General features: G+C 40.0%; 7 protein-coding genes and 1 long non-coding RNA gene across 10 annotated transcripts in view; 3 read left to right on the top strand and 5 right to left on the bottom strand.

Moving 5' to 3' along the window:
- Positions 1 to 3,590: 3,590 nt before the first annotated feature.
- Positions 3,591 to 5,861, bottom strand: LOC125289894. Its single transcript, XR_007192714.1, has 4 exons — positions 5,739 to 5,861; positions 4,541 to 4,712; positions 3,918 to 4,002; positions 3,591 to 3,766 (listed from the first exon to the last, which is right to left on the bottom strand). It is a non-coding gene; the product is annotated as an uncharacterized LOC125289894 (long non-coding RNA).
- A 20,208-nt stretch (positions 5,862 to 26,069) lies between these two features.
- On the top strand, positions 26,070 to 36,409 carry inpp5e (inositol polyphosphate-5-phosphatase E). Of its 3 annotated transcripts, none has more exons than XM_048236944.1 (11): positions 26,070 to 26,183; positions 27,837 to 28,694; positions 28,976 to 29,099; positions 29,669 to 29,766; positions 29,859 to 29,983; positions 30,171 to 30,290; positions 30,896 to 31,003; positions 33,309 to 33,470; positions 33,558 to 33,673; positions 33,755 to 33,891; positions 34,634 to 36,409. In XM_048236944.1, exons 2-11 carry the CDS (start codon positions 27,916 to 27,918, stop codon positions 34,764 to 34,766), a joined length of 1,902 nt encoding a protein of 633 aa, XP_048092901.1. In that variant the 5' UTR covers positions 26,070 to 26,183; positions 27,837 to 27,915; the 3' UTR covers positions 34,767 to 36,409. The 3 variants fall into 3 exon arrangements, with proteins under 3 accessions (XP_048092901.1, XP_048092903.1, XP_048092902.1); XM_048236946.1 differs by lacking the exon at positions 26,070 to 26,183 and adding an exon at positions 26,197 to 26,422; XM_048236945.1 differs by lacking the exon at positions 26,070 to 26,183 and adding an exon at positions 27,257 to 27,386.
- A 2,534-nt stretch (positions 36,410 to 38,943) lies between these two features.
- pmpca (peptidase, mitochondrial processing subunit alpha) lies at positions 38,944 to 46,779 on the bottom strand. The gene is made up of 13 exons (XM_048236226.1): positions 46,686 to 46,779; positions 46,148 to 46,356; positions 45,953 to 46,032; positions 45,762 to 45,844; positions 45,586 to 45,680; positions 45,280 to 45,380; positions 44,858 to 45,121; positions 44,100 to 44,192; positions 41,141 to 41,259; positions 40,900 to 40,990; positions 40,636 to 40,698; positions 40,409 to 40,553; positions 38,944 to 40,295 (listed from the first exon to the last, which is right to left on the bottom strand). Exons 1-13 carry the CDS (start codon positions 46,730 to 46,732, stop codon positions 40,126 to 40,128), a joined length of 1,560 nt encoding a protein of 519 aa, XP_048092183.1. The 5' UTR covers positions 46,733 to 46,779; the 3' UTR covers positions 38,944 to 40,125.
- A 2,709-nt stretch (positions 46,780 to 49,488) lies between these two features.
- tor2a (torsin family 2, member A) lies at positions 49,489 to 52,882 on the bottom strand. The gene is made up of 5 exons (XM_048236245.1): positions 52,334 to 52,882; positions 51,579 to 51,844; positions 51,221 to 51,396; positions 50,915 to 51,042; positions 49,489 to 50,271 (listed from the first exon to the last, which is right to left on the bottom strand). Exons 1-5 carry the CDS (start codon positions 52,488 to 52,490, stop codon positions 50,027 to 50,029), a joined length of 972 nt encoding a protein of 323 aa, XP_048092202.1. The 5' UTR covers positions 52,491 to 52,882; the 3' UTR covers positions 49,489 to 50,026.
- Positions 52,883 to 57,144: 4,262 nt separating this feature from the next.
- On the top strand, positions 57,145 to 65,481 carry cfap157 (cilia and flagella associated protein 157). Its single transcript, XM_048235898.1, has 9 exons — positions 57,145 to 57,360; positions 58,856 to 59,127; positions 60,231 to 60,384; positions 60,579 to 60,846; positions 61,685 to 61,815; positions 62,285 to 62,435; positions 62,881 to 63,053; positions 63,676 to 63,825; positions 65,181 to 65,481. The coding sequence occupies exons 1-9, from the start codon at positions 57,152 to 57,154 to the stop codon at positions 65,245 to 65,247; spliced, it is 1,575 nt and encodes a 524-aa protein (XP_048091855.1). The 5' UTR covers positions 57,145 to 57,151; the 3' UTR covers positions 65,248 to 65,481.
- A 1,771-nt stretch (positions 65,482 to 67,252) lies between these two features.
- On the bottom strand, positions 67,253 to 87,139 carry kiaa0232 (KIAA0232 ortholog). Its single transcript, XM_048235899.1, is given in 9 exon segments — positions 67,253 to 69,798; positions 71,339 to 71,447; positions 75,712 to 78,926; positions 78,929 to 79,020; positions 80,968 to 81,055; positions 81,148 to 81,217; positions 82,050 to 82,190; positions 83,517 to 84,045; positions 86,791 to 87,139. Coding segments are annotated over 8 exon segments (3,966 nt in total). The 5' UTR covers positions 83,751 to 84,045; positions 86,791 to 87,139; the 3' UTR covers positions 67,253 to 69,781.
- A 16,932-nt stretch (positions 87,140 to 104,071) lies between these two features.
- rpgrip1 (RPGR interacting protein 1) lies at positions 104,072 to 136,451 on the top strand. The gene is made up of 26 exons (XM_048236798.1): positions 104,072 to 104,199; positions 108,902 to 109,105; positions 109,345 to 109,398; positions 111,923 to 112,046; positions 112,243 to 112,448; positions 112,661 to 112,760; positions 113,244 to 113,366; positions 113,467 to 113,572; positions 114,261 to 114,284; positions 115,057 to 115,203; positions 115,354 to 115,427; positions 118,384 to 118,592; positions 119,221 to 119,327; positions 119,425 to 119,475; positions 122,535 to 122,714; positions 122,838 to 122,955; positions 123,089 to 123,601; positions 124,262 to 124,428; positions 126,387 to 126,741; positions 129,265 to 129,476; positions 133,656 to 133,710; positions 134,014 to 134,108; positions 134,295 to 134,484; positions 134,592 to 134,676; positions 135,258 to 135,385; positions 135,822 to 136,451. Exons 2-26 carry the CDS (start codon positions 109,021 to 109,023, stop codon positions 135,947 to 135,949), a joined length of 3,636 nt encoding a protein of 1,211 aa, XP_048092755.1. The 5' UTR covers positions 104,072 to 104,199; positions 108,902 to 109,020; the 3' UTR covers positions 135,950 to 136,451.
- Positions 136,452 to 137,817: 1,366 nt separating this feature from the next.
- zgc:101858 (uncharacterized protein LOC449555 homolog) overlaps positions 137,818 to 144,179 on the bottom strand; it is an 8,007-nt gene continuing 1,645 nt past the window's right edge. Inside the window, exons 2-8 of the mRNA XM_048236328.1 lie at positions 143,603 to 143,773; positions 141,061 to 141,239; positions 140,827 to 140,920; positions 140,539 to 140,608; positions 140,389 to 140,425; positions 140,209 to 140,272; positions 137,818 to 138,073 (exon numbers count right to left, since the gene is read on the bottom strand). Coding sequence (XP_048092285.1) covers positions 137,915 to 138,073; positions 140,209 to 140,272; positions 140,389 to 140,425; positions 140,539 to 140,608; positions 140,827 to 140,920; positions 141,061 to 141,239; positions 143,603 to 143,773 — 774 coding nt within the window. The 3' untranslated portion in view covers positions 137,818 to 137,914. The remainder of the gene's footprint in view (positions 138,074 to 140,208; positions 140,273 to 140,388; positions 140,426 to 140,538; positions 140,609 to 140,826; positions 140,921 to 141,060; positions 141,240 to 143,602; positions 143,774 to 144,179) is intronic.

Here is a 144,179-nt window from a genome sequence, read left to right on the forward strand (position 1 = left end):
GTCATTAATTGATTATAAACTCTAATGCCAATAGCTGGAATGGAAAGAGCATAGTCTAAGCTTTATTTTGGTGTGTAACTTCACTTTGGGGGGTGTCAGTGCATATGTGCTTTCACAGTAATCAATGACCTATTTGCATGTGACTGAGAGAGGTGATAATGGAGCAATTAACTGAGTTTCACTGTACTTATGACTATTTGACTCATATCCTGTAAACAAATGTGGGTGGGGCTGTAAGGATGATGGAACAATTAGCTGAGTTTCACTGTAATTATGACTATATTGCTCATATGCTGTAAACACACCCTAGGAAATGTGGGTGGGGCTGTAAAGTACCACTTATAAGTAGGCATAACCTGCTCACTCACCCTTCCATTCTCAGAGACAAAACTCAGCAGAGAAGTCTTCTCTCCAAAGCATCAGAGGTCTTCAGAGCTCCAGAAGGCTGCTATCAACCAGAAAACCACATTTCATTGCTACTAAGAAGCTTTTATTCCTTAGGCTTTTACCCAAAGCTACAAAAGCAATTTTAATTGCTAAGAAGCGTTTATTCATAGAAGACATAAGAAAATCCTCACCAGAATTCTTCAGAAGCCAGCCCTCTTACAACAAGCAAAACAAAGACATTTTCATTGCTACTGAAAAAAGAACAAAGAAAAAAGGACAAGAAAAGACAGACCCTCATCACACAGAAGCCTGCTATCAGGATTTTATTCATAGAAGCCTGACCTAGGAACCCAAACAAGAAGACACAGAAGGAATTTTAAAAAAGAAGATATGGCAGAAGAAAAGGCAGTCACTAAAGCCCTTGCCAAATCCTTTAAAATATATCTTAAGGTACATCAGCACCTTGATTACTGCTTAAAATTCAACAACAAAATGTTGGAAGATAGAAACTTTGCAGATGCTTACAACCGTCTTAGGCTGGCTGTGCAAACCAAACCAACCGATGGGCAAGTGCACACACAAGTTAACACAGCTTGTAGCAATTGGACTGAGGATACAGTTGCAGTTTTTAAATCATTAGCCTACTTGGGTGGGGAGCTAAAGCTATGCCATAGTCAGACTCAGAAATATTATATATTTATCAATGTAGGCCTAAGTAACAAGTGTATACAACGTTATACAAGTTAGGCTCAGCGTTACAAAATGTCATTTGTAATGTCATCTGCGCAACACGTGTCATGCACAGCTTCTCCACTCGCACGCATCACACCGGGCCTGCTGTGCTGTAGGCCTATTGTGTAGCTTAAGTGCAACGTGAAACTTGAAGATGTAAAGAAAAAAAATGAAAACAGGAGAAAAACTTCGATCAAGTTTGGAGAAAAGTCGGAGGTATGCATTTGTAAGGTATTCTTTGTTGCGTGCATTAAGTGCGCACGATGTTCACCTATGACAGCAAAAAGACTTTAAGATGAACATGAAGCAGGTGTCACGGACTGTTACGGGCTGCTACTTGAATTGACCCAAAAGCAGGACAACACACCAAGAGTAGATTTACTGACTTTAGTTACAGAGTGCAGCGCAGGAATCTTACAACAATGACACAGAAGGAACATAACGAAACTAGGGGTTTATATACACAGGGATTTAACAAGGCTCAGGTGGACAAGGAACAAGGTAAAACAAGACAGGTGGAAACCATAATTAACAGACTAACGCGGATCAGGTGAGGGGCGGAGACACGGGCACAGGGAACAGAAACACGTGGCAAAACAAACAAAGAAACACATGGAACAGGACACAGGAAGTAAACAAGAGATGAAGACATGAACACTAAACGGGGAAAACAAAACACGACAGGACCCTTACAGCAGGCTTGCCATGACAGAAATAATGATAGCCAGCCTTCAATGTCCTCTTTTGTCACTTCTCCAAGCATACATCTGAGAGCAAGGCAATCCCTCACAGAGAAATGCGAGTTTTGCTGCAGGGACATAATTTTACGTTGTAAGTGATGTTTCTTCATTCGGATTCATTTGCAATCCATTCCATTCTGAATAAACAAACATAGTTTAGCCTACATTCTTCATCCTCTGTTGCATAATTCATTAATATAATTCTAAACGGATTTCTGTAGCTCAAACAGCTCGGAATTGTAGTTGAGAACGTCAGTTATAATGGCCCACGTATTTAAAAAATGTCGGGTTTAAATCGGGCTCGGGCTCATAATTACAGTTAATGTGTCGGGCGGGTCGGGCTCGGGCACAATGTGCACGGGCTCGGGTAGGGTCGGGCTTGATTTTTTGGGCCCGATCTACTCTAGTGCAGGCACTAATGGAACCAACGGTGTATCTCGTAAATTACCTCACTAATAATGCACTGAAAAAAATGAGATGCAAGAATTACTTAATTTTATTTAGGTAACCATTTCCCCTTAATTTAATTTAGCTACATCCAGCCATTTAGATTTAGTTGAATTTGCTAAATATTTTCTTGCAAATAAAGCTAAACTAAATTGAGTTGAATTTGCTTAACTAAATCAAGCCAAGCAAACTCTAATAAAATATTTTGAGTAAAATGTAATATTATTTTCTTGGTAAAAATTAAGGTTATATTTTAAGCTTAAATTAAACTAAAACTCAAAACACAAATGGTATGATTATAACTTTACCTTTATTAATTCACATGCAAATTCCAACAAAGAAAACACAGTTCTGCATGAGAGACAGATGAACACAAGCGATATGCATGAATGAACATTGGTTGCTCACTGGTCCTGTGTGCCTAAAATATCAAGATTGATAAGAATATTAAAATATAATAATAATAAACCTGCTCTCAATCAAAACTGCAATGAGGACAATGTATCTATAAATAAGGGAGCAACAGCAGTAGAGAATGAGAGAGGTAGAGTGTGATAGAGAAAGAAAGAGAGAATGAAAGAAAAAGGGAAAGAAAAATAAAAACAGAGCCCAAAAAACAGATACTTTGGCTTTGAATTTAAATGTCACTTGGTTCTTAAGGTAGAGAAACTTGGGTGAGAGCTTCTCACCATTCATCTGCATGACCACTTTTTGCACGAATTTGTGTCTGATACAAAGCCAAACACAAGATATTGTGTGTGTGTGTGTGTGTGTGTGTAAAAGTGTGCCGAGAGAGAGGACGAATGATAGAAAGAAAGACAGAGAGAGAGAGAGAGAGCAGGGACGAGAAAGAAGAGCCCCACTTGCCCATCTAATGATTTGGTTCTTAAGATTGAGAACCTTGGGTAGGAGCTTATCACCATCCATCTGAATGACAACTTTTTGCATGAATTCATAATAGTATTGGAGAGCTCAACATTGATTCAACGTGTATATGACCCCTAGCTTCACCAAAGTCCTTTTAGGCAAGTCCCTCCACTCGGCGGCCATAATGCAAAGCTTTTTGGGCACTCTTTGGGCATCCTATTTGGCAGAAATGCGCGTGCGCAAGGCTTCACGACATCAACCATACTCCAGTGCCGAGTTCACAACACATGATTGGCACGATGTCTGCACAACACACCATATGATTGGCTCAATGTATTCACATGTTGACGTTTTGCCGAGGAAGGGGTGGGATGTGTATACAACGGCTAACGGTATTACTAACTAACCCTATGCATTTCTATGGAGGATTTTTCGAGTGCTGTGTCTCCTCATTAGAAAGTCTCTGGCTTCACTGCACAGTCTTGTGCAACAGACCAAGGTTCCTCCAAAATGATGCCTCCATCCACAGCAATGCCGATGTCCTCATGTTCCAAGGGGTGGTTTTCTCTTGACACCTCCTTGCCATGGATATCCTGTACAAAATTTAAAAAGCTGCGTTAGGTACGAGCTGGGAGCTGGCTTGAAGGTTTTTGGCTTAAAAATTGGCATAAAAATAAATGTGACTATTGATGAGTTAACACCCTTTATTGCAATTTCATCATGCACTTGGTTAGTGTTACTTACCATGTACATGTATGAGAGAATCATCACCTAAATAAAGGCACAGGGTCTTGATGGCTGCCTCCCTCCTCAGATGTACAGTCTCTGTCTGTTCAGATACAGGGATATTAATTATTTTGTGAAAATACAATTAATACTCTAAATAATAATAACCTCTATTTATAAAGCACTTTTAATACAGAAGATTCAGTTCAGAGTGCTTTACAGCAGATAACAGGCATTTGGCAAGCATTTGTTTCCCCTGTATTGGTTGAAACAAACCACATAATCATGTCCCAACGAAGCAGCGTCAGACTTAAATTCTGACAGGAATTGAGTGTGACGACATCAGGCTAATAAAGTGTACCATTTGGGGAAGGAACAATGTGAGCAACGGGAAAATGAGCGAGTGGGTGAATGTATGACAACTCATGTAGTCGTATCAATCCTGAGGAGTCCAGTTATAGTTAGTCACGAAATGATAATGCCTCTATCTATCGCTATGTTGTAATAAGGGACAGAAGAGCAGTGTGTAAGGTGACCATAAGTGATGGCAGTTGCAAATAGCAGAAAAAGATCCAATGTGATCATTGTATGTAATATGTAATAGAAGTTAACACAATAATAGTAATAGTAATAATACAAACCTACACCTTGCAAAATCCTCAAATGTTTAGCAATTTTATGTCCTTCAAACCTTCTTCTGGACCTTCTTCTTCTGGAAAACAGCGGTCACTGGACATCCAAGGTTACGCATCTTTGACCTGTAGCTTGCCTGAATACCCAAGCCTCACAGGCATTTCCTGATCCAATCAGTAACTAAAGAGGATAGAAACACATTTATAATATAAATATGAAGTATACATGTATGAAATATACTTTTTCAATACATGCACAAATGGCACTAGTTAATCAAACGATTTTGACACTTAATTTAATTGACATTTCACACATTATCTTACAATCTACCAACAATAGCTACACAGCCCTGCTTGATGGTCTGACTGTCCCCTTGGAGGGAACACATTTCGAATTTCAACACCATGGAACAATGTTCAACCAACACCTGCTTAACAGGTGCGTAGCATCAGCCTGTCCAGATCTTGCACTGCTATTAACTTGAGTTTGAGAAATGCCACCATCACCACACATATTCAGTGCTGGCAATTACATTATTGAGAAAAATAGTGGTGCTCCATTACTGACAGAATAAATCAACACGTTTCTAAACCTAGCGTAAATGTGGCTTTTGCCATGTCCAAGTTATGACCTGACCTAATCACTCACGATACATGCTTCCAATTTCTTTCCTTTTTACATGTGCCTTAGCCTATATTCTGAGTCTCCAAACAAATGTATTTTTGCAAACTCGGCATTGCTCAAGTTAAGTGTCAGTTGACTCCACAGGGGTCGGTGAAAACGTGTTTGGTCTGCTGCATAAAGTGTTCGGTAAGCTATCTAGCTAGCTTCTAACGTTAATGTGAACCTATATGTCAGGCAAGATCTGTGTTCAGTTAATGTTAATTGTACAAACTTTATTGGGTCCACTGAGTTTCAACAACCTAAATTGTCTAACATTAAGGTCTATATTCATTTTGAAGTTATTCAATCAATTACGTCGAGGAGGTAATAAAAGTAAACTTAAAGATGAACTTGTTAGCCAAGTTAATCTTATATTGGAGTAGAAGCTAGCTCTATAGGGAAAGTTAACGTTAGCTAGCTTGGTAGACGATTTCTTAAATATTCAAGAAAACAGCTCTATATGTCAAATAAGGCAATTAAAGACACTCCACATTTCTAATGGTAAACTGACTGTCAAATGACGTTTAATAATATACCACTTACCGTTAAAAGTCAAAAGTGCAGATCTCTTTGCAAAATGGAGGACAGTCGTTTTTTGGCAGCCAAATAAACGCATGCGCAGCACCGCCTCTGAAGAAAAACCTATTTTTTTCTTGCAGATATTACTTATCTGAAATGAGTTTTTTTGCGAAACACAAACAAATCTGAAGCAAAACCCTTTTTTTCTTGCAGATATTACTTATCTCAAATGAGTTTTTGCAAAACACAAACAAATTGAGTATATAAATACAGTTTCATTTAGGAAAAAATTACAACATGTCAATATCACTTTTTTCAGTGTGCCCGCAATTATACCAAACTTCTACAGTAGTACAGATATGTTCTGTACTCATAAAATGAGGAATTGGAAAGTTTGTAAGTACACCAGGAGTTTATTTAAAGGACAACTTCGGTATTTTACACTTAAAGCCCTGTTTTCAGATAGTTTATGATTAAATAGAACAAAATTTGGACACATGCTGCTGTCCTGAGAATTTTTGGTTCCTGTGGTATCGCCCCCACCTCCACAACGGCTGCATAGGTGCACTGTAACAATCCTTCCTAAAACGCATTAAACTTTCATTTACAAAGACTTGAAACTCACCGAGTTGTCAGGGGTGTTCAGTGATATGCTCACACAAAAATCGCTGCAAAAGATGCTTTCCAACAGGTTTTATCGTAGTTTTTGTCCAACTCCATTGACTTGTATTGGATGTGCTGTGAGGTATGGTATTACTCCGCCGCTGGAAACGGATATGGGGTTGTTTGTATTCTTTCTGTAGTCTTATGAAGTCGCGGTATCGTAGGCTACGCTATCCAAATTATTGTCACGTCCATGGCTAATGCTAAAATGTCTTGGAACTTGCATGATGTGCATGAAAACGTATGATTCACGTAGGCTTTCATCATGAAAGTTACACAGCCAAAAAAATTGTAAACGTACAAAATTATGTAGCCAAATTATTCACGTAGGCTAGGGTTAGTGTTAGGCTTATGATGTGAACATGACAGGTTATGGACATAACAAATAAGTTAATTTTCCACCTGTTACAAACGTTACGTTACAAAATGTCAACCTTACCCCAAGTTCTTCCAACTCTGTCGTCCCAGGACGTAATGTGGGAACCGCTGTATTTCTCAGGCGAAAGAGCTTTTTGGGCGATTTCTTTCAACCTCCAGCGAAATCCTCATTAGTAAAATGCAGACCGCAGAGACACGATAATCAGCTTTCTGCAGATCCTCAACAGGTGTGGTCACATCCAACCCCAGAAATTCCAGCCACAACTTTAGCCTTTCTCGATTGTTGAAAGGAAGTCTGTGACAATTTTTTTGCTACGAATTTTCCCGCAATTCGGAAATGCACAAATCGCTCAATTTTTAGCTGTCTGTTGCAAAATACTTCAAGACAGCTATCTTCTGCTTCTTCTGTGTATTCAATGAAATGCCAGTGGTTTGCTTGTAATTGGCAAGTGTATGCAAAGGTGCATTATTGCCACCAACTGGGCTGGAGTGTCTTTTATTCAAGCTCTCAACGGAAGAATGTACGGGTGTGAGGCGTTTGGAAAAATAACTCCACAGTTTTACAACGAATGGTAAAACACCTGTTGGAAAGCATCTTTTCAGCAATTTTTGCATGAGCATATCAGTGAACCCCCCTGACCACCAGGGTTGTGCACAATTCGAATTGCAATTCTGCTTCCTGTTTGCTACCTCAATTGAAATGCAAGAGAAATTCAATAATTGAATTGGAATTTAAGAGCCAGTTTCAATTCAATTCTGGAATTTTGCACAAGCCTGCTGACCACTCGTTGAGTTTCACGTTTTAGGAAGGATTGTTCCAGTGCACCTATGCAGCCATAGGCGCTAGCACAGAAACCGAAAACTCTCAGACCAGCAGCATATGTCCAGATTTCAATCTTAACTGTTCTATTTCATTAGAAACAATCTGAAAACAGGGCTTTAAGTGTAAAATACCGAACTTGTCCTTTAAATACTTGCCTGATGGCTTCTTCTCTCTGCTGCTACTGCTACCGCTGCGTCGACGTCACTTCCGTGATTTGGTAAATCTTCCCTATCCTAGATAGCCCACTTTTAAAACGCTTGATACGCCTCTGTGTCCACTGAAATAACCTGCACCCCTTCCCGGGAAATTGGACTATCAAAGGAAATGGGGGAGGCTCAAGCAGAGAGGACCCAAGTATGAGGCTGGGCTTCTGGCCAATTGGGTTCAGTAATGCAGGGATCTATGTTAAAAATGGCCGAAATGTGGCACTGTGGCAGAACAGGGCCAAGTGCCAATGGGATTTCCTGATCCCACCCCGTCTCTCTCTCTCACTCGCTTGCTGTTAGTCTTTTCACTGTCCTGTCACAATAAAAGCAAAAGGAGAAGGAGAGATGCTATTAGCAGCACTGTGGCCAGGCCTTGGGTGCCTGATATAATCAGTCCATGGATGGAGACAGTTGAAGTTGGGAAGCTGTGGTGTGAATTGCCTTTTGGCCACCTGAGTAATTAATGCCATTGTCCATTTATCTGGATGTAATAACTCTCAAAGTGGATTTTGTCTTACAGATGTAATTTATGATGCCTCCACTTCTAGAAGAGAAGTAGAGACAACAGCAGATACCAAACTAATGTACCACATAGCATGACCGCCGCCCAGTCCTGTACATCCTCTTCCGCATGTCACGCTTGTCAATTTGTCTCCATCTCCTACTCCACCCCCTACTCTTGCAACTTTTGTGTATGCCTGTATGTGTGTGCCTGTGTGTGTGTGTGTACGCGCATTTGTGTTTGCCTGTGTGCTTGCATGTAATGCTAAAAATTGTAACCTAAATTATTGATTGCACAAATAGATTGCTTTTTTTGTTTAAAACATTTGATCTGATTCCCCATGCAAACTTGGAATGAACAAACAGAAAAGAAATGTTGGTAGTGTTGCATATTGATATTAAAGTATTGAAGAATCAGATGAAAATACAGTTGCTTAATATATAAAGACTTATAGGCCTACATAATATTGATCATTTAAATGTAAAAATCACATAGGCCTAATATTTAGGAGGATTACCCTCGCAAAAAAGGGGTGAGGTTGGAGACCCCTAAACGCTTTGGACTATCAAGGGAAATGAGGGCGGCCGAAGCGGAAAGGATCCAAGTACGAAGGTGGACTGTTCAGTAATGATTCAAGGCACACAAGCTCTCCCCAGACCCAAGCAGGGGAAGGTGTACCGGACCACAGTTTCGCTGAACTGGCCTGGAGTCTGACTTGGTGGATGTGTAGCAGGGTAATTATGCTTCCCTGAATTTCCCCATCGTTTCATCAAGTTCTATGGGCATATTTTGTAGTTTCCGGCCTCTGAGGTACAGTAGGTGGTAGGGGGGTGTCGCTTCGGGTGTGGCAGGGGTTGGTTCCCATGCTGAAGACCTCTTAAGTGTTCATGTAGCCCCCTCCTCTGCCTCTTTTGCTACTGTCCTGAGGCAGAGGTTTGTGGAGTCTTGCATACAATACATCATATCTTTTATTTATGCTTTTATGGTTACTTGTATTGTGCATTTTTCACATAGAACTGTTTTCTGGTGTTGTACACCTTATATACGAGTTACGTTTGCTTAATCACTGTTTTATGTTAGTTCGTTGCACAATGCACATTACCTCAGTTCTACATGCAACAGTCTGCTAACGTGGCTGCTGGTGTAGCGGTGTTAACTAGTTAGCTTACACTTACAGACCTTCATACTGGTGAATTGACTAAATGTATTTAAACGTGGGTTACCTGTTTGATTGGCAGGAGCTGTGGCGACCCCAAACAAGCCCCGCCTGATTTGTGTTTGTTTTGTCATATATTTCAGGTATGCCATGTTTGTTTTATGTATTTTTGTTATTGTCTATTCACATGTACTTTGGTTGCGATTCACTCTGTTAACTGCGTGTCTGTAGTCTTGCCGCGCTCTCTTTTGCTACTGTCCTGAGGCAGAGGAGCTGTGACGCGACTGGCTCGCTCCCTGCCTGATTTGTGTTTGTTTTGTCATATATTTCAGAGCAATAAATATCAAAGGTCGGTTGTGGCGTCTATCATTATTCCACTACAACACAACGCAGAGTGATCGAGGGAGGGGAGAGACAACCTCTGTTACAGATGCAGAAGCAGAGACTCCTCTAACAGGACCAAGGTGCATGGACAGTTTACTGTGTAAGTATTATGTTTCTTTGATGCCTCACAGACTGTGTGCTGGGCTGCTATTTCTCGCGATTCCTGCCTAGCACCAATAATGACTTAATGACTATGACTTAATGACCCTTAATGACAAACTCTAAGGTGCTGGGCTAGGATAGGTTGTGCTTCCCTATAAAACAGGTGGTCTGGGCTGATGGTGGGAGAGAGGTCTAAAAGGAAGGCACACGGAGGTGCGGACGAGAAGCCGAGTGTTCCACAGGCAGTTTGTCTTATAGCATAATTTTTATACAGCGCTCACTAAGCATATGTTGGAGGTTGGAATTCAAATTAGTATTGGAAACTTGGAAACTGTACAGAGAGGTTATAACAGCTGTTTCTGAAGGCAGCGCATTCCCTTACTTTGTGTTCCGGTAGCATCAAATCAGTGGGCGTCTTCTTGCAGCACCGCGGAAATCTGGCTGAATCTTAAATGTAATTATGCATCACATTTAGTCAGATCTGCATAATGCTTTGCTGGAAGAAGTCTAATGCCCACTGACACTGTGGGGCGGTGGTAGTGTAGTGGTTAAGGAGCTGGGCTAGCATGCAGTGCAGTAGCCTGAAAGTTGTCGGTTCAATTCCCGGCTTCCACCGTTGTGCCCTTGAGCAAGGCACTTAACCCCAAGTTGCTCCGGGGACAATGTGATCCCTTGTAATATAGCTGACATATGTAAGTCACTTTGGTCAAGAAGTGTCTGCTAAATGTAATGTAATGTAATGTAATGACACTGACTGCCTTGTGTACATCATTCAGAATGGATTGTGCCTTGCTATGTGCAAGATTACATTAGCGTTACATTTCATTTAGCAGACACAGTTGTCCAAAAGCACTTACATATGTCAATTATATTACAAGGGATTACATTATCCCCAGAGCAATAAGGGGTTAAGGCTCAAGGGCACAATGGTGGAATTGAACCCACAACATTCAGGCTACTGCACGCTAGCCCAGCTCCTTAACCACTACACTACCACCGCCCATATAGACACTAATGCACCATAGATAGGGCTGTGCGATATATCGAATATACTCGATATATCTCTGAAATAGATTTGTGAGATATATAAAATTAGTATATCGTATGTATTGAGTATTTTATTGTCATACGTTTTTTTTCAAGCGGCAGCCGAGACTTGCCCTGGTTTCATGTTTAAAACATTCTCCGGTAGCTTTCTCCCTCTCCCTCAGGCAGTAACGTGAGTGACTGAGGGGTTAAAAACGTCCACACACTCACCAATCCCGGGCGACATGTAGTTCTGAAAAGGAGGGAACTTCATCTTCTAGTTTCTTTCGATTTGCAGCGCGAACACCGGCGTAGACAGTGCGACCTAAAGCGAACTATGAGTTTAAAATGGGCGAAGAGCTTGTTCCTAAAATAACCAATAAAGGATCTCTGATATGGAGGTTTTTCAGATATCGGGAGGAGGACGTGGAGCAAGCTACACCCATTTGCAAAGTGTGCAAAAAAACAGTGCTTAGGAAAGGTAGCAGCACCACTAATATGTTCCATCACCTAAAAACCCACCCGGTACAGTACGAAGAGTCTGTTGCATTAAGAACACCCCTCCACCAGCAGCCCGTCAAATGACCTTAGCGGCATCGTTTTCAAAAACCACTCCTTATGAGAAAGATGGAGAGACATTATGGATGCCGTTACCAATTTCATAGCTCAAGATATGATGCCAATAAATATTGTGGAGAAACCAGGCTTCCAAAAATTGATGAAAACTCTTGACCCCAAATACGAAATGCCTGGTCGGAGGCACTTCTCAGAGAAGGCAATACCCGAATTATACACCTCAGAGAGGCAAAAGTTGGCCTGTCAGCTGCAAGATGTGACTTATTTTTCTTCTACTATGGACCTTTGGTCCAGCAGGACGATGGAGCCGTATCTCAGCTTTACCGTCCATTTTATTGATAACAACTGGGAGTTAAACAATGCGTGCCTACAGACGAGCTTTCTTCCGAAGGACCATACAGCAGAGGTCCCTGCGGAGGGCCTGCACGAAGTCCTGAAGGCATGGGACTTGCCCCTGTCAGTCGTCAAGGCAAGAGAAAAGGCAAGAGCACCCTCCACTACAACCTCAGGCTCAAGCAAGAGAGTTGTCTACTTACTTGCAGACTGTTAATGCAGACAGTGAATCAGCTCCATTGCTATGGTGGAAGGAGCATGAACAAATGTTAAGACATCTAGCAAAGAAGTATACCTGTGTGTGCCGGCAACCAGTTCTCCATCCGAAAGAGTATTTAGTACCAGTGGGAATGTAGTCACTTGTCACAGAGCATCTCTGAAAGCAGAAGCCGTAGATAGGCTTGTGTTCTTAGCACAAAACCTAAAAAAGTGAGCATTGTAGCCCACATCTCTCTCTCTCACACACACACACACACACCACATGGTTTATAGCTTGGAGATCTACCTCTATTTTTTTATTTTTTTATTTAATGTAAGCCCTTTTGTCTTTCTCAGGATTTCCACTTGAGTTTGCACTTTAGTTTATTGCACTTTGAATTCTGTTCAGTTCTATTTCATATTTCTTGTAATTTTGATTGTTTTTGGAGTTTCTGCTTTGTTTGAATAAAAAAATAGTCTTATTTCAACTCAGTTGTGGTTAATCACTATGAAAATATAAAATGTTTTGGATGGATACCACCTGTGAAGTTAACCAAGAATGGTATATAATCTGCAGGGATTGTAGTGAAAACAGTAAAGGGTAAAAGTGTGATTTCATGGGGTCCTTTAATGGAGATTTCAAAATATCGAGTCCCTCCTCTTTAACCCAGAGCAGAGCCATAGAAAAAGAGAGTTGTGACACTGTTTGAAGTCGCCGTCACGTGGTTCACGTACGCTTCAACAGTTCCAAACAGCTCTTCGCGTGTAGTGTTATTTCAATGGGATAGACCGCAGCAAGTGCGTTATTGAACGGGAAACATTACAACAAAACAAAAATGAGTGTTATTACGTGTTAGTATGCTTACATTATAGTGTCAATTACATATTGCGAGTATAATTGGTCTGCAACATCGATCTAAAATATGTTCTTTGGTAGTTCTAACATTGAACGTTTGTTTCCTTGCTGGACATATGCTGTTAATGGATTCCTACATTTGCCTGTATCACGCTACATATACTTTACTTATATTGTCAAAACGTAGGCTATGCATTTTGTATCCTTTTTGTGTGTGGACATTAGATCCAGTGTCCTTTTCAGTTCATTTGGTGAGATGAAGATAAAGGTGCCCCCAATCTACCACACAGCTTTGATCATTGTAAGACTAGCAATAAACGTCTATCAAATATATAAATAGCATTATAGCCTAACAGCTTAAATTTTAAAAGTTTGATCAATGCATTAGATCTGTTCTCTTTTAGAGAAATAGTATAAAGGTGGCCACCACAAAGCCTTGGTAGTAACATTTTAAGACTAGCCATAAACATGTCAAAAACACATAGTCTAAATAAGAATCAATAAAAACTTAAATGTGAAAGTTTGATCAATACTGCAAGACACCCACTGTTTCAATAACACACTTGTAACTCAATAAGCAATCAACTGTTTCAATAAAATACTATTTCATGCTGGTGAGACTACAGCATGAAAAGGATGACTGATACATGTTAGGTTTTCAATAGAATTTTTATTAAGTTTTCAATGTGTGTTTAAAACAAGAACAGGAACAAATGCAAAAAAGACTGGGAGAAAGGTATGGTGACACTTAGGTTTTCAAAAAATAAAAAGATTTCAGTTTCCAAAGTTTGAACAACAATTGTGTGTGAACTACACAAAAGACACTATGAAGGGATGGACAGCTCTCCATATACTCTGTACACCTATAAGAGGGACATGGTGACATTCTTGAATTTCCCCTTGGGGATCAATAAAGTATCTAGGCATAAAAAAAAAAATTCTTGGGTTCCGGTTTCTGACCGACCCTGTCAATTTATGTGCGACCCAAATTTATTTTGTGAGCTTGGGGAAGAAATAACACTAAATAGTCTAGGCTACATTAAATAAATCCACAAATAAAAGGCGAACTATAATTACATTAATTACCCCTTGCGTTATGTATAGGGATGAGTGTATTCTCTCTTTTACAAAGTAGCCTATGCACAGCTGTTCACGAAGACGATTGTTTTCGTCACCTACCAAGGCACTCGCAATTTTGTCCAAACACCGCTACTTTTTATAAAATTTGACCAATCATCGTAGTTTCACCGTGAAATTTCACCTACCACAACAGTCCCGCGACAGAATATTGAGCCAGATGGCACACTTACTTCTGCACCTTCTGCATATGACACCAAAGACTGCCCTAACGTGTTCGTTCCTCTGCAGTTTTGATGACAATAAATAGAAGGCTAACGTTAATGATCTGCTTACTTGCATCTCTCAACCTGGTGTTGCTAACCTACCTAGGCTAAGTTAATTAAGGCCTACTTGGTTTACTGACATTTGAGTAGGCTATGCAACTCATTGGCAAAAGGTTTACCTGGATATGTCCTTTTAGCTTATGTCATGTTTGCTAGCTTGTGGGCTTAGTTTGAGTAGTGCTACCAAAATCATAGAAATTAATAAAATTGCAAGACATTTACAGTACCTCTTCTATGATCCAAGAATGATTTCATTCGAGTTGTTTTTTTTTTTACATTTATTTTAACTAATGACATAGAAGACATTCCCAATTGCATCCACATATCGTAATGCACTATGCAAAAGTGATTTACACTTTCGTGGCGAACACAGTGAGATGCAAGCATTCCAATCCACTCAGAAATGTAATTAGGCTACTCTCAAAGTCCTTAAAGGGGCAGTCAGTCAATTAGGCGCACACCACCAATGTAATGACATTAAACAGAAGTGTAGTCAAATAGTTTACATCAATATGAAATTACTAGATACTTACTTGGCTATTAGTAATTATGCAGGCCACAGACTATGAATTATTAAAAGATATGAACTTAATATGAATTACAAAATATATGAATGTATTGAAACATATGACATGATGCCATCTCTTAAGGTGACTGTCTTTTTTGGACAGTTCTACGAAAGGTTATACTGCTTTGTGAATTACCTCAGTCAAAGCATTTTCACAAATAAAGTAGGCCTACTTTGATTTTCTGTAATCCTTACTGTTTACCTTTGATTATCCTTTTTTAATAAGCATCAAGATTATCAGTGTGATTTTGGTCTTACTAACCTTAATTAAATTTAAAAAAAAAAAAATCGCTTTGCCCTATTAACCTGACTACACTTTCCAGTTATCCCAAAAAAAGATATTTGTCCTACTTACAAAGATCACTGACCTAATGAAAGGCAATGCCCTCTTGTCACGTCAGTCTCTTCCATGCAAACTTCGCTATGTATTTGACAAATTACTTGGCAGACAAAGCAAGGCCGTAGTCATGATGTCAACATTGGGGGGGACCAAATCTGTGGTGGGGTCTGAGGGACCCCCAAACAGAATTTAAATACATTTCCTACCATGCAAAACTATTATTAAAAATCACAAACAAGTCGTTAGTTAGGTCAGTCAATTAGGTTATTCCAAACTTTTGACGGACATAGGCATGGCATGGATGGATTATGAACCCCTGGACACAGATGTGCCCCCCCTCTGGTGAGTTTTGTGAAAAGAGAAGGGTGGAGAAGAAGCAACTTCACTGGTCCATCCCTGGACCCGTGACTCCATTTGTGTTCAAAATGTATACTTTAAAAGAAATGACAAACTAGAGTATCTTATGATAACCTCTATATTACACAGAATGTGGTTCTTTAACTTATTACTTACACCTGAAGATTTATTCGACGGTGCTGTGGTGGAGAGAGCGAGCAGCACCAAATTCCTGGGGTGCACATCAGTGAAGACCTCTCCTGGACCACCAACACTGCATCACTGGCGAAGAGAGCTCAGCCGCCTGTACTTCCTGCGAGGAAACTCAGGGCGAGCAAGTGCTCCACCAGCCATCATGACCACATTCTACCGAGGCACCATCGAGAGCATCCTCTCCAGCTGTATCGCTGTGTGGGGCGGAAGCTGCACTGAATACAACAGGAAAGCCCCTGCAGCGCATAGTGAACACAGCTGGAAGGATTATTGGTGCTTCACTCCCCTCCCTGAAGGACATTTACACCACCCACCTCACCCATGGCGACCAAAATTGTGAGTGATGCAAGTCACCCAGCTCACAATCTGTTTGATCTACTGCCCCTCTGGGAAGAGGTATGAAGCCTGCGCTCCCGACTACCAGACTCACCAACAGCTTCATACACCAAGCCGTGGGATGCTCTCTCTCCTCCTCTCCCCCCTCCACCCTCAGCTACATAACATCCTGGACATTGGACCCAAAAATGGCCGCCTGCACTACTCCACTTGCACACTTGCACACTTGTACACTTTTTACAACTGGTGTTGTTGTCCTGAAACACAACACTTCTGCTGCTCTTACATAACTTGCACCACTATGCCACTTTCTTCTTACTTAGGTCAAACAGAACTACCCAAGCCTTTTATTGGCCTGAATTTGCACTAGTATTTTTATTGACTGTCTATGCACAATTTCAACCACATTTTGCTGCTCTTATTTTTCATTATTATATGTGCCCTCTTATTTACTTATTTACTTACTTTTTGTTTACTTGAATGTTATGTTTGTCTGTGGACCTAAATTGGTAAAATATGTCTTGTCTTCACCGTGGGATAGTGAGAAACGTAATTTCGATCTCTTTGTATGTCTGGAACATGTGAAGAAATTGACAATAAAGCTGACTTTGACTTTGACTTTGACTTTTTTTAAACTAAGGCTTAGACTCATAGGTTTGAAGCCTAATAAGATTTTGTCTTTCAATTTAGATTTTATTATGCTGGCGGCTAATCACACAATTTTAACGTAGTTTGAAAGGGACAGGATTCAGGAATAGGCTACTAAGACAGGTCCCTCTTCTGTCTGACTCACCTCATGTTACCCTGTATGCATTAAAGACTGCCTTCTGACAGAAATGACGTTTTTGTGCCAACATGTAGAAACACTAGGCCTACTACAGCCTTTAATTGGTGAATGGAGGTGCAAATTCCTTTCTTTGGTTATTGTCCGCGATTCACATTAACTGTAGGCTATCACGTATTGTAAACGTCGCCACATTTGATCACGTTTTGCCTGCATGGATTCGCGATTGAGTGCGCATCTGCACGTAAATGCCCAAGATTTTCAGGGAAACTATCCATTGATTCTATGACTGTGGAGGAATGGGTGGAAGAGGCCCGTCGTCATTTGTCCCTACGTGCTATGTCACTTTCTGAGCAAACTCTAACTGTCTTTGACTTGCTTGATGGTGAGGCCAAAGCAGAAGTTAAGTTCCGCCCTGCTTCTGCTAGTAATAGCCCAGATAAAATCTTTGACATACTTAAAAGTGTATATGGGTGCACCCAGTCTTACATTAGCCTTCAGAAAGAGTTTTTCCAGCGACGGCAACTTGAGAACGAATCCTTGAGGGAATATTCCCACGCGCTCATGCACCTGCTAGAAGCCGTGAAGTTAAGAGATCCTGCAGGCTTTGCTAATCCAGACATTGTATTACGCGATCAATTTATAGAGAATGTGAGGGATGTCATGTTGAAACGGGAGCTAAGACATCAAGTCCAGCTTCAGCCCACCATTTCTTTTTATGATATTAGCAGTGAAGCCCTTCGCTGGGTACAGGAAGGTGAACACACTAGTCAAAGGCCCCGTGCCCATTCTTTTAGCACCCATGCTACCCCTGTGTATGATGTTGATTCTAACGCTGTATCTGCTAAGCCCACCAATGAATTGACAGAACTGAAAGAATCCCTCCGTAAGCAACAGGCCCAGCTAGATACCATCTTTAAACGTCTTGATTCTTCCCAGCTGGCCGCTCCATCCAGCCTACGGCCACAGTCCTGTCCACGTTGGCGTTTTCAAACTGATGGTACACCCATATGCTCCCACTGCAATCAGCCCGGTCACATAGCAAGGTTCTGTCGATCCAGGTCCAGTACCCACCCCAGGGTAGAGGCTGTATCTCAGGCCCAAACTCAGCAGCAGGAAAATTAACACCCCCTGGCGTTATGGCCCAAACGTCGGGTGGGGAGCTCTCGGGCTGTTGTCCTGTTAATACATCACTGCTCATTGGAAAATGTCCCGTAGTAGAGGTCCAAATTGGGGATGTGGGTGTGGCTTGTCTGCTGGATACTGGTTCAATGGTGACTACCATTACTCAGAAATTCTTTGAGCAACATCTACAGCCGCGTCTCCAGCTTCAGTTGCAGCCTTGCACCTGGCTCAAGCTAAAGGCAGCAAACGGCCTAGAAATACCCTACTTGGGGTACCTGGAACTGGATGTTCACCTTTTCGGACGAACTTTCCCAAAGATGGGTATCCTCGTGGTTAAAACTCCAACTGACCCTAATGCTCAGCCTCATAAGGAGTCTGTCCCTGGCCTCTTAGGAATGAATATAATCCGCCATTGTTACCAAGAATTGTTCACAGACCATGGCAGTGCACTGTTCCATTCGCCTGATGTCCAGCAGGCAGGAAAAGCATGGCGTCAAGCCCTATCCCAGTGCCAGCAGCTAGAGCGAGTGTTGGAGAGTGGTCGAATAGGACCAGTGCGTGTGCAGTCAGGCCCAGCAATAAGAGTACCTGCAGGATCAATGAAATTAGTCCCTGCGTCTTGTCATCAGGGTCTAGGGCCCACTCTTGTGTCTGCTCTGTTGGAGCCAGTATCGTTCACTGATGGTCACCTTCCTGCTAATTTGCTCATACCAACTGCCTACCTCCCAGTTACCTGTGGCAGTGTCCACGTGCCAGTCGTCAATATTGGGAGCCAGGATCAGTGGCTATTGGCCCAAACTCATTCTGGGTGAATTGTATGTGGCCACAGCATCTGCCACTGCACCCTCTGTCCATTTCGAAAGGCAAGCCGAGTGCCATGAGCAAGTAGTCATCATTCAGTCCATTCAGACTGCAAGTGACCCCACTCCTAACTTCTCTCAACTTACCTGGCCTTCTCTATCAGCCCCAGAACAGCAAGAAGCCCGGTCACTTTTAGAAAAACACAGCAGTGCGTTTAGCCTTGGGGACGGGGATTTGGGGTGTGCCACGCTAGTCCAACATACTATCCCTTTGCTTGACCACGCCCCAGTACGGCAGCGGTATCGCCGACTACCGCCCTCCCAATACGACACAATCAAAAGACATGTCCAAGAGTTGCTGGACCACAATGTCATCAGGCCCAGTTGTAGCCCCTACGCATCACCCATAGTGGTAGTTAAAAAGAAAGACGACTCTATTCGCCTTTGCGTTGATTACAGTCAACTCAATGCGAAGACACGGAAGGATGCATTTCCTTTACCAAGAATTGAGGAGACTCTCGATGCCTTAAACGGGGCCAAATGGTTCAGCACCTTGGACCTAGCAAGTGGGTACAATCAGGTCTTAGTCTGTGAACAAGATAGAGAGAAGACCGCATTCTGCACGCCCTTTGGCTTGTTTGAGTTTAATAGGATGGCGTTTGGCCTGTGTAATGCGCCAGGGACGTTCCAACATTTAATGGAACGTATCTTTGGTGACCAGAGTTTTCATGCGTTATTACTGTACCTTGATGACATTGTAATCTTTTCTACCACCGTCCAGCAACACCTTCAGCGCTTGGAAATGGTCCTAACTCGACTACAGCAACACAATCTGAAATTGAAGCTGAAGAAATGCAAATTCTTTCAAACCGAGGTCAACTATCTGGGACATGTAATATCGGCGTCAGGTGTGGCCACTGATCCGGAAAAAATCCGGGCCGTTGCAGAGTGGAAGAGGCCCTCTACAGTAAAAGAACTCCGCTCACTCTTACTACAGACGTTTCGTGGCAGGTTTTGCTGCCCTCGCTGCCCCATTACACAAGCTGGTTGGGGCATTGGAGGGGACTCGGAAAAAGCCTGGACATCGAGTGCGGGGTCCCTTCGAAACACACTGGAGTAAGGACTGTGAGGAGGCCTTTGTAGCCTTGAAAGACAGATTGATTCATGCCCCTGTGCTGGGATATGCAGACTTTTCTCGCCCATTTGTGGTGGAAATTGACGCAAGCCACTCAGGATTGGGAGCGGTGTTACCGCAAGAACGGGACGGGCAGAGACACCCGATCGCATATGCTAGTCGAGGCCTACACCCAAGTGAACGAAATATGTCCAACTACAGCAGCATGAAACTGGAACTTGTAGGTCTGAAATGGGCCGTCACAGAAAAGTTTCGGGAATACCTTTTGGGCAGCAAGTTCACAGTGTACACAGATAACAACCCCCTCAGCTACCTGCAACGGTGGGCATCTCAATTGGCATTGTTTGACTATGACATCAAGTACAGGCCTGGCACAGCAAACCGCAATGCAGACGCGCTCTCCAGGTTGCCGACACCCTCCAACTCGGCTCGGCACCCCCACTCAGTTCCATATCTATGGAAACCTCAGGGCTGAGCTCCCAGATCAATTCCCAGGAAGTGGGGGCCAACTCTGTCAGTACCAGTGTCCCCACACAAGGTGAAGTGCCTCCCGGGCTGGGCCCCCGGGGGTGCACGTTAACAAGCATGGGAGGGTATCAGGCAGGACAATTGCTCCATTAGTGGCCGGGGTGAGTGTGATAGGGTCAGCCCACGTAGACGTTCACTGGCTGACACCTACAGGTGCATGAGATGAGGAGTAATGAGTCCGTAACATCCGTTTTGATAAACTAGGAAATGATCCCAGGAATTGTTTGAGTTGCACGTTGCCGTCGCTGGTCGGAGTAAGACACAAGCCGGGGAGGGCACGCTATTTGAGACTGCCAAACTTTACATTGGGCATTAGGAGCCCCTGGCTCGTTTCACTGTGGCGGTGCGAGACCCGTAGGCCTACATGTAAAGTCTTTCCTGCTATGGGGATTAACAAGGGAGGACCCAGTTGACGTGGGTCCTCTTCCATTCCAATTTCCTTCTGGAAACGGTGGTACTGTACGGCGGTCACAGCCAAGATCTACAAACGATCATCATTCGTAGTCTGACCACTGTTTTCCTCTGTTTATTTCTTTTGTTTGTTTTTGGTATATATACTAAGGTAGCTGAAGCCACGTTTGTTTATGTCTGTTCTCCTTGGTTGGCTCCTTATTGGGCCTACCCCCTTGTCCTTGTCTTGTGGGCCTAACCCAGGGATAGTTCTATTGTGAGGGTATGTCTGGCATTATTCTGCCCTTAAAAGCTTGCGGTGTCAACACTCTCTCAGTGGTTGAGTTTCGATACAAAGTTCGTTCCTTGCGTGATTTCTCTTGATATCCACGTGTGGTTTAACCCTTTAGGCGCCAGAGGTTTTTTTCCGAAACTATCAATTTTGACATCTTCATTTCAAAAGGCTATATCTTAAAAGTGATAAGAGATAGAGACTTTCTGTAAATTAGAGAAATATTAAGGATGACCCAAAGTTTATGTAGAGATTAAATGTTTATATCTAATTTGCATATTATGACGTCATATGGTGGCGGCCATCTTGGATTATAGAATTTTCATGAAAAGTCGCATGTTTGAATGATAAAATGCACCACTTCTTTCCCCCCAAAATGTCCCTTACCTTCTGTATGCTATATTGCACAATACTGAATGCTCAGGTAAATAGTAAGTAGTGAACAAACTATGTAAATCATTACTAATACATGGCAGAAACAAACGAAATGCATGTAGCGATAGGCTGGCCTTTTGCTGTAGAGATTTTCCATTTACTACATACAGTAGGCACTCTGATTCCATGTATGGGGCACATATATATATTATTCAGATGACACACAAACACAAGTAGACAAGACCTGTTTAGTTCAAAAGCTCATTTGCCACGGCAAGGCACAGATCAGGAGTGAGATGACGAGACAAGACAAGAGACAATGTTAGTATTTTTTTTCTTTTTGTTGTTTTTGTTGATGTTTTTTTTTTTTTTTTCTTAGCTGACAAAGACACACACATCACAAGGACATGAACACACAAAAAGGAACACATAGTGTACTGTATGTCCTAAATGATCAGGGAAGTAGATAGCAAATCAACAGTGTAAATCATTACTAAATGGCTGACTTTGTTTTTTATGTAGCAGGCCTTTTGCTGTAGAGATAATGACTCCCTATCCCTATCCATACAGGGCCGGCATTCCCATCATCTTGTGATAGACTATGCATGACCTAATGTGTGTGTGTGTGTGTGGGAGAGGGAGAGGGAGAGAGCGTGTCACCACCTCCACCATGCAGCAGCATGGCCAGATCTGCCTCAAGGCCGAAAGTGGAGAGAATTTGAGCAGCTCGGACTAGGCCTACTGTCATTCTCATTGCGACTCCCCACACTGCCACTACGTTCCCCCTAACTGTCCTATGAGCACTTCGACCTCGTCTAACATACCCAGTGGCATTAGACAAAGGCTCCACCACGTTTCTGTCGCCCATTGATTGTGGAGAGGCACACGTTCATAAGACAGAAGCTAGCGCTATGGACATTATGCTACCTCCAGCCTCGTTCGCCACACCACTAACACCCTGCTAACTTCCCGATGAACACTCCGAACCCGTGAAACATTATTCCCACCAGTGACATTGGGCAAACGATTCAACGTTTGTGCTTGGTGTAAGCTAAACTATGGAGTAAACTCTCACTTTGTCCAGCTGCATCATTGCAAGGCAGGGGACGCATCTGAAGCCTCACTAAACGAGTCACCGTCATTTTCTGAAGGCAGATATTCCCCTTCAGAATCAGGGTCCGCGAATAGAAGACCCAACACTTCATTTCAGGTAAACTTTTTTGATGCCATTAGACGATAATCTAATGCAAATACTCGCTGACGTTAACAATATCGCTCTGACAAAGTGGCTCACACGCACATTAGCTCCGGTATTTCACGCACTGATTCAATGCGCTGTAGCTAGAAAGTTTTGTTTAAAGAGTTCCTTTTTCGACTTCGGGGGATGGCGTATGACATGTCTGCCATCTAGTGGAGTGGAAGTCGAACGAAATATGACACCCTATTTGACTAAATCGGCCGTTTTATTCAGTACCGCATCTTGTCGACTATAGTCGACTGTGGCGCCTAGAGGGTTAACTTGAGCATTTTGCAGCTTGCAGTGCTACACTAGCGTGTGTATGAGTATACTAGTAGTCACGTATGGCTGAAGATTTGTCAGTTGTACCTTAGCAGTACGACTAATTATTTGGGTTGGTCCTCTGGACCTATGTTATGTGTTTTGTTTTCTTGTCCCTCGTCATGATGTACTGTATGTTGACTGATCTACATCCTGTTACCCCTGCCAAGTACAAGCAAAGAGATTAAATAAAATATTGACTGTTTGTAACTGCCTCTGGTTCTATCCATTTACTTGGCTAATCTGCAATCCCAAAAATACATGGTAGATATAGAAGCTAGCACACGGTCACACCTACTTCATGTCATGTTCAGCCCACGGTTCAGTTCATAATGCCATAAAACTCGCCATCTAGCAAGCTAATCTATATCAGGTATAAAGACAATAATCACATTCATTTGCTCCATTTTTCACCTGAAAAGCGTTAATCACAAACCCATTGATAACCAGCACATCTGAATACCATGAGTTACCATGCTGAATGAAATGTATTTTATCAAGATAAAGTTCGTGTTCCCCCTCATAGCATATATCGTTAACGCTATGTATGTGAATGAGCTAAATAGCTAACGTAAGCTAACGCAGTCAAGTTTGAAATATATAGTTCTAGCATTATAAAAATCTGTTGACAACCAACCTATTATCTAAAGTTGCCCTACTACAATAGGCTAACCAAATGTGTTTTGGTCATGTGTTCTGGTAATGTGTTCTGAAATTCATTATTGACATAGGAACATTATAAGTTAGCCTCTCTCCACATCAAGGTTTGCAGGCTAACCTTTAGCTTTGAAATTTCGGTCCACATTTAAGTTATAAATATCAGTTAAACAAGCAGCACATAAACCTTAAAGAACAATACCAGTATCTACTAGTGCAGTTGGTATAGGAAATGCATATGCCAATTAAAAAAACGTTGTACCTTTGTCTACTTACCACTGACAATATCAGGCAGAAAGCAATGGAAGTGAATGGGGCTAAAGCCGTGAATGTCAAAGTTAGGAACTTTTGAGCTCAGCATAACGTGGAAGTAGCCGGGAAAAAGCGCCGCCATTGTTTCCTATGGAAGTCTATGGGAGTGTCGCCACTCTGTTTTTCTACCGCTCTGACCCAGAGGATAGCCTACAGAGTCCACGATTTCCATAAAGAATTACAAATCTTGATTGGTCTAACCCAGTGGTCCCCAAACTACGGCCACCATTTCATCCACCTCATTTTAGGTGGCCCCCCAAAACATGTCCGTGGTATATAGGATCCGGCCCGCACGGGAGTACGACATCGTCAAACTATAACCTCCGTAATTTCCCCCATTCATTCTCTATGGCGGGTCTTAACAGTACACATGTAATACTCTTTTTGTCCACTGGTGGTTGTTTTGGCGCTGTTTCGCGTTTGCCATCGAAAACGGAATGAAATGTATAGTAGGCCTACCTGCAAACAATGTAAGAGGCCTCTGCTGACTGCATCAGTGCTCAAAGTATTCTAAAAATGTATCAATTAATTGTTTATAACTAACTAACTTCTATTCAAGTCATAATTCTGGAACTTTCTGGAACTGGAAATGTGCATACAGAGTTCACAAAGTTCTCATCAGGTGAGTGAAAGTTAGAATGGTGGTCATTTCAGATGTTTCTGCCACCACTACATAAAACTCATAGTTTGAGAACTTTAAATTATTTGTAGGATATTGCTTGTTCACAACTTGAGCTGTGTAGCCTATGCAAAGTTCAGAGTTCAAAATATACTTTTGGGACTCCCTGCTTATAGTTTTGAGTGCTATTATTATTATTTCATTTAATAATTAATAATAATAATAATAATAATAATAATAATAATAATAATAATACATTTTATTTAGAGTGCCTTTCATGTCACCCAAGGTCACTTCACAAATAAACAAAAACAAAAAGGTTGTAAAATTATAGTCATCTCCAAAAAATAAATTAAAAGTAAAAGTAAAAATAAAAAAGTAAAAATCAGTCAGTCAGTCAGTCCATAAGCCATCTTGAAGAGATATGTTTTAAGTGTGCTTTTAAAGTCAGTAATTGAGTCACAATGTCTCTTGTAGTCTGACAGTGAATTCCACAGCTTTATGTAGCTGAAAGCCCTCTCTCCCTGGGTGCTGAGGTTCACATTAGGGACATGCAGTAGGCCTGCTGAGGATGATTTGAGCTACATTTTACACTGATATGGCATGATGGCAATATAAACACAGATAACAATGGTATTAAATTGCAATAGCCTATAGATTAAATGTAATGCCTTTGTTCACAGCGCTAAGCTATTTATGGTTACTGATATACTCCGAGTCTCTGGCCCTCTTAGAGCCAGGCATAGTGAGCTGGCCCTCGGAAGAAAAAGTTTGGGGACCACTGGTCTAACCACAGGATCGTTTTCTACTTTACCTCAGTCCATTTTAAATTTGGTCAGACCCAGAAAAGACTGGCTTTTCTGTATCATGAACAACAATTTCTTATTTGCATGGTAGAGTTTACTAGCTATGGAGCATCAAACTACGGACATAGACAATGGTTTTCCTGATTGTCTTTATAGAAATATGTCAAGTTTTAATGCAGTGCCAAGTGAGAGGGAGATCCAAAACACCATGGCCTCTTTACTTACCTGAGCTTGTGTGGAAGCTCTATGCCCTGCGACAGCGACGGCAGAGAGAACTTTCTCCAATCTCCACCTCTAGCCTTTCAAGCGACTTAGCTTGCTTTTTTCTTTCTGAAAAAGAAAGCTGCCTTGAGGTCTCGCAGCAATTAGCTAGTTAACTACCACCAGAAAAGTCTGTGTGTAACGTGAAGAAAAGGAAAACTATGTTGGACTTGGTATTAAATCTTTGTTTTTCTGTGTGATAGGCTACTGATTCAAAATATGATCAAAGAATTCCGCAGCACCTCCTGGACTGGCGTCGGTGCAGGCGCAGCACCCACTTCGGGGAACCATGCTGTCTAGAATTCAAACGATAGAGGCGCTATTTGATTTCCTTCTGCTTCAACACAGGCGTGCAGTCGTCTTGCTTCTCATTTTAAATTTGTTGGTTATGTGGTGTTACCAGGGAAGTTTGTTATGATGCCTACAAGGTAATGTCTTGTTGGTAATTTTGTCGTTAGACAACGTTTTAAAACCTTTTCAATGTTGATTAATACAGCAAAATGTAGACAAGCATCTCTCGTATTCATGAACCTTCAGAAGCCTACGGCATGTCAGCTTGGTGTGCACTTTCCTATTGTTAGCCATGCTGCTTAAAAGTCTTATTTAGCCAGTTTGATGAATTATGTTATGTGGTGTTACCAGGGAAGTTTGTTATGATGCCTCCAAGGTAATGTCTTGTTGGTAATTTTGTCGTTAGACAACGTTTTAAAACCTTTTCAATGTTGATTAATACAGCAAAATGTAGACAAGCATCTCTCGTATTCATGAACATTCAGAAGCCTACGGCATGTCAGCTCAGAGCGTAGCGCTCTAGAATCTTTGGTGTGCACTTTCCTATTGTTAGCCATGCTGCTTAAAAGTCTATTTAGCCAGTTCGATGAATTAGCTTGTTAAGTGAGAAAGTCACCAGGTCCCCCTGGTTGAAAAAGAACCCAAAATAATAATTTTCTCACCCCCACAATTGAAATAGACATGGCTTCATTTGGGTGTGATGCTTCCTTTTTTATGCCAATCTCAGGCCATGTCCCTGGGTCAAAAAAAATCCAGCGAAAGCTAAATTCTTTGTCCAGGTGTGCCTTTATAAAGGTTAAGCTGAGTTGTGAATGTTTGGAGAAGAGTGATTCATGATAAGCATCTATGATGACCAAGTGATCCATTTTGGGATGGGGTGAAAATTTCAACCACCAAAACACCATCCCCAAGGTGGAGAATAGCTATAGAAATGTATTAGTTTTGGGTGTTTTTCAGACAATGGGACCTGGTAAACTTCTCAAAGTAAACGGTAACACTAAAACAAGAGGCTACATTAAGATTCTGGAGGAAAAGATCAGGCAGTGTGCCGAGAGACCTGCCCCAATAGGCGGCATTGGACCATTAAACCACACAATGATCCAAAACATACAGCCAAACAAGGCAAGAAATGGTTAACAAAGAACAATACCAACATTTTAGAGTGGCCCAACCATAGTCCAGACCTCAATCCGTCAAAAAAGTGAGCACGAACCCAGATTGCTGCTAAAAAGGTGCGGTCTACAATCATTGTGGAGACATGGAGAGGCTTGGTAGCAATAAGAACCATTTCGAGAGCTTTGATGGCAAATGAAGATGTTTCCATTGATTATTTAAAAAGGGTATGAATAATTTTGGACATGCCATTTTTCATAAAAATGTTAAAAAATATAAAACAATTACTTTTTTGATTCCATGTTTCTACCACATTGTCTTGTGGCAGTGTCATTTTCAGTCAGAACAAACATATCAGTCAAGAGAAAATTTTCAATCAAGAGAAAACTTTAAATCAATATTTGCCAGGGGTATGAATCATTTATGTATGTATGTGTGTGTGTGTGTGTATATATGTGTGTGTGAAAACAAATCCAATAAATATCTATATTTCTTTAAAAAAATAAAGTGAATGGGGAAAAACAAAAAATGTGGTTAATCATATCCCTCAGTGCCAATAATGCTGACTATGTCATGGTTTAAGTCACAATTTAGCCAAAATTGTACACAGGTAGGCTGATTAGTATTTCAGACTATGTTAGTTAATCATGGTGTATTTTACCCCTTGCATTTTCCAGGGAATTGTATGCAGATGGTAGTAGACACATGGAGACCAGGAGCCTTTACAGCATGTGACTGGCTTTCCTTGACATTAGAATGAATGAGAATGGGGGAAATGATTTGCCATTCCAGCTGCAGTCAGACAGCAAGAAGCAGCACATGGCTTCGTCTGGCTGTACTGACCGTAGACCAGAGAAGCCCCCAGAGAGACCCATGCAGATAGACCAAAAACATCTCACCGACTCAGTAGAATCAGCCCAGCATGAGCGAAAGCAAGAAGACATGCTGAATACTTTTGATCCAAAGCCACCTGCGCAGGCCAGGCCATCTTCTGTGACCGTTCCCTTTGAGCGTGTCAGAGGGAGGCGGTTAAAGACGAGTCAGGAGAGCTTGACCGACTCTGCTGCCCCGATAGCTACCTTTAAAGGCTCCCTTAAAGAGGGCCTTACTGATCGTTCCTCCTCAGTTGATGTCCCCACCGTGCTGACCAACGGACCAAGCCATGAAGGCCAGCTGGAGCAAGTGGTCTCTCCATTGTCTCCATTCCGTGACCGCTGCCATAGTTTGCCTGTGAGCCAGAGGAAGCACCGGTCCATGGGCGACCAGCACTTCAGACATTCAAAAATAATTCTGTCCCCTCTGCAGCCCAGTAAAATGCTTCCAAGCCTGGAGTGTAATATGGCGTCTATGTCTTTAAGGACGGCTAATCAGATTGACAGGGATTGCGTGGATTACAAAGGACTGGATAGGCTGCACAGGAACTTTAGTGATAGCCGGCTACTGGAGACCATGGTGTCCGACAACTCGTCCGTCAATTCCATGAAGTCTAACTTCAGTGTGCTGAACCCCATCACACCCAAGGATGTGAGGAACAGGTAGGCTGCGTTTCCTTTTGATGGTAAAGAATTTAGTGCAGACCAGCTGTAGCTGATGAATGGGCTTAGTGTTTGTGTCAGATCGTGTCAACCCGAGCCACTGTTCTCCTGTGTTCTTCAGTGTAAAGAACTCAAGCAAACTTAATCAATACAAATTCTTGTATTAATTAACCAACGACACATTGCTTAAGTCAGCTAATTTATTAGAACTTAATCACCTGGAAACAGGGACTAGGCAGAGTACTATATATATGTGTGTGTGTGTGTGTGTGTGTCTCCAGGAGCTTTCTGGAGGGCAGTGTTCTGGGGCATGGGGCTCTCCTGGGAGCAGAGGAGCTGGACCGCTACTTTCCCGAGAGGCATGTGGGCATCTACATCGCTACATGGAACATGCAGGGAGAGAAGGTGACTTCTCCAAGCCCCGTACTACCTCCCCCTTCCCCTTCTTTTTCTCAGTTTTATATTCAGTCCAACCCCATAACCTGCATCCATGGTAAAGTAGCCTCGTTGTTTTGTGGCTGCCACCAACAACATTTTTTGTCTTTGGGAAGGTTTAGTATGGATGTGTATTTTGTAATCATATAGTATGCAGTGACAATCTAGTATTTTATTATTGTGTTGCATATTTGTGTTAAGACGGTTTTTGTGTGTTTCATTGTCCCACTAATATATGAAAGGAGTTTAAAGTATTAAAGTTACTTAAGATGCTTGATCATTTTGCATGTCCACTTCAGTGCTAGGAATGATACATTATTTAGGCCCATTTTCTACTATTATATCATCATGTTGAAACCTTGGAGGTCAATTGGATTCTTTTGTTTGGACGTCAGTGTGATTGTTGTGTTTAGACTTCTAAGCAAACTAAATGTGGTGGAAACATTCAAGAATACGAATGAATCCTCCACACTCCAAAATCGTTTTGAAAGCAAGCTAATTTGTCATTATTTCCTTCTGTCCCCCATTTTCATGCTTAGGGACTTCCAAACAACCTGGATGATCTGTTGCTACCGACGGACACAGAATTTGCACAGGATTTCTACATCATTGGTATTCAAGAGGGGTGTCCTGATAGGCAAGTTTGAAACAGAATTGTATACCTTGACTTTCATCATCCTGCGTTTTGTGTCAGGCCCTTAATGAACGCACATGTTTTGTATTGAACAGAAGAGAGTGGGAAATTCGTCTTCAGGAAACCCTCGGACCTTATTATGTTATGCTCTACGCAGCTGCTCATGGTGTTCTCTATCTTACTGTGTTTGTGCGAAGGGATCTTATCTGGTTCTGCTCAGGTCAGTGAATTGAAAATGTACTACATTAAGAGGAAGTAAGAGGAAAGGATTACGCATGTGTAAAGCGGTTCAATTTATTTTAAAATAAAATTTCAAATGTTTTTTTGAACCTCTTTTGTGGCCTTTTTGTGGATTTCCCATTAAAAGGTGTGTTGATTGTGTTACTGTGATGATTGTGTCTTTACAGAGGTGGAGCATGCCACAGTAACAACGCGCATCATATCTCAGATTAAGACCAAAGGAGCTGTGGGTATTGGCTTCACTTTCTTTGGAACCTCATTTCTCTTCATTACGTCCCACTTTACTTGTGAGTAGAATGAACATTTTATTATCGTTACATTAACATCTAAGTGCATCTATGTTAATGTGTCCCTTGAGAGGCTTAATATTGATGTACACGTGTAACATTCACAAATTAAAGTAGCTATATGCAACAATTTTAGAAAAGTCTTCATAGGAAATATTGTTACAAGGCAGCTATTTTGGACAGACCAGATCAGGCTCCATTCTATCTAAATGAATGGAGAGAGATTCGCAACTCTGCCTTAAAAGTGTATAGCTGGAAATAATCAGTATGTAAATCTGATATAGACAGCAAATGGTTCCTACAATGAGGCTTTTGTACACTGTGCACGCACTGAATTTCCCTGAGCGCCGGTCACTGTGGCAATGGTGCAAATAAACATTCAGGTGAGGTGAAACATGAGTTATGCCTTTTCAGACCATGTGAATGCCTATTTATAACACAGGGAAGGACTTAATGTTACAGATCTAATGTCCAGTATCCTTAAAGATAGAAAAGAATTTGTGGAGTGGAGACTGCTAGTATGCATTATATAAAGTCAAGCTGCATGTCGTTTGTTAGTGTTGTGGAATTTAATTTCTAGGGATATTGTTATACTTTTGTTGCAGCGGGAGATTCCAAAGTTTATGAGCGGATACTTGACTACAACAAGATTATTGAAGCCTTGGCTCTTCCAAAAGTCTTGCCAGACACTAATCCATATCGCTCTGTTTCCTGTAAGTTGCTGTATACACTTAGTTGGTGATCGATACATAAAAGTGCTCCAAAAGCCATTCTACACTTACTGTTTCTCTGGGGCTTCTTAGAGGCTTCTCTCTGTGGCTAGGTGGACTTCTATGGGGCAATTGGAAAAATGAAACATCTTACAGGAATATAGTACCGATGTAGGGCTCTGGGTTTACATCTAATACCCTCAAAAAGATCATATAACCAAAGATCCTTGACTACAGCTTCAGCCCTCTCTGGTATAACCACTATTATCAGGCCTCAATTAAATGTCCCAGTTTGTAACCACAATTAAATGCTACATATTCGTTATACCACCAACACAACACAAGACAACACACCCGCACTTGCAACCATGGCTTTGAACCATAATTTTTTGCCAATTGGTTCGTTCTGAACAGAAACAGTATTTTAGCGTTTCCGGTTTTGGTTCCCATCCTAAAATTGATGTTCCCGAACCGGTTAGAACAAAAAATATTGTTCCTGAACCGGTTAATAACCTTCCATGTCAGCTGTCGGACAAAAATATATGTATGCTTTCAAACTGGCTATTCATAGTCACAATATTGTCTTTTAGACTCTATCCTACAGCAAACATAATAAAACACTAGGCCTATGCTTTATACAAGCTGCACCAGTGTCTTCCTATAGCCTTTAGCCTGAATAATTTCCTGGTCAAACAAAAAATGTATATTTTTGGTGGGTACTGTAATATTGGATTCTTGGATGCCTTCCCAATGTCTAAATGCCAAAATGAGGACTATTATGTTTTTCCAAATAAATTAAAGCTGTAGCCTTAACGTTAATGCTAGTTTTTCCCAACAATGTTTGTCACCTAGTAAAAAGAGAAAACGGGTGAAATGAAATCATTGAGATTTGGAGACTTCATAGGCCTTTTGATTGCCTGCTAGTGGCAAGCTCTGTCTGTCTGCACTCTCCATGCATTCATTGAATGACAGGAGGTGACCCTCACCATTTCATTGGAAACACAAACCTTCCCAGGAACAAAAAAAGAACCAGTATTAACCGGTTACCACTATTTTAAAAAAACATTTCTGTTCCGGAACATAAAAAAATCTAAGTTTCTGGTTTCATTTTTGTTCCTAGCAAAATGGCAAAAGTTTCTGGTTTTTGTTCTATGAACCGGTTCAAAGCCTTGCTTGCAACACATCCCATGGTGTAGCAGCATTTAATCAATGGCAGCTCAGTCATACCAGCTGTGAACAAATAGATGATGTAATAATAATAAATATGTTGTCAAAAGTGAAATACTCAATATAATAATCATATTCGGTTATTAACTGATGATGCAATAATAGGCTAATAAATCTTTTTCCGGGTCCAACGGCTTTCAGAGCTGCTCGGTTTTCTCCATAGACAGTAAAATAAAATAAAAATTCCCGCTATTTAATAGCCTTTAAGAAAATTGTCATCCTACTACTCACTTGTTGTCTCAAACTAATAAAATCCTATTTTTCGCGGAAGCCTGCATGTAACCCTTGATTGTATAATCTGGCTGCACAGCTACAGTAATTGCTCAGTTAAAGTTAACCGATTTTGTTTTACCCTCAATAAAACGGAGGTGATGGTGACATGGTTTACAAGTCGCAAAAAACATCTGGCTGCGCTAGTTAACCTTTTTTTGACCAAAAAGCTGTTGGGCCAGTGACGTCGGACTTAACAACCGAATAAAATAAATCCTATAAATCTGATTTGAGTACATTACAATTATTTGAGGCTTTGAAGACATTAAGGATTTTTCAAGAATGAATGACATGTAGAATGACAATAACAAAATGGTGAATAAATAACTAATACATGTTTAATGTATACCTAATAAGGATGCATACATATTGGTTGTATGCTAATGGATAATATAAGTTCCCTGAAATAAAATATTACCCTGACATGCAGGATCAGTTTTTTTGTTATCATTTGCCCCTGTATCATGGTATTGGCCACTTGTTCACCAAGTACCAGGTAGGCCTATGCATAGACATGGTGTAAACTAGGCCATATATTTTAAATGTTAAATTTTATGAAATGTAGGAAATTTGGGGTCAGAGGGTCTCAAGACTGTAGTCAAGCTCTCCAGTTGACCCATTGAAGTCCATGTGAATTGTCCGAGAAGTCTCTACCCATATTAGTGATTTTAAACTGCTAATTTGTCATGATAGTTGACGACATCAGGCATGTGTTATTAGTTCCTTTGCTATGTAATTTTGTTACACCTGGACTGATTATTAATTACTCTTTCTCTGTTTCTCTGTCTCTCTCTCTCTGAATTTCTCTCAGCGGATGTGACAACACGGTTCGATGAGGTGTTTTGGTTTGGGGATTTTAACTTCCGTCTAAATAAAGACCGGTACGGAGTGGAAGCCGTCTTGAAACAGAACACTGGTCAAACCATGGAGTTTCTTCTACAGCACGACCAGCTTCTCAAAGAGATGAACGATGGTAGGTACAGATGATCTGGGAGATCTGATTCATACACTACAGATGATTTAAAGAGAGGACTGATATAGAGCAAGTCTGTTTACACAGGGACCATCTTTAAAGGCTTCCAAGAGGCGCCCATCCATTTTCTGCCCACGTACAAGTTTGACATCGGTTGTGACATTTATGACAGCACCTCAAAACAACGGACACCCTCCTACACGGTGAGAAAGCCATAGGAAAATGTTTTCCAGATCTTCATATAAGACTATGTATGTTGCTATAATTAATTCTCTCTCTCAAAGGACCGGATAATATTCCGTAGTAGGCAAAATGATGACATTAAAGTAGTCAGGTATACTGCCTGTGCATCTATCAAGACCTCGGACCACCGACCAGTGATCGGGATGTTCCAGGTCAAGGTTCGTCCTGGCAGAGACAAGTGAGTAAAGCATGTTTCCTCTCTTTTCCCCATGTACTCTAGAAACAAACCCTTTCTCAAAGCTCAACTTATCACACTGCCATTTTAGGGTGGTGATAACTTGCAGACTGCTCAGTTTAGGTGTATTATAGGAAAAAATATAAGGCAACACTTTACTTGACAGTATCGACATAAGAGTGACATGACACTGTCATGATACATGAACCCTAACCCTAATCCTAACTCTAGCCCTAGTCTTAAACCTAATCCTAATCCTAACCCTAATTTATTATGACAAAAACCGAATGACACTTAATAACAGAAGGGTTATTTCATAAATGTTTATGACTTGTTTATGGCACGGTCATGACAGTGTCATCTTACTCTTATGTCGATACTGTCAAGTAAAGTGTAACCAAACAGAACAGATTTATGTATTTTCTCTAACCCAAGCAACACTCAACAGCCAAGTTAAGTGAGAGAGGCTATAATATATGTGCACAATCATTTGTATGCTTGCTTGTCTATACATTACATGTTCAAGTGAAAATTCACCCTTCTCCATTTTCTCTCTCTGAATTAATGGAATATAACCTTGGACAATGCTGTGCTAAATACGGAGTGATAACTAGCGGTGAAGAATCAGAGTGGGGATATTCCAGGATATCACCACTCATGGAATGCCTCTTGTCCAATCAGATATGAATAAATAGTTAGACCAGAACAAACTATTGTTTAACATTCCATTATGTTCTATGTGCAGCATCCCACTGGGGGCAGGGCAGTTTGACAGAAACTTGTACCTGGAGGGCATCCGAAGAAGGATATCCCGGGAACTGCAGAGGCAGGAGGCTATGAAAAACCAACACAACAGCACTGTCTGTAGTATTTCCTGAAAAAGCTCCAGGTGCTCCTATATGGACCTTAGACCAAGCAATTTATACACAGGGGGAAGGACTCTTCTGCTGGTCAGTCTTATGGAGTGGGACGTCTGAGCGTCTGGCCTCCAGGGTACCTGAAAGAGGCTGAAGGAGAGGCAGAAGGACGGCTTCAGAGTCTAGCGCAGATGCACTGCTGTGAAAATGACATGCTCTGTGGTTACTTCAAAGTTAACAAAGAGTTTTGATCATTTTCAAAACTTACTTGTGGTACTCATTAAGAAGGAACATTGTCTTACATATCTATTTACATATCTATGTGCACACACAGAGTCTCTTATATATATACTTGCCTGTTTTATACAGTTGACTTTGATGTCACACAGACACATAACATTTTTCTTTAAATTTTAAAGCAGCTTTGTATGGCCTTAACATCTTTTAAAAACAACTTTGAGTTTAAACATATGCTGTGGCAAGATCTATGCCATGTCATCACTCACAGGATAATTATGGTGAGTTCAACCCATATCTTTTAAAAGAAAACATATTTGTATTCAAAAAATGTACTTAATAATTAATAATCCAATAATTCAAACATGAAAATAGTGCTGTGCTGCACATGGACTTAATCAGAGCAAATAGCAAACATGTTAATGATGGGTAAGTGCACTTTTCAAAGCCAAAAACTTTGATGGTTATAAATGCAATGAAATCTTCTAATAGAATGTCAGATTTACTCTACTGTTCTACTTCTCTACATAGGCCTACTACTACAGCCATTATTTACAGGCAACGTCCAAGAAAATGTCACAAGATGTTTCAGATATTTTCTAAGGGAACTCACAATAAAACCCAGAGAGGCCTGAGGTATACATACACATATAAAAACATATGTTTACATAATTTATCATGCTTCCAGGAGATTGCATTAAAGACTTGATGCAGCTACATGTTTGTTGGTGTTCTAGCCACATGTAAGATGATTAGTCCTCTGCTAAATTCAAAAGAAATGTCAGGAGTTTGCAACATTGAATAATAGTCAGACATAAAGTGCAATATATTTGTCTTTTTGTATTTTTTTTGTAGTTTTTGAAGGTATAGACAAGTTCCCCCATTAAAGTTAATATAAAACCCTACAAGAGGCCAGCAAGAAAAAGAAAGTTTGCATTCCACTCTTACCGAGTTTTAGTCATCAATGTCTGTCGGTATCTATTGGTGTAAGAGGTTTCAGTATTTAAAAGCAATCTTTGATTCTAAGGTTTTAAAAGGCCATCTACTTAAATAAATGGGTAATCTCAATAAACATCCATTTATTAGAGCCCATGTAATGATCGTCCAAAGTCTTTGAGAAACAATGCTTAGATACTGAATACATATGAGCTTCAACATGTTACAGTACTGTATCAATGATGAAGAAATGTGTTTGGGCGAAGGCACAATTGTGAACCTTCAAGGGAGAAATGAATCGCCTTAAATCATTCTGTAGCTCTCAGTAATTCATGTTTTAACGTTGATCGTCCCTCTTTTCTTCTCTCTTAAGAGCCAACCATAGATCATCATTGATGATGCTCCAAGTTATTCTATGGTTTTCGTACTAAGTTTGTTTATACACTGTAACATGATGATCCTTATTTAAATAAATGTTTTACATGGAAATATTTCAATGTTTCTACTTTTTTTTGTACATTGCATTCTTGTAGCTGGTCCCTTTCTAGACTGTCTCGACAGAAGATTAAGCAGTTTCAAAACGATTTATGACATCTCAACATGTCCTGCTCTCTCCCAACCATAATGTTATTTTGATACCTTTAGTTGAATTTCATTCAAGTTTGCAAGGAGTGAGACTTTGTTTCTCAGGAGGGAGGGGGCGTGTCATTGGCACAGTGCCACGCCCCCTCCCCCCTGATCGAAGTACATGAAAATCCTACGTCTGCTTGAACTACTCGTGGCACCACGCCCCCTCCCCCCCGATCAACAGACCCACCCTCCCCATAACCCATCGACCCAGCTTCATGAGAGAGCACAAATTCCATTATTTCAAACACACTGTTTTATTTATTCTAGAACCCTATAGTAAATAATAATAAATAATAATAACATAAATTATAATAATATTTCACCCAAATGGGCCCTTTGAACAGCAGTGGCTCATTCTGCTCTAAACAAACAGAAAACCACCAAATGAGAAAAAGCACATTTAGCCCCAAAATGGTCTTTTGAACAGTGGTGGTTCTGTCCGTGTGTGTGTTTATGAGTGATGTTGTGTGTTGTAAGTGTTTGTGGCAGATTTTGATGCCTTGATGACTGATACTGGGGGCTCCCATTTAAAGCACTGTGGTTCAATGTCAGCCATTTTCACAGTCATGAGGCCATCCTTAAAAATATTCTTGTTTGCAGTAACAGCCAAAAAAAAAAAAAAAAAAAAATGGGTCGGTAGTTAGGTCAATATTTTTTTTTTTTTTTCAAGATTCAAAGTAAAAAAAAAAGTACAATTTTGGTCATGGTGATTACGTAGGTATGAATTTAAACAAATGTGCATATTGTGACGTGCTGGGTCCTCAACCTGTGCCTTCAGGCGCATCACTGCAAACCTCAATCTGATGCAGGTTATGTAGACCAGCCTTTCTCAAACGTCTTTGACCTGAGGCCCAGTCATGGCAGACTTTGGGGTCATAGGGCTCATCTACACGTACCCAACCCCACTCCCTCCAAATCAAATTGTCATTATCATTATCACAATCATTATTATGCCTATATTGTTATACATGCACTTTCACTTAAATGTTTTGTGACATGCACATCAGAGGACTGCTTTACTAATGTAAGATATAATTAGTTTCATTGCTTTTGCATGATGGTTGCATGATGCTTGCATATGGGTGCTATTGTTTTGGGATGTTTCCCTCATGCAAGCATCATACATGGGTAGGAAATGGAGAAAAAAAAACATGTTTTTTAATGAAGTTTAATTTGAATGCCTGAATGTAAGGATTCAGGAAACACAATACCAGCTTTTTTGGCGAGCAGATAGGCGTAAATCACTGATCTGTTGATCTTTAACAGATAGAAAGATAGCTACAATAGCTTTTGGCCACGTTATATTCAAATTTGACTATACAATACTCAGTGCTACAGTGTATTATACAGTCTCTGCTCTGTTTCTATGGAAGTTCCAAAAATTAACGTTGTTGTCAAGTGTCGTTAAACAATTAAATAGCATTCAGCATTCAATAACAGGTTGAAGCGGAGCTTTGATACCAAACGTTATCGATTAGTTTCGGTTTCTCTAGCGCAGGCGCCTGCATTGAATGAACGCGCATACCACCACTTTATTGTATGGCTCCAATGACATCGATAGCAGAAACGTTTGTTTTCTTTTTTTGTCGGTCCGCGGTATCTTGATCAACTGCGCAGAAAATTATCAGACGAAGCACCGGGCCTAATTTCACTCCACGAAGTGTTCTCCACGTTGCGGACCCACATCAAAACAAAACTATTTCCTGATTGGTTGAGAAATCCTATTTTCTGATTGGCCGATAGGTTAGTAACTGAACAGCAGCTCTCTGAGCTGAATGAGCGCACAGACAGCAACGTTGTGTGACACGTTTGTAAAATATAGCCCTTAGAAATTTCTGTGCGGTAAAGTTAATAATTTCTCGGAGTGAGAAATGCCACGTGTGGCGTGTGAAGTCATTGAAATGCGTGTGTCTCACGCTCAATGCGTGAGACTTGAGAGGTCTGCTAAATCCAGTTGTTGGCATTGCAGTGCACCAATGAACCTCAGTATCATCAAAGCCTAGCCATAGATATTTCTTCTCTATCAGCCATTCTTGCTTCACCGCAGACTGATTGTGACCTGTACGCTTTTAAATCTTTGCATCTAGGTGTACAGAAATGAGTCACATTTATTTTGACAAGCAACAAATAACAATTAACCCAACTTCAAATGTGCTGCACGCACACCAACGACTATGAGGAACAAGGGAGTAGAGTAATTTTGCAGTCCAATCTATTTTTCTCAAACGCAGATTTCAGGCCTTACTTTGACGTGCCAATAAAACTGACGCTCAGCTACTTCCTACACAAGAAGCACGGTTGATGAAAAGGTAATTGAACACAAGTAAGTGCATGTGCGGTCTACATCTGTCATAGCAGTTTTCACCAAGTTCAAGACAACAGCAACATAATCAACTGACCGGAAAGTTGCTGCATTTATCAAGAGCTCAATGAGAGGCTGACACAGCCACGTTAACAATTTCTGATGTGCAGTATTCAGACCGTATCCAATTGTGCAATATAAATACATATTTAAAGACTAAACACACATTTTACATTTATCTCTTATACAACATCTTACAATGGTGTTTAAATTGAATATTGACCACCAGGGATTATTTCGTCAGGGATGCAATCACATGATGCTGTGTATTACAAACAACTAACTGACTATTCTGATGTGTAATATTTAAGAACATGTTACTTTATACAGCCAGTATTAGATTGCATTAAAAACTGTAATGCAGAATTGATATGAAATGCTGAAAAATTACCTCAAACAGGCAAACCTCTGCATAAATCTGATCCAAGGGTTTTGGGACAATGTGGTACAAATGTGGTTCAAATACAAATTCTCTTCCCAAATGTTAAAGACTGCTACATAAATAAGTTGCCATAGATTATTTTTATGAACACGCATCAGGGCCAATAAAATGCTGCCCTGATTTAGTTAACTTAATTTTTGTACCTTCGAGGTCAAATAACTACCTATATGCTCAAGATTTGTAGCAACAGGGTAATCCAAAGATTACAGAACTGAACTGGTGCAGGCATGGTCAATGCATAGTTGTATACTGTCAAACTTGTGTAATTTGCCATATCAGAACAGAACAATATGTTTATAATACTCATGTTCTCAACAGCAAAAAGAAAACATTTTAAATGGAGAGTGGAGAATATTTCAAATTCTGAAACAGGTGTATGCATGTACAGTAAGGTGTTTTGTAATCTGGAAAGTCATACTGATGACTGTACAAAATTTTAGTGTGGCAAAATTACATACAGTACTACTACTGCTGTAATGTCTAGCTGAAAAGTGCAGCACTCAGGTAGAACTATTATTAAGCAAACTCAAATCCATAATAGATATTTTGTTTTCTGTTGTGTGGGGAGAATTGATCTTCAGCTAATTTTTGATCATGCCAGTCTCGATCGATCTGACAAGTCTACAAACATGGATACACCAGGTGGTTTTCTGAAACCATGAATATAAGGTTTATCACATCAAATGCAATATGTAATAAGAAAACAACAGAAATAAGTCTGCTTGTAAGTCCAGTTTGCAAGTGCCCAGTCTGTATAGCAAAGCATATTCAGTCTATCGGAAGAGTCGATACATTCGGGGCAGGCGTCCATCTTTGCTGGAGAGAGCTGCTTGTATGTGCTCGTATGAGGGCATTTCTGTCAGGTCACCTAGAGCAGCCACAGCTGGTTTAGCCCGCAGCATCTTCGCGGTCACTCTCTTGATATCGTTTGCTGTAACATTACCTGAAAAAATAACACGTACAATTAATGTACACAGTTATCTTTAAAAAAAATAAAATAAACAAGCTGCTTGATTGCTTCAAAGTAGACAATCACATATAGTCATCGATACTCACTAATTAACTGACACAGTTCATGAGGCAGCTTTCTCTTGCCAGTGGCTAGAACTTGCCGTCCAACATCTTCAAAAATGACCGGACGTGACTCCAAATTCATCATCAGCATTGATTTAAGCTGCGTCTTTGCTCTTTCCAGCTCCATCTTAATATTGATTGAATACAAATGGTTAGTACCATATCACTGAACACTGTAAGTTTGAGATTATTTATGGATGTGTGCTCACCTCTCCTGCTGTCCCAGCCATCTGAATGAACTCTCGGGTTATAATCTCAACCATCTCCCGCACCTTCAAAAATGATGAATTGTGTTAATATAGCTGTGCTTTTAAGCAGTCAAACCACCTAAACGTCCAACAGTTTACATGATAAATAACAAAGCAACTGATTTTACCCTTGAGTCATAAAACCAAACTTTAACGTATTGTTTATACAAGTCTGTAGGAGTTTTAGTCACTTCATCTGAAACCAAATTGAGGTCATAATTCTACCTGTCGGGGGTCTGCACTGGCATGGATGCATAAGAGTCCACTGTCCTCATAGCTGTGATGGTATGAAGTAGCATTGTACATCCAGTGATGTCTGTAAGGTATTGTAAAACAGAACAGGTTTGGATCTATACTTCAAACAACAATACACACTCTTCACTTCTAAGTTCTAATGAGGTCTTTATTGAAAATATTCCGCAACATATATGGCATTTGTATATTTGTGTGAGCTGTGATGTTTTACCTGTTGAGCACATTCAGGTACAGACGAGTAAACATGCCTTTTCCAGGCCCACCAGCAGAGAAGGAGCCTCCACCTCCCATCATCATGTTGAGGACCGCAAAGGGAATGAAGTCATCCTCCTGCCACCCATAACGATAACATACAGGTGGGGTCATTGAATCAAATTGGTCCAGATAATAAGTCTCCATTTACACATGCATCTTTGGCTCTTCTACTTCCCTTTGTATGTGAAGATTTCTGAAAGACTTATGTTAGTTGTGTGGTGTTCTATTCCAGATGTACACACGCAATGCTGCATCTAGGCTACACATAGTTGAATCTTTTTCCTCCCAATTACACTATATGAAATACATTTCATGGGCTGTCGGTACAAAAAAAATGAAAACAATTGGTTGTAACTAGCTTGAGTTGCTGCAGCCAACAGCTAGAGTATCCAGGGAGCAACAGTGCTACACTCTGGGCGGATGAACATGAACTAGGGCTGGGTGTTATGGCTGAAAACTATATCACGATATAAGTATTTCATATCAGTCGATATCGATAATTATTGATTTTTAAAAAAAAATCTATTTCAGATAAGGACCAAAAGGGAAAAAAAGATAAATTTCAACACTTTTATTTTAAACTTAACCTTCCTCTGATTTTAATCACCTCAGTTATCAATCAAAGCAAACAGGGAAAAGAAATAGCAACAAAAACACTAAAATAAATAAATGTGCACATAAGTCTGAATGAAAAGCAGCACTGGTTGAAGCCTGGAAATATTGTAAACAAAGTAGCTTTATTTGCTAGTTTATCATAGTCTACTGGTTAGACTGTTTAGTTTCCCCACGTGTGTTTAAGTTTCAAATGAATACCTTTTCTTCTTGGGACAGGCCCGTTTGAGTCTTGGAAAGTACTTTTCCATTTGCATCGGGATTGAGATGATTAGAACTTCAAGCAGACAATTTGAATGGAACAGTTTTGAACAAATTTGTGCAGCTTTGCTAATGATGCTAACCGGATTTAAAGGAATTATCTGGAGTAAAATGCACTTTAGATCAATTTACAGATGATTGGGAGTACATACGTTGAGTTGACATCAAAATCATGTCATTCGGATGTGTTTTGAGAAAGTTCGATTTTACCGTTTTTAGTCAAAACTTGTTAGCCTGGAAGTGACCAGGGCATGTCATTTCGCCGCTACAAAACGCTATTTTTATACCTCTTCTACAGTTCCAAACAACATTACACTTACGTGGTAGAGTAGAGGGTCCCTAAAACCAAATTGATCTAAAGTGCATTTTAGTCCGGATAATTCCTTTAATAGCAATTTAGCCAGTCGTCTTGCACGATTGTGAATGTTTGGATTACGTGCATGCTGAGGAGGGATGCGCCCGTTGGGGAGAGAGAGAGAGAGAGAGAGAGAAAGAGAGAGAGAGAGAGAGAGAGAGAGAGAGTGACTCATTGAGCAAGGTGAGAGTCTGTGTTGAGGTAGGCCTACTTCTATCGCCTACTCTGCTGGAGTTGCACATAGCTACAATGCAAGATATATTTAGCCTATTTATTTATGGACAACGTAAGGTGGACAACGTGTGCAGTGTTTCCCATACATTGACTAATCTGTGGCGGGGCACCACAAAATAAAAATCGGCCGCCACACATAAATATTCTATGTTTAATTTAATTTAAATTAAATATAAGATCAAATCCTTGCATTGCCATTGAGCTGCGCTTTTTATGCACGCAGCCTTTCCTTGCCCCGCCCCACTCTCTCTCTCGTAGCCCGCTGCCCCTCTCTGCATGTGCATTTAACAAAATATTCACGATTGTTGAAGGACTGTTGTTGCCACATAGAAGCATTGCATAGAAGACGTCTGGCTATTAAATTAACTGCTATTAAATCCGCTTAGCATCGTGACCATGCTGCGCAAATTTGTTCAAAACTGCTGCACTGAAGTTAACTCTGCTAAGATCTTAGCCTACGTACAGCTGCTTGTCAATTTCGTTGAAGGTCTCATTTTATTGACTGTGACACTGAATGTTTGCAAAATCCCGATGTAAATGGAAAAGTGTTTTCCAAAATTCAAAAGTGCTTGTCCCAAGGAGAAGTACGAACCTTTATTTTAACTATGTAGAAAACGTTATGAATTGCATCCACACATCAGCAGCCTTTAAACTGTGTTACAATTGCAATTTGCAAGGGTTCCCTCAAGTGACAGGCAATCAATTAGACCTATACACTACCAAGACCCCCCCTTGTCCAAGTCAGCTACCGCCACAAATTGAACTGACTTGCTTTTAATTATCGAGTGTTCTATCGAACGTATTTTTTATTGATATCGATTACATTGCGATCTATTGCGATACATATCGCTATCGTTTTATCGCCCAGCCCTAACATGAACATCTCCTTTAATACTCACAAAACCACATCAAATGCAAAACCAATCAAAATGCACAGTGAAGTGGTCTACACTGGCATTTAACATAAGGATGGATAATGTTTCATAACATACTGCCTTAGCAACATATTTTGCTTGTTGCAGGGATACTGGAATAATTATTTCCTGACTCATGCATGTACAGTACTGTATGTCTGAGATCACAAAGACAACCACTAGGTCTTCTTTCCTCAACACTTTATCAATAAATTTGTTCCCATTGCTGGATCGCCACAACCATTTTATTTCCCTCAATACAACATAAGACAATTCCAACCAAGTTGGACATTCCAACTGTGTTCCAACATTTCCTGAACACTGATTTCCTTGAACAGATTTCCCCCCTCCAAAAAAAAACAAAAAAACAATCGGTTTTACCTAGCTAGAGTTGCTACAGCCAGCAGATAATCCAACCAGGCAGCTACAGCGATACTTAGCAACTGGTTGTAGCAACTCGAGCTACACTGTAGGTAAAACTGATTGATTTTCTTTTCTTTTAATGTGCGCAGAAGAGAAGTCTCAGAAGTCAAACTCACCAGAAATGAGCAACTCTCCAATCCAATCATGATGTGTGTTAGCTCAGGGATAGGAGTGGGACCAAGGCTCACATCCGACATGTCTTTTTCCATCTGTCAAAACGATCATGGAGTTACAGATTATTAGCTTTTTTATGTCATAATAATTTGCTCTTTTCAACAATTCCTTAATGTCACACTGAAATCTACATTGTGATTTGGTTCAGTAGATACCCAACCCTATCTGAGAGTCACTCAGGGCCCTAATTTACTGCAAAGTCAGTCTATGAGCAAAGTTCTCGTGCATGACCTAACGACTTCATGTTCACATCTACATCTGTATGGTTTATTCATAGGTAAATGTCTGCTATTCAGGTCAAAACTGATCTGAGACTGAAAGGGAACACCTGGCTACATATCTGTGAATATTGCAAAACGGACCAGCACCAGTGGCATTCCCATACGCAAAGGCATTGGGCATCCTCTTTGAAAAACCTAGAAACTTGAGGTGCTGTGAACAAAAGTGCCATCTTTTTGTTAAGGAATAATAACTAAAATCCAAATGGTGTGTTTAAGGTCTCACATATTTGTGTAAAAACAATCCCAGCACTCTTACACTCCCTGTTTTACAGTAAATACTTTTTGTTTTCCTGGAGAACATGTCCCTTTCTGGATGATTCTAAACTTCTGACTGGTAGCAGATATATGCACCAGCAGCATCTGGTGCAACACACAACCACATTGAAAACCTTATTAAGCATATAAACTCAGCAGCATACCTTGATTATTCCACCCGTATACTGAGCTACAGACAGGTCCACGTTGCCTGATGTGCTGGCTCCCCACACAGGCTTCATATCCAGCAGGTACTTCCTGGCGCATTCAACCAGCTGCTCATGCTCGATTCCCACCCCGGCCAGGACCATACGCTCGGGGCAGTAATAGCTCCGGAGGTAGGAGTGGAGTAGAGCACGGTCGATCTTGTCCACATTCTCCACGGGGCAGAAGCGAGGCAAGCCAACGGTGTTTCCACGATACGCAGCCTATATCCACAAACAATTACATCAGCAGTGGCAAATAACTCAGTGTTTCACTCATACTCATAAGCATGATGAATAGCATGAATGGTGAATAGAACAGAACAGGATGGACAGAAAAGAATGATAAAGAAATTCTGATCTTCTTTGAAAAGGTGACCTACCGCATGGATCATTTCTGTCAGCAAAGGTTCAGGGTCTGGCCTCATGTTCAAGTCCTCAAGTTCAAAACGTACTGCCATCCTTGTCATCTCAATTTCCTCATCTGAGGAAACACAGAGGTCTGAACTACCTAAACAAAATCCTTGTGTATTCACTCTTATATAGAATAACTTAAATCTGTGTGATTCATGTTTGAAATGACCAATTTAAGTAAGGTTACACAAAAGTAGAAATTATACTTATGAAGAAGTATACGACCTGCACCTGCACACATCAGAACATAGCAGTTTCCAAACTTTTGCACTCACCTATCAAGCGTGGCTGCAGAACAGCATCTGCCAGAAGGCTGACAACAGTATCCAAACCCTTCACCTCCGCAGACACTGCATACATAGTGGTGTCTCTGCAGGCAAATAAAAAAACATGAAGAAACGCCTTCAACAGGCAGGTACTACTTACACAAAATAACTGTTCTACTCAATACCTGGACGTTTGACAGTCACATATCCCACCATGCTTCTCAAGGGTCAATAGAATTTCGTCCTTACTTCCATACTGTGCTGTGGACTGAAGTAAACATACATTTGGAAATGTCCCAAAATATTTTAACACCCCCTAGCCACTCAACACCCAATCAACTTATTTGATTTTATCATAAACAGAAGAGACACTTACAGAAAAGGCAAGCTTCTCCAAAAAATGTGAGATCCCACTGGGGTATCTAACTTCATGTCTTGATCCAGAGTTGACTAAAACTAATAAAAGAGTGAGAAACAATATAATATTAAAGATGACTTAAAAACTCTCTCTCTCACTCACACACACACACACACACAACACACACAAACACAATATAAAGAACACACTTACTTCCAACTGTACAGAATTGCCCGAATTTATTTTGTGATGCTACTTTAAGACCATTTTCAAGGGTGGTGATCTTTGTTTCGTACTGTTCTTGCCCGTCCACAGCAGCAAATACTGGCTTTGGGATTCCAGGTAAAGGGGCAGAAAGCGACACATTTGGATAACCATTGCTGCTGCCACTGCTATATTGCCTACATGCGGCAAAGCCAAACCTGTAGAGTTGCAACCACACACATAATTATTTTAGAAAATGTATTTACAAAATGTCCTCCTATCTCCATGAATACTCATGCTTCATGTGACATTAACAATAAGCCAATACACTTACTTAACGAGTAATTAAAGCTATGTTTATTAACGTTGCAGTATAGCATTAGTTGTTAGCTATTGCTACAGCTGGCTATAAAACCAGCAAATGAAAAGCGGAACAGAAACGACAAGTCCTATATCAATGATTTATTAAGACACCGTCCAACAGACACTCAATTAACGTATGCAGTATCATTATCTATCAACCAAATAGTCATAACTAGCTTGTTACCTCTGTACTCGTCCCCAGGCTCTAAATCTTGACATGTGGGACGCCATATTGGAAGTACTAGTCTCTACAAAGTTACGGCAAATGTCTATGGTTCGTCCAGGTCTTCAACCCGGAACATAATGCGGTTTCGGATTTCGCCTATGTCTGGTCGCCCCCTTGTGATAGACGTCCAGAGAAAAGGTCAAGATTAAATTGCAATAACATATTTTCCGTTGGAAACGAATTAGATTCACTTGAGAAAAAAAACTGTTTTCCCTAATTGACTTTATTATCTCAATACATATACATTAATACAAATAAAAACAGGACTGAATAATAGGATGGTCATTGCGTAATGGACAGGCCTTGTCTTGGACTTGCTGTTCTGCACAATGCTGTTCCTTTTTTACAGTGCAATGTAATTTCACCATAATTGCCTTCACTAGCAATGTTAATGTGATAGTCTATGCAAGTGAATTATTTAATTAATAAAAAAGCAGTGATAACATTATAGGACGAGACTTAGAAAATACATCAAGTATTAAACCCAAACTTTATTTTTTTTTTTTAAAAGGTAACAATAAATGAATTACTTGATATGGACATAAAGCACATAACATGTGAAATTTCAATACTGTAATTTGCTATTAAAGTGCAGATGGGTAATCCTCAATAAAGACAGTCTAGTTGTTTCATGAGTTGGTGTCTCCGAAAAATACTGCAGCGTTTTGTATTTGCAGGGCCTCTCTGCTGTTGATTAGGTTGCATCGATTTCTACACTACAATTTTAAACGGAAAACAATATGTTACTCTCAAAATTGTGCTGTTTTCTTACAACATTTTGTGAAAGTATAGACTGTATCTGGGTTATTCTATGAAACGGGTGCCTTTTCCACTATGCAATTTTCAAAATATAAAATTTGCATGGTAATATTTTAGATGTAAATGTCATGTCGGTCAGCCTGGACACATGGAAATGGAGCACTTGTGAACAATGGTTATAGTGTGATACTCTTTAAGAATAGTATTTTCTTGTACATCATGTTAATAAGAATTCTTGAATTTACCTGTAGGCTTTAGAAACACACTTTGGCTCTAGTTTGGCACCCATTTCATAGAATGACCCGTCTAGTCTTTTACCTCTGAGGATCAAAGGTAAAAGACCATTTTGAATACTTTTGTGCACATGAAGTTCCTCTTTACAAGTCACAATCAAAACAGAATACCAGACATAATATACCACAAGACGAAACCAATAATATAACCTCACTCTCGCCAGATGAATTTCGTTCCGCCTAGCTCCACTCATCCATCTGGGATCGATCCATTGGAGAGGTGTTTCAGAAGGCTGGGCCTTATCAAAAATCCATGCATATGATTTGGATACGTCACATCTATGAAATTCCCGCCCTGCGTCCTGATTGGCTCTACCATAAAATCTGGCGCCGAAATCACTCTCAATGGAAGCGATCCCAGATGGATGTGAGTGGAGCTAGGCGGAACGAAATTCATCTGGCGAGTCAGGTTACCAATAATGGACCATCCTACAGCATTAAGTTAGGATCTTCTGGATTAATTCTAAAAGAGGCCATCATTGCTGTACAAATATTTTTTCTGTTTAGAGATTAGAAATATTTTCTGCTTAGAATTTCTGACAATAGAATCTGGTTACAAATAAAGGTCACATAAGAACTGATAAACAGAGTGAAATGAATTGTAATTGGTTTATTAAAATTCCACTGTACCCATAATGCAAGTGCTGTATTTCTCCTATATTTTGGAATTGTTTTAAAACAATATGCAGACAGGAATTTATGTTTTTGAGGCATGTTTTAATAAGCAACTAGTTTTGCAGAATCCTCTTTGAATGCCACTAAAGGTGCACATGGAGAGAGCAGACCTCTCTTCAGGACAAAAGTCCTCTCTCACGATGATTACAGTCTGCAATTTAGATCCGCTCCCAAATGTAATGGGTTCTTCTTAAGCCCATGTTACTCAGCCACTTCCAAGTTTCATGAACATCAGCCTGGCTCTTTTGCATAATCCTCCTGACAGACAAACCAACAGACCAAACCACAAATAACCGAAAACGTCTCTGGCAGAGTGAATCAGACAGTACATGATCATAAGAAGGACAAATAAATACACCTGTTATTCCAAATAGCTGCCCATCTGCCCTCTGCAGTTCTGTGGCCACATTGTACCATCCCGCGGAAATGTAAGGAAATCATTTGCATGCATTCAAGATGGAAAATTAACTTGTTTGACAAACTGCTTATTGCTGCTTTAAATTAGGGTGTACTATGCGTTGCAAAATGAAGAGAACATTAATGTAAAAGTATGACATGACATTAATGTAAAACCATTATATGGCATTAATGTAAAAGCATGACATGCCATTAATGTAAAAGCATGACATGCCATTAAAGCTGCAGTTGGCAAGATTTTTTTGATCATATTCCCTGAAACCGACACTATGCTCCGACAGAACAACAAAAATCAGCCGGTTTTAGAAAAAAAAAAACACACTTCTACCTCCACCTAGAGCCTTTTATTTGTTTTGTAAAAATCCACAGCTCCCGGTTCTTCTGGTCCAATCAAAGCAGGGCTGTGTGAAATCTGACTGTCAATCACAGTCTGGTCCAATCTGGTGCGCACTGACGAGCACAAACTCGATGAGAGGGTGCTCAGTGGTAGTGGGGGAGGGGCATGAGAGTTGTAAACATTCAAAATGTTGGCTAAGTCCCCTCAATCTGTCAGACTTGCCAACTGCAGCTTTAATGTACTGTAATACACTAAGCAATAACTGTAGAAACACAACCAGCAGGAGAGTAGAAGAATTTATCTGATTGATGGTTGCAAAACAAATCACAGATTACCAAAAAAGACAATAAACAATGGTGTTGAAAGTTCAGTTAATGATGGTACCATTGTTTGACTGATTAAAAAAAAAAAAAAACCCATAAATAAACAGACTTGGCAGCCCTTAATATGGCTGAGGGTTCTGCGTTTGTAAAACCTATGGTTTGGGTGGGAAACTCCAAACTCCAAGACACTGCTCCAAAGGACCACAGTTTTGTCTTTTAGAATGATTTTCAGTCCACCATCTCCTCTGTGCCCACAATGTACTGAGATGTATTGTGGGAACTTCTCTCACAGTGGTCCATGAAGTTGAGAAGCACAGGTGAAGGATAATTCCGTAGCGAGTCGACCTCTACTCAGCCATCACTTTCAATCCAGCGTATACATGTATCTAATTCGGATTGCCTCATCACCCTGCTCTTAACACGCCAAAAGGATTATAGCGATCTCACAGATGAGAGAACCTCAGGACTTGTCATTTCCTTGCGCTCATTGAGTTCTCACAGGTAGACGTTCACTTTGGCAGGCACCTGTTTGCAGCCTGTGCTGGAAAACCGGTGTTGTTCATTGGATGTAGGACATATGGCTCTGCTCACTTCCTCAGCCACGTCCACGCAGTGGCATTCCCCTCGCTGGCACAACTCCCGCTGGGCACAGCGCTTCACATGGTGCTGGCACAATGGCAGGAAGGGCACGTAACTGCTGATCAACTTCTGAGAAATGATCCTGGATTTGTAGAAACCAGCTGGGAGGAGAAAACAATAATAATTTCAATCAATATTTATAAACTAATAAAAGGCTGGAGTGTCGCTAAAAAATGCAATATGCAGAGGAAATGCTATACCATTACATCACATATCACTGGCATTGTGATTGAGGCCATTTATAAGTATAATAAATTGACTCAACTACTACTACTACTACTTGACAGTTGGTTTGTGGTGTGCTTTGAGTAAATCTTAGATGCTTAGATGGCCATATCACAATTTCGATCACATACTTGCACACGTCCTTTACGTCATTTCCTGTTACGCTCAGTTGAGTTACAAGTATTCTCCCCTACGCACTCCGATCACACCCACACTATTTAACCTTAGAATTAAGGCAGCCTTATGGAGGTGTGACATGTTTAAAATAGAAGCAGACTGAGTCACAACCGCAGTCATTTTGGCAGTCGCAAAAAGGTGGAACATGGACTCACTCATTGAATAATTAAAATCCCCATAAATTTGACTTTGATTTCATAAAAACTTGTTACCTACAAAAGCATCATTTTTACAATGGTAAAACATGCACAATATATGCAGCCCACAATCTCGAGAACCCCTAGACTGGAGCCTTGTCATCATGGTTCATGTTGTTCAAATTGTGAGTTTTGTTGCCCTTACTGTTGTTAGCGTTGAAGACTGCCTCATTGAGGGGCTCCACCAGGTCTTGCAGTTGTATCTCCTCTCGGTCACGGCCCGCCTTGCGCATCTCCATAGCCACACTGTTAATAACCTCCTGCCCTGTAGAGCTGCAGGAAGTAAACACAGCCAGTTAGCTGGCTAAAATGTGGAAGCCCCTGCCGGGCTGATTTTGCATGTGTCTGCCCAAAATTGAGGTACATTTGTACCATTAAAATACTGAGCTATTCCTTTACCAAATGTGATTTAATACTTCAATGTACTTCGTAAAAAGGACATATGACTGACCTGATAAAAACATAGATGGCTTTGCGATAATTGGTTTGGTAGACGACATGTAATGGGCCAAGATAAGGCTCAAGAACATCAATCAACCCAGAGGGCATCCTCTCCATCTCATCAAAAATAAAGATAGAGCGAGCGCAGGTAGTGAGGTTCCCCTCTATCCAGTGTTTTAGGTTTAACTGAGTATAAAGGGTAAACAACAATTGTAAACATTAATTACAATATTCATTATGAAACGTTTATGCTCATTTGACCAGTAAGATTATGTGTATTGTAATAATATCATAATTGTCACAATTATGTGGCTCACTGTACAGCATAAATTAAGCACTCTTTTCAACAGAGGAGGGAAAATCATTACCCTGTACTGATACAGCCTCTCAGGTAACGGGAAGTGGAGAGTTGGCACAAACTGGTGAATATAGGGGCTACCCATGGCTGTGCCATACAAATATTTAGCCAGCATTGAACTGACAAGGCTCTTGCCTGTTCCTGATGCACCATGGAAGGAGAGCACCAGAGGACGGTCAGGACTTTCCTTTGATAAAAAGTTTGATATTCCTTCTGAAACAATGTCCTGAGCCAGATGCTGTCCATACAAGTTCTTGTAGAGATCCCATTCTAGCCCTGGAATTACATGAACACAAATGTGTAGTTGTTACAGCAATGCATAATTTCACGACATAATACTACAAAATAAACTACAGTATGTGGTATTGACAATGCTGTTGACTGTTACGATGTTGACACACTTTGCACGGTTGCAGTTGCTACACAAAAGCATCAGACATACACTTCACTGTACCAACCCTACACCCAGCTAACCTTCAATCTGTCTCCCCCTAGATGGCACATCCTGAATAATTATGCGGAATTTATGAAATCAGAGTAGCATAGGTAGGAGAAATCTTTTAAAACTCAGCATAGTAGGTCCCTGACACTTTCTGTGAGATGCAGATAAGATTTAACAGGAAGTTGTCCGTTTCTCTGGTAGAACTGTGTAGTTGTGGTAGATTACATACGGAACCATTGAATGGTCACAAACTTTAGCACTTGATAAACCAAGAGACAACCACTCCCCATATCTGTTGTCAGTTGTATACTAGGATAACTTACCTTGTATATTTGGTTTGAAGTCACATTCGCAACTGTCTGAGATTTTGCAATAAATTGTTTTCATCTCAAAACCACAAACCAAGGCATTAACATTGCACCATAACACCAAGACTATAAAGTTAAGGACACTTGGTATCCTCTGGACTGCTACTTCCATGTTATGATTTTCGCTTGAAGTCCGAACAGCTTAACGTTAAGTTAACCTCAACGTTTTTGTATTTCTAAAATCTTGTATGGAATTTCAAACAGTGGTATAACCAAAGTCCATATAGTCATTACAAAGTCTCTGGATTCATTATAAAGTCCGTGGCTTCGTCAAGGATCATGGACGTTAACGTCAGCACAATTATTTCCATGATATCCACTGAACAGTAACGTTATCTAGCTTCTACAACAAGAGAGAAGAAGAAGAATGGACAGGGTCGGCATCATTGCAACGTTGCTTGCATGAAGACAAAGTCCTTTCCAATGTGCAATCTCTGATTTGATCTGAGCAATCCCTGATCTGATGTTCAGTCTCCAATGAAGAGCAATGTGGCAAAGTACATTTCTGACGGTAGCCAGCTAGCAATTAGCCGTCTTAACTTCCGGTCACATTTAGCCGAAAAGATATCAAAATAGAAGTCATTAGTTAGATTTAGGCCTAGTGTTTTAAAAAATAAATTAGACTTATGCCGAGGCTACTTAAAATACGTAGCCATGTTAACAAACTACAGCCTAGTAATACAATATTATACAAAATAGCAACCCTGTTATATTAAAACATTACAGGTAAACATCGGGCATTAGGTAAAACCACTTTTTTACCATTACATTTTTAAATGTGCATGCTGGCACCTGTAGCTGGAACATCTTTGATTCATAATGTGTCCAAGTGACCACGAGAACTTGGGTTTAAGTCTCAAATTCCAACCTGCTCATTTCTTGATCCCATTCCCACCCCATAAAGAAGAAACGTAATGCTGATTCAGAGTTCAGAGAAATGTATTCACACATTATATCAGTATATACCAAGCAGTGAAATGTAAGCCTGGTTAGCTTCATGACTACTTTAAAAAGTAGAATGAATCTAAGTAAAACAGATAAGATTAAAAGCAGTTAATAATAGTTAATTCAATAATTATAATACAGAATTCAATAAAATAATAAAGTGACATGAATAATAATAATAATAATAATAATAATAATAATAATAATAATAATACATCATGTTATTAAAATGGGGTAGAGTATTCATTACAGTAGGCATGTCCATGTTGAGGAGTCTAATGAGAGAAATAGCTTTTTCTTAATCTCTCAGTTTTGGCCATCAAACTGCAGAAGCACTTGCCTGACTTCAACAAACTGAACAGATGCGTGGAGTACTTTATGATTTTAGTGGCTCTGTTCTTGCATCGGCTGATGTATATATCATGCAGCTCATCACCATTTAGTAACTTTAGGGCTTCTACATACTCGACGCACCCGACCGGTAGCGCGACACCGTGACGTCAAAATGATGTAGATCTTGCTGGCGCGCCAGGATTTTAGCATGGTAGCGCGAGGTAGCGCACCACTCATTTTTTCAGTAGGGGTTAAGTCATTGATAGACCTCAGACCCATTAGACCAGCTTCAGACGAAGATGACCGCGTCGCTGGAAGTGCATCATAACAATGGGACACAGAGAATGTCTAATAAGGGGAGAACCTTCACTCTCGAAACGCTTCCGGTGTGGTACTGAATCTAGGGGCGCTCGTGGGCGAGTCCAGAATGAATGGAGGTCTATGGAGCTGTACCCCTCATATTCCACTTTTCTCGGGATATAATTTTTTTTCAAATAATTTGAATATTGTATTCGAAAGGGGAGGCAAAGACAATACACTTGGTTGAGTATTATATTTTTTAAAGTCACTTAATTGTTCTAAAAAGCCTGTCAAACATGTCAATGACGTCATTCATTAGCATGATCATAGCATAGCATAGCATAGCATCAATGCTAGCGTGTTATGGGCAACAACGACCAAATCTGTAAGAAAACGAAAGGACATGACTCCCAGATTATTTCACTTTGGATTGATAATCCATATCCATTTTGAAAATAAAAAATAAAATCTGAGGGTTTCAGTTGTTAAATAAACAATAAAAAACAATAAATGTAGCCATGTAGCTCCATAGGACCCCATGTATTTTGGACCCGCGATCGCCATCTAGGTGAACTCTGGTGAACTGCAGCCAAATTCGGTTTGTATGGGATTAATAGAGAGTGGGGAGGCTCTCCGTAGACGGGCTCTGCTACTAGTGTTCAGAGAATGTCTAAGGGGAGAACCGCCACTCTCGGGAAACTTCCAGTTTCTGAACTGGTTGCAGTTCCTTTTCTGGTTCCACATGAGGGCGCTCACAAATAAGTGCAGAATTAATGGAGGTCTATGGAGCTGTACCCCTCAAATCCATTTTTCTCGGGATATAATTTTTTGCCCAGAAATTTTAATGTTGCATGCGAAAGAGGGGACAGAGAAAATACACACCGCTGAGTATTATATTTTTTGAGTCACTTATTTGTTCTAAAAAGCCTTTCAAATGCGTCAATGACGTCATTCATTAGCAGAAAGCTAGTGTGTTGTGGGCAACAACGACCCAACCTGTAAGAAATCGAAAGGACGTAAGAACTCGTTCATTCAACTTTTTACCTATAATCCATAGTGAGCTTGCAGAAACCACAATCAAATCTTCGATTTTTCAACAACAACCAGGTGAAAGAGACAAATTTAGCCGTCTAGCTCCATAGACCCCCATTGTTTTTGCACTTATTCGTGATCGCCCCTAGCGGAACTGCAACAGATTGCAGGTACAATGGAGTTAATAGGGAGTGATCCGGCTCTCCGTAAACGGGCTCTAGTGTTTCTTAATGCGGATTCTTCTGCTGTGTAACGTAGTTAGCGTTAATCTTTTCACAACAGCGACACCTCTGTTCAGGAGAATATTGCAACTAGTGTCGTGACCACGACACGCGAGTATAAATGGTTACGGCGCTTCTGTGACGTCACATTGTCGCGCTACCGGTCGGGTGCGTCGAGTATGTGGAACATTTAGTCTTCTTGTGCTCTTTAAGAAGATTTTTTAGGCCTACTGTCAGTGAGGGATGAATAATTTATTTTTTTTTTTTTTTAACTCAAAGCCTGTGCTTGTGCTAAGTATAAGTATATATACTTATTTGATACCGTGAGGGAAATTTAGTCTCTGCATTTATCCCAATCCGTGAAACACACTCAGCACACAGTGAAAACACAGTGAGGTGAAGCACACACCAATCCCGGCGTAGTGAGCTGCCTGCAACAACAGCGGCGCTCGGGGAGCAGTGAGGGGTTAGGTGCCTTGCTCAAGGGCACTTCAGCCGTGCCTACTGGTCGGGGTTCGAACCGGCAACCCCCCAGTTACAAGTCCGAAGCGCTAACCAGTAGGCCACGGCTCCCTAAGATGTCATAATTTGGACATTTTGACAAAGTACATGCTGGTATATTCAGTCATCCAGTTCTTGAATATGCCAACCCAGTTTAGGGTTTAGGGATAGCCCTACAGATGGACAGTTTTTCCCCTCTACATGTCATGAGTTCCTGCTGCTGCCTACTCACACAGCTATTGCCCATGAGACATGAATTCTTCCTTCATCATTTTTTAAATGAGCTATTTATTATTACACTGCATGAAAATGCACTGTTCTGTTATCCGAAGTCTTCTTCTTCTTCTTCTTCTTCTTCTTCTTCTTCTTATTCTTCCCACCAAATTTCATGCCTAATTCAGCTTTAACTGTTTAACATTAGAAACTTCGCTCAAACTTTGTAACGTAGGGTCTTGAAAAGGAATGTATTTTTCACTTTTGTAAACTTTATACTTTTTGAGATATTAATAAAAAAAACAAGTTTATTTTTCCCCATAGACTTTGTATGGGGACTATGACATCATAATGGGCTAATTAACTTGATTTGCACCTGTATCAACTTCCAGCTGCTCAACTAGGTCCCATCAAAAAGCTAGTTAAACTGATTGCACCTGTATCAACTGCTTTCTGCTCAATTAGGCCAACTCTCTCTGTGTATCTCCATTCTACAAGGATATAAGGCACATTCCATCCAACTATCCATTCACCCTCTTCAAACCATTCACTCATCTACCCATTAAACTATCCCATGAACATCCATTATACAATCTGCCGATCAACATCCATTCAACTTTCTGTCTATCAACATCCATTACACTATCTACATTTAACTTTTAAACTATATACTCTGTCTCAGGCTTTAAACATACAATCCGGCTCTACAGATCCTGTTCAACTATTTCCTCTGCCCACAACTGTTTCAAAATAAATGTCCTCACTACAATAATTCACTATTAAATAATTTAACTATTTAAACTACTCAACTATTTAACTGTTCAGCCATTTCAACTGTCAGTTGTTATCAACTATGACTTCTGCCAACTGTTATCAAATAAAAGTTTGTTTTGCATTTTATGTTAATATACAGTATGTTTATATTTTCATGCACTGGTAATTTCCTTGTTATTATTATTATTATTATTATTATTATTATTATTATTATTATACTGTTGTTGGGCTATTAGGCAGTTTCAATATGTGGTTTTATGCTGTTGACAGGCCTAGGCATATGCCATGTGGATCTTTGATAATTTCATCTTGAAAGTTTCTCAATAAAGTTTTAAGAAAGTTTCTTGTTATTCGACAAGTAGTTTCAGATATCCTGATTTCAAATGAGCTTTCCTTTTTTCTTCTTTTCTTTCCCACGGCTACGTCATGACTTGTAACCCTTAGCAACGTTGTCATGTGTACTCAGCGAGAACTTCAGCGAGAAGTTGCTTGCTGGATTCGTAGGATGGCTCCAAATAAGAAGAACGGCAAGAAGAACGGAGATAAACCAACAAAGAAAGAAACCATGGGATTTTTTGACAAGTCTTTGGATGAAGCTTCAACAGAAGGAGGCAGAGAGTTCTATCGCGCTCAAATTAGAGACCTAGAAGAACGACTTGAAAAGTATGCTGTGATTTTTTTTATATATCTGTAGGCCTAAGAATTGTGATAGGCTAACGTTACAGTTAGGCCCTACTACGTCTAAAAAATGGCGTGTGAAAATCGATAACGTTACTCAATTGCCTAATTTTCATGGGTTCAGCTGAAAAATTCAAGACATGTCATTCTATGCTACAGTTATCGTTAGCCTATTTCACTCAAATTTTCTTCACAAATTTGGTCAAATCCGCAGAAAGCACTAAACCATTTCCAGTTCACTTTCAACCATAAGTTACTAGTGGCACCTGTTGGCATGCTGACTGCAGGAATGTCCACGAGCTGGACTGCGGTCAGCATGCCAACAGGTGCCACTAGTGCTCCTGTGAAACTGCTCTTCTGTTTGAAGAGTAGCCAAGTCCTCTGCTGACGTCATCGATTTATCTGCAGCCAATTTGATACTGTTAATTTATATTCTCCGTACACTATCTGAACTATAAAGGTATATCTGTTCAATATGCACTTAGTTTATTAAGCATTTCGTATGCGTTATGGTTTGTATATTATAGTTTTATTTATTTTCATTAGATTGATTGAATTGACATTGTTGTTTATTATTGCTATTTTCCTTAATGTAGTTGTTGTTATTTGTATGTCGCTTTGGACAAAAGCATCTGCCAAATCCCATAACCATAACCAGTGGCATCAGTGAAGAATGAAGATTATTGCTGTTCTGATTGCACGTGATTAGCAGACATTTGTTTCTCCTATTCATACATCTTTGTTTATTTTCATTAGGCTATTGATCATTGATATTGCATTGACAATGTTTATTATTGCTATTTTCCTTAATGTAGTCTTACCAACATTTTAAAACTGTTCTTTTATTTTGTAACAATTGTATTGTTGTATTGTCACTTTAGAAAAAAGTGTCTGCTAAATCATATAACCATAACCATCTTACAACAATAATTAGTTGATAAAAAAGTATGAATTATACCATGGAACTTTAAAAAAAAAAAAAAAAAAAAAATCAATAATCACAGTTGTGAGATAAACATTCTGACCAGCCTACTTTATATTTTTTCACTGGTTCCAAGCACCACAACACATCCAACACATCTATTGACTATTGGTGATGGTAAGACTTCACCAATAGTTACGCACGCACACACACACACACACACACACACACACACACACACTTAAGCAATTATTCTACCCAAAAATATATGTTTTGTCAAGTCCTAGTTGTCTATTATGTTTTAGTGCAAAAAAGCCCTCTGGTGTACTAAGAGTTCATACACAGTCCTGGCTCTGTAAATAGGAAACAAGCTGACTCAGACCAAGCCATAAATTGCCATTTTAGGAGCTGTGTAGGCTAATTTGATTGACATCTGCTCAGATATCAACAACCTTTCACCAGAAATGTAGATTACTATAGTAATCACATTGGATGTTACTGGTAGACAATATTCTGATTTAATTTTAACAGCTCTACATATTTTGTTTCTTTCCTTAGGTATCAGCATAAATGTGATGATTTGGAGGTTCGAGAGAAAGATTTCTCCTCAAAATATAGTCATGCAGAGAAAGAAAAGAGAGACATGGTCCTTTACTTGAAACGAGCTGTGGCACAGAAGGAGGATGAACTGTCTGATCTCTCTGAACGACTGATTTCCCTCAACCAAGCCAAGGATGCAGAGAAGGAGACCTTTGAGCTGCAACTGAGTCAACTTCGTCAAGAGTTCCAGGAGGTCAAAGATAAACTTACTTCAGAGAACATGGCCCTTGGTAAAGCTCTATCAATTCAGAGATGGTAGACTCTCTATTGTCTTTGCTGCCTCAGGATTGTTAGCTGACACTTGTATCCAAAGTAACTCAAAGTAACACAAATGAATATACAATATCATTAACAATATCAATGACAACAACACAAATAATTATAAGTAGATGTACCGCAGAGCGGTACAAAATATGACCGCCGCCCAGTCCAGCACATTTTTTCCACAAAAATAAATCACGCTGAAAGGCCTATATGATTCTAACTGTCTAAATTGCATTATCCACACTCAATTCTCACTGGTATCTGCTAGACAACAAGTACCAAAACATGATTAGTTCATAGATTTCACATGTAAAATTCATTTTATACAACTCCACCCCCATCTTGCCTGTTCATAATTCTGAGAAATTCTTGAATTGTGTGCATGTGTGCGTGCACACGTTTATGTTTGTGTGTGTGTGTGTGTGTGTGTGTGTGCATGTGTGCATGCTTGTGTGTTTGTCTGCGTATGTGGTTTGTGCATGTGCATGCATGCGTACATATGTCTACTGTGTGAGTATGTGTCATACGTATGATTACTGTGAATGTATGTGTGTGCGTGTGTATCTGTTTATGCACATGTGTGCACATGGAATGGGTTAACATGACCCCTGGAGGCAAACATACAGAAAAAATTGGTCATCCTAGGCCCTACGGTTCTCAAGATATTCAAGATATAAGTAGTCTGCCCTACCCTCCTTTCGGGGGGTCCAGTCCAGCGGGGGGGCTACAGATCAAAACGAAAAACGATGGTTCCATGCTATCCATGTGGGGTTACATGCCCACCAAGTTTCGTGTACCCCGGTCTTTCCGTGTCCTGGGAATCCTTGACGGAAATTTCTGACTAAACCTATATGACCGCCGCTTCGCTTAATAATGTTATATATATATTTGAATGGCCTTCTGTTCTGAGTTCTGAGTGCAGGTATCGACTGATGTCAAAATGGTATTTATCGGCTGGCAGATTAATCTGTCAGACACAAGTTTCTAATGTTACAAGTGTAACATCTCACAGACTCCACACAGAGCATGCATTCAACCATGTTTCCATAATGTGTTATTTCTATCTTAGCTGGAAAGCTGGCAGCCCTCGAGGAGTTCCGGGCCCAGAAAGAGGACCTGATGGCACAGGTAACCTCCCTGGAGGAGCAGCTAGAAGGACAAAAACAGGAGCACCAGGCAATCATCTACAACTTGGAAAGAAAGGCTGTACTGGACAATGACAGGTTGAGACTGCAGCTCATACTATTTTCGTCTTTATGGAAATGCCATTCAAAATATGCTCTTTCATGAGCAGTATATGATGTTTGTTTTGAGTGTTTACCTTGAATGTTTATACCAGTGAATGTTCTTGTAATTCACATAAATGGAGCAGTTGAATGGAGAAATAAAGTAATTGTAAAACTGAATGTGGTTTTAGGCTTAAGAAGGAGATGCAACAGCACGTAGCAGCCGTGGCAGCAGAGTTTAGACGTGTCTCCGACAAAAAGATGCCAGAGACCACTATGAGAGCCATTTATGAGAATGTGTCAGTGACGGCACAGATCAAGCAGCTCTCAGACAAGAGCAAGGACCTGTTGGACAAGAATGAGGCGCTAAGTGAAAAAGAGAAAAAACTCCAACGGGAAGTGAAGGTGCTTGAGCCACTTCTTGAGGAGATGACAAGGAAGAGTCTGACCAACGCAAAGGTATGATATTCTTACCGAGGGAGCTGTTTAACGTCTTAGCTGCTAATTTAGTATATGGTAGTGAGAACAGCCTATAGTGCCCAGGTGAGTTGTGTTAGATAAACTTGAGGTAAAGAGAATTCTGCTCTGGAGATTAAAATAAAAAAAAAGTTTATCTCACAACTGTGATAGTACAAATATATATACTCTTTTGATCCCGTGAGGGAAACGGTCTCTACATTTATCCCAATCCGTGAATTAGTGAAACACACTCAGCACACAGTGAACACACAGTGAGGTGAAGCACACACTAATCCCGGCGCAGTGAGCTGCCTGCAACAACAGCGGCACTCGGGGAGCAGTGAGGGGTTAGGTGCCTTGCTCAAGGGCACTTCCTACTGGTCGGGGTTCAAACCGGCAACCCTCTGGTTACAAGTCCGAAGTGCTAACCAGTAGGCCACGGCTGCCCTGAGTGATGGTTTTATTATTTAACAGTTAGTGTTTCATATTGTCAGTTTAGTTAATGTCATTCTTGTGTATTTATTAAGGCTGTAGACAACAATAAGAACAATATCTTGGTGAAACCAAACAAAGCTGAAGCTTTCGCACATTGATTAATTAAATGCTAACCAATCTCAACCCACTTGGTGATATGGGTCATTTTCTCCATCTTTATTTGGCCCGAGAATATCATAAAGTTATTAGGTCACAATTATAAGGAACATAAATGCCTTATCTTTTATTCTGATAGACTACTGTACTATTTTTTATTGTTATGAACAGTAAATGATTCCATTTAGTTTGTTTCAGAAAACATCTTCTTTGTTATTTGACAATGCAATTTTCTGTGGTTATTTAGGTGGTCCATCAGCTCACAGAAAAGTGCAAACAGATGAATGCTGAGGTGGCAGCAGCTGAGAGAATCTGCCAGGGGTATCAACAGTTGCAAAATGATCATTCTACCTTACAAACTGAGATGAAACTCTTAAGGTATGATCTGAAGTCATATACGTAACGTAGGGTCCTATTTTTATTGGTGTTCCTGGGTGTTCTATAAGGGTGTGAGTCTTCACTGGTCTCTGGGTTTGATTTGAATATGATTCAAAGGGTAATGATTAAATCATAGAAGAACATAGATTCTCGATTCATCACACAATTTTCCCTTCAGACTATTTATGAAACAGCTATTCTTAAAAATGAATGACATTGCATAAAAGTTATCTCCTTTTTCAAATAATATTATAGTCTCCCCAATTGGCACTCCTGGTAGATGAGTAAGCAATTCAATATATTCACTTTTTAGTGAATTAACTTTGTCTCACATTAAAGAAAAATGAACACATGCACACATCACTCATATCTACATTTTGGCCACTGTCAAGAGTTGCTGTTTTGTAATAATTGACAATATGATTTAAAACTCCGTTCTGTATTTGTGTGCATGCGTGTGTATGTGTAGACAGAATCTAATTACAGGACAGGAGACGTATAAGAAGTGCCAAGCTGAAGCAGACAAACTGTCTAAGGAGCTTGCACAGGAACGGACACTCAGGGAACAACTGGAGAATATTTTACAAGATGCTGCTACAGCATTGAAAGACATCTTGAAGGTATTACCAGACTTATTGTGCCTGTACATTTTGATGAAAAAGAAGCTGTGCCACCTAATATAAAGGATACCTATAATGTATAATATATACAGCTCTTTCCCCTAAGTGTATGTGAATAGTAATAATTTTACAGTAGAATGATTGACCAGAGCTCACAAACAAACTACTTCCTCAGACTACCCATCATGAATGGATGAATGACCATAATCAGAGGATCAGAGAGCTATATGACTATAGCTTAATACATAGTTATTTATAAACATGTTTTATAAACGTTAACTTTATGGTTGAATTTGATTTAGAAACATGTAAACATATCTTCATACTGTGCTTCCCACGTCATCAAGTTAGTCATGAATACTTAAATGCAATTTTAAAAAGACAATGCAACTTAATCAATGGTGCACTTTGTCATTACATTGCTGTTACCTCTAAAACCTGACAGCAAGTACCGCGGATGGATGACTCCGAGGTGAAGGCTCTGGCTCGCCGCAGTCAGATGCTGCAGAAACTACTGGCTGTGCTGGACAGTGCAGCAGTGCTGGGGAAAGGCCCTGCCCTCTCAGAATTTCTTAGAGACGGAAAAGATATCCATCAGCTTGAGCCAGGCATTGCAAGGTACAGTCTGGCCATCTATTAATTAAGCAATATACTGTAGCACGAGTGAAAGTAGCGCTGGTAACAGATATTACCATGGCTGTGATTCAGCTGTAGGCACGAGGCCAGAGGCCGAGTTGTATAACAATGAATGATTAAGATGAATTAATCAATGATTACCCAGATAAACCACAACATCAAAGAGCCAGGTTCATCAGTATGGCAGGTAGAGAGTGCATACTCTACTAATTTTACTGTTCCGACATATGCCTCTGAGAGTGCAGTCCTTTGGCAGGGGGACCATGGACAACTTCAGCCCATGTCCAGGGTTCTGCCCAGTGGACTGTTATCACTCTATGAGGGAAAATAAATGCCTGGCCATTAAATGGGTGTGAGCTGATTTAAATATAATTTGGTGGGGCTTAAATGTGTTAGAGGCTGGCCACAGGGCGTTGCCTTGGCTGGAGTGTATGAACATATATGGAATTACCCTGTATTAAACTGCAACTCTGTGCCAGTGATTAATAGGACCACTGCATGTCATCCATCGTAAAAAACCTTAACATACTTTGATACACGACCTTATCAAAGGTCAGATTGCATGATGATTACCCACATTTACTCTGCTCTGTGATGTCTGCAGGCAGGGCTTATTCTCTCCTCAGTTAAAGGCTACTCCTCGTATCTCTCACTTCAAGACTGGTGACCTTGGTATTGTTCCAGCACTCAAAAGTAACTGCTCCTCAAAAAAGATGGATTCTCTCTCCAAGACCGTGCCCTCGTCCCTGCCCAAGTGAGTTGTGTGAATATAAGAAATATGTCCAAAACTAAACTGCATTTGCATGAGAAAATGTGCTGAGCATTTAGTAAAGGGTCATCGACAGTAACTGGATCAGACATGGGAATAAAAAACATTGCACTAAGTAATGTTTAAAGGGACACCAGGCAACATTTTCGTGTTAAATTACTCATCTTCGTAAGTCGGTATATGGTTAAATGACTCATTACAGGGCGAATTAAGACTCTCTCGTCCGCCCCTACTGCCTGTAGGAAGAATATCCCGCTTGCAAGTTCAGTGTATCGTACCCGCTGACCGAAGCAGGATCAGTTTACATCCTGCATCCACAGCACAGAGGCAGGCTAACGAAACGCTAGCGATTGTTGCAAACGTGTGTATAATGGCAGAGCCGGCAAAGAAGCAGCGAAAACCCTTGACGGAAGATGCAAAGAAAAGGAAAAGAGCTTCAGACCGAGCGATGGGGAGTTTCGTGGAAAAAAGCATCAGGCTTGCCTGGTGTCCCTTTAAGTTAGACATGGGAATAAAAAAACATTGCATTAAGTAATGTTTAAGTTAGACATGGGAATAAAACACATTGCACTAAGTAATGTTTAAGTTAGACATGGGAATAAAAAAACATTGCATTAAGTAATGTTTAAGTTAGACATGGGAATAAAACACATTGCACTAAGTAATGTTTAAGTTAGACATGGGAATAAAACACATTGCATTAAGTAATGTTTAAGTTAGACATGGGAATAAAACACATTGCACTAAGTAATGTTTAAGTTAGACATGGGAATAAAACACATTGCACTAAGTAATGTTTAAGTTAGACATGGGAATAAAACACCGAAAGTAATGTTTAAAGGAGCTATGTGGCTGGTTTGCATTCTACCGTCAGTGGATATCTGGACAACACAGAGCATAGACATGACATTACATAAAAACAGTTGTTTCTCCAAAAATCACTCCACATACAGTAGCACCTTTAACAAAGTATGGCTTTTTTTTTTTCCCAAGCCTACCCACACCTAAGATGTACTGTATTTGCCAGGGGTCAGGCCCTGATAATTAATTGACCTTCATATATTGTCTACATGTAAACTTTGACTTGCATGCCAGCATGTGGCTCCTCCATCTGCTGTAGGTCCCAAAGAGGAAAAGTAGCCCCAGATCTTCACACTGAAATTGAAATGCTATTTCTGTTAATTGTACAATTTTATCTATAGGATTCACAAAGGATCAATTGGCACTGTATGGCTATAGCTGCAATAGCTGATATTATAACCCCCAAAAAAAAAAAAAAAACAGGAGGTATCAGTTGGCTTGATTCTGTCTGAGTTCTGTAATATCACTTTGTATCTCAGGAAAAACCAGGAGTGTAAGAAAAAGGGACTTCCAGAACAGCTGTGCAAAGGCTCCTCTAAAGTCTAACTTTAGAGGGGTTTCCCAGGCACCACAAAGCACTACTGGTAACAAGATCTTCGTCAGGTCCAGCACAGTGATGCTTTTCACAGAGGACCTCCAATGTCCTCTGGTACAAATCTCCACACACATGAAATCAACACACTGAAATACAATATTATTAACAGCATGTTACTTGTTTATTGTCTTGTTTAACGCTTTATTGATAACAGCCTGAATTCATGAATAAATTATACAGTAAGACCTACTTTTCTCTTTCCTTTGTCCAGTGTTTTTACAGGCAGTCACATACCTGTTTCCCTTGGTCACTTCTTGTCAAAACACCGGATTTATACTGTTTCTGCACAATTATTTAAACACGCATAGTGGTGTCTCGCAAGGACCCTGTTCATGTTGCACAGTAATTGTAATGATATTTTGAGCCTGTTATGAGGCATAATAGCTTTGTAACCACCTGGCTGCACTAACCACTAGCAGGATAACTCAAGCTATGTAATAGTTTTTTACTGTCAGTACTTGGTGACCTAGAACAGCAGGTCCCCTTTAAGCCAGACATCTGAGTCCAGCATTGCTCTAACTGTTGTGAAATAGTCCTTGTCTCAGCCTAAGTCCAATTGCAGTTCAACTTGAGATCTCAAAATACCGTTCTTCTTCTCAATCTATTATTAGCCTCTCACCTTATTTATCCTATTTATCCTAAAATGCATTAAAATATGTTGACAGATGACACATGATTAAAATAAATGTTGACACATGGAATACTTATTGCATTGTGCAGCTCATAATCTTGCTTAAGTTTACATGAACATTTTACAAAATGCTCACATTTTGCACAGCCTCATATTCACTGCATGGATCGAAGCATTTCATGTAATACAGTTACTTTGCATGGAAAAATTTGCATGTGATACCAGGTACTTCTTCATACCCCAGTGCAGCTATCACATCCACAAACCATGGTTCACTTAATAAACCATGGTTCTCGTTCATATACAGTACAAACAGCACTTACAGTCTGCTGTCTATACACAATGCAAATGCTATAAATCTTTATCATCCAGTCATCTTACACCACCAGAATTATTGCCATACAAACGTGCATACAGCCTCAATAAAAAAGTAGAGAGCATCAAAAGTAGTTTTAGTGATTACCAAATGCACGACGACATCTGTGTGTGTGAGTCCTGTGTGTGAGAGAAGGAATAAATGTACATAAACTGCCAATGTTACAAACAATACATTAGAAATGTATCATTGACACCCAACGTAACATAAGAAATGTGTTCCATGTAGTCCAATAAGTTTTAATTTTATTTCATTTTGGAGAAATGGGTTGTAATGTAGGATTCTTAGATCAAGGCAAAATATGTTTGTAACCAGACATTTGTAACCGGACATGGTTATACACCATCCTAAGTTCAGTCTCAGATAGCAATCATCAGGGTCCAAGCGAAAAAAGGAAATGTGTAAGTTGCAATGTCCTCCCTAAGGAAACGTTCATGAAATTTGACATGCAACCAGCGCTGTATGTTCCTGACACTGAAGACCTTATTTTCCAAACTAGCCAAGCACGCTAAGTTTAATGTGACAGAAAATTCTTGAACCCCGGAGGGTGCAACACAGTGGTGGTTGAGGTGAGCCATGCGGCAGGGGTTGGGGTAATACAATGAGTGAATGTGAATTTTAAAAAAAATACCAGATGCCAGCCGTTTTTAGACATTGACAATAGGAAGCTAGGCCTGATGAAAATACATAGTATTAGAGAACATAGTGATAAGATAAAATAAATGTCATGTTAGCCTAAAAAACACCAAAATACCTAAAACACATTGTGGATGTTGTGTTCAACTAAACTACTGTAGTGGTGGACAGTTAAAACCAGAGCGGCCATGGATTCAGGTATCCTGATTGCATGGGTCACAGAATCAGCTGGATCTACACAGGAAGACAGAGGAAGGCTTCCTGTTCCCCATCTTAAACAACTAGGTGAATAAAAACTTTGAGAAAGACAACATTAGGGTAGCACTGTTTGATCCTTTATTATATGTCAAGAAACTCCACAATGAAACAAAGGATATACATTAAATTATAAAGATTACATCCAGGGATGTATGGAGTGGATAATCTTGGTGAACACAAGAGGACAGAAAGCTCATATCTTAACAGAATGGACAAAAAGACCCCTGTTGTTTCTGAGGCATGTTTTTTTTACCCTAATGTTATTTATTTATTTATTTTTAAAAAGAAAATCTTTTTTTTGTGCCAGGGCTCAGGGAAAACTCCTCACACATAAATACACACACCAAAGTAAAATAAAATAAAATGAAGGATACTTTGCACTGCAGTTTTTCACATTTCAATGAAATCTACAAGTGAATGTATTTTTTTTTTTATTATTATTATTATTTTCTCAGGAGAAAACCTATTCCTAAAACTATTACATACCATGTGAGACAAAATAAAAGTTAAAAGGGTTGATTTTGATTTATGGAAATTCAATCATGATTAAATTATGTACCTTAATAATGTTCTGTAATACTACTGTATGGAGAAAAACTATTTTCATCAACAAACTGAAAGGTTTTTTTTTTTTTGTTGTTATTTTTTGTATCTTTTATATTTTTGGACGTGTGGCAATCATAGGGTTTTTTTTGTTTCCTGAGAATCCATATGATGCAACTGATTACTACATATGTATGTATGTAGGTCTATATTCTACCATAGAGTCTTTCATGAACTGTGCAAGCAAAACACTTCCTAGGTAAAAGGTACAATGACAACGGGGCATTGACACACACAAATAATTATGGAAATTATGTTGCATGTTTCATGTAATTAAGTTGCATGCAATGTCTGCGTAAAATAATTACAAATGGTTCGAGGAGAAATGCACAAGCCAAATTACACTCTGTACAGTATTGAACGCAAATAAATTTGGCAGATTTAATGTTTTACAGGGTTCAAAAACAGGGAATAAGAGAGTGAGACAGAGCTACACGCAATGATACTGACAATGCAACCCAACCAAACATGGACTCAGAAGCCCTTTGCTTGCACAGCTGATGAAGGCCTTTTGTATAAATATTCTGTTTTTCAAACAACTCTCCACTACATTGGAACTTTACATACTTTAATGTCGACGCACTCGCACACGCACACACACACACACACACACACACACACGAAAGGTGTTGCATGTTTCATGGTATCAGATAGCACCACAACATGCCCTGCACACCAATCTACTGAAAACTGAAAGGTATCTGCAGAAGTGCTAAAGAAAAAGTATGCTGTATTTGTGAAGCAGATATGTTGGGTGGTAGGCAGATGAATGGGAAGGGCAGGGAAGAAAAGTATCCAGCTTAAACTACATGCAGTAACATTACCAACACCCCCAACATGTAATCATTTTAAGGCCCAAGTTCATCACCTAACAACTTTGCATATGTGCTACTTTTGATGTTTTGCATATGTCAAGAGACTACACGCAACCTATAATATTCAACACGACTGTGTATTCTCAATTATAATCAGACTCGGAACACACAGAGGTTGAACAAAAAAAAATAAATGTGTTAATCTGTCTACTTTATCCTTTTATTTATTTTCCAATTGTATCAATCCTGGTGTGTGAATGTGTTTTTCTCACGTTTTCTTTTTTTTTGTTTTGGGGGGGGGGGGCTTTTTGAGTATTTTAATTATTCCTCAAAATCAGGAATCAACTTACAAATAAGCTCTGCAACACCAAATCTATCTAGTATATGATCTTAAAAATATTTTGTTTTATTTAGACCATTTTTTTTCTTTGTAGAAAATAATTCACAAGTACCCATTGTTAAAGGAAATACTTTTTTCATGTTTTCTGTAACTTATTGTTAGTCATTTGTTTCCCATAAATTTTAGACCTATTTTTTTTTTTTTTTTTATTAATTTAAGAGGAAAAAAGAGCATCACAAAAATAATAATTTACACATTTGTTAAAAAAAAGCTTGCACATGTAAAGGAAGTTGCACACACTCTATGCCACCAGAGGAAAAAGGGCATTGAATCAACAGCAATTTGCCAGCCGCATGAAACGTCCATGCCTTCAAATCTTCAAAAAGAGCAAAAGATGATAAATTGTTAAACTGTAGTGGCAAATTCAGGATTTTGGAAGGGAGGGCAAATGTCTGAGGAACATGCACGAAACCTTAAATGATTAACAGCTTTCTAGTTTTCAAAACCATAAGAGACTTTTGAGGAAAAAATGTATGATGTTGTAAAGTCTCATCAGACTGCCCGTAATGCTTTTACGTTCTGGTCAAAGTGGACTATTTCACCGAAACGAACTATGAACAAACACTAAATAAATGCCCCATATAACTCCATCAAAAGATATATCTTACAAATTCCTTTTTCTACTAAGTTTCTTTTTTATGTTGTCAAACACACAAAGGTCAGTGAGGTCGTGTGAACAGAGTTAAAGGACAAATGTGATGTGGAGACATGAGAGGATTCAGTCTTGTCTTCACTCCAGTACTTTTTCCACACTGAAGTTGGTTCGTCACATGCTGCTGCTACCTGCTTAAGACAGATACACATAAAAATATTGGTCAACACAATGACCATGTAACACCCAACACTAATAAAAAGCAGTATTACACCGTTGTCGGCTAGAGGGGAGTAAGCGATGACATCTACCAGTACTAAATATCATTATCCAAAAACAGTTGGGGTAAAAAAAATGAACATAATAAGGGCTTATGAAGGGCTTATAAAAGTCCTAAGGACATACATCCAAGCACACTGGTGGTCACTGGGTAAACACTCAGCAATTTTTTTCAATGTTAGCCTGGATGCCAGCCTAACTTAGCCCCGCCCACAACATTTGAGTTCGGGAAGTTTGGTCTGGACTTTTTCTGTTGTGGAGCAACTATGCCCGAACCAGAGCTGTTCGGACCAATCAAATTGGGCTTTGTACGATGATGGACAGATGAGCAACAGTGCCTCGTCGATCACGTCATCTGAGCACACTAATGTTGATTTTGTTTGCAACAAAATGCTGTGGCTTGAAGTTAGACAGATTAACAGACCCCATTAACACATAGGAAAAAAATTATTTCCATTTTTCACACGAAAACTGAGGTCATCACTGAAAACAATTATTTATGAAAAGTGGATATCTGGGAAAACTCCGGTTTCACTTTCATCAAGGGAAAAAAGCATTTTTGCATTGCCACCTGTTTGCTCGAGGGATTTGTGACACCCTTCCCAAGCTGTTTTTAGCATCAGTGTGAACGGAATTATTTTTAAAAACGAAGGAGGGGAAATATCCGTGTTCCCGAATAGCCTACCCGGCTACGTATTTTGTTGTCTTAGATTTCGCTATCGGGTGTTGTACAAAATGTAGCGCAATAACTAAAAAAACGATCAGAAAAAAATGTTAAGGCATTTGTGGAGAGGAAGGATGGTTCGGGACCTCGGGTGTTCTTCCTACAGCTCACAGTAAGCTGGTTAGGTCTATCCAATTGAGTGCAGAGGCATTTTCCCCACTGTATCGGTTGAAACATGCCCCATAATCACATTCCAATGGAGCAGTATCAGACTAAAATTCTGACTAGAATTGAGTATGACTATGCCAGGTTTTTCTTGGTCAGTCACAGAATCACTTTCAGCTCCCTGAAAACAGCAATGCACGAACACCGCATCTGACCACATCTCGATTTTTACACCATGGATTCTCATATGGGCTCAAGTTGATTTATAACTTGTGTGCCGAATGAGTTAATGATAACTGCACTGGTCACAAACTAGCAAAGCATCACGTCTGCATCACGTCTGGCCAGGTGTAAGTTAGGATCCTGAGACTGCTGACTAACATGAGTACTACTGGTATTTTTTTCAGATTTTTTTTTGTTAGGCATTGGTTTATTTGATGTGGAATAGCTCTACATAACAATATTAGCAACTTTTATAAGGTCCTTCCACTGTTCGACCTTCCTCTGGCATTTTCTTGAGTGTGCAAAATCACTCCAATCTTAGTGACCAGACAGGTGGACAGGAAGATGACTATGGTGGGACAGTGAAGCTAACCTCTGTAATGTGCATTGATTTGACTTACCTGTGCACTGTGACCCAGAGAATAGAGGGGATATGAGAGAACTCTGCCACAAGCAATCATCCTGCTGAGAATCATTCCTCTCATCATCCGTGTCATTCAAATTATATGACTGTTAGGGGAGAGCAGAGAGGGAGTACTTAAATAACATGTAAAGTTGTCAAAACCTAGCCTATCAACTTATGTGATGTAGACAAAGTCTGTAAAGTTTACAGTGAAGTATACTGATATTTGCAACCCTCCAGTGGCAAATTAATTTATTCTTTTCTAATTTATTTTACTCGCCAATGCAGAATTTTACTCGCATTTGGCGAGTGGCGGGTGCTAATTTTAAAACCTGCCAAGAAATATTTAAATTAAGGCCTAATGATTTGGGGAGCATAAGTAATTGTGATTTTTCTGACAGAGATTGTGATTGGTGATATCATTTTTGAAAGTCAAGCTTCAGTCAATAATACTATATGCTGATTGTGCAAAGGTGTTTCACAGAGATATTAGATATTTGGCCCTATTTTAATGATCGAAATGCATAATCAGAAGTGTGATGCACATGAATATTTAGGACGTATCTGAATCCACATCTCCTGTTTTAAGAGCAGGGGAAATGGTCTCTGTGCCAGGTGTATGGTTCAAAAGAGTTGTTCTTATGTTTCTTAATTTATCATGGGTGTGTTTTGAGCCTAACTATCATTCTCTTTAAGAGCAAAGAGCGCAAAACCAAACAGCATGTTGATATATTGGCAAATGAATGCATCTCTGCAGAAGGGCTTGCACGCGAAACTGTGTATGCAACAGCAGGAATACACTAAATCTTGCTTTTCTAAAATGTGCATGTGCGACAAGCAGAGTATGCACGCGTTTGCACTTTCCTTGTATTTCAACTCGTAGGCAACGACAAAACGTCTTACACTTAGTTATTTACTTTTACTACTGACTGCCAAGTGGTTACAATCGTGTTACAAAAAATACTACTTACCTCAAATATTGAAATGACTGAATACAAAGTCTAAGGACATTAATCCAAGCACACCAGCACAGTTGTGTTGCCTGGGATTTGTTGCTAAGGTCTTACCAATTGTTACATTTGTTACACCTGGTGCAACTATGCGCTAGTGTTGTCACGATACCAGAATTATGACTTCGATAAGATACCTGCCATAAATATCACGATGCTTGATACTAAAACGATACTGCGGCGAAATCCTAAGATATCTGGAGAAGAAAGGACTCATCCCTCCTCCAAGTGTATGGAGTCATTTGTGTTGAATTCGGTGCACTTTTGTAGTGTGCAGGTCAATTCTGGGTTCTAAACTTCCTACATAATTATTATTTCAACATCATTATTACATAATTATTAGATCAAGGTCAGTGTTAAAATTACTGTAGGCAAATCACTGAATGCTATGCACAGAGGCCTAATCTTTAGGCCATCTGATGTACAGTATAGGCTACCCTAGGCCTTCCCGTGTTCATGGGATTTCTTTGACAGTTGCAAAGGGGAAAATGTGAGGATAGTCTTTGCGCACAGTGTACAAGTACGGCGTTCCAACATCTCAGGTCTTCGTCAGATAGGCCTACACCATTACCTGTTGCACTATATCTGTGTGCATTCCTACATTACGTCTATTTCTTTGATAACATGATTTGCTACCACGCACTGTAACAATAAGCCTTTTATTATTATTAGGACACGCTTTGGTGGTATGCTGTGGGCTTTCATTAGCGGTCTACATGCCATGACAAATATTACGAAAGTAGTACTGACCTAACATGAAATAGATTGTTTACAAGTTATGGTAATGTTATTCTGAGCAAGTGAACATTGGCGCTTTCATCCGTTAGCACCCTATGATTACAGCTTGTTATGTCTCGTCAAAATTCATTGATGAAGGAAGGTTCGCTTTATCCCAGAGAACCATACTCGTTTCACTTAGGCTAGACTAAAACATAAGAGAAGAACTTGGCACTAACCATGTAGTCGTGTTTTCTATAGCATATTCGTTAACCTGTCGTTCTTTGAACTCTTTAAAAATGTTGGGATATGTCTGTGAGGTGTTTAGCCAAGTTCCATGCGTAGCCTACTGCTTTTAAATGACTTTGAAACATATTTTACAAACGGGCCTCTTTGTACCTGATGGCTTGCCTTCACTATTCATGATGATGTATCGAAATAGTTGCAGATTTCACTGCACCTTTTGTTTTATCCACAAGGCCTAGAAGAACTGTCGGCAAAGAACTATGTTGACGTTGGCTGCGCACTCACTCACTCAGAGCTGCCTGCTTGACACGCCCATTTGCTTAGATGCGTGCAATGAGCAGTGAGAGCAGCAGTTCACACAGACACAGAACGTTATTATTTTAATAAAGTATCGATTCTAAAACGCCTGAAATCGTGATCGCTTTTTTTGGCGAAAGGCATCGCGGATCCCTTTATAGTATCGATATAATCGCGGCAACACTACTATGCGCCAGATGAAAGATAAGGCCCATTAGAGATCAGGGTCATTTCTACATAATGGCAACTTTGTGAGTAATTCAGATGAGAGTAATGAGATGGATCCAAAGATGGAAGCAGTGTGACAACTGATATTAAAGATGATGTTAGTGATGAGGGACAACTTTGTTCAAAGCTACACCGAAGTTGCCAGTTTCCTGTTGGATTTTAAATTTAATTTATCCTACTGCCAAAACTCAATACAGTTATGTTTTAAACCTATTAGGGGTGTGCATTATAGCCTAGCTGGGCTACCTAGCTGGGCTACAGGAGAAATAAATGTTAGGCTAACGCTATACTACCTCTAAATATCCAAGGTAACTTTCTGAAGTTTACAAGCAGAAAGAGCTAGTCCTAGCCAGCAAACTTGACCTACTAGCTGACTAACCAACAGTCAGCCAAATTACAGTACATTTGGTTTTGTGACTTGGTAAGCATAGGATTTTTAACTGATGTTGTAAAGATACATGTCCCTCCAACCGAGTTAATAGGTAGTTTTATGTCTCTACTCTAGCAAATAACGTTGCCAATGTACTGTCTATGGATTAAAGGTAAACTATGCAGTATTGGCAATTTCCTTACTGTTTTCTCGGTTTTTGCTTCTTTTTCGCTGGCTCTGTCATGACGAATGTCTTACCTAACCTAACTCCATCGCTACCTTTTTCTAGCCGGTGCCTGGCGTGTATGTGTATTTGAATGCAGTAAAATAATTTGTTACACTCGTTATACTTCCTGACACTGAGGCCATAGGCCCGCCGGCCCACAGTTGCAAGGGTGGTTTTTCCGCTCACAGGCGCTAGGGGGAAGCGACACGGCCACCATTCAACCCGAAAAAAGTCATTTAACCATTCCAATGACTCTGAAGCTGTTAAATGAAGGTAAATTAAGCTAAAAAACTTGCATATTAAGCTAAAAAACCTGCATAGTGTGCCTTTAACCACTGCGTCAGTCACAAATTTATTTGCAGCCTTTGTAGTTTCCTAATCGCATTATTTCAAATAGAGATTTTGATTGAATGATTTAGCCCTAGTTTAACTGTTTGGAATTTTCTTTTGTTTGATAAAAAAAAAAAAAAAAAAAAAAAATCCTGGCTTGCGAATAAAAGAATTTCTAGGATTCATTTTACTGGCTTCACAATCTTAAAGATGACTCCCAACTGGGATTCTTTCTATAAAGCTGTTGTGTTTTATGTGTCTCTACTCTAGCAAAAACGTTGCCAATGTACTGTCTATGGATTAACCACTGTGTCAAGTGCTGTTGCAAAATTGCAAAGTTATTCGCAACCTTTGTAGTTTCCTAATCACATTATTTCAAATAGAGATTTTGATTAGTAATAGGTGAATTATTCAGGCCTAGTTTAAATTTTTTTTTTTTGTGAACTGAATTTTTGTTTGTTTGATTAAAAAAAAAAAAAAAAAAAAAATCCTGCCTTGCGAAAGAATTTCCAGGAATCATTTTACTGGCTTCACAACGTACAGATGACACCCAACAGGCATTCTTTCTATAAAACTGATTAAGGGTATACTGTGATGAGACATGAACAGTCACTGGAAAGAAGAGCAGCTTGGTTATGGCTATAATCATAATTACGATTAATTTTAATTATTTAACACAATTAGGCTACTCATACAGTATTTTCCCAAGAATGATCTTTTAGTAGTGGTGTGGTTGCACGGATGTGCCCTCAATGTTTAGCGTGAAAAAAAAAATTTTTTTTTTTATTTCACTGTTAGTAGTATTGGTAAAATTGTATTGTTTACATTTTATAATATTTCAACCTAATAAACTATGTACAGACAAGTATTATTTAAGATACCATATAGACTATTTGTGTGCAGAGTACTAGCAACATTTTCAAAAAGCCAAGAAAAACAACTCTTACCTCATGCAACTTTTCAAGGTCAAATGTTGTCCCGCCTTGGTGGGGAAGCACAGGGGCAACGGCTGAATATCCAAATGCCTCTCCACTTTTGCAGGGCTCCTCCTTGTGACCTTGTTCACTGGAGGACAGTTGTGCTGGTGTCTCCACCGTCATGGGTGCTATAGTTGCTGCAGACACCAGTTGACTGTCAGCATAATCTTGCTCAGGTACTGACAAAAGTGCACCAGACCCCTCCTGCGAATCTAATGAAGTCTGTGCACTCTTTTCCATACCAGATTTTTTTAACCTGGGCAAAAATTTCCCAGATTCTAGTTCTGACTTTCCATAATAAGGTCCTTCACACTCAGCATCCTCCTCTAGGGGTTTGAGGTCTGCCTGTGGGTCATCAAACACATTGGCCTGAACCAGAGTAGGAAGACTATGCTCATCTTTTTCAGACTCTATATCGGACTCACTGCCTCCACCAGGAGACAATTCTGAAGTTGAAATTGGTCGAAAGTGAGTCCTTGGGGATATGCGTATGGCGCGGTACTGAGTCTGATTAATGCCATACAGCCGGGAAGAGAAGATGTCATTCTCTGAGTCTGAGCAAAGAATTGACTTCGGTTTGAAGCCTGGGCTTAATGACGTCATTTCATTGGGCTCAAAACAGCACTCCACATGGAGTACTTGAGATAAGGGATTGTTCAGGTCAAATGATGAGAATGAGTAATCCTGGTCTGGTTCATCCCTATAGAGACCTGAACAGGTTCCAATTAAATCTTCATGGAAGATAAACGAAAACCCCTTGGTCAATCTGTCTCTTTTTACCGCATGGTCATTCTGACCAAAGGAGACCAGCGGTCTCCAGAGCGGCTTGTGACCAGGTGCAAAGCAGTTTCCTGCATTCATGAACACATCAGTGCCTGCAATAGTCACAACGTCTGAGGCTGCAGCAGCAGCAGCACACTGCAGCAGGCCTTGGGCATTGCCTGATGGAACAGCAGCCCAGTCATGGTCATCTCCAAAAGACCTGAGTTCACCATACACTCCCCCAAGGATAAATGATGTGCTGTCTTTGTCTGAACTCGTGTCCCAGGGCTTCAAAGGGGTCATATAATCACCACTATCTGTTTTGGACAGCTTATTTTTAGCCAACTCTTGACCTTCTCCTTCCTCCTCCCACAGGTGATACACCGAACATTGCACTGCTTTCTTCTGTGCAGTCTGTGCAGCACCAGTCAGCTTCATGTCCTGACAACCACAGTGGTAGTTCTGTACATCCTCCAAGAACAGCCCCTGATAATGAGGCTTCTCCTCTTCCTTGTGTGAAGGATCTCCAACAGCTGTCCAAATGTCCTTATCTATCCCTGAGGTGTAGTCTTTGTTCTGTTGATTTGCATCATCATATATGCCAGTGTCATACTGCTCACTCTCCCCTGTCTCTAATGGTATACCACAAATTGATTCCAGTTTGGATATTGTTTTTGAAACGGTATGTGTTGCCTTTTCTTGTGGTACTTCAGCATCCTTCAAAAAATCAAGGAGATCTTCCTCTAGATAAGTTGCTGGAATATAAGGTATTACAGATGTTATCTCCTCACCAGCAATCTGAGCCAACTCCTCTGACGGAACATTTACTTGCTCATTGTCTGAGCGAGTCTCCTCTGAGTGAGACCAAGGGCTGCAAGTTCGTGTTGAAAGATTAGAACAATATTCAGTTCCATCAAAGGCACTATTTTTGGTCCAAATGAGCAAACGAGACTGTTTGTTGTCACCATGTGGATCGAGACTGCTACTTGTCTTAGGAGTTGTGGTGTTTTCATGACAACTAGTCGCAGAATCACATGGAAAACAAGTGGGGCTATCACACTGCAGCTCGAAAAGCGAGAAACAGCTGGTATTCAGATGTGGACCATCACAGCTGGTTTCTGGAGCATTGCATTCCTCAGACAACTCACTCAAATTAAACATTGTACTATCAAATACTGGGGAGAGCTGAACAGGGGAGTCCCCAACAAAACTTTCTCGTTCCACATCATCTGAACTGGACGATGAGTAACATTCACAGACTTGAGCAATACTTTCAAAATCTTTCCAGAGGAACCCATCAGTTCCAGATGCTCCCAGTGACTCCGTATTTATTGCACTTTTCCCATGCAGCTGAAGGCCATCTAACACTAAACATTCTGCCTCAAATTCTCTCTGCTCTCTGCTTTTTTGGCGAATCATGTTTAGGATTCGACTCTCTTGGACTGAGTCTGAGGCACAAGGATCCAATATGGATGGATAAATATCAACTTCATAGAAGTCAGTGAATTCAGACAGATGTTCATCATCTAAATCTCGGCTATCCTCGTGTGGTGGGCTGAATGAGGTCCTACTGAATTCAACAGGTTGCTCACTGCTCTCACCTGGCAATTCAACAAAGTGCCCATCAACAAAAGTCCCTGCTGCAAGATAGGTCCTCTGGAAGTTAGCACTGGCCAAACAAATCCCTTGCATTCGCTCTGTCAACCTGTCCATATCTCCAGACAAATTGGATCCACTAGGAGATTCAGAGTTGTTCCTATAAGTTGTCTCGAGTTTGCTTTTTCTACAGCTGACAGGGACTAAATATTCTGTCAGGGGTTCTGTGTACCATAGTGGTTCTTCTACATACTCTTTTTTGTTTCTCCTATCATATAGTGTCTCCTTCAACTCTATTCCAAAAGTCTCCTTTTTTATCTCTTTAAGAGACCTCTTTCCCTTTTTTGGACAGATTGGTAGCTGCTGCTTAGAAGGACCTGCCACTGCACTTTTCCGCTCTTCCTTGTCAAAGGCCTTAAAGGACAGTTTCACTTGCCCTTGGCTTCGAATTTTCTTGCTTCTGGTTGTACCTCTTTCACGGGATTTATGCCTAATCTGGAGGGTTTTGCTGGTAGGTCTTTTCGGGTCACCCTGATTACTGCTGGAGCTGGAACCTGCTTCGCTGGAGCCAGAGGAGCAGGATCGGGGTCGATATTTGCCCTCCGACCAACTCCGAGCTTGCTTCTTACTGTGAGAGGCTCGCTCTTCTCCATGTTGTCTGTTCTCTTTCTCTTTCTTGTTACGCCTGTGTGGAATCCTTTCTCCAATTACTGATGTGATGGTTGTACTGGTGTCAGAGGTCTTTGAGGTTTCACCCTTGGAGGCCTCACCATCACTCCAACAATCTTTAGGTGCAGAGGTCTCAGTGCTGGTGTTTGGGGCAGCGAAGAAGATGTGCAGGATTTATCCTTGTTCCACACAGTCATGATCTCCTGAAGACAAACGGATTTCTCGGAAAGTGGTGGAAAGGCTTCATTGTACCTAACACAAAAGGAAAACAAATACCAATTAAATAAATGAAGCTCATATTGTGAAACACACATACACACCAGGGATAGAAATTAAATATTTTGTCCACCTGCCACTGTGGCTGGTGGATTCCAAAATTTCACCAGCCACTAGAGATAGGGTATGAAAATGTGATGATATGATTATAGTAACCTAAATAATCATGGTTTCCGGCATTATTGCGATACGATTAAATTGTGCTGAATTTTTCTCTAAACTTACTACCAATGTTGGACAGAACTAAAAATTGGCCTGTCCTTCATGCACAGTAGCAACAACACTAAAGGTCAACAGAACAGCATTAAAGGGACACCATTGTTGCAAACGTGTGTATAATGGCAGAGCCGGCAAAGAAGCAGCGAAAACCCTTGATGGAAGATGCAAAGAAAAGGAAAAGAGCTTCAGACCGAGCGAGGGGGAGTTTCGTAGAGAAAAAGTATCAGGTTTGCCTGGTGTCCCTTTAATATGGAATTTGCTTTATTCACCCGGCGGCCAGAACAAGGCTAAAGGGTACACTTGCATTACACCGCAGTCCAGCAGATGGTGGTGGTAATGCACTCCGTTTGCAAACTGCCAAAAAAAAAGCTCACTGAAAAAGAAGAAGGGTTCACTGGCCAGTTCTTCTTCTTCAGTGAGTTTTTCTTGGCAGTTTGCAAACAGAGTGCATTACCGCCACCATCTGCTGGACTTATGTGTAATGGCAAGTGTACCCTTTAGCCTCGTTCTGGCCACCGGGTGAATAAGGCGAATAGTGTCATAAAAATGGTGTGGTAAGACAATACTTTGGCTTAAGTTATGGAGCTATCCAACTTGATCTAACTGTGCTGTGTAGCCTACATCATCTGAATTTAATATTTACAGATATCTAGGCTATATTTAACATTTATTTGCTATTTGGCCTGTTATGAAATCATGCATTGACTAATTTAAGCACAGTTCAGTTTGAAATACATGCATGTTTAGCATTTTGTGAAAATAAATCATTAAGACTACATTGACACACTCTTAACCATGAGTTGTATATTCTCTGATTCTAATATTTACAGATATCTGGGAGATGTAAGCATAGCTCAGTTTTAAGAAATGTTTAAAGCCCAAAGTTGGAGACCATGTTGAAATTTGCTACAATTTATTTCAAAACCGGATTACCCAGGAACTGCTAATTATACACGGGAATGCAATACACCTTTAGTTTTCGGTAAGGTCTGCTATTTATTGTAATATATGGCTTGTCATGTGTTGCATGAAGAGTTCGTGAGATATTCCACCAAGACGAATGGATGTGGAGATGGCCACAGAGAATAATGATTACATTTCTTGAAAAGTTATTTTTCTCGCGAACTGTTTATCACAGCAAATAGCGGCTAACTAGCACCGTTTAAAAGCCGAGAAAAGACTCTTTCATGTGATGTCTGTGTGATGAATACTTCTCGAGTAGTTCAAGCGAATTTGGATGCACTTTGTGTGCCTATCGTAGTGTCAAAAAGTGAAACGCTGCGCCATGCTACGGGGAGACGGCTCACTGGTAGTTATTATAGGTAATTTCAAATCAGCGCAATTTACCCTTATAGGCTACTGATAAAATTACATGATCCCTACGAAACACTTTCTTATTTTTAACCGTCGGGCCTATGATAAGTTGACCAAATTCACCCGCCAGTGCACAAATTCACCCACATTTGGCTGGTAGCCGGTGCTCATTTCCATCCCTGATACACACACATTCTACACATTGAGAACACACACACACAGCAGAGGTTGTGTTAATCGAATATTTTCCGTCATCGATGAACATTTTAAAACAATGACAGAAAAATTTTTAAAAAAAAAATGTAAAAAGTTGACTACTGAAAATCACTCGTCATTCTTAACAATTAAGAATGATACATGTTTTTCTGTAACTTCTTAATGGGGACTTACATTTCCAGTTGATCTTTCAAGGATGGTGATACGGCAAGTTCTGGTGATAGAACTCCTTCAGATTTTTTGCTTGTTTGCCTCCCTCGCTCTTCAAAAAAGAGGAAATCAGATAGATTTGTAAAAATAACTATTTACTTTCGTCACATTTAAATCAAAGTTTTGTCAGACACAGGCACATACCTTTTTGCTTGTTTTGCAATTCCTTTAGTCTGGAGCAGAGCTCCTCAACAAGACTCTCAATTCCAGAGTTCTACAAAAAAAAAAAGTAAGATTAAATAAATAAATAATTTAATTCATTAATGAGGAACACAAGATCTAGATCGGAGTCCCCCTTGTGATTGACACTTTTCACCCTAGCATTTGTAGGCTACAGAGAGAGTTGCCTTAGAGTTCAGTAGGTAGTCGTCACAAAAGTATGACGAAAAGTTAAACAGCTGATTTGCTCATTGATCTCTGTCTGACAGATACCTTCAGAATCTATCTGTCTCTATCATATTGAAGACATGTGTAACATGCACGTGGTGTTCTCTCTTTCTCCCCCAATTGTCATTATTTCCAATAAAAGCATTTACAGAAACATGTGCTTTGTCAACAGATACCTTCTGAATAGATTCTGAAATTAGTTTAGGCTTCAACAACATTTGTTTTGGCACAGCATATCATAGACGACTGATGTCAGCAGCCTACAGTATCAGCACAGTTGGCCTATGATAGAGCAACAGTGCTATGGGAGAAGGAGAAGTGATTCTACAGACGGTGAGACATATTTTTTTCACACGCAACTTAATAGGAACAGGAAAATGACCACACTGCATGCAATGCCATTGTTGCAATTTTGTTTTCAACTGAAACAAGGCCAGCAACATTTTCTAAACACTCAGACGTAAACATTGCAAAAGTGATGCAATTTCTACCTAGCTCGAGTTGCCGCAGCCAACAGCATTTTTAAAATCATTTTTAAAAAAAGTTTTTTTTTTTTTTTTTAACAGTCATAATCGACACCAATACCTGAACAGCCTGATCAATCAAATAAGATCCCAGGTGGTCATCACATAAATGTGATTGAAAGTACTTTGTCTCACCTCATCAGATGCAGAACGCAGGCACTGTACAGCTGCCTGTTTCTTCATCTCCTCCAGACTCACATCTGCCCCCCCCTTCCTCCGACTCCTGGTCCATTTCTTCCCTGCTCCCTTTTCCCAGCCCAAAAAGATGTCATTCTCCTGAAAGGAATTCAAAAAGAAAAATTAGAATGAATAAGAAAATGCCATAGTGAGAGCGAGAAGACAGTCACCTCCACAGCTCAAGCCAAAATCCTCCTAAATATGGACACCTTCTGCCATTTATTTGCTTTAAAGGGGAACTTGGCAACTATTTCAACGTAATAAACCCGTTTGGAAATCATTTGGATGGTTAAATGACCTGTTCCGGTGAAAATGGTGACTTTCCCCGCTGCCACTAGCGTCCCCAGGAGGAAAACCAACATTGCAACATTGAGACTACCGTCCCGGAAAGAGAAGTGAGAAACAAGAAACTCGTTTTAAATCGTGTTCTTACCTTGTAACATCCACATTGTTCTGCCGAACTTATGCTAACCGTTTCGCTAGCTTGTAAACGAATCCATGTGCTTTATTGTTACCGTTTTTTCACAGTTTGAAATAGCATAATGCACAATTTCTCCAGCAGCGGGGGAAATATACCTAGTCCTGCCAAGTTTCCCTTTAAAACTGCAGAACGGACACCCAGATACTGTACATTTATTGTACTCAACACTACTGTAGGCTGTACAGACTTAAGTTACAACCAGCTCCTCAGACTTAAGGATGACATGACTGTTCAAAGATGTGCTTTGTGATATATTAACCCTATCCCCTCATTTAACAAGCTGTTTTAAACTTCCATTACACGTAAACAACATGTTTTATGCATAAAATGCATAACGCAAATAAATTATATCCATAATAATGCTGAAGTGTAAATTATATTGGGCTTTTAAATGTATGTATTCTTAAGAATAGGTTAGTTTAACAGCAGACCACTTGAGCACAACTCGTACAAACTCGTACCTAAGAGAAAATTCAAAGGATGTCCTCATCACTTGTTGTACAAGCCAGTTAGGAATGAATCTGTATGAGTGGTTCTTACATAGCATCCATTGTTATTTTGCTGTTGTAAGATAACCCAAAGTTGAAGTCTTTCTTAAAGTCACCCTACATTAAATCATAAACTTCAGTTTAAAATGCTGTATGCTAACAAAGAGCTTCCTGAAAAGATTTTCATGGTATAGACAATGCCACACATATGGACATTTCCTGTTATCATCAGCTCTTACAAGAAACGGTTCAGTGCAGACACAACAGGGTTTAGCAACAGTAGCTCAAAGTTAGAAAATTCTTTGAGTATGTGTATGTCGGCCTATTATGGATGTCAGGTTTGTACTAAGGGTCCCACGTTTTCATCATAGGTTTTTGTGCCCAGTGGCTACAAGGTTTTTGCTTATTAATCTCTCTCACTCACACACACACACACAAATGAGCACATGTATTTACCTGGTCTTGCAGGTCGTAGTCATAACTGTCATGCAAGAGAAGACTGAGCACATAGCGGGTATAGATCACAGCATCAATCCCACATTTCTCTAGCTCCTGACCCAGCCAGTTCTGCACTGGCCCCAGCGACTGCAGCAAAGACATCTCTGAGCAAGGTCTGAGGAGAGCAGGAGGCAGAGTGGGACTCAACAAACTTCTGGGAGGGGGTGGGTGCTTGCCACTTAAGGGACGCATGGGGGCCTAGGTGGCAGCCATCCTAAGCAGGAGTGGCATGATGACGAATGCAGGACTAGACAGTTGCAGGAGTGCAAAAATGTCAGATGGGAGATGGTGGCTTCTCTCGAGGAGGGGGCAGAGGGCTACATAAAGATCAGTGTTTTCCCCCGCCTTGTCTTGGGTTATTCAGTACCCATTGCTAAGTGCGTGTGATTTGTATCTGTGAGTTGTAGTGATGACAGGGGGTGACCAAATTGAGCTCAATATCAGTCGCAGTGGTACATGGTGAAATGGGTTTCACCACTTGTTCAACCTGGGTGAAAGACAACACAAAAACAAAGCACAAACAAATGTCGGCATCAGTACAAATAGTGTAATATCAATATCAGAAAAAAACATGTCTACTCTGAACAAACAAACAAACAAACAGTTCCCTGTACACACTATCCTATAAAACATCTTTGTCAGTTAGCCTAACAGATGGGTAATGTGACAGAACATGCCACTTTCAGTATGCTTAAAACACTGGCCACAAGAGGTAATGTTTTTGAAAGGTACATGGCATAAAGACGGTGTAGGGCAAAGATACTATATAGGGTTAATCCTCTCAGGCACCAGCCTCAGAATGCTGTTGAAGGCTAAACCTCAGATGCAACACAACACAAGGACTTCCTTCCTTTATGGGATTATCAGTTTCTAATGTATGGCAGCATACATTGAGGAACAATTCATGCCCACTTGTATGATTTACAGGCATGCACTCAATGTGTGAAATATGCATTTAGCCTTGTCCGCATGCTTTCATGGATGAGAATTTGTCTTGAATTTTATGATCTTTAATCATATAATTTTGAACCGTCTGTAATGGTGTCACTGCACACGCAGGTAGGCCAGCTAACAGCAGTTGTATTAATTAAATAAAGTATTAATTAAATATTGGATTAATGAAAAAGGTGTAGCCTACAACTGTCGTTGGTTTGCCTTCCCGTCACTCAGAGGAATGGCAAGGGTTGGCCTTTCAAGGTAGCATACAGGGGGGGCTTAACTGTATTCTGCCCCAGTCCGTAAACCAATTGCACTTATCCGAACATAAATATGGATGTACTGACAGCCCAACCTACTAATCTAACGTTACAATATATAAATTAAATCTGACTAAATAAACTTTTTGGGATATCGTTAGTCTAGCCGAAAATCTGCTCAACTATCCAACCAGCGTTAGGTATTGGCTACCGCTAGCTCTTTAGCTAGGTGTTCACTTCCAGTTTCCATTAGATAACGTCAACCAGACAACATTAACTTAGCCGACATAATATCATCAGCGGCATATATCATTTGCACATCAGAATCATTACCATGCTTGTGAAAGTTATACTGAACTGATAAACATTGGTTTTATTGCTAGAACTCATAAAGTCATCATTCTAAAGGACACCAAGCGACATAACGTTAACGTTAAGTACTACTGAGCTAACAAGGAGCTATGACATGCTAACACCTTAGCGTTAGCTAACGTTGGCGTTACTAGCATGTCAAATTATCAATTCAGTCAGTACATCTTGATGGGAAAAACGTTAATTAATCGTCAATTAACCGAGTAACACATTTATGGCAACTATGAAACAGATCTAACGTTAATGTTAATTCCGAAGTATCGCCAGCTGTTAACGTAGATTCTACTTGACATTCCATGGCTCGGTTAAAGTTACTTTGCGTTAGGAGTGACCGGTAAGGTTAGCGAAAGCTTAACGTTCATTTTAATCGTTACAACCAACGTCACAGCATAATACGATCACAATATTAGCAACTATGCAGAAAAAAACGTTACAGCCTACTACTGGACGAAACACTTCACATTTCAGTCATAGTTGTTATGGCCGGCGAGTTGACGTTAATGTTAACCACAATTTAGCTGGACTGCCATTGTTGCTGAAGATGACAAGCAAATATATCAGTCAGAATCTAACGTAACGTTTAACTTCGGTGTGACTTTACACAGCCAAAGGCCACTTCATATAACTAGAAGGCTAAAATTAACGTTAATTGTAGTTTCATGACGATAGTTCAACGTGACAGTACGCTACTAGTTCGTAAACACTGCGGTAGTTAAGGCTAGTTCTAGAAAGCTAAAGCTAGCATCAACGTAACGTTGCAAAACGCTGTAACGTCGACGTTAACGCTGACACAGTATACTCGGACATCTGTCAACGGGTTACATTTAACTAGGCTAACGTAAAATGCATCGTGATAAATGTCAATTTATCCAAATACTTCAGGTGTACCATTTAGACCAGGATACCACTTTCTTACCTACGATTTAACGTAACATTGAGTAACTCCGTCAATTCTGAACGGCCAGAAGCAACGTTAGCGTTACGTTAACGCTAAATTGCATAGATCTAGTTCTAATTTAACGTTGAACCTCTTTTGCAAGGTATTCTGACGCAGTTCAGATTGTGGCCAGATGACCGTTCACCAGCGTGATAGATTTAATCAATTAACGGCAACGTTACCGTTAATGGCCCATTGCTAGCGGACGATATCCTTTAATCTAGTACGTTAGCGTGACGTTATTTGCGATCACCGCTGAAGCTAACATTGGCCTATGAGCTGCTGGTAAAATTCCAGAGTTTTCCGGAAGACATGATAGTTAATGTTGCAGCAAGGGACAATTAAATCATATCGTATATGTTTACAATTAATAGCAGAATATCCACAGCCAACATGAACACTGTCTGTCAGCTAGGGTTAAATTTTGTTACGCTGATACTGTCATGAGCTAACGCAAGGAGGAGTGGCCGCCCGGCTGCCCAAAACCGGGACCTAGCGAACAGCTAGCTGTTGACGTAGCTAAGTCAGCAAACCAGCTAATACTTGAACTGGCTAGTTCGCTGCAGTGACACTTGACATTAGGCCACAAACATTTTGGCAGCAATAATAACAGAACAAGCAACAACAGCATCGCGCACATTACCATAATTAACAAAAACAAAATATGTGATGTTAATATCAATGATTCGTCAACCTACAGTAACTGAAAATATTAACGTAAACTTACAGAAGGGGAAAAGGGAGTAGTTCACGTCGCTTCTTTCCCGCTGCCGTGCCCTTCCGAGCTCGAGCTACGGAATCCGTCTGCTTCACATACCGTGAGCGCAGAGCGGCGACCGCTGATTGAACCATAGATTGAGAATTAGAATGTCCACTGTCTGTTGATAGGGCTGATATGATCGAGCGCTCGAACGCTGATTTACTATGTCATGGTTTCTGTAGTTTTCCAATTCCTGACAGTATCGCGGTTATGTTGTTGTTCCCGAGTCTAATGCATAGGTTGGAAATATTACCAGGCCAGCTCCAGAGGCAACCAGGCGAAATGCTACTGTCCCAGCATTAGGTTTATTCCTCCGCAAACTATTGCATCAGAAGGTTAAGTAGTGCGTTTACCAACATTAAATATGAATGACCTACTTTTGAGAGATCATGTTTTGTTATTGTGCCTGTCTACTAATTAATGCAAAGACTCGACAACAATAAAATTTGATGTAAAAACATGGATAACATGGTAGAAAGATAACATCGCTATTCAATTATAGGGGAAACTAATTATAGGCTACAGAATTTGGTTTGATACAAGGATACAAGGAAGTTTATTGTCACATGCATATAGTTACTGGATGTAAGAAATGCAGTGAAATTATGTCTGGTGTCAGCCTATTTGTACATTTATGGGGGGGGGCACCAACAAGGAGCACCCAAGAGCAACAGGGGCAAGGAAAAACTCCCTTACTAGGGAAGAAACCTTGGGCAGATCCACGGCTCAAGGGGCTAACCCAACAGGGGTCTTGGTGTGTGTGTTGGGGGGATGACAAGGGAGATGGGATAGTGTGCTGTTTATGTGGGGAGAGGGCAGTGTGCAATATGTGTGTTGGAGAAGCTTCAGTGTACTGCAAGTATGCTGAAGGGACTTACTATTGCAAGCAGAGTACTGTATGTATGATGTATGTGAGTGATGACAGTGAAGATGTGTGTGTGTGGGCGGGACTTGGAAAAGAAATGTTCTACACAGTCCTGCTGAAGATTGATACCAGAAACTTTATATAGTCCTTGGTGATGCCCATCCTGCCTTCGTTTGTATAACAGTTATTCAACCTTGCAGATCATCAAATGTCCCAGTAATATGCTTTAGATTACTGCAGTGTACTAACTAATGCCCAGTAAAGGAATGAAATTACTCTAGAGGCCGAATTTATTCATAGGCTTGACAAATTTATATTTAAAGTTTACATAGAATAGAACATTTACTGTTTTATGTAAATAGATATGAAAAAGGGGGCAGCCGTGGCCTACTGGTTAGCACTTTGGCCCTGTAACCGGAGGGTTGCCGGTTCGAACCCTGACCAGTAAGCACGGCTGAAGTGTCCTTGAGCAAGGCAGACCTAACCCCTCACTGCTCCCCGAGCATCGCTGTTGATGCAGGCAGCTCACTGCGCCGGGATTAGTGTGTGCTTCACCTCACTGTGTGTACACTGTGTGCTGTGTGTGTTTCACTAATTCACGGATTGGGATAAATGCAGAGGCCAAATTTCCCTCACGGGATCAAAAGAGTATTATACTTATACTTAAAATGGCGTGCCAGGAGTGGTTATTTAGCCTACTCTTTATACATCAATGCTATACAAAACAACACAAAATGCACCATTGAGATCAATATCTTTTGTATAGCATTGATGTAAAGAGTAAATAACCAAAGGCAAATTTTGCTCTGACGTGATCACCTGAGAGTACCTGAGTAGGGGTGGGGATATCCTTTTCAATTTCAGTGATTCAGTGATTTCAGTGCCACCTTTGGTTACTCTATACAAAACATATTGATCTCAATGGTGCATTTTGCCCATGTTCAGGGTGGAAATAAAATTCTCTTCAAAATAAAAGAGAAAGATTTGCATAAGACAAGTCAAATTGGTATTTTTAAAAAGAAGGGATCATGGAGAATAAAGAAAAAAATATTTAAAAAATCTTCGTACATTCCCACAAAGTGTTAGGGTGCTCTGAAAATGACATCCAAAATGATTTTTCATACTTGTGAGGTCTGATCAGACCCTGAATGAATTTATTTTCTGTTCATTGCTTTTTGTGAGAGTGTTTCTACTATCTCAATAAGAAAAATAAATTAAGAGCCTATGTTGAGTACAAATATGTCTTCTGAAGGCCTAAACAGAGCCCAGCCAAAAACTCCAATACAATTTTGATCAACTTCTTCTTCTGTGTCCACTGTCCTTGCAAAGGTAAGGCGTATTGTTCTGTTCAGTATTTAATAAACAAATTTATAAACGAAGCGGTCTATTCTGTGGTCAACAAAGAATATATGCAATGTGTCCTCTTATCTAACCCTGGGGTAAACAAGGGGGCATTGCAGGCTGCAATCAGTGATATGCAGGCAGTCAGATCCTTTGAGGTCAAAGGTCAATGAAGTTTTCAGACCAACACTATCATTTGTACCAACAGTCCTAATCAGGTTGAGGTGACACAATTTGCATGAAATGCTGTTATGTTTTATTTTATTTCCCCGATATGCAGATAGCATTGTGTTGCTGCTGCCAACACTGCTTAAGGAAGACAATGAGTTACTGCATCAATGATGTGAGTACATTGAGAGTGACTTGTGGAACAGCTTGTACTTGTAGTGCAAAGGTTTATTCCTGTTTATTCCCATATTTTTCTGTAAATTCCAATGGAAAGTTTCTAACTTTGAAAATATTTGGAATTTTGCAGCCCTAGTTGTGTAGTGTAATGTGCTAATGTATGCCTTTTTGCTTGTTTGCAGAACCATGCAAACACACAGTCACGCACACACACACACTCACACACACACACATTGTTTAGTTGGAAGAATAAATCAGAATTGAGACCGAAAGACTCCTGGCCTGGCCAGCATTCTTACCAATGCACACTCAGTAATTGATGATAAAGTCAGCAACATGGCCCACCACTCTAATACACTGATACTGTTGTTGGTGGTTGACAAGATTGTTGGTTTACAGCTAGTGATAAGTGGTTTGTTATGTGATGCCAGTAGGTGGCAGAAAAGGATATACTATAGACATGTTAAAAGAGGAGAGAAAGGTAAAAAATGAAAGTTGTGAAACGCAGTCCTGCTGAAGATTGATACCAGAAACTTCATATGGACCTTGGTGATGCCCATCCTGCCTTCATTTGTATAGACCCTTTCAACAATAAAAACAAAAACAATGCTTGAACGTTCTATTTGGGCCCCAATCTACTTCCTCTGCATTAAGATAACATATGGAATGTTAAAAAGGAAGTCTTGTGGGGCCAACTATGATGCTGATAATGGAACTCTCTTGAAAGGGTCCATAACAGTTATGCAACCTCGCAGATCATCAAATGTCTCACTGTTGCCTCCTGTAATATGCTTTAGATTACTGCAGTGTACGATTCACTAATGCTTAGTAATAAAGGAATAAAATTATAATGCAGTAGCTGTGGCTGTCACCACCCCTGAATGCTTCTTAATGGTCATCTTTATTTGTATTCTTTTCCCCTGTATCCCTCAGTCATTCCCCCTCCAGTCTGAGCAACTACGAGAAGATCCCTGACATCATCTCATCACGCTACAGTGCCACCACCACTCAGTCATCAGCAGCATCCCCATACCGCCCCTGCAGTCTGCAGGCTATACTCTCCCCCGTAAGTGCAGTACCTCAGTGTCTCTTTGTGTGACCAGTTACTGTATATAAAGAGATCCATATTAAGGGACTGTGATCTGCTGCACAGTATCAAGCTAAATGTAATTCATTTAAAAACTTTTGCCGTGTCCCATAGTGAACAAGCAGGCTGTGTGAAGTGCCCAGTAGATCAGTTAGTCTAGTTGCACCCCCCATAGGCCCAATAGTAAACCCAGAAATGTTGAGTACCCTAACGTTGTATTGCAGAAATGTCATTGAACAATGAACTTGGTTGCTAAAAGTTGCAATTTGGGCAATTTGCATGATTAGTATAATAAGATAATTAAGGCGAGACACTACAGGTGAATAGGTTAAAAAATTTAAATTATAGCTATTACCATGAAACTTTCTCAGTTGATCACTTACGTATTGCATGTTTTTTTCTATTTTAATGTTTAAATATGCAAATCATGCCCTATCTCATTAAATATGCACTCATTTGCATATATTTTTCAGATCATGTCACTTTAAAACATTAGTCTAAAAGTGACATGGTATTATAGGCCTGGGCGATATGGCTGAGAGGTAGATCATGATATTACTTGATAATATTAATCAATATCGATACCTATTGATAATTTGATGACCTAAAAAGACTGAGAAAAAACATGCTGAATTTAAACATTTCTGTTAATCACTTAATATAACATTCCACTATTATATTCTTCAATGATCAATACAGGAGAAAACTTCAATATCGACACAACAATGAAAAATACACAAATACTGTAAATAAGTACGGAGCCGCATTTGTCTTACAAATCCAGTTGCTAGATTCGGTGGTCTAGTCTCTTATCGATATATGTTTTATTTATACAGTATAAGTTATTGTTTTATTGACCAGGCTATGGAATTAGATATTTAGCTTTTACTTTTCATTAATCAAGGGGTACTTAATTCCTTAATGATCCATCCGTGGTTACAGCTCCAGTCTCAACATACCCCCTGAAGCCTATAATACCCAGGATTCCCACTCCTCAGGGCCAGTTTGTGACATTACAATACAAGGTATGGCAGGCTGCCTGCCTGCATACACCTAATGCTTAAATAAAGAGCTTGTTGGACTTTTCACTGCAACACCTGCCTTACCACTTCAATAAAATCCATCCTTTCTTCATGTGGGCACAGAAAGGCCGGAATGGTAAGCAAGTGAGCACATATTTAGAGGGCCTCATTTGCACATTTAAGTATAAGCATATATACTGTTTTGATCCCGTGAGGGAAATTTGGTCTCTGCATTTATCCCAATCCGTGAATTAGTGAAACACACTCAGCACACAGTGAGGTGAAGTGAGCTGCCTGCAACAACTGCAGCGCGGGCAGCAGCGAGGGGTTAGGTGCCTTGCTCAAGGGCACTTCAGCCGTGCCTACTGATCGGGGTTCGAACCGGCAACCCTCCGTTTTCAAGTCCGAAGCACTAACCAGTAGGCCACGGCTGCCCCCAATTTAAACATTAATATAGGAAAAAATACATGCAATAGATTTTTTCTCATCTTAACATGAGTAATCAACTGAGAAAGTTTCATGGTGGTATCTATTATTTAACATTTTTATATATTCAACTGTGTTTCACCTTAATTATGCTAATTATGCAAATAATAATGTTGCTGTTTTTACTGAAACATAATCCAACTCTGGAAATTCACAATTTCGTCGCAGTTTAAAAAAAAAAAAAAACATAGTCCAGTATTTCTTTTGAAATTGAAATGAAGTTGTATGGACTGGACTATGGTTTTTTTTTTTTTTTTAAAGCGACAAAAATTGTGAATTTCAGAGCACACTTGGCAATCGACTCCTACGGACTTTCCCCTAAAGATGGCAGCAAAGATGGCAACATTTCCGGAAAGGTACTGGCTTGATGAAATTCATTCTGGACTCTCTATCCGACCACATAAAGACCTTGGGATACTTCGGTTTGGCTTTAGGGACCCTCTACTCACTACCAGTGTAATGTTGTTTGGAACTGTAGAAGAGGTATAAAAATAGCGTTTTGTAGCGGCGAAATAATATGCCCTTCTCACTTCCACGCTAACGAGATTTGACTAAAAACGGTAAAATCGAACTTTCTCAAAACACATCCAAATGACATGATTTTGATGTCAACTCAACGTATGTACTCCCAATCATCCGTAAATTGATCTAAAGTGCATTTTACTCCGGATAATTCCTTTAATCGAAATCCTAAAGACATAGAAAGCATTGCAGAGCCCAGTTGATGTTATCGGTGGTTTAAACAAATGTAAGTTTAAAGTTGTTAAACAGAAGCACTGCAACACAAACCGTGACGCAAATCGGCCTGTTTCCATTTCCTGTTACTGACCTTCAAATGTTTTCCACGAAACCCACAGATCTGCATGGTGACTTCACGTTAGGTAGACCTACGACAGCTACAGAAACACCAAGACACAAGACTGGTGGGGTTTTTCGGCACTGTTGTGTTGTGTAAACAAAAGATGGCTATAACAATGATTTCACATAAAACCAAAAGACAAATAGACTTGCACTAATATTAAAGGTACAGTCAGTCAGGAAGTCACATTTCTTTGTTATTTTTTTTTTACATTACTCATTTTGTACTCATGGAATGCTGTCATGGGGAGATGGTTGCTGAATGTGACAAAGAAATGTTAAGGGCTTGAAATGGCATACGATCGCTGATCGTATCTTAAAGCACCCTCTTTAGGAACAGGGTTAACCAACACTTGGTCTTTACACGCCAAAGTAAACATTCAAGTTTGTTCACTGAATGTACTGTCATTAATAGCCTACTAAGCAGAAAGCTTAATCATTTTTGGAGAATCAAAATCAAGCAGCATCTTAGTTTTTTGTCAGCTTTTATTTATGACACAAAACATGACCACCAGTTAGCAACAGCTGATTAAAACATATTTTTGATTATAGAAGTCATGGAGGATTAATAATGAAAAACATAGAGCTGTATGGAGCTGTTATATCACAAAGAAATTGAATAACAAAAAAATATATAAAAGCAAAAGGGGTACTGCAAAGGACTATAACATAGGTGTTCCAACCAACCCCGACTACATGTGCCAACCAACCCCGTGCATGGGGCAGGTTGGCACACGTGCACAACACCACTTTAATCATATATAACTCAAAACAAGGGATAATTTGTTGACATTGAATGTATACATTTTGTAGCCGAGATCCCTCCCTTACTTAGCATGGATCTGCTCAAGGTTTCTTCATTTTAAAGGGGGGGACGTTTTTCTTTGCCTCAATCATCTTAATGTGTGCTCTAGCGAGTTTCAGTTCAAACCGTGCACTGTGAAGTGCCTGGAAACATATTGGCGCTGTATAAATTAATTGAATAAGTTATTTTTACAGCATGTTGTGTCCCTTGCCTCAAGAATGACTGCCAGATTATGTAATAATACTGTAGGATGATAATTTAACCATATAAAAGATTTCAACAGCAAATAATGTATGGAATATTTATTCTGTGATGTTGAATCCTTTTCAGCCATCCTCCCCATCTCTCCGATGGTCAAAGTAAGCTTCATACACAGGAACCTGACACTATCAAAAAAGAGATAAAAAAGAAGATATTGGTTGGGTTAATTCAGAGACTTTCTAATGAGGAGACACAGCGCTCAAAAAATACTCCATAGAAATGCATGGGGCTAGTTTGTCACGCCAATATGGCCGTTGTCTACACATATCCCACCCCTTCCTCGGCAAAACGTTGACATGTGAATACATTGAGCCAATCATATGGTGTGTTGTGAAGACATCGTGCCAATCATGTGTTGTGATCTCGCCGCTGGAGCAAGATTGATGTCGTGAAGCCTTGCGCACGCGCAGTTCGACCCAAAGACTGTGCCCGATGAGTGCCCATAAAACGTTGGTATATGGCCGCCGAGTGGAGGGACTTGCCTAAAAGGACTTTGGTTAATTTTGCTCTCGGCTAGTGCATTTTTAAAGTAACTGACCAAATCATCTGTAAAGATAGTCGAGGTCAGAAGATTACATATACACCTTGGCTAAATTTAAAGTCAGCTTGTTACAATTGGGTCATTCCACGTCAATTCAACCAGGGCCCACGCACTTAGGTCTCAAAAAATTCTGAAAAAATTACCAGGTGTACCTATGTTACCTAGGAGACACACTGTAAAATTACTCTTATGTAAGATCAATACTTTCCAAGATACAGCCAGTTTTATAGGGGGAGGGGGTGTCGATTTTGTTTGGCCTCTTTTTTTTTGTCAAAGTTCACAAGCCCACAGCGCAAGAACTAAACCATGTAGGAGGTTCAAATTTTGCATGCTGGTACATAAATAGGAATAGTATGTAGCAAAATCGTCTGTATAATCCTGCATGGTCATAGCTGTCCCTCAAAGTTGATACAAATTTTATTGGAGTTTTTGGCTGGGCTCTGTTTAAGCCTTCAGAAGACATATTTGTACTCAACATAGGCTCTTGATTTATTTTTCTTACTGAGATAAGTAGAAACACTCTCACAAAAAACAATGAACAGAAAATAAATCATTTCAGGGTCTGAACAAGTCTAAAAAATCATTTTGGTTCTCTTTTTCACTATCCACCCTGAACATGGGCAAAATGCACCATTGACATCAATATGTTTTGTAACCACAGGTTACTCTATACAACCACAGGTGGCAGTGTGGTGACTATATAAAACATATTGATGTCAATGGGGCATTTTGCCCATGTTCATGGTGGAAAATAAAAAAGAAAGATTTGCATAAGACAAGTCAAATTGGTGTTTTCAAAAAGAAGGGATCATGGAGAATAAAGAAAAACCTATTTAAAAAATCTTTGTATATTCCCACAAGGTGTTTGGGTGCTCTGAAAATGGTAACCAAAATGATTTTTCAGACTTGTGAGGTCTGCTGTTCAGACCCTGAAGGTATTTTTTTTCTGTTCTTTGTTTTTTGTGAGAGTGTTTCTACTTATCTCAGTAAGAAAAATAAATCAAGAGCCTATGTTGAGTACAAATATGTCTTAAACAGGCTTAAACAGAGCCCAGCCAAAAACTCCAATAAAATTTGTATCAACTTTGAGGGACAGCTATGACCATGCAGGATTATACAGACCAAACGTGACGATTTTGCTACATACTATTCCTATTTATGTACCAGCATGCACAATTTGAGCCTCCTACATGGTTTAGTTCTTGCGCTGTGGGCTTGTGAACTTTGACAAAAAAAAGAGGCCGAGCAAAATCGACACCCCCTCCCCCTATAAAACTGGCTGTCTCTTGGAAAGTATTGATCTTACATAAGAGTAATTTTACAGTGTGTCTCCTGGGTAACATAGGTACACCTGGTAATTTTTTCAGAATTTTTTGAGACCTAAGTGCGTGGGCCCTGGTTGAACTGACGTGGAATGACCCAATTTCACTTTTCATTCAAAGGTATATGCCCTAACTACTATATTTTGATGTCATTTCAAATGTTATTTATTTTATCATACTCTCAGAGGGTAATATATTTTAATGTGTAAATGTATGGTGCTTTCATAAATTCAATCTGACTCTCAAAAATAGAATAACGCTCTGAAGGTCGAAAAAGATGATCATTCTAACTCCCTGTTATATGGGGTTATGGACAGTATAGGCTACAGTTTACAATATGGATCCACTACAGCACTTGTGAAACAGGGTTTATGTGTCATTCAAAGTTTCAGAGTGTGGCAATTTATAAACACACCCTTAACTCATTGAATGCCAAGCTGTTTTCGGAAGCTTTGTCCTAGAGTGCCAGCAATCTAGACCATTGTTGATGATTTTTGTACAGCCACAGCATATTCTGTGTTAGCTATGAACACATACAATGGCTCGTTTGAAAGGTGAGACTTTAAGCTCTCAGTGGGTGCAAACCGTGTATTTCTACAGGCCTCTGTTACTGAGAAATCCTAAGCTAAACAGTGGCTAGTTTTGATCAAAATCGCTGTTTTTTTTTCTAGAATATGAAGTGTTGCCTGTAAAGTTTCCGGGAAGTGACCTGGCGAGACTGCCACCTAGTGATAGACCCACGAAAATGGCCTGGTTTTGAGCTGACGTGCATGCGTCACTGATTCGACCCAAAGCGGCAACCAAGTTATGATAAAATGTCCAGATAAAATATCCAGATTGTGCGCGTTTTCATGAGTTTTCGATCGTCATATATTTCATTTCAATTCATCACAGAGTTCCCAATATCACATATAAGGTGTGTTAGAGTGTCTAGTTTCGTAATTAAAAAAAAAAAAAAAAGCTAAAAACGTAATATTACGTTTTTGGCACTTAACGCATGGGAAGGAAAAACGTAATTTGGCACTCAATGAGTTAATCAAATGGGTTATGCCTCCATAAAGTTCATACCCTGTGAATCCAGACCCAAGTCGTGGAAGCATTTGCTCAGTGAGAGACTCTGGCAACGAGTAATGATGCGCATGGCCGTAGCTACCATAGAGGACACCGAGGTCACGTCCTCTAATTTATTAAGTAGGCTACAAATAGGCATAGCCGACGAGACAATTATCTTTGCATCAACGAACCGTCACGTGATATCCTACCTCTGACATTTTGACTTTCTGTCAAAACGAAAGTAGAGTCGAGTCGGCTATCGCGGAGTGTGTCCTAAACTAATTAACGAACGCAACGCAGCTCACATAGTTTAAAAATAAACTTTAAAATAAACTTGACGTCTTGTTAATTTCTGCCAGTAGGCTATCTTAATTTACTTGACCTGAACAAAGGCTGTCACAAAGTTAACATTTGGAAAGCCAGCAGAAGAGCAGACAGAGAAGGAGGGAAGGTGAGAAATATAGGCCTAATTGGTTGAATACAATAACTAGATGCAATAGAGCTACCAATGAGATGCTAAATAATAAAAATGTTGAAATTCAGTGGAGATGCAGTTAGCTAACCTGCATTGAAAACGAAGCTATATCAATGTTATATAGGATGGATAATGTTATGTTAAGGATTATCTCATGGCACAAATATTACCTATTGTCAAATTATATCAATTATATTATTGTTCAGTAATTTAGAGACTTGTTGTTTTAAGAAATCCAACACAGGAGACAGGGGATAGAAATCAGGCAGTTGAGAAGAAAGAGGAGAAGAGGGAAATGATAGAAAGAGCCCTCCTAAGTGAGAGTCAAGATGTGACACTCACTGTGTCAGAAGGTAGCCTACAAGATCTGCAGCCCTGCAAATTATGCAACATTTGCTACTCTGATAAAGAGAAGCAGTTCATTCTTAACAAAAGATGGAGCAGGGTCCAGTATAAATATCCAAAGCCAATTTGGGAAAAGGCTCAGATATACAGGTGCATCTAAAAAAAATAATATTGTGGAAAAGTGTGTTGGTTCAAGTTATAAACAAAACATGTTATAATCTGAACAAATATATGGTTGTTGGCAAAATGGGGGAAGAACCTCCATAGCATTTCTAGCGACGCCCCTGAAAAATCCTGGCTATGCCCCTGAAAAATCCTGGCTACGGCCTTGATGATGCGCCAATCATATCTGTGTATCTGATATAGGTGGGCCAGAGGCAAGCTAAACCAAAGTCCTTTTAGGCAAGTCCCTCCACTTGGCGGCCATATGACAACGCTTTTTGGGCACTCGTCAGGCATCCTATTCAGCAGAAATGCGCGTGCGCAAGGCTTCACGACACCAATCTTGCTCCAGTGGCGAGATCACAACACATGATTGGCATGATGTCTTCACAACACACCATATGATTGGCTCAATGCATTCACATCACACCACATGATTGGCTCAATGTACTCACATGTCGACGTTTTGCCGAGGAAAGGGTGGGATATGTGTAGACAACGGCCATATTGGCGTGACAAAGTAGCCCCATGCATTTCTATGGAGTATTTTTTGAGTGCTGTGTCTCCACATTAGAAAGTCTCTGGCTAAACAGATGACGGACGTAGTGTTATCCAATTGCGTCGAAGTCCGGAATTAGTCAGTTAACATTGATCGTATAGTGTTATCCAATTGCGTGCAGTGAGATTTTCAAATGTGTGCTTGGTGCCGCCCCTCGAGTTGGGCCATTACATTATTCGTGGCCAGACCCTTAATATTTCAGATTGGGTCTGGTCCTCCAGGCTATAAACTTCACACAACAACACAACAGGAATTTTAGCCCATTCCTCCTGCAGAAGTCGTGCAACTGAATTAAGTAGGATATGTGGACCCCTTTGCAAGAACCTTTTTAGTTCCACATATTATCAGTTGGATCAAGGACAGGGCTTTTTGATTGTCACTCCAAAGTTTTTACTTCGCCTAAAATATTTTGATATTTTGGAGTTATCATCTCTTTCCTTCTGGTGTTTTGAGGATACAGTTTCAAAATATCAACATGACACCACCACTGGTTTGTCTTTTTTGTTTTCCCAGGGGATGACACACTTCTGGCAATAGTTTCTGAATACGAATGTAATTTATTTCATTGATTCAAATCGACTGTCTCATTCTCCTACATCCCTATCATACAGATCAGAGCATATCAGATATGTTCATTTGGCAAATTCGTCATTATAATAGCAATGTGCCAAGGCGCATGTACTGTATGTCTGGATTTTAAAGGGAATGAGAGATGGGACTCTCATTGATTGGTTGCATGCTACACCAAAAACATACATGAGTTAAGGAAATTAAACCCATTTGAACCACATGTGCCTGTTCCTGACCATTATTAAACAGACAAACTGATCAGTCTTTGGGGGCATGATTTTAAAGATGCCCTCAAAATGTAGCACTGTAGCTGCCTAGCTGTTGGCTGCAGCAACTCAACCTAGGTAGCAACATTCTTAGTTTTTTTTTTCTTTTCGTACTGACACTAGGCTACTCGGTGACCTCGAGAAACAGAGTTTCAAGTGAACATGTAGGCATTTCACTTCAACTGTATGCAGATGCACAGTGTGAGTATTGACCTGACAGTTTACTACCAAATAACTTCCAGCCTCGACTTACCCACTGGGTTGAACCCCTGGAGGAGTTAGAGCTGGACTCAACTTCTTCTCTGTGCTCCTCACTTTCGATGGGTGCCTCCCTGATCACATTATTTCCTTGATGTATACAAGACAAATATGGTATTAATATTGAACACATTGTACAATTCACTCTTTATGCAAATCACTTAAATGTAAGTTTACAATTTGTGAATGTATATTTTATCCAGCTGCTGACCTGCTCTTTTTAATCTGCAGATAATAAAAGGAGCACTGATCACCAGTAGACCGACAGCAACAGCCAAAGACACTGTGAGTTGAAGTCCATTTTTATCGTTTTCAGGGTTTTCAACACCCGCTTGATTCTCAGTGGAGGCTGCATGGGGGGAAAAGTCAGATTAATTGAACGCAGCTCCTTTTTAAACTGTCAGTGAGAGGATGTGCTTAGGTGAGGGGTGGGGAGAAGTGAACGAATTTAACGTTTTACCATTTTATTTGAGTTTACATCTTTGTAACAGTGAGCTGCATGGTGACTATATTAAATTTGTAAGATTAAATTGGTTTAACAATACAAGTGCTTCAGATAAAACAAAGCAAGTTAAATGCAGTGAGTCATGCTTCTGTTTTGTAGGATACCTAACAGTGCCTGAAATGTAACAGGTGGGAAAATAGAAGAGGAATCATGTAGAAAATTGCTTTAAGGTCTATGTTTGTTCATGCTTGTTGATTGTTTAACTAACATTATCTAATAATAAAAAGCAGATACATGAATATTAATTTTAAAAGGACTCACTTTTAGTTTGTGAATTCACTGTTAATTGTGTTCCCTTTCCAAAGTTTGTAATGAGTTTCGGTATATCTTGGATAACTTTACAAACATATAAACCTGAATCATTACTAGATACATTGTGAATGACCAGGGTTGATGAGTTGTTTTGAGATAAGATAATTGTCCTCTTGGAGATTGAGGAAATCTTCTCAATCGTTTTATTTTTATACCAGCTTCCCTTTCGGCTGATGTTTTTTGGCCCATTCCAAGAGCATTTCATTTTTGCAGTCTCTCCCTTGGAAAGAGTTAAATTGGGTGGTGATTGTAAAACTCTGAAGTCCACATTTGTGCCTGCAAGAAAATGCACTGCAAATACAAAATACATATAGTTTAGTTTAAATTTTGATATGGCATTAGTTAAGTAGCCAACTTGCCATTCATATAAAATGCATTTTACTACATTTATTTGTATATTTATTACAATGTACACATTTAGAATTGCTGTGTACTTGAAGAATTACATTTGCAATCCCTCATATTATGGGCAGGTAACAGAGGTCATGGTTGACCTTCTCAACATAGCAATAACCTACAGTAGTGGTTCCCAAAACGAGTACCACTGGTGGTATGCAGACTCTATGGAAGAATATTAGACTCAAAAGTTTTGTACGTGTGTATCACATTTTGAAACTGTAGAAATTATTTGTAACTGTAAAAATGATCTGTACAAGTAATTGTCAAAATTACAAATATGCCCAACATATACAAATCTATTCTACAGGTATGGATTTACAGCTACAAATCATCCTACAGTTAAAAATATTTCACCGTTACAAACATATTCTACAATTACAAATCAATATTCTATGCACAAAAAGTTGTCCTACAGTTACAAATCTTTTCTGCAAGTGCACAGACATTTGCACCACCTTAGGGATGAGAAGTGTCTCATACTGTATGTATTGTGTGTGTGTGTGTGCATTATGCATTTTGTGCATTTTGTGTGTGCTTTTTATTGGCCAGACCAGTCAAATCTGTCTAGTAAGCTAGCATCCTGAAGTCACCTCTTCTGTTGATGTTGACACACTGGTGTTTTGCAGGTAATATTCAACAAAAATCACAGTTTAGGACCTGTGAGGCACTTGTCTATCAAACTAGACACTTGTTTGTACAATTTGTCCTCTTGCCCAGTTGTGCACATGGGCCTCCCTCTCCTCTTTTTAACACTCCTCTGTGAAGTAACTAGCACACAGTGTTGTATGACATCTTCAGTTCCTTGCTCATTTTTTCATACAAAATAACTGATTTGTCAGAATAAGAGTAGATTTTCAGGTTTCAGAAGAAAGGCCATTTTGTTTGATGCTCCAGATCTTCAACTGGTTTAGAAAAAGGCCAGCTGTGTTGCTTTTTTTCATCAGGGCAGCAATTTTCAGACCCGCTAACATAATCACAAAAGGGTTTTCTAATTATCAGTTGGCCTTTTAAAATGATAAACTTGGATTAGCTAACACAATTGAACACAGGACAGGACAGATAGTTGCTGATAATGCATGGGCTCCACTAGATAGATACTGTATCAGAAATCAGCCACGTCCTGCTACAAAAGTCATTACACCATTTTCAATGTCTCCACTGTATTTTTTTATTCTGTTTTAATGCTCACAAAATTAATTTTCCCCTCAAAAACCAACAAATTTCAAGTGACTCCAAACATTCGAACTGTAGCGTATATCACTTCACAAAGTAATCCACTGTCTTGTTTCAATTTCTAGTGAGCTCAAACATTTGAACAGTAGTGTACATCACTTCACAAAGTAATCCACTGTCTTGTACATTTTTGTACATCTGTATACAGATGCATCGGGTAGACTCACCTTGTGCAAACAGAAAGAACAGGAGCAGGCAGCACTGGTGTCATGCAGGGGGTTCATCATTGAGAACTGAGACCTGTGGCTGTGGTGTTTATGCTGTACACAATACAACATTTCCTCCTGAACTTCCTGTAACCAGATGACATCTCTGTTTCCGAGAAATACAAGTTAACAGAGTGACATTCACACATACTCTCACATAGCGCTTGCTTCATAAACAAGCTGTGAAAAGAATTTTCCCCATGTGTGATATTGCACCATGACACCATAGTGTGAGAAAAAATGAATATTAGAAATATTGTTTTCTGTTTTCATTTGTGAATTGCTGCTATCTTCCGGTTTTTGAATACTCAATTCATAATGAAACAACAAACATAAACACAGGTCAGCATCAAGCTGAGTATTAAAAGATTAAATGGCCTTTTTAAGTGACTTCACATTTGTATGATATTTATTTTCTTAGGAAATGTTCAGGCGTCGATACTAGTCAGTAGTGCACTTGTGCATACCAGCCGTGGTCTCTGTCCCGCATGGCTGATATGTCCAATCATATGCCCACTTTGTGCTGGCTGGTCTCCCTGGATTTTGTCTTGTGTTGCTGAGGAACCTGAGACAGAATTGACTGTGGTGTCTAGACAGCCCCCAAACCAGTGAGTGTGATGTTGGGTCAGCCCAAAGCAGTTAAAGTTTCAACATCATGCTTGGCCATTAGGACAGTGCAGAGCGGCACCACTTAGCTATGCTATTAGTCAATGCAAAAATGTTTCAAAGGCAAATATCACACACACACACACACACACACACACACACACACACACACACACACACACACACACACACACACACACACACACACACACACACACACACACAAACAGAGGACCTATAGTATGGTGGTACATTACGTACTCTAAATCAATTTCATTCTGATGTTTCACAAAGCACAGTACAGATAGTATACTGTAACAACAACTTGATGTAGCACTATAGGTCCCCTGTGTGTGTGTGTGAGTGTGTGTGTGTGTGTGTGTGTGTGTGTGTGTGTGTGTGCGCCGTGTGTGTGTGTGTGCACGTGTGCGTGTGTGTGGTCTGAAAACAGTCTTATTACACTGCCCTGGCTTTGTAAATGGAAAACAAACCTGTGACCAAACCCATGCCCCGGACCAAGCAGCCCACTTTTCAGCCATTTGGCTGCATTGCTTCATGAACACTGAAGGAGTGTGCAGCTGGCCTAGAAGAGACATCAAAGGCCTTGATTTGGGGGCTGTCTAGATACCACAGTCAATTCTGTCTCAGGTTCCTTAGCAACACAAGACAAAAATAATGTAGGCCTATAGCAAATATACATGGCAATCCAGAGATAAATTAGGAACATTTCATGTCAACATTTCATTCAGCTGCATTACATAATTCTATGCTGTTTTATATTGTCAGATCAAATTAAGGATACCTTTGAAAAATTAAATAGATATTAAACTCAGTCTGCAACATCTGAATGAATGGATTATCCTTCACATATGCTTCAATGTGTGATGGTAGTCATCGACTACAGAGCTTTGCAATGGACAGCCCATTTAATCTTCTTACTGATCCAGCCTGTCCTGCCATTTTATTCACAAGAGTCCCCTTCAGATTTTCAGCAAACAAGATACTATCAATCAATGGACTAAAATACTAATTAGATAAGACCCTCCTCCTTTTACTGTCACCACTCTTCCTCATGAAATTGCCAACATGAACAAAACCATACCATAACAGATTTTTAAGTAAGAGTTTTTGGAAATAACTGTTGTGTCCGCATGAAATCCTTATAGAAGTCATATGCCGCTTTGTGCGTACTGGAAACCTGCTACCATGTCAAAAAACATGATTATAAATATAGATTGTTTTCTGTAGTTTGCTTCTGAGGCAGAGACACACACATCTGAGGGAGGGAGATCGCTAAGGATTGGGGGGAGGGAGATAGCTAAGGATTAACCTACTAGTGATTAGACTCATCAGTTAAGCAGTGGACACACTGTCTGCTCCGAGAAAGCCGTCTCATGGAAGCCATCAGCTATCAGATTTTATGACCTGTTCAATGTAAGAAGAAGAAAAGAGAAGAGAAAACGTTTCCTCTGAAGACTCAGTCAGATTCAAAAGGTAAAATGTTTCCTTTTGTGTTTTCTCACAATTATTTTTTATTCAGGTTATTAATTTTCAGGTTATTAACACTGGGAGCACAATATGTAGCCTACCTTAAAGATGGTGTTCAGATTTCAAGGTGTAAAATAAATAAATAAACAAATAAAAGTCTTTAAAGCAGCACTAGGTTGCATATTTCCATGGGCGTAATTTATGGTAGGGACGGTAGGGACATGTCCCTACCACTTTTTTGATATTAATTGCATGCGTTTTAAATTGTGTACCATGGTATACATTTTGGTTCCAAATCCACTCCCATTCTTCTCAATTGAATTTCTCATATAGTTCTCATCATACAGATATGACACGCATATGTGAAATTGCATGACACTCACTATCCAATGGTGCTAGTTGCTGTGATAAACGGTTTGCAAGACAAATAACATTGAATTTACATCAAACTTATATATTTACACTCTCCTCCTGTCCTCTTTGCCTTGGTGTGTGTGAGGTGTAGACCACTGAAGTAAAAGCTCTGAGTCAGTCTCTTACTTGCATACTTTATATTGCCTTGTTTTGTTGTTAATGTTATGACCAGCCCTTGCTTACCAAACTTGTGGGAAAATTACAATATTTGTGTCTCCATTCCAGAAAGCTTCCACTGTAACCAGCAACATTAAGAGCTTGGTCCTCCAGAGAGAGTAGATATTGTAGCTTCAGATTCCACAATAGTCAGGGGTGTAGTAGTAAAATAAGAGGTGGGTAAACTAGGAATTCTGTGATCACGGTAAGGTGGACTGTACCATGTGGTATCTGATTTTTTAAAAAGGCATTCAGAGCATGTTTGATAATGGTGGAGGTTATTAAATGGCGTTTACAAACAGAAGTTCGGGAGGAGCATGACGGAGTTTGCCACGCCTCCTTCAATCAGACAGGTTATTATGACGCGCAGCTTGCCGGCGCGGTCATATAGGTTTAGTCAGATTTTTTTTTTTTTTTTCGCATGCCCAAATTTCCGTCAATGATTCCGGGACACTGAAAGACCGGGTACACGAAACTTGGTGGGCATGTAACCCCACATGGATAGCATGAAACCATCGTTTTTTCGTTTTGGTCTGTAGCCCCCCGCTGGACTGGACCCCGAAGAAAGGAGGGTAGGGCGAACACAGTTCTCTGTGAATATCTTGAGAACTGTAGGGCCTAGGATGACCATTTTTCCCGTATGTTTGCCTCAGGGTCATGTTAACCCATTTCATGTGCACACATGTGCACAAACAGATACACGACACACACACACATATATTCACAGTAATCATCAAATGACACATACTCACACAGTAGACATATATGCACGCTTTGCATGCACAGGCACATACGCAGGCACACACACAAGTTCTTTTTGTGGAAAAAATGTGCTGGACTGGGCGGCGGTCATATTTTGTACCGCTCTGCGGTACATCTAGTTTATTTGCAGTCTGCCTCTATCTGCCGAAGTTGCAGCATCGGCATCACTCCGCGGGCAACCCACCACCTCCCCTTACGCCTCCCCCATAGTTCAAGGATAAGGGGTGTATTGCGGAATCCTGCACGACTCCCTGCACAGTTGACTCCTGCACGATCCCGCAAATCACTTCAGGACCCTGGCCAGAGACTTCGCCAAACATGCTTTTCTATTATGCTATTATATCTGTTTGCAAATTACGGAATGTGAACTGAACTATTATTTATAACAATACAAGTGGCATTATAGAGTGTTGATGAGTGCAGATATTGTGATGTGGATAATACAGTGTGATTTTTTAATGTTAAAAGTTGCAATTGGTGAATTAACTCTTTTGAGTAGTGGATAAACTCTAATAAGAGGTGATGAACTCTATTTCTGAAATTTCAGAGGTTGATCAATTGTGTTTACTTGTGTTTAGCCTCCACTACAGCCCTAATTAAGATTCTATTTAGAGAGGTTGCTAGATTGTGCACTAGATGCACACTTCCTTGATGACAGAGATGTGGTGGTCTGTGGGGTTTTGAGGCTCTGATAAAGATTTGACTGGTCAGACAGCATGGCAGCATGCAGAACTCGAGACCACTAAGAGTGAAACACAAAAAGCCAACATGCAGACAGAACAGGCTTCTTTCTCTGAAACAAATTTACTCACAAAAAATACTTACAGTAAAGTACCGGTATATACAGTATAAACCTTTTTTAAGCTATGGAGGAAATTCCACTTTTTCCCAAATATAGTCTAGTTTTCCCAAAGGTCCGTAAGAATGGTCACCCTTAGATTTACAAGGATTTAATATGTTCACATCAGTGGATTAGAACTGTGTTTTGGTTCAAACATTCATTCTACTTAGAGGTGGTGCTAGCTTGTGCACTAGATGCATGGCAGATATCAGTGGTGGTCTGTGGGGTTGAGAGGCTCATGTTAAAAAGGATATGACAACACAGATCTGCTTTAAAAGAGTCGTGCAGCATGCATTTAACAGGACTTGAGACCAACTGAAATGGTGACACACAAAAAGCCTAAAGACAGAGCAGGCTTCTCTCTCTGAGACAAATTTATTCTGTTTAAGTTGGTAATTCCACTTTTTTAGTTTCCCCAAAAGTCATTAAGATTACCGTGAGATCTACAAGGATTTAACATATTTACATCAGTAGATTAGAGCTGTGTGTTTTAGTTCTGAAAACGGAGTAGCTTTCCCTAAATGACACCCAGACAGGAAGACAGACTGGTGTGAAATAATGAAGGATTTTACCATTCCAAAATGTTATACATGTGCAAAAGCATATCATCTCTATCCTATTACATTTTCAGCCCCACAGCACTGAACCATTTTGGCTGCTGATTTTCGTGGACAGTAAAAGAGAAAAGTTAGATCTAGCACTTTAAAGCTGTCTATAGGTGGCAGACTATTACAACAGATACCGGTAGAAAAAAAAATAGGCTTGCACCTCATACTGTTTTTCCAGGAAGGGTCATAAAGATGAGTGTTTTTACACCATCCCAAATTTAGGCCATTGTCATTTGACAGGTGTGACAGACAGATGTCAAGTGTATGACACATGAATGACACGTCAAGTGTATGACACATGTAAAATATGTGCTTGATTGTCTTTTTGGCCCCCATCATCAACTTCAAGGCAGTGCTGCCTAGCCTAACCCTAACCCCTAATCTTTGTCTAACCCTTCCAGGCAGCACTGCTTTGAAGTTGACGGTGGGGCCAAAAAGACCATATATCAAAATATGTAGACTGTTAACCTATAGCAAAAGCATTGTCCATGTATTGTAAAGAACATTTCAAAATACTCCAAATTTGGATGTAAATTTGTAGACCTGCCTTTAAGGTACAGAGGCACACAATATCAGTGAGCCAAATTAATATTATGGGGTTGAGCAGGAACGTTTTCCGAAATTGGCTCATTTCATGTGGAATGACCCTAATTGATCAGTTGTTTCTGGTTGGGCCTGGTCTAGGTTTAGGTCTAGATTTATCGCCCTTGCTTGTGAATGAGGTGGTGACATGTAATTTCATTATGACGTACCTAGCAGATATGGTAAGCTCAACGGATATGATACCCACACTTGCAAGCCCGCCTCCCATTCTGAGCCTCTGAGTTTGCGAGTTAGAGTTCCATTGTGTGGAAGGCTCCAAAGATTTTGCATCATTTGACCTCTAGTGGGCCCTGGTGTCACACAAAGAAAAGTGTATTTTGGTTAATAACTTTTGATATGTTTGCCCAAAAAATATTCTTGGGGCTGATCATATTGGGTATGAGCAGCATATCAGTCTGGTTGATGTGACCACCTTATGGAATATTGTCTTTAGAAATTCTTCACAGGACACTTTGGGTCTTCCTGTAGTTCCTTAGACCAAGTGTTACAAAAGTTAACTCTTGTATGGGGGAGCTGTGATGTAGCACAAATAGCCCTCTCCCCACATACACAGCACACTATCCCATCTCCCCTGTCATCCCCCCAACACACACACCAAGACCCCTGGCAGTTGGGTTAGCCCCTTGAGCCGTGGATCTGCCCAAGGTTTCTTCCTTGGTAAGGGAGTTTTTCCTTGCCCCTGTTGCCCTTGTTGGTGCCCCCCCAATTCTAATCCTTGCTCTTGGGTGCTCCCTTGTTGGTACATATATTACACAAATACATATATTTTCAAGAGAGTTCCATTATCAGCATCATAGTTGGCCCCACAAAAAATATATTAAAAAAATATTTTAATTGATTTGTAAAAGTGTGTGTTCTTCGCATCTAATCCAAATCAGTTGCTGTGCCTCAAATAGGAACAATGCTTTATATCTATACCTATACTTGACCCATATGTGTTTGGGAACACTGGTTACCGTAGGCACCTTTACCCTTATGTGCTTGGGAACCCTGGTTCCTGTAGGCAATGAATTATGATTAACCAAATTTGGTATGTGGACTCACCAACCCAACAGGCAAAAGTCATTTGACCCTTAAAGTGCCACTGCAATGAACGAAAATATAATTTTGATGTGTTAACTTATAAATTGGTGTTTGATAATACTGTTGACGGTCCCCAAGTGAAGATATAGCAACTTGTCATGTGAACCTGAAGTGCCTGTACTTTATACATTATTGTATGTTTTGCAAATGCACTGAATGTGATCTCCATGATTTACTAATGCATCGTCTTTAAGTGTGATTATGGACCATTGAAAAAAACAAGTTTGTGTTTCCTGTTTAGGGAGTTAATGCACTATGGTGGCGTCTGTGATGAACTTACCGTACATCAACTGTCATCTCTGGAGCCTGTGGTGATGGCTTTAAATATCTTCTAATTGGCTGGAGACAACAATCCTGGAAATGTCATTAGCCATGGATGAGACTGCAGGTGATCTCCCAGTGAGGGATATTGGCCTGAGAGGAGGGGTGATGGCAGTCATGCAAGGTGTGTGTGCGTGTGTTTGTGTGTGTGTGAGAGAGAGAGAGAGAAAGAGAGCGATAGAGAGAGCATATATATATGTGTGTGTGTGTGTGTGTGTGTGTGTGTGTGTCTGAGTGTATGTTTGTGTGTGTGTGTGTGTGTGTGTGTGTGTGTGTGTGTGTGTGTGTGTGTGTGTGTGAGAGAGAGAGAGAGAGAGAGAGAGTGTGTTAACCAGCATCTCTCTGTATTCCCCAAAATGATAGATTCCAGTCGAGACATGAGACAGTTGCGGAGGCCTCAGATTTTTAAGATTAAAGGTAAGAGTGTTCATTAATCCTCAAGCAGGTGATACCAATTGATACATCAATTTACTTAACTAAACTCAACTCAACTAAAACTAGATAACTAACTGCAAAGCGGGACTAAAATAATGGGCAAATCACGGTAAACACTTTTTTTTTTCATTTCTTTGTTTTCTTTTTGGGCATTTCCACACAAAACTGTCACGTCCATAACGCCAACACAATGCCATGGTATGGTATGATGTGAATTATGATTACTTGAAATTTGAGCATTCACTCTTCTTGGTTGTAGAACTTCTATCATACCATGGCATTTAGTTGCCGTTATGGACGTGACAGTTTTGCATGGAATTGTCATTTTACTAAATGTGCTATTTTCACCATAATTTTGAAATATGAATATTTATTTCAGTATAGTTTCAGTTCCTCAGTTCATCACTCTGCAAAGCTTAAAAGGTAAAGGTAATGTAAGTGATGCTAAGCACAAAACACTATTTGTGCCTCGTCCTCTTACACATCCCTGGCTCCATGAACTGTAAACAAACAAAGTGGGGGCAGCCTGCCCCAATAACAAAAGCTTTAAATCATGAATTTAATCAAATCTAATCTAATCAGACCAGACCAATGGATACCCTGTCCTTGCTGAATTACTGAAGCTAATCAAGTGTGGGCATGATTCGTACTTGGATGGATGGGAGACCTCCTTGGGAAACTAAGTTTGTGCTGGAAGTGGGTGGCTAGTAATTTACATTCTTCCCAATCCCAATCCCAATGCCCCATTGCAGTGGCGGAAACACTGTACTGTAGGCGATGCCGTCCTTCAGATGAGATGTTAAACCAAGGTCCTGACTCACTGTGGTCATTAAAGATAGATGCTGGTCATGTTTATTTATGTTTATGTTTCTTAGCAGACAGAATATTTGAACCAAAGGTCAAACAAAAAAACAACAGAGAGGACTCGTGCTTACCAAGAAATTCCACACAGTGCACTGTTAAGAAATGCCCAACGTAAGATCATGCTTTGAAGTCTATTATTATTAAACACTCAATGCCATTGCTGAAAATGACTCTAGATATGTACATCATTCTTGTTCTTTTTAATAGCCAACAGCATATAGCACACAATGATTTAATTTCTTCATTTCATGAAGAAATGTTAACACTGACATCTAGTGCTGTTGTTGAGTAGGCTACAGTAAGAAAGACTGGGGATAACAATACCAGTTACCCTCTGAAACTAACTAGAGAAAACATTGATTATTGTATTTTGGAAGAAAATTGTTAGAGAATATGGATGATCACTATGACTTAACAGTTGATCATTCAGTCATCTGCACAACTTCAACGTCAAGCAGAAACTGTTGTATGCAATAGGGCTACGTGCTGATACGCTCCCCTATCAGCCTCTTATTGTTCATCAGCCTGATGGCCTGGTGGAAAAAAATGTTACTGAGCCAGACAGCAGCAGGTAAATGAGCCTAATGTAACGGCTGGGGTGTCCTTAATTATTCTCTTGGCTTTACTGATGTTGGATCTCACTAATGCCCTTGGGCTGGACTCACCACAGTGCTTTATGGGTGATCCTCGTAGAGCAGGTCCCATGCCATGCATAGATGCCACCAGCCATGGTGCTCTCTAGCCTGGAAAAATCCAGACTCATTCACAAAGTGAATAGAGTTTGGTGACTCTTGATTTGGAAATGTTTCCAACACTTACATCGTGACAGACACTAACTATGCCATACGTGCATCCTAACATAGAGGTGATTTGCTGGTAGTTTCGCCGCTCTGTTCAGTATCTTGTTTTTATTTATTTTTTTTTTATTATTTTGTCAAATAGGGTTTTATTGGAGAATCATTAGACAGGAAGTACAAAACATTACAAGATATCATTATTGCTCTCCAAGTTTTTACCACGTAAAAAACAACATAAAAACATATGACACCCACAAGAAAAGACAAGACAATGACAACACTAGTTGTCGATAGTAAGAAAGGTCGTAAAGCAGGGAAAGGCATTCTCCATTGGTGCTTTCACATGTTTAAATGTCGTGTCAAGATATCTGATATCAAGATTTCAAAGGGTGCCCAGACCCTATCAAAGTGGAGCTTTTTGTCTCTCAAAGAAAACCTTCTAATTTAATCATTTTAATTGTTAATATGTTTGTTATGTCTCTGTCTGTCATAATGTTATCATATTTTTCAATATTGTTATCATCATTGTGTGACATTGTGTGTTTTATGAGTGCTTTGGTTTGCACTCTGTCAATATAAAAATGCACTATATAAATAAACTTATCTAGTCTTGACTAGTGGTTAACAGTGGAGCATGACCACATTTGAATAGGACAAAATTTATATTCCAAAAACATTATTCTGTAATCAACAAAGAATAAGTGCTAATGGTTTTATTTAAACATCAGTCATTTTTGTGGGTTTTTCAGGGTTACATTTTACCTCCTGTTTTAAAATCTTTTTTTTTTTTTAGTTCTCTCCAGCCTCATCCTGTCTTTGCCACTATCTCTCCCTCTTATCTTCAGCTTCAGATCGTCAGCGGATTTTTTCTGTACCACGGGAACAACTGGAGGACCAATGTTTGCGACTGCAAGAGGAAAATACTCTCTTGAAGCAACACACTCGGGCACAAGAATTGAAGCTGCGCAGGTAACCTTTATCACACCTGCCATATTAAATATACATATATTTGCTTTTAGTAAGTTATGTTTTTGCTTGTTTGTTATGTGTTTATTTATAGTTTTTATATTATTGTTATGTGTTTATGTACAGTATTTTTTATATTATTGTTCTGTGTTTATTGTTATATTTTTTTATATTATTTATTTTCCATTTTTTCTGTCAGGCTTTCTACCCAGCTGCTCCGTCTGAGGGAGGGCAGGCCAGGTACTGCTGTGGGAAGGGACAGAGAGACGGAGGATGCCATCCAGGAGCTGGAGGCCCGTGTGGCTACTCTGGAGAGCCAGAAGACTTTACTACAGAACAAACTCAGCCTGGCCAGGCAGCATATACTGGATATGGGAGGCCGTGGCCCCTCTCGTTTGCATAAAGGTATGGAACTAAGAACATATTAAGAGAGTGCAGTCATATGTTTGCCCATTCGATGTCTCTTCTTGTCGCCTTACTCTTTTACAGAAAATATTTTGTTTTTATAAAATTCAGATCTCTCGAAACTACAATTTTAAAGATACTAATGAGACAGGAAGGTATTTTAAATAACACATGATTTAATGGGTTTTTGCCTCTCACTTTTATTTTTACAGGGGGTTTGATTAGTGAGGGGGAAGTTCTGCATCCAGGGCAGACATCTTATCGAAACAAACTTAGCCTTCTGGAGGAAAGCAGAGGAGACACTGAGAGACTGTAGGTCCAATTATAAACAAATGACCAAACAAGATGGGTGTCACTGTGGTAGTCTTAATGTCAATTAGTAATCATGCTTCAAATGCCTAAGAATGTGTCCTCAGAACAACAGTATGATTCTATATTTAACCTCTTACATTGTACCATACAATAGTGCACCTCCATGGGGGGTAGCCAGAGGTGAAATTAAACTTAAGTAAGAGTTTTTGCAGTCACAGATTAAATATTTGCAAAGATTGTGGCATTTGAGGGATAGCTGGTGGCAGTAACTGGTACCAGTAGAAAACTTACCATATCTTCATTGTTTTATCATGATGTAAACCACCCCCTACAAGAACTGAGGTTTGGCTTAAGTTATAATGGAGAGTTTTTCCTTAATTTAAAACTTTTCATGAACTCATAATTTTTGGATCAAAGATCAAAGAATTGCATATGCATGTTTTGGAAATGATATTCTACTCTATTCTTTTTCAATTTCTACAGCAAATCTAACATGCTTGAAACTCAGCAGGCGAGAGCTAGTAAGATGGAACAGGCACCACAGCCTCTTAAAGACACTGAAGAAAGTATGAAAGAAATTAAGAAACAACAAGCAGATGGACACAGGTAAAATAAACAAAACATTTCTTCTCATGTGAATTTAGTTCATGAATATAATTGAATGCAGACTCATTTTGATCGATGACCTTTTGCGTACCTTCCTTAGGCTGACCATCAGGGAAAACATAGACTTTATTCGCCTCCAGAAACAGCTATCGGACAAAAGTGCTGCACTCCTGTTGATACAGGAGAAATTCAACATGCTGCAAGAGGTGGGACAGACACTGAAAAAGTAACTGTGGAAACAAGTAAAGAGAAAAGGCTTTTATGACCTATAGCCACAACTGATACCAGTTGGGCTGCCAGCAATCAGTGGCCTTTTACCATTCCGTCTATACATGTATGCTTTCGATGAAGTTTGTTGTTGTTAGAATTGACACGGTCAATAAAGACTGATGACTCAGGCTATAGCTTTCTTCTTTCACCTGAAATAAAGCCACTCCTGAGCTGTACATATTTGGCAGTGGCTGAGGGGTTTTCTAGCTTAGGTTGGTGCTTTGCAGGCCCGAAAGGGAAATTATCAACACGTTCCACCTCGGGGCCTTTAATCCAAAGAGCGCTACAGAGGCGGGGCTTTCTTCCTGGAATCCAGGATTATCTAGTTGCTCTTCTCTGAATCAAAGGCAGGACTGTTTTCCTTCCCATAAACAAGTGTGTAATCAACCAGTTGTCACCATTCATCAACTCAGACATAAATCATTGTAGCCCATAAAAGGTGTCGTTTTATGAATACTTTGTTGGTACTTGTAAGTGAAACACCTATCAGTTAAACTTTAAAGCAGTACCCTGACAAAAAAGATAAACTGTTACTTTGCTATGCCTTTGAAAAGCCCTATTTTATGCCCATGTCTTAATACATTTTGTTTGTGTTCCCTGATGTCCTCTGTTATGTGTCAACAGGCATATGAGGGCCATTTACGAGAGGTAAGTGAAATTCATCAGAAACATCCACATCTATCCATGTGTTATCATTCTAAGAAAGATCCCTCTTATAATGATTATTATTAGTTCTGATAATCCTCTTTGAAAGAAAAAAAAACTATATGGGCTAACACCTGACCTGACAGTAAGACCTTCAGTGCAGAAATGATATTTCTGAAAATCTGCACAAATAAGATTACTAATAGTACTCATTTAGATTACACTTTACTTGACAGAATCGACATAAGAGTAACATGACACTGTCATGCACGTGTCATAAACAAGTCATAAACATTTATGACATGACGCTTCTGTCATTCGGTTTTTGTCATAACAAGTTAGGGTTAGGATTACAGTTAGGGTTAGGGTTAGAGGTTAGGATAAGGATTAGGGTTTGGGTTTGGGTTAGGGTTCATTTGTCATGACAGTGTTATGCCACTCTTATGTCGATACTGTCAAGTAAAGTGTTACCCTAATTTATATAGAGAATATTTATTCTGATATTTGTTTTTCAAAGTCCTTTCCATTGGGATACCTTGTGTGAAAGTTGTACTACATAGATTCAAATTTACTATAACTTTGCAACTTGTCAAAATCAACGAATCAGCATGATCAGTCATAGATAATCTTTCCTTGATAAGGATTTCCCTTCATGCCTATGTTTTCAATACAATTTAAGTACAGTATTGATTTGCAAACTAATAGGAACATTTCTGTAAACATTCTATTTGCTCAGTCTTGAAGATGTTTCCCTAAGAATAATGTTATGGATTAGGGTGAAAAGGCTCTTCGAGAAAGTCAGGAGACACTCTTGGAAAAGGTGGAGGAGCTGAATATCCAACTAAAAGAAGAGACACAGAGAAGGCTGACTTTGGAGAATCAGCTGGCCACCGCCAGCATGTCATTACAAAGTCAGGAGGAGGTACTGCACCTTCAAGCACTGTTATGTACCAACCTTTCCTTCTTTGAATTTATTTTTTTTTTATGTCTTTTTATTTAAAGCTAATGGAGTCAATTGCGTTTCAGTCTATTTCTAATCCTTTAATTGTATTCTATCCCTAATTATTTGTAGCTCAAGGAACATGTTTCGTATCTGGAGGAAGAGCGCAATATCTTGAAACAATCTTACAACACACTAGTGGAAAGGTGATAATGAGGACTTCTGATTTATGAGCCAAAAATGCACAAATGAAGCATTATTATAATGAGTGTTCTTGCCTGTCTTCTATGAGACTTTTGCTGGCTACTCTTAAAGCCTCCCTCAAGCCTGCTTGAGTTTGAGCTATTTCATTTGAGATGTGTCTGGTTTCATTTGAGACGTGTCTGGTCATGATGGTCGTGGAATCCACGGACCATCAAGAACATTTCTTCAGTACTAGGAATATGGGGGACTCTTACATTATACAGATGGACATGACCATACCTGTCAACATTTAGCTTTCAAAAACGGGAGATTTTTTTTTTTTTTTTTTTTTTTTTTTTGGGGGCTGCAGTCAGTGTTTACCGGATCAGTGTTTGCATATTTAACATGTTTCATACACTTGTTTCAACACTGCATTTCGGCCGTTGCTTTTACCTTACGGAATGCCTATGCATGCCAGAATGTATCCACCAGCCTCCCTGCCTGCAGCCTACTTCCAAAACTTCAAAGCTGCTTACTGTCAGATTCGGTTCTGAGGACACAAGTTGCCAATTGTGTATCAACACCACACTAATTAACAGTTTATGTGATGTGTTAATCACTTAAATTGCCAATAATTTGACAACAGCTAGTTCTGGAGTAGGCTATTCAACTAGCCCGCTTGCTTGCGAGACTCAGGCTGCGCAGTCATCGCCTTGTTTTAGCCTATGACAAAACGGTTGGAATTGAAAGTAAGTGATCGTGTATGTGTAGGGTGTAGTTCAGGGGCGGAGCTTGAGGGGGTGCGGGGGGTGCGGCACGCCCCCGGCCCGGGACCCGCAGGGTGGGCGCCCCTCCCCCACCTCCGGGTAAGGTGGGACGGGCCTCTCCCACGGCACAAGGCCGGAGGAGCTAAGATCATGCGGTTTCTTTTCAATCGTTTTCATCAGAGTGGGACTTATATAGGTTGCCCCTGTCAGGACGAGTTATGACTACGGTTGCTGAAAAGTTTTGAAATTTACTTTGATGATTTAGTAGGTGTAAAATATTGAATAAAATGTTCTGCTGTATGACTGGCTTTATTTTAACTCTCATATTGAACTTTACGACGTGCAAATTTACAAAATTGGATCAACGATATTGTCTCCTACAGGCGTCAGTGAGAGAACACTTACACGATTTTGGTTTCGATTTTCTATTTGGAGTAAGTCTTTGTGACAACACATCATCATGATACATTTGATAATGTTTGATCGTTGATTTGGTATGAAGCATCTTTTACGTAACATAATGAATGCGCTCTAGAAAGTGAAAGTAGCCTAACCTAGGCCTATGCTCTGTGTCTGAGCTGTCTGTGCATCCCCCAATTGATTACGTTCCTCAAATGGAGAACACATCAATCCCATGGTATTTTTTTGCCCTAAATGCATGAAACAAGTTCAAAATCGCCCGGTAGCCACGTTACATCTCCGTTTCATATTTGCCTAGGCTACTAGCCTACAATAAATTGAGCGAACTCAACTGACAACAGGTATATCTACTGATTCGGTCATTGAGACTACAGAATACAGACTACAGAATACAACAAACTTTCTGTCTTTCTGAAGTTTATTTTTGTATTCCAGGGTACAGTAGCCTAATTGCATAATGTCTTGACAATAGTTTTTCTTACCGGCTTGCTGTTTAAACTGACTGCGCCGCTCTGAACTTTCCTGCCAGGTTTATGACGTAAACCGCATGTCGGATCTGGCATTGCCTAAACTCATCGTGTGGGAAATCAGATTATCTGTCAATATTGGGCTTTGAAAGTAAGGGATATTTGCTCAGTAATAGTAGGCTACATTTTGTAACATTTACAGAGAAACCGAGGGGAAGTTAAATTAGAAATTAGAATCATTGGAAATTGAAAACACATACAAAAAAAGATTCGGGGCTTTTGAAAAGAGATTCGGGGCTTGAGCCCCCGAAACCACCCCCTCGCTCCGCCAATGCAACCACCCAGCAGTAACTTCTGCATTCAGTGATTTGCACCGCCCTAATTTTATTTTTGACTCTTCCCATCACCGTTGCAACCTCTGAGCACTCATTCTCCAAGTTAAAGATCATTTAAAACCACCATAGAGAATGAGAGAGCAAAGAAAATGGACATACACAGAGCATCGTGGACGAGTTCGCGGAGCACAAAGCTCGTCGTATGCCCTTCAAATAGTGCTGTGTATTATTGTTGTTTTATTATTAGGGGTCATGTAGCCTAATGTTTTTGTTGTTGTTCTCTTGGTTACACTTCATGTATGTTCGATGGACTTCAAAATTACATAGTTGCTCTCCGTGGCGCTGACGCTTGTAAGACCCGCTGTTGCGGGAAAGTGTAGCCTATGTTGTAAAATTATGTTATGATGAGTTTAATAAAGGGCCCGGTAATGTGCCCCGCCCCTGGCCCGGCTCTGACTTCTGTGTCTGGGTCATATGCCCCGCCCCCGGCCCGGCAGTGACTCCGACTCTGTTCCGCCACTGGTGTAGTTCATACACTATCTGGCAACCAGAGAGATGTCAGACTGACAGAAAAAATGAATGGATCAATAATTTTAAAATGAAGTTTGATGGCCATGCAAATTACGGGAGTTTTCCGGGAGAAATAACAAAACGGGAGGGTGCTGGGAGATGACCTTGAAATACGGGAAAACCCGGGAAAAACAGTTGACAGGTATGGATATGACTCAGTATTAATCTACAAGAATACAGTATATCTGTCAGAGGAACCAAACCAGTACTTTTACTTTAAAACTTCAACTGGCCAAGAGTTTACTGCTATACTTATTTACGTACATATGTAAGTTTTTTCAGAGAGGACTTTAATTGTAGAGAATTATTGTTGTATTGGTACTTTTCTGTAGCTTAAATTGGACGTTGCTGTATTTGTACTTTTACTTAATGGATATGAATACTTCCCCCAGCTCTTACATCCTTTCTGTTGTTTTTTAGTACTCTTTCAACACAAGGCCAGAAGGAGAGGTCACTGGAAAAAGAAAGCACAACAGAAAAGGTTGGGCTGGTGGTCTGGAAACAGGACACACAGAAGCTGGATGAGACGTTTTCTGCTGACACTCAAGACAAAGACATGCTAAGAGAAGAGAAGGAGAAGATGAGATTGGAAATCAGAAAGCTGGAGGAAGAGAGGAAACACGAAAGGGGTAAGAATTGACAAGCTGAGTCTACCAGCATTGCATGAATTAGCTGTGGACTCAGGGGCCATTCAGATGTCTGGGTCTGGGTTGATACTGAATTGTTCATGACACTCAAAAAACTGCAGTTGTTTTTGTAAGGGATTACTCATTTGTCATTTCAAACCTGCATCTCATGAAAGAAAAAAATGACTTTATAATTGAAGGTTTAGTTTAGCAAAGGTACAAATTGATCATTTAGCAGATGCTTTTATCCAAAGCGAGGTACAGAGACATGTTGTGGTCGGATATCTGACCTGGGTTGCATTCATACAAGGCACTGATGCTACTGACGGCACCACCGGGATCATGATGACTAGTTTGCAATTGTCCACACATCAATGTATGCAGTAACAAGTGTTTATAGTAATGATGTGAAGGACAAATGGACAGATTACAATGACCTCAATCCTTTATTGAGGGCACCAACAATGAATGCATGTATCAAGAATGTAGTCTTGAATTAGTTTTTATTTACTTTTACGGATACAAATGGATGGTTTAGTGTTATAACATAACAAAACACACATTTTTGCAATAGCTTTAAGGAAGCACAGAAATGACTCGGCGATGTCCCCTGTGTTCTGTCCACATGTAGTTCTGGTGGAAGCGCTGCGGGAGAAACACAGCCGATTAGAGAATGAAATTCTGATGCACAGAAAAGAGGTGACAATACTGCAAGAGAGACTGGACTCTGTGACTCATGTAAGATGTTATAAAGTGCCTATGACAAAGGCTTTTAATGCGTTAGCATAGCATGTGTTTATTGTAAATTGTCAATTGATCTCTTTCTCATATCTAGGTGTTTGACATGAGTGTTGAAGACCTGAGTGAAATTTTACTCCAAATCAAGGTTAGTTTGTCAAACAAAAAAACAATTCTCTAGGCATTTTAGCAGGGCAGTTAAACACACAAATTGATAATTTTGTGGTTAAAGTATCACACTTGGTAGAAAAACTCACAAAGGGGTTTAGCTGACCCTTTTATCCAAAGCGGAAACAATCAGTACAAGGTACAGTGCGGCTAGGACATGTTATTGCTGCAATAAGTATTACTTGCATAAAAAAGGATGACTGTTCAAGCAAAGTAAAGTCAAGGGAAGGTGTCTCATGATAAGTGCTAGATTCAGCATGCCCAGTTGTTTGTAGTGCAGAGGAGGTACTCTCAGAACAGTTGGGTCTTCAGGAGGTTTTTGAAGACAGAGAGGGATGCCCCTGTTCTTGTAGGAACTGGTCGGAGCTGGTAGTGCGTTCCACCAACAGGGAACTGCAAATGAGAAATGTTTGGATTGCCATGAGTGTAAGAGCGGCAGAGCCAGGCAGTGTTCATTGGAGGGCATTCAAATAAGTGGGTGCAGAACTGGAGACCAGGCAAGCGCATTATCCATTTAAATTTAATGCAGTGTGCTCTTTTGGGTTGATTGAAGACCAGGCACGCCGCCACGTTCTGGATCAACTGAAAGAGTTTCACATGCTGGGTGGCCTGTCAGGAGGGCGTTACTGTAGTCAAGTTGCAAGAAGACCATGGCCTGTATCAGAAGTTGGGTAGCATACTGAGTCAAGTACGGCTTGGTTTTTCTTATGTTGTACAGTGAAGCGACATGGCAGGGCAACTGATGCAACGTGATCAGAGAAGGTTAGCTGGTCATCAATCATGACTCATTCTCACTACCTTGACTACAACAATGGATTGTAATAGTCCAGATTTGTCGATGGGAAAATCTCCTTTTCCTATATTAAAACACCCCTTACAAAAATTAACTATAGTACTTATATTATATTATAGTCATTTTGGGACCTACTATTAAGTATTATAGTACTTTGGGACATCCTATAAGTAATGCTGTACTATAGAGTACACTAGAGAGTAAGGACATTATAGAGGTATTACAGATCATCATAGAGGTATTATACACTACCAGAACTACTATAGAAATCTTACAGTGTTATTGTAGTAATTTGTCTGGTGAGTGTTGTGTTGAATGTGGTATCCTGTATCATGTTCCCCACACCAACTGCCCTGAATTCATTAGAACTACTAGGCATGACTCCAGACCAGTGGTGGGAAACCACAAGTTGTGCCTGAGGAGTTTATACCTTTTGATGAGGTTGGAATGGTCCAATAAAGAGTGAAGAAGAACAAGTGCCTACAACTCCAATCCTTCACAGAAAAAAATGATAGAGCTGTCAGACAACCATTTTATAATTACCAGTAATAAGCCAAAATCATATGTGTTTTGTTTCTGTGCCTGAGATTCCTAATTCATGACATGAGTGTTCAAGTCAGGTGCAGAACTGAACAAGAGAATCATAAGGCTATGTATCTTGAAGTTCCTGTATTTGACAAACTGATGTGCCTAAATATCTTCACCCTCAAGTGTAATGCTAATGAGGAAATTGTTATTTAGACAAGGTGAACTTCACCCCATTGTGGAATGTAGAAGCGGATGCTACAAAGAAGTAGCCCGGCTAGCGCCACCACTTCTCAATGAGACGTGGTCTGGGAACCAAACATTAATTTTCTCGTATTTGAAAAAAATGCCCAGATCCATTGGGTGCCACGGATGTCTATCAAATGCGTCTGTGCATAGCTCATCATCGTCTTGCTTTCCCCCTTGTTCTGTGATTGGTCCCCTATCTCAGGCGAAAATTTGCTCCATGGTCTCCAGGCTACCTTAGCAGCGTGAATCAAATCGCGCGCAAGGCAGCATGGGAACACCCAGGCTAACAAAGAAGGGAATTCAAACACACTTGACACAAGTTGAAACATATGATACCTTCCTCCATGCCCATTGGTATGGTAGCATATGCCTCCTTCCTCCATACCATGCCCAATGGCTGACACATTTTGTCCTCTAGCAGTAAGGTAGATTATTAACCAGAGTGGTAATTGAACCACCTGAACTATATTCTTTAAAAGCCTACACCCTCTATGTGAGTAACATGAGTTGAAACATGTCTCAACTTCCTCCATATCATACTCAATACATAGTCATAATGTATAAATGAACCAAGTATATGGCTGATGTATTTTGGCCTGTAACATTAATTAGAAATGAACAGCCTAATTACATATTTTCTAAAAGCCTACACCCTCTAGTTGAGAATTAACACGAGTGGAAGCATGCCCCACCTCCCTCCATACCATTTCATATTCTTATTAAAAGTTTTCCTTTTTTAACCCCCCACACCCGCCACTGTGCGCTATGTATTACTTTTCATTTTTCCATAGGCCATCACATGTGTTTGATGTTTGATAAGCATTTTAGTGAGACGCTGATATGAATATAAATCCATTAAAATACATCTAGGAAACCCATTATTTTTATGCCCAGCTTGCCTTTTTGATATTGGCTGTCAAAACTGTGTCTCTTTTAGTCAGATTTTGATTCCTCATGTTTTTAGTATTACCATTAGTTTCTCTGTAGTGGTTTTATTTATTTATTGCTTTTATTCTTCCTTCCAACTTGCTGAAGCCCCCCTGGCGCCTTCTCGCCACTTTCAAAACCACTGCTCTAGACTAGACCTGTCCATCTGCTGCCAACAAAGTCCAACATCAACTCTTTCATGTGAACATGCTCATAACCAGCTGGGGGAATCCTGGGTTGACTTAAAGGTGTAGGTTTTTGAACATTCTAACATAAGATTCCGTTCCGCAACAATTGAAGGTTCTAAAATTCTATGTTGAATTCAATGAACCCAGATATTCTTCAGAATGTTAATTTCCCAACATTCCCGCCACACCGGTGTGACAGTACTCCTTTAAGGGTTAACAAGTTTATAACCACCTCTGTGCCAAAGCTTATGGTTTTATCCAACCAGCTAGTGAAAATATACTGTAACCTGGGCATGATGAACTTGCTTCATCAGCATAGTCCCCAGTGGCTCAGTTTTTGTTTTGTATTTTTCTTAGGCCTTCAGGCTTCAACAGGAGAGCCAAGAGGGGACACACATATTGGGCTCGAAGGGAAAAGGGGTAGACCAGTCTCGTGATATGGCCAGTCTACAGGCGTCTTATGCTGAGACAGTGTTTGAACTGCATAAGACTAGAGATCTGCTTTTGGTACAACACAGGATCAGTAATGATCTACAGGTTTGTACATCAATGCACGCACAATAACTCACACTCTACGTCTATTTACACTGAGGATGTTAATAATCCCTAAGTGCTTCTCTCTCTCTGTTAGCTGACTCTAGCTTTCGTTTACCTTTGCAGACTGAACTAAACATGGTCATTCACAAAGCTGATACTGAGAAACAACAGCTTCAGAAAAAAGTGGCTGAGAAAGAGAGAATGCTGAAAAACAGAATGAGACAGATAATCACATTACAGGGTAATGTTGTTGCAACAGTGGAACAGTTTTTTTTTACAGTATTACCTTATGTCACTGTGTTCCAGAATCATTCAAGTTTATCAAGTTTATTCTTAGTACCAACTGACTTTGTTTAGTTTTATTTATGTTTCAGCTCAGCTCAGAGAACTGGCATACAGTCCTAAATTCTACAAACGTTCCACACCAACAGAGTACATGTGGCTAGAAAAAGATCAAGAGAATGTGTTTCCAGTCGAGGAGGATAATGCAGTCTTTCAGTTGCGAAGAGGAGAGTCACTACTTGAGGTTCATCTTCGGGGGGCCACCTTCACCCCCCTTGGTCTACGACTCATGGGACAGACACAGTCAAAAGAACGTAAAGTACTCACAGAGGTGACAACCTTCTGCACATATGCTTTGTTGGATTTTGAGACACATTCAACACCACTGGTCACTGGAGTCCAGCCCAACTACGGCTTCACCTCTCGTTACGCCTTGTCCCCCTCGGACTTAGCGAGACTTGCCGCATTGGGGGGCATTGTCATGACAGATCTTCACCAGAAGCTTGGTGGGGTGCGTTTTGTCACCTGTGGTCGAGCACAGATTTCCTTGTTGGATGCAATGGAACACAGAGGGGAGCAACTGAGTGGTACAACAAACATTACAGGTCAGTATGTATTGTTCTGTTTCTGTGTAGAAATTAAAGCCTGACCGGTACAGGAGTTTTAAGGTTGATAGATTAGATTTGTGTTTTAGATTCATTTAGTTTTATTTGGATTAGATTCACTTGCACATAGCAGCATCCAACCAAAACAAGTCTGAAGTTTATCTGGGACCATGCAAATATGTATGCTGCTTGAGTGACATATTACATGTACATGCTCCTCAAATACACTTAAGTGCAATTTAAAGGTGCTACATGTATATATAAGAATGACCACTAGGGTTTAAAACGGGCATTGCAGTCCAAAATCAAAACATTTGAAAGCATTAAGTAGGCTAATCTGGCAGTCCAAAAGACGAAATGCTAATGCCTGTGTGATTGTTAAATTGTCTGAAAGTGGCGCAGCAGGCCATAACACAAACTCAAAACATAAATAGTATTTGCAGGCTGCAAATGAAAGTCTGAATTGTGAATATCCTGCCTGTACCATTGTTGTTAGTGAAGCCAGTATTTGAAAACATGAAAGCATGCTTCTTTAATCTCTGATGGCATATTATGGTCATTTTATGATTTATTACAATGAATGTCTTACATAAAGCACCTTCAATTCAGTGTTTAATGTATTGTTTGATAATCATTTATGACACGAACACTGTGGAATAGGAAAGGATGGGGCAATCCTTGGGGTGCTGGAGTTCTGGGTACGACTTTACCTGCCCACTGGAACAAGGAAGGCTGGGCTGGAGAGAGCTGCTGCCAGACAGCTGGCGGAACTAACAGGACCCAGAATGACTCAGCAGCCACAGGACTGGAGAGAACACGTCCATGAGGTGATACAATTACCTAATTTACGGAGCCCAAGAGCTGTCATTGCCAAATGTTTTGTATATTAAGAGAACCAGTGCTCATTTTACTATTTGTGTGCTCATTTTACTAAATTGTGTATTCCTCTCATTGACCTCTCATTTTACTAGATTGTGCGCACAATTTAGTATATTGTGTACTCGTTTTACAACCTAGTATGCTATTTTTTTATTAGTGCAATCATTTTACTAAATCATGTGCTCATTTTACAAAAATGAAAGTACAATTTAGTAAAATGAACACACATTTTAATAAAACGAGTGTACCTTATCTTGATATACACAAAAAATATCTTGCAACGGCACATACTATTCATTTAAAGTGTAATTACGGAGCAATTCGAACCCAGGGTATTTTTCACCATGACAACAAGTCGAACACCCCCTCGAGAGCTGGATTACGTTGATCGAAGGAGTACCGAGTTTGACCGGCGTTAGCACTTACAGCCCAGATGGCTAACAGTGCAAGTACAAAGGGCCAATCACTAAACAAATCCAAACCGCCATCTTTTAACCACTAGTAGTGCTCAAAATAGCACCACAGCAGTAGTATGAATAGGGTCCATACACATAAAACAAAGCATCAAGAACTTAGTAAGTGTCCCGCGAGACTCCTTTACAAGACTTACCTACCGTCTTCAGTCACCCATAAATTCACAAATTTTCCTGCTCGAACTGAACTCCGATGTATTCGGTAATTGACTTGTACAGACTTTCCCCACACTGTAGCGTACAGATTAACGAACAGTCTTTTTAATAAACTCCCAGTACACTTACTAAGTGCTTGATGCTTCATTACTCCGGAATTACACTTTAAACAATAGCATAGCTGTCAACATTGAGCATTGAAAATAAGAGAGAAATACAGAAACATATCAACATTCATCTTCCTGTTGCTATCCCTCTGCTAACAGCAAAGGTTCAGACTACAAATCTGCTGCACTAACTAAACGAGGTGTGGAGCTTACAGATTGGCAAAGGGAGGGGGTAGCAACAGAACAACAGTACAGAGACTGACAGGTCCAGTGGTAGGGCTTATGTTAGAATATGAGAGTATTAAAGGAGAATTCCGGTGTGATATTGACCTAAAGTGTATTGAAACATGATACTGAGTGTGAACGTATGTCTCATAGCCCATCTGGCTTGTCCCCTGCACTCCAAAATCTGGGCTAGTTAAACCAACAGCTTTTTTCAATAGTGGTGCTTCGCATCGGCTAGCCATGCAAATAAATCACTGTTTTACACCCATTTCACGAGGCTCAATGTATCTCCACACTTCATTGGTAGACTTCGAGGGCCCTGACATTTAAAAAACGAGACATTGAGAACTTTGAAAAGCACTGGTAGTTACAAGACGATTTATACAGACAGTATCTTCTAAGTTTAGCGTTTGCAGCCATCTTGAATTTAGCGATAAGTTGAGCCAGATTTTATGGGATTAGATTCAAAAAATAGGGGAATGCATGGATTCCAGTTGATGCTACTGGAAGAAACTGGAATCCATGCTAGAATCTGATCCCCTTATCATACCAGTTCATTCTTACCGCTAGTCCTCGCTTGGAAAAAAGCAGCAACTAGATTTATTTTTGGATCAGCCGAGATTTCAATACATCATGTTTTTAGGTCAATATCACACCGGAATTCTCCTTTAAAAACTGGAATATTTTATGGGAAAATATTGAAATGGGAAGACAAAAATTTAAATACGTGAGAAACCCAGAAAAAAAGTTTTGACAGGTATGAACAATAAAGGAACAAATTATACACTATATATAATTATTAGGACAAATACTATTTAACTAAACATAAAATAAATGTGAATGCTAAATATTTTTAATGTGTACAGTATGTTTATATTGTGTGTGTGTGTGTGTGTGTGTGTGTGTGTGGTGGAATGTATGTATGTAACTTGTTCCACTTTTTAGTCACAGGAGCTGGGGAAACATGACACAGGAACATCAAATGAACTGGAGGTTGTGCTAGATCGCTGTACTGGTCTCAGAGCACGCTGGCCGGAGCAACCTCCTGATGCTTACTTAACCTACCAGCTGTATGACCTGCCTCCTCATTCCTCTCCTGTCATACACTGCACTTCAGATCCTGTGTTTGAGGACGTGGCAAATTATCAAATGACTGTAACCTCAGATGTGTGTGAGTACCTGTGTTGCAGCAAACTGTGGGTTTACCTGTACGATGACCATGAGGATCAGATGCCACCTGCTTACCTGGCCAAGACATCCATCTCGCTGCAGGCCCTGGCAACTGGTAGACCAATTAAAGGTTTGTAGTGCCAATACTGTGGTAGTGAGTGATTGAGTGGTGGTTATATTTGGACAGATATTTTTGGTAAAATTAATACTTTTGGTGACTCACACACACAATAAATTCACTCAACCACATGGTTACATGCTCACCTACACTTAAAACTTTGCCTATTTTTGATAGACCTTTGGATCAACTTTGACTGTGATGTGTATGTGTCCTCCAAAGCTGATGATACACAAGACACCTTTCTGAGCAATGTTGCTGGGCAGTGTTGCTCAGTATTGTCGTGGTTTGGGGGTTCTCTAGATGGATGTGCGTACCATAGCATTCATTACTGCAGGCGCACCTGCTTAGTATTATTCCCTTTAATATTGGGCAACTTATTTTTCTTTTGAACTTTACTCATCAATAGGCAAATTAACATGATCATTCATTCTGAAAACATGTTCTGTGGTTGCCTGCAACATGCTCAACAAGTTGCCCCAAGTTGCCTAAAGAAAAACAATGGCTCTCTCAATTGGTTTGGTGGTTAGTTTGTACCGCTTTACAAGTTCAGTTGTGACTTTTTGAGTACATCTCTGCTACATTGTTTAGGCTATGAGATGTAACAGGCAGGTCAGCATAGTTTATCTGTTGACAGTTTACAGATTGGCATGTCTCATAGGCAGAGAAAAGCTGTCACTCTCAAACAGTGTCCACTTAATTAGAGCCAGTGTACTGATGAAGGAATAGATTACGGTAAATAGACAGATGGTTTGACAAGTGATTTCATGCTGCCTTTAAAGAGTATTTTTAATATTTTCAAACTACAAAAATACAGTATTTTATTTTGATACATGATGACATGGCTACTGCTTTTTGTAGTTTATTTTGATACACTTAAAAATAGGGTATTTTATATTTTATTTTAAAATACATTTTGATGTATTTTTGCCCATCCTTGTCTGTGATCATATTTTAATTTCTAGTAAAGCGCAGGTGTAGGCCAGGGGGCGCTGTGGCACAACTGGGAACAGACGTTCAGCAAAAAGTTATTGTGTGCACATCCCACCTGTGCAGGACAAAAAAACTTACTCAAATGAAAATATATATAATAATAATAACATTGCCTGTTGTGCATTAAATATATGGGAGTCAAAAGCAGTGTTGCGGACATTATATATTTTTTCACAACTGGGAACAGAGCCTGTACCATTCGGGTCCAAGTGCCCATGAGGACCGGGTTCTAGACAGTTTCGAGTCATTTCCCGATCCCACCCACCCCATCTCTCTCCCACTCGCTTCCTGACCGTCTCTTCACTGTCCTATCAGATTAAAGGCAAAATGCCCAACAAAAATATACTTTAGAAGAAAAGGAGCAGGTAGGCCAAAGAAATGTTAGCATGTTTTGGAAGACAAAGCAACACTACAGAAAGAACACAAAGCAAACAGAAGGAACTCTACTACACTTCGATCCACTAAATAGCTTAACTTCAGCAATAAATTTCAGAGTTCAGTTATAGTTCAGAGTCCATAAGTTGGCCTGTCCAGCAGTTTTGCCATAGTATTAAACGCAACATTTGAAAACACATTGTAGTAGGTAAAGTATACTGTAAGTAGGAAGAGTGGGTAAAAATAGGTAAAATATAAATACTTAAAAAAAGGAAAATATTTTTAACTTATTCCTTTTCTGTCTTGCTTGTCTTGCACAAAGGCACAAAACCGCATGTAAGGACAGGTAGAGATGGTAATCTAAAGGGTAGGTAGGTATGTGTGAGCTGTGGGGCCCTGTGAATGCTAAGAAAATTGGGTGCAGTTCACCTGAATGAAAAAGAGGGGAGATAAGGAAATGGATTGAGCAGGAAAATGCAGATGATCACTTGATAGGAACCGGAATTGAGGGGATGAGCTTTGCAAACAATTTATGGTGTCTCATATTTCTGGTGCAAGATGAAACCTGATGGAGAATTTTCAAACATTACAACAATGGTTGTAAATGTATCTTGCCACAGTTCAGTTACCTGTTTCATAGAGGGTATAGGGGGTGTAATTTAGAGTGTTTGGCTAAATGGCAGAAAAGATTTACGGGTTTCATGAAGCTATTAAAAATGTTGCCTATCTGTGTGTATTTTGCAAGTGGAGACAGATACTGGTGTACAGCAGGATTAGTGTCAGATTGGAGCATTTTATTTTTGTCAGACACAGCCTCTAAAAATTGAAATAAACACATTCTGACTTCAAATTAAAAAAAAACATCCACTGCTCATATTAACATTATACTAATATGAACTATTAAACCCATGACAATCACACTGCACAGATACCCACAAAAATTGTTTCACATCAGAAGGACAAATATTTGTCAGGATCTACTGAATATAGAAAGCACTGACTAATTGAATAGTTCTGCTATTTTAATTTCTACACGACCACAAAGACAGACTGGGGATGTGGTCAGGCAGTATGGGGGTGGCCAGTGTGCCCAGAGAGTAATCAAGCTAGGAGGCCAGGGCAACAGCAACAGTGTTTTTACTTTGATGTAAATGTTTGTGCTTGTAGGAGATTACACACTAAGGGACTCAGCCGGAGGAACCAGGGGGATCGTTCGAGTGTCACTGAGATGGAAGTATCCATTCCAGCCAGTGAAAGCAATGCAATATCACAGAGAGAGGGATCAGCCAGAGAGGGAAATGCCAAAAATCAAGAAGAGGGAATTGGTTGACAAAGGACGAGATGCAACAGTGAGGCCAATTGCAAAACCCCGGTTGAAGGTAATTGCGTTTATCTCATAAAGCAGAGTCTTTATTATGATAAATGCATTTGTTGTTGTATTTATAATGTTTGCTATGTTGATCCTGCTCATACATTGTATATAAGTGCTGCATGGACTAGAGTTTACTAATCTGATCATCACTGTGCCAGTGGGTTCTTTCCAACAGCGTAATCATAATATAGCCTACTTTGAGGCGGACATGTCCCCCCAATATCCCAAAATGCCCCCATGTAAAGACATAAATTGTTTTGTTATGCTACAATAGCCTGTCACTCACCACTGTCCAAAATAGTCACTTGCCGCTGTAGCCTAATCACAAATTGTTAAAGGGGAATTCCGTCAATTTTTCACACAGATCTCCGTTTCTCGAGATCAATAAAAAAAAAAATCCTCCATAGATATGCATGGGGTTAGTTCGTAAAGCCAAAATGGCAGTCTACACATATCCTGCACCTTCCGCGGCCAAAAGTCGACATGTGAATACATCGTACCAATCATATGGCTTGTTGACATATGGATGGGATAACGCCCTGCATGTCTGTTTTTAAGTTCTAATAATAACATCTATAGTCTTTCTGCTCTGGAACTGTAATTGTGGAGACAAATAATATATTGCTAAATATACCAAACAAGGCCTTAATTGCATGAAGACAGAACAAACATTTTTTGGTGAAAACAAGTCATTCTGCAAAATACTGCACTAAGTACAGGACCTAAGATTAGTCAATATGTCTTGATTTGCCATACATAGATTAGAAATGACTAGTTGTCCATTCCTGAGCATCGTACAAGAAACTTTTTTATTGATAATATTTCTAATGTTTACACTTTGGTGCATTCAGAGTAGCAGAGAGAAAGAGAGAAAGAGAGAGAGAGAGCGCACATGATGATGTCCATTGGGCAGCAATAGTGGGTGGCATGATTGAGTGAGGAAAGGAGCAATGAGCAAATAAGGACTTCTAGGAATCCAGTTAAAGAGTGTCATAGCGTAGTCTAGGGTGCGGTTATTTTTGGCTTTAATACTGTTTATACCCTACGGAGCCCGGGAGAGGTCACTTTAAGTGATATTTTTTCTGGTCGTGATAATTTGTGAGCACGTTTTCCTTTAATTAAGCCCTCGAATTAATAAAACGTGAGCACGTTTTCCTTTAATTGAGCCCTCGAATTAATACAACGTGACCCCGTTGTAGGCCTAAATTGAGCTCTCGAAATATGTATTTCGTGCTCACATTTAGTAATTCCCGACATTTTCTCACCGCTCGCTGTGCTGTGGTGGCAACTTCGTGTTACCTTGACATGGACTAGGCCTACAGCTGTCTGTAACAGTTCATATTGGTAATGTGATGATAACCGTAAGCAGCTAATTAAAGACTTTAGGTGGTCATGTTTTATAGCGGACTTCTACTCTTTGTAGCAGGGGCACTGTGGTGTCAACCGCCAGCTATGGAGACCCATAATGGGGAAATTCTACTACAAAGGCTACTCACGGGCTCTGTTGTAGCCTAATGACCGGTTTCCACTATCTCCTGGATTGTTGACTTAACTGTGAGGTCTAGAAGTCAATCGAAGCACATCACAGCGACAAGCTCCCAAACAATTACAACACGTATACCTACTGTTGGTACAAATAGGCTACTGCGTATTAGTAGTATCGCCTAATACCCACCCAATACAATAAGGTTCCCTCTAGCGCCCGATGGGCCTCACCATATAACCCACGCGCACACCAATGATGCAAACAACGAGGTAAGCTTTGATACGGACTATGAAACGGGAGACATAAACAGTGTCGTTCACGATGCTCAGCTTCTCAGTCTATGTAGCCCAGCTCACACCGTTCGCGATAAACACCACAGCTCTGCATACACTTGGACCTCAACAAACACTCAAAACTTCGCCAAACATTCAGCTGGACGATGTTGGCAAGGGGCCTGTACAAACACACACAATCATCTGCTCTCCCACCTACAGCCTTCCTAACGGGGCTATAACCAGGTGCACTGCAATCAATGAGATTCCCTCTACGTCACTACAAGCGACACACCTCCCGACGTCATTCCCGGGGATACCCCTTGACACCACACTATGTTTTTGTGCACACAATTTAATTTCTTGGAGCCCACGTTTTAATTATTCGTGGGTGCGTTTTAGTAGATCGAGATCTCGAATATACTATAACGTGCTCATGTTTACATGTGTCAAGACAATATTGAGTGCACGTTTTACAAATTGTGGCCACGTTTAAGTAGATCGTGCACACAATGTTCTATAACCATGTTCACAAATTGTGCTCTCGTTTTAATAAATCGTTGCCCTCGTTTTTAAATCAAATGCGCTTCGTTTTAGTAAATAGTCCACTCGTTTAATAAATTGTGCCCTCGTTTTACTATGCTTAAAATGAGAGCTCAATTTAGTAAAATGAGCTCACACTATAGTAAAAACGAGAGACAATATAATAAATTGTGCACACGATTTAGTAAAACGAAAGTGCACAATATAGTTAAACGAGGGCACAATTTAGTTAAACAAGAGCACAATTTAGTAAAACGAAAGACAATGTAGTAAAACGAGCGCACATTCTCTCAACATGCAAAACATTTTGTGATGACCCCTCTAGGGCTCCGTAATACCCCCCACGTCCCATGCCAGTAAATGATTTCATACAGGCAGGGCGTGGCATATGGATGGGGTTTTGCCGACTAACAATAACATCTATAGTCTTTCTGCACTGGAAAAGAGCAAAGAGGAAATAAGGACTTAGTTCAAACTTCTAGCTTAGTCGAGGGTGCAGTTGTTTTTGGCTTTAATACTGTTTTTATAATTTGCAGGCATAGATTTATGATGAATAGATTTTATTAATTTATTCATCCTTAATCAATGCCAAAAAGGAAACCAATAACACAAAGAGGGGAAGAGCAGGGATATGGAACACTATTACTAGTTTTAGAAAAGAAAACAATAAATAATCAAATAATGTTAACTCTATATACGACCTTGGTTCATTCACATATTCTATCAATAAAACCTCCCCAAGAATGTGCCAGGCAGAGGGATACATACTTGAGGTGGCAGCTACTGGGAAGAAGCTTCCTCTGAACCTGCTGGTTCTGGTGCAGAGAAACCTGTAACGCCTAGGGGAGTGGGGTGAACAGTTTGTGATTGGGGTGAAAACAGTCTTTGATGATGCTGCGTACCTTACGCAAGCATCGCTTGCCCTGGATAGCCTCGATAAAGGGGAATGAGGAACCGCTAATGCGTTGAGCAGTTTTCACCACCCTCTGCAGTGCTTTCCGGTCAGACGCAGAGCAGAGCCATACCATATTGTGACACAGTTGGTGAGGATGCTCTCGATGGTGCAGTGGTAGAAGTTAACCAGGATCTGAGGAGACAGACCTTCTTTAGTCTCCACAGGAAGGAGAGACGCTGGTGAGCCTTCTTGATCAGGGTAGAGGTGTTGGGGGTCCAAGAGAGGTCCTCAAAGATGTGGACACCCAGAGAATTGAATCTGGTGACATGCTCCACCTCAGTCCTTTTGATGAGAATGGGTGTGTGTGTGCTAGCTTTTGACTTCCTGAAGTCCACAATGAGCTCTTTGGTCTTTTTGGTGTTGAGAGCCAGGTTGTTGTCGGTGCACCACGATTTTAGGTGCTGGACCTCCTTCCTGTAGGCCGTTTTATCGTTGTTGCTGATGATACCAATCACTGTAGTGTTTTCTGCAAACTTGACAATGGTGTTTGTAGAGCCATGTACAGCTGTGCAGTCGTAGATGAAGAGGGAGTAAAGGAGAGGGCTCAACACACAGCCCTGTGGTATGCCGGTGTTCAGGGTGAGGGCTGAGGATGTGAGGTTATCTACTTATCTTATAAGTATAACAAATTGTCTTACAAATGTTATACCAACATGCTATAACTTTGGCAACTCAAGAGGTTAACTGTATTTGCCCATAAGACAGGTTTGTCCTACTTACAGTAACTTGCAGCCATGATGTGATTGGCATATCAAAAATCAGGATAGAATTTATGTACTGGCATGGGAAATAGGCAGTTTGTGCACAATTTCATGTCTAGCAGCTGCTCCATGAAACACTAATCTCTATAGTAACAATTCACTAGTAAAGTGTGAGATAGCAAAAAAAAAAAATCTTAATATGATTTTTATGTCCTTGCCCCTCAAACAGGAAGCCAGCAAAGTTCAGAAAAAGGAGGAACAGCAAGATGATGAAAGCAGCAAAGGTATTTTTTTGCATTCACTTAATTTGGGGCCACCACCATAGGTCATCTTATTGGCGCATTATGAACTCATTGGTCTTCCACTACAAAACATATTTTATTTTATACAAAGTTTATTATTCTGTCAGTTTTATTTGCATTATCTCTAGACCTGCCTGGAAGTTGTTGAAGGAATTCTAATCATGTTAAACCATTTAAAAGCCAATTACTTTTTTGGGGTGTGTAATGTGTACGTCAATGGACAGTTTCTTGGATGAAAGTTTTTAAAATTAATGTACTTTTATTTCATACAATCCTCTACGTCAGATGAGGTGTCTGAAGCTTCAGAATCTGACAAATCAAGATCCTCCAGTAGCAGTGATGTCATCATTATTCCACCCTCATTGAAACCAAGGAGAAAGGTACAGAAAATATGGACATAGTTTCTTGATTTAGAAACTATCGGTGGATGGAGGATACCTTTCAGTCTCAGACTTTTCTTTCTCTGCTTTGCTTATGCAATGTTTTTATGTAATGGAATAAATTAGGTTTAGTTAATCAGTAAAGTTTAAAGGTCATACGTTGTGTGTATGCCATTTCTGTTTCAGGGGGACAAAGTTAGGGTGGAGATTCTTTCACTTTCATTTGATCCTAATTCCCGGGTTGCCATGGATCAGTCTGTACAACGTGTGTATGTAGAATACCGTCTCCTCGGTGTTCCTATGGAAACCACAGAGACACCACTTTCTCTTCGGAAGCCTGTTGATGGAGAGGAAATTCATTACAATTTCCTAAGGGGTAAGAAACCCAGTCAAAACGCTGTGTTTGGGGGTCATGAAATGGTTATGGTGTCTGAATTTACAGAACATGACAAATGCCTAATTTTGGTTCCCACTTTCCTTTAGTGATCTACGTTGACAGTGTAGACTCAGCACCACTCAGGCACTACCTGTATACTATGTTGGAGGGAACGGACCCAAATAAAGGAAGGTAAGACTGTGCTAGTTGGAATATTTATAATCATATAAATCATATACTACTGCTGAGAATGGGTAAAAGTGATACTGATCTGAACTGATAAAAGGTAAAACCCTGTATGTATTTATACTGCTGTCTGTGTTTTTAAAAGTTGTTTATTGGGAAACTGGTCACTTTCCACATGCTTCTCACAACACATTGCTTGTTATATGGACTGTTACGTATTTCCAAACTAAAGATGTTAGAGAAAATAAGGATCTTGCACTTTTATATTGCCACGGACATTGCTATGGTTTAAACTGCTGACAGGCAAGTTTACTTAAACATGACAGGCAATTATGTGCCATGCACAATCTACCACAAATGTATCGGCATAGTTAATTTAATAAGTTGCATCACCTGAGTGAACAGTTACTATGTATTAATCAGTGAAGGGCCCAAATTTCAACAATACTTTACCCAAGCTAGAAAGCATTGGTTTGAATTATGTCATTTCAATCTGTTTAGTACCTCTGTGTTGCACATCATACTGAAAACCTATAGGCCTGCAGTTGTGCTGCAATATCATTGACCTTATATTTCACCCCATACAGGCTGAAGTTCACTGTTGTGAGTGAGCCACTAAATGAACAAGAGGAATGTGTTGATGTTGGATATGCTTATCTGGATTTAAAGGAGCTACTGTTAACTGGGAATGACATCACGGAGAAGCCAATTGATAGTAAGTTGTTCTATATATATATATATATATATATTTTTTTTTTTAAATATGCCGATTAGTCTGATTGTTAACTTCAAAAACTGCATTTGTAAATTTGTAATCAACATACAAAACAGAAATCATATATAGTACCTAACCATGCAAATGTTTTAGGCACCTGGGAAAAATCAAAGATTTTGTGAAAAAATTAAAAAGCTTACACCTTACAATAAAATATGGGGTTTTCCTCAGGGGTACTTGCAATATGGTGTGACTGAATGCCCAATGTTTCTGAAATAGTTTATACATCTTTTTTTGATCAAGGAGTAGGATTGACCAAATGTGTGGCTGTCAGTGAAATGTCAAAATTTTAGAAATTGTAGGATTGTTTAATGTTCCAATTGTACTGTGATAATGCCATAAATCGATTAATTGAGTTACTTTTTCTCTCAAACAGTTTTAAGCATGAGTGAAGACGAAGAGGTCATGGGTCAACTTAAAGTCTCCTTGGAAGCAGCTACAGCCTTAAGTGGGATTTACCAAGAATACTTCAAAAGAGAAGGAGATGAGAGTGAAGAATTGTAAAGCCTATGTTGAGCCTAGAGTTAACCAAGAGGAGCAATTTTACATACCGGTATATGAAGAGAGTATAGGCCTATCTGAAAAATTGCACAAATCTCATAAATGAAAATACTCAGTCACAACCACTTTTAGGAGGATTTATACTTGATGATCGAGAACCGCCAACCATGTTTCTTTTTAGAAGTCATTCTTTGCTGTGCTCCACACTAATAATCAACCAGGGGTGCGTTTCCAAAACCATAGTTGCTAACCTGTTAGCAACTTACGTTGGTTGGGAATGGGAAATTGCATTGCAACCAACAAAGTTGCTTACTTAGTTAGCAACTATGGTTTTGGGAAACGCGCCCCAGGATAGTGAAAGGGTTAAAGGCCGATGTAAGGCTGATCTCATTTAGCTAGGTAGATGCTGAATAGAACACAAGGTTAAACACAATTCTGTTATTTATTTTTTATTGCAAAACCAGTTTGTGAATGCATCGTCAATAAACAGTTTTTCGATAAAAAGTGTTCCTTTTACGATGATCACATTGCTCAGGTTGATCCTTATTAGATGTGAAATTTGCCTCGCAATTGTCTTTTATGTTTCTCATTCACAAATACAATGCACTCGATTTGAACTCTTTGTCAAAGCTTGGTTTGTAGACCATACAGGACCCAGGATTATTAAAGCCATTATTATAGTGGATGGAATCCACTATCTTGAAATCTCCTGGCTTCTTCTTCTTATTATAACCTTTTCTTTTTACCTTTTCAAGAATGAATGCGACTCTAACCGCTTAACGTACAGACTTGTTGAAATAACCGTTGTGAAGGTCTGGAGTGGGGCAAGAGAGTTATTTTTCAGATTTTTAAAAAAGTTTATACTTTTTGAGAAATAGGGGATTAAAAATGTTAAAAAGCTCATTTTCCCCCCTTAGACTTCAAAGGCTGTGATGTCATAATGGCCTAAAGGCAGCTGCACTTGTTAAGCTCCCAGAGAAGTTCCCGGGCTAATTAGAACACTGACACAGGCGTCACCTGTGAAATCAACTGTCTCAGCTTCTAATGCATACAATCTGGTGCTCCCTAAAACTACACATCCTGTTTAAGTGTTTCAACGTGTGTCAAAAATAAAAGTCACAGCCATATCTCATGCTTTATGATTATATCTCCAGAACGGTTTGACGATGTGCTTCAAATTTGGTACAAGTGTTTGTATGGACTCAAAGATGAAGTGAGTTGATGTTGGAGGTCAAAGGTCAAGTCAATGAACACTCTGAGTGCGATATCTCAAGAATGCCTTACATGCCTGAAATTTGGTATGAGTATTTGTATGGATTCAAAGATGAAGTGAATTGATGTTGAGGTCAAAAAAACACCTTGAGTGTTATATCTCAAGAACGCCTTTGACACACAAGGTCTTTTTTGGTAACAGGGTTTGTATGAACTCAAAGATTAAGTGATTTAATGTTTTTTTCCAGGAATTTTCCCACCAACTTTAGCAGCGTTCCATCCACTATTGTAATTCCTCTGGCATTACATTCTAGTTACAAATGTATTTTAACTAACAAATTCAGCGCAATTGCTGGTGGTGGTGGTTGGGCTACTGTGGGGCAGTCTATGCTCCAGTGCAATGACAGGGACACTGTAGGAAACGCCATTCTTTGGATGAGACATTAACCCAAGGTTCTGACCACGTCAAGACGTTATAAAAGATCCTATGGCATTCCATCGGAAAGAATATGGGTCCTGGCTACATTGAAAACCTGACTCATTCCATCCTGGCCACCTACTCCTAGTCTATTGGCTGATAGAGTCCCTGATTGATTTTTGTAACATTTGTAACAACAACGCCCACAGATCTAAGAATAAAATGGAAAGCACTCAGCAGCCAGCACTAAAATCACATTTTATTATCACCTGTTAGAAGGAAAGCTAGTCAAACAGATAATTTCAGTGAGACCAGATCAACTCCAGGTGAGAGGCTCATTATCGTGGACACATGGCATGCCGACCCCCATCCACAGGAAGGTTGACCCCTGTTATGTAGGTTGCGGCATCTGATGCCAGGAAAGCAATGGCATGAGCGACTTCATCTGCCTCCCCTGGTCGTCCAAGGGCATGGGTCACCTTACACTTCTCTAGGAACTGATAGTAAAGTTTAAGAAAATAAAAAATAAAAAACATCTCAAAATCTCAATACTATACAGCTGTAACTCAATACTGTGTTGAATATCCTGAATAGAAAAGGTAGACTGTAACATAAACACATTACCAAAGAGTTTTACTGTCAGTGGTGTCGTAAAGGTGCTATGTGGTGTTCCGTAGACATTCAGTTGTCTTGAACTCCGCCAAAAAGTACTCTTCCCTTGACTAGCATTGTATTGTATAATATATCCCACAGGTGGTGCAAAGTTGATACCAGGTACCAGATACCAAAGAGAGCCAGGCCGATGCTAGCTGCTTACTTTAGTGGATATCTGGGCAACACGGGCCATAGGCATTTTTTTTTTTAAAGTATATTTTTTGGGCTTTTTATGCCTTTAATCAGATAGGACAGTGGAGATTGACAGGAAGCGAGTGGGAGAGAGAGTCGGGGTGGGATCCAGAAAGGACCACGGGGCGGGAATCGAAACCGGGTCGCCGGCGTACGGTGCAGGTGCCCCAGCCAGTCGCGCCACTGCTGGGGCCGCCATAGGCATTTTTAACATTATGTCAATACGGTTATTTGTTCAGGTTCTGTGGATATTTCAATGTCTTTATTATTTAAATATTTAAAACTAAACAAACTCCACATAGCACCTTTCATCAAAAGTCAATGTTGCCTCACAGTAGTTAATTAGTGCCAAAATAAACTGAATCGGGATTAGACATTTTCATCAACTTGACACTTACATATGAAAACAAACCAGGCTATTTGTAACCCACCACTGTAAAAAACTAAGGCCTAAGTCACAATACTGGCATAATATGCTGTTAAAATCAAGTCAGCCACTTTACAAGAAAAAGAGAGTCATTTACAATGTTTGTCTAAATCATAGAGCAAGTTCAGGGGTTTCATGAAACTATATACATGCTGTGGTCTTGAATTTTGTATTTTCAGTGTATTCTTCTGTAATTTTATTGTCTTGTTTTTACTTCCTGATTGCCATGTGTGTTGGTTTGCTTCCAGTTCCTATTTATCATGTCCTCCTCTGTTAACCCTAGTCATGTGCCTCTTGTTCCTTGTATCACTGTTCCCGCCTGTCACTTAATCTCGTGTTCACGCTGACTGCTCTGCCACTTTGGCTATGAACCGGAAACAAGGTTTAAATTCATTGTGTTGTTGGTTGAGGACTTTCTACCATGAGTGAGCAACAAGAACAACCAAGCCATATTAATAAAACATGGCTTAGGATACAACAGTATAGTATATATATAGTATATATACTTTTTTGATCCCGTGAGGGAAATTTGGTCTTTGCATTTAACCCAATCGGTGAATTAGTGAAACACAAACAGCACACAGTGAGGTAATCCCGGCGCAGTGAGCTGCCTGCTACAACGGCGGCGCTCGGGGAGCAGTGAGGGGTTAGGTGCCTTGCTCAAGGGCACTTCAGCTGCAGCCCACTGGTCGGGGCTCGAACCGGCAACCCTCCGGTTACAAGTCCAGAGTGCTAACCAATGGGCCACGGCTGCCCCCGTGCAACACAATTGGTGGCAATTAGGTGCCAAATTGCTGGCAGACACAAAAGTATGTTGTCAGTATAGATTGATAAATTATGCTAGTGTATGCCGTTCAAAATGGATCAAACTTTCTAAAAAGAAAGAATTTGCAGAGGCACTATGTGCTTTTAACCAGTTCTTGCCATGATAAATTAAAGGCTTTTTTATACTTTTTCAACCTGCAAATTCTTTCTTTTTGGATTCTCACTTCACCCGTCGCAGAAGAGCTCCTGAGCAAGGAATTATCTGAAGTCTCCTGAGTGCCCTAAGCCCTTTTGTATCTTCTTGGATCAAACTTTCTTTTCCTGTCTGCCAAGATACCTTCAAACTACCCCGTAATTGTTGTTTTGAAGGAAGCTTCGGTATCCTCTACACTGCCTATTAATCATATCTGTCTGGCAATGCTGATTGTACTGAAATGTCATTTGTTTTTTTGCTCTTTCCTCTATTCCTGAAGAGGCTTTGATTTTGCCAGGCTGCAACTGTAAATAAGCTGTTCTTAATATTTTAGCCTGGTTAAACAAAGGTCATTGACCATTACTACAACAGATATTTCATTTTCAGTTCCACACCAGTACCTTTGCATATTCTTCTTCATTCAAACCAGCTCGTTTGTGAACTTCAGTTATGATCACTCCTGGGCTGCAGAAAACATTAAGTTTCTTAAATAAATATAGTTGTTACATTTATTTTCACAAATTACAGAACATGTTTAACATTTCAGATGTTCACACAGACAAAAAAAAATATGTACATACCAGACCGAATTGACCCGCACTTGCTTTTCAGCCAGTTCTACATAAAAAAAAACACCCCGTATAAAAAATGGCACTACTCATACAGCATGTATTTACATACATGTTTATGTTTATGTCATTTAGAACTTAAAGAAATTGATACAGTCTTACCAAGTGCTATGCAGCGAGTGAATTGGTCAATGGCCGATTTGGACATACAGTAGGCAAGGACACCAGGAAACTATGACACAAGCAATAAGAGTAGATCGACATGAGAAATCAACATGAGAATTCTATGTTATACAAACACAATATCACCTATACAAAGACAGACCTATCCTGTTTGCCTGAAATAACACTTACAGGTAAAATAACATGGGTAAAATAAGGACAATAAAGTCGCCAGCTTTCTCAGCTATGACCGCGGCCAGAGAGCAATATACATATGTGCACACCCACCGATCGCTGGCCATTGACACTTGAGACATTCACAATAGAGCCTTGTGTCTTTATTAAATGAGGCACACACAGGTGGGTCAGGTGATACACAGACCTGCAACAGAAACAAATAATTAAGGACTCACCGCCGTCTCCACCATCATAATGACTCTTCTTCTACCAGAAAACAAAAGTATGAAGTGGGAACCACTAAGTCGATGCGGAATGACCCTGTAATATTAAACGTTTACTCACCTGACATTGACATTCATGACCTTATCATACTGGGCTAAATCAGTTGTTTCAATACTGCCCATGGCCAGGATTCCTGCACTATTAACAAGGACATCAAGGCTGCCAAAATGGGCAAGAGTCTGGTCCACAGTTTTGCTCACTGTCTCCTCATCGGTCAGATCACCAGGCACAAGCAAGGGCTAAAAGAGACAAAAACAATTCAACTGAAAGTATATTGTCTAGTGTTTAAGCAGTTAACTATCCAGGCAAACATTGGTGAGGACTATACTTTTCAGCCTTTGGCATCAGATTTATTTGGCCACTTGAATAAAATATGACTTGTAGGCCTGACCTCACATATGAATGCTATCACAAACACACAGTACCCCATAGGTGAAGTCCTTTATTATTATTTATTATGTAGTGTTGTACAAACACACAGTACCCCATAGGTGAAGTCCTTTATTATCAAGCCTGTGTTGTTCCAATATTAGAACTGCCACTATGTAGCCTTGTATAACAGAGTTTACAGAAAGTTAGAGATTCATGTGGGAACTCCATGCCATAAGCAGGGAGAGGTGTGAACCACATCAAGGGTGGGGGCAATTAACTCGCCACATCAAAGATGAGGCAGAGGTGAAATCCATACAAGCTATTTCAAGGCCACGAAGGGATGTTTTTCATGATAAAATCATGATTATGTACAACCCCAAAACAGAAAAAGTTGGGACGTTGTGTAAAATGTGAATAAAAACAGAATGTAATAATCTGCAACTTTCTTAAACTTCAGGACAAAAACATATCAAATGTTCATTTGACAAATTTGATACCATGTTCATTTCGAATTTGATACCAGCAACGTGTTTCAAAAAAAGTTGGGACGGGGCTAACAAAATGCTGGAAAAGTTGTGTAATGATAAAGAAAACAAAAGGAAGAATATTTCACAACTAATTAAGGTAACTGGCAACACGATTGGGTATGAAAAAGAGCATCCCAGAGAGGCAGGGTCCCTTAGAAGTAAAGATGTAGGGGTATTCATCACTCTGTGTAAACCTGTGTGCACAAATAAGTATAAGTATATATACTTTTTTAATCCCGTGAGGGAAATTTGGTCTCTGCATTTAACCCAATCGGTGAATTAGTGAAACACAAACAGCACACAGTGAACACACAGTGAGGTGAAGCACACACTAATCCCGGCGCAGTGAGCTGCCTGCTTCAACGGGGCGCTTTGGGGAGCAGTGAGGGGTTAGGTGCCTTGCTCAGGGGCACTTCCAGCCCACTGGTGGCAACCAGTCCAGGTGCTAACCAGTGGGCCACGGCCACAAATGATGAAACAATGTAATTTTAATGTTTCTCAAGATGCAATTGTGAAGTATTTGGGGAGTTCATCATCTACAGGACATAATATCATTAGAACATTCAGAGAATCCAGACAAATCTTTGCAAACAAGGGAAAGAGATGTAAAACAAATTGGATGGTCGTGGTCATTTGAACCTCAGTTGGCACTGCATCAACACCAGACCTGTTTCCAGACCTGTCATTGTTGGGGCTCAGGAAAACCTCAATTCAAAAACTACAGCCAAAATTGTTACAGTCAAATCAGCCAACATTGTATTGAGACATGACACAGAAAATACCACCATCTTATCTGGGCCTAAAATGGACTGAGGTAACATGGAAAAAGGTCCTGTGTTTAGACCAATCAAAATTTGCCATTCTTTTTGAAAATCATGGACTCATCTTGGCTAAAGAGGAGAGGGCCTATCCAAGTATCCAACCTATCCAACTTGTTTTAGTGTTCAGTTCAAAACCCAACATCTATGATGGTGTGGAGGAGCATTAGTGCCTACAGCATGGGCATCTTGCACATTTGGCAAAGCACAATCAATTCAGAATGATGTACACAGGTTTTGAGCAACATATACTCCCATCCAGGCAATGTATTTTTGCAGGGAAGACCTTAAATATTTCAGGAAAACAATGCCAAAATAAATTCTGCACATATTTAAATAGTATTTCTCCATAGATGATGAGTCCAGGTGCTAAAATGGCCTGTCTGCAGTCCAGATTTGTCAAATTAGGTGCATTATGGAATGAAAAACATGACTTAGAATACCCCATACTGTTGAGGAACTGAAATCCTATATCGGGGAGTAATGGGATAACATTTCACTCTCAAAACCTCGCAACTCGTCTCCTCAGTTCCTAAACATTTACAGAATTTTGTTAATTGAAGAGTTTAGGCAGCACAGTGGTAAACATGCTGCTGGCATCAAATTCAAAATTAACATATATTTTCCATGAAATAGTCCATATTTTCATTTTCAACATTTGATATATTGTCTATGTCCTTTTTGCTGATAAACATTGGTTTACGAGACTTGCATATTATCACATTCTGTTTTTATTTGTATTTTACACAATGTCCCAACTTTTTCTGTTTTGGGGTTGTACAGTACCTTTCTGAGAAACTAAGATGTCTTTGGGATTAATAAATGGCTGTAATGGGTCATTAAGACCACTGTGACTAAATAATGAAGAAAAACAATTAATAATACCTGGATGGCACCACAGCTGGTGCACTGTTCAGCTATCTTTTTTAGATTTTCCACATCGCGGCCATTTAATGCGAGCCGAGCACCAAGTTTGGCAAACAATATGGCTGCTGCTGCTCCGATTCCTGAACTGGCACCAGTGATGAGGGTCACTTTGTCTTTCAGGGAATTGACCTAAGTGTAAACATTAAAGACAGAACATTGAAACACACAAAGAATTACACTCATAAGCTTCTTACAAAGCAAATGCTAACTAGCAAGCTAACAAATGTAATTACTCGGCAACTGTGTCATGTTTACGTGATACTAATCTAACAGATTTTCACAGTAGCATGGCCCAAACACAAGACTGCAATGCAGTATGAGCTAGAGATTGCCATTCGTCCTCAGTCTGTGCTTTACATTATCACACACAGATTTCAATGGCTGATCTCACCACATGATTTTAACTCGCATCAACTAAACAGTAGGCCTATGCAGGCGACAAAAGTAATCTGTGACATCATCATATCATCATCTGTCACATAAAATTGTTTGGTTACATCTGTTTATTCAGACTGAGCTAATTTAAAACCAGCCA

This window comes from Alosa alosa, chromosome 24, assembly GCF_017589495.1.
Source record: "Alosa alosa isolate M-15738 ecotype Scorff River chromosome 24, AALO_Geno_1.1, whole genome shotgun sequence".
Taxonomy (NCBI): domain Eukaryota; kingdom Metazoa; phylum Chordata; class Actinopteri; order Clupeiformes; family Clupeidae; genus Alosa; species Alosa alosa.

What these genes read in the sequence shown, in the direction of transcription:
- tor2a (XM_048236245.1), bottom strand. Translation starts at nt 52,490, where the DNA reads ATGGAAGTAGCAGTCCAGAGGATACCAAGTGTCCTTAACTTTATAGTC. An exon ending in CTTCAAACCAAATATACAAG is followed by an intron (nt 51,845 to 52,333) that starts GTAAGTTATCCT and finishes ATGTAATTCCAG; the next exon opens with GGCTAGAATGGGATCTCTAC. An exon ending in GCCATCTATGTTTTTATCAG is followed by an intron (nt 51,043 to 51,220) that starts GTCAGTCATATG and finishes TACTTCCTGCAG; the next exon opens with CTCTACAGGGCAGGAGGTTA.
- cfap157 (XM_048235898.1), top strand. Translation starts at nt 57,152, where the DNA reads ATGTGTACTCAGCGAGAACTTCAGCGAGAAGTTGCTTGCTGGATTCGT. An exon ending in AGAGTCTGACCAACGCAAAG is followed by an intron (nt 60,847 to 61,684) that starts GTATGATATTCT and finishes GTGGTTATTTAG; the next exon opens with GTGGTCCATCAGCTCACAGA. An exon ending in ACTGAGATGAAACTCTTAAG is followed by an intron (nt 61,816 to 62,284) that starts GTATGATCTGAA and finishes GTGTATGTGTAG; the next exon opens with ACAGAATCTAATTACAGGAC.
- inpp5e (XM_048236944.1), top strand. Translation starts at nt 27,916, where the DNA reads ATGAATGAGAATGGGGGAAATGATTTGCCATTCCAGCTGCAGTCAGAC. An exon ending in TCTCAAAGAGATGAACGATG is followed by an intron (nt 33,471 to 33,557) that starts GTAGGTACAGAT and finishes CTGTTTACACAG; the next exon opens with GGACCATCTTTAAAGGCTTC. An exon ending in AACGGACACCCTCCTACACG is followed by an intron (nt 33,674 to 33,754) that starts GTGAGAAAGCCA and finishes TCTCTCTCAAAG; the next exon opens with GACCGGATAATATTCCGTAG.
- pmpca (XM_048236226.1), bottom strand. Translation starts at nt 46,732, where the DNA reads ATGGCGTCCCACATGTCAAGATTTAGAGCCTGGGGACGAGTACAGAG. An exon ending in TGACAGAAATGATCCATGCG is followed by an intron (nt 45,122 to 45,279) that starts GTAGGTCACCTT and finishes TTGTGGATATAG; the next exon opens with GCTGCGTATCGTGGAAACAC. An exon ending in TGAACTGTGTCAGTTAATTA is followed by an intron (nt 40,296 to 40,408) that starts GTGAGTATCGAT and finishes TTATTTTTTCAG; the next exon opens with GTAATGTTACAGCAAACGAT.
- rpgrip1 (XM_048236798.1), top strand. Translation starts at nt 109,021, where the DNA reads ATGTCATTAGCCATGGATGAGACTGCAGGTGATCTCCCAGTGAGGGAT. An exon ending in TGGTACAACAAACATTACAG is followed by an intron (nt 123,602 to 124,261) that starts GTCAGTATGTAT and finishes ACTGTGGAATAG; the next exon opens with GAAAGGATGGGGCAATCCTT. An exon ending in AACTGGTAGACCAATTAAAG is followed by an intron (nt 126,742 to 129,264) that starts GTTTGTAGTGCC and finishes TTGTGCTTGTAG; the next exon opens with GAGATTACACACTAAGGGAC.